Raw genomic sequence first — 115,644 nt, forward strand, 5'->3', positions numbered from 1 at the left:
TAAAATTCTGATGCTCTAGGGCTACTTTCTGATCTAATTTTACACTTAGGTGAATAAGTTGAGCTGCTTTGAATTTAGCCAAGTGTAATTTAGATCATCATTTGTGCCCCTTCCCCTTCTGCAAAGGTGCCGGGCACAATGTAAGACTGCTGCCGAGACACCCATCTGTCAGGGGCAGGACAGCCACAACTGCGGCCCGAATGAATTCCTTTGGGGTGTGGGGGTGTCTCCTGTGCTTTTGCCAGCTTTTCTTTATCATTTGCCTTTAGTTAATAGAAGCGCTAGCAATAAAGAGCTAATCAACTTTTGATAGGTATCTATGATTAAAAAGAAATGAAAATGCTCTTTATTCTAGAGGGAGAAAAATAAACTTGCATCTCTCCAGTGAAACAGCAGTTTGGCTGTATAGATACCATGGGAGCAGCCTTAAAACCGTAGTACTTAGACCTGGTGATTTGTGGTTCTGCTGTTCTGAGAGCTCTTATGCTCAAAGTGCTTTATACAGCAAGAGGTCAATTCTGGCTGACTTCTAAGAATATAAGCCAGCAGCAGTAATATGTAAACTGAGAAAGATTTGACCTCTGGACTGTATTTACTGATAGGCAGAGGGCATCTTCGGCTGTACCTCAAAGTAGGACTGAGCAAATAACAAGACACGTTAAATTTAAGCCTGACAATCTTCCGCTACTGGACCTCTATATTGTGCTGAAAAACCTCTGCGAGCAGAAGTCCTGTTAACCACAAAATAAGCGAGCTCAGTGGGAATATGTGTAAAGTCAAACATGCACGTGTATATTTAGAGGGTTGAAACCCTCCACAAACATCCTACTCAGTGAACGCCGCAGTTGAAGCCATGAATAAAAGATCTCCATTTGGCTCAGTGGTCTCTCCAGGCGAGGTTCATTTCTACTTACTGATTATTACTCACCAAATGTATAGTCTATGGAAATCTAACTAATTTGTTGTTGTTTTCTGGTAGCTGCATCCCGCTGAGTTATTGATTGTCTGGACTCAAGGTATGCATGTTATTGTAATAGGCTTCTGAGCTGTTAGCACACCATTGATTCAATATTTCTCCGGAGCAAAAGCCTACTGCCAAGGAATTTCCAGGCACTGGGAGGCTGTAACTTCTTCCCTATAAATTTTCTTCTTAGCACTTTGAACTCGGAGAAAACGCTTCTAGTTGTTGCCAGAACACCATTTCTCGTTATTAGCAGCAGAATTGGGAAGCTGATTAAAAAATGAGAGCAAGAGAAACTCCTTTTCTGAAGGGAAGCTTCTAAATGTGTGTTACTGGCCGCTCCGATGTTCTCTCTCTTCCCAGCCCTAAGCCAGGGAGGCAGGACACCCTGGTGACGAGAGTGCAGAAGCAGTAACTAAAACCTCGGTTTTGACCCCAGCTCTGCCTTCAGCTGGCTCTGTGACCCCAGAGGTGGTCCCGCTCACGCTCTTGAGATCTGAGGTTACTCGTTATTTTTCCATGCCTCAGTTTCCCCGTCCACAAACGGGGGTAGTGCTGAGGAGCAATGCACCGTCACTGTTTAGCGGTCGTTAAGCACAGAGTCGGAGGGAGTTAGAACAAGTCAGTTTGCTCTTTGTTTTGCCCTGCACTTCTGTAATTCTGGGAAGGAGGCAGAGCTCTGCAGTGGAACCGCTCAGCAGGTGAAGCCCAGACCCCCGCAGCCTCCCTTGCTGGTGGGATTCCCTCCCTGCACGGCTGCTTGTGGCTAGCCGTCCTCCGCAAAGCGTTACTCCCATTTCACAGGATCACGCGCAGAGGTTTTCTCGCTGAGCAAGGACTGAGTAAGGATACTGGGCAACCCTTGTGCACTATCTTCTTAATTGTTAGCGAGGTATGCGGGCAATTGGGAAACATTTAGAAAACGAGTGTGTGTGCAGGCAACACCTACAGGCATCAGTTGATTGCAGGGCTCTGCAGGATCATGGCTGGGGATTCTCTAACTTCTCACATAAACATATTCAGTTATGTGCTTGACTTTTCTTTTTATTCGTTGGCAGAGTACTTCTTGCAGGGGATGTAACATCTCCCGTGGAGTAAGTGGCACTGGGTGGGGTGAGGGCTTTATAACCATAGGTAAGGATCGGCTCGTATTTGTCGGCATGGCTAATCCCTTGCCTGTTTCATCACTGATCCTCCCAGCTGAGCAACAAAGCCTGCAAGGAACCAACTTCAAAAAAAAAAAAAAAAAAAAAAAACACCACACCAAAAACCTGCATGAAACTAAAGGAAATCAAAAGCAAATTATTTTCCAGATTATAGCCCTCTAGAGCTGCTGAGATATTGCCCATTTTTCACAGCAGACAAAAACATTTTCCTGGGGATCAATTTAGCTTCCAGAAGTCGGCTCCTTTCAACCCATAATCCATCATATTTCCCCATTTGCAATCTCTCTGTGTCTGAGTGTTTTAAGTTTCCTATGAATTATTTTATAAAGAGTATAAAGAGGCCTTTCTTCCTGCTGAAATGAGGGAGTTGCCTTTCTGCCCTATCAGGTCAGATACCATTAGACTGTTGTACAAGGGGGCCCTGCCATCCATACCTCCATATTGGCAACTACCTTAGTAGGCTCATCTGTCAAAGAGATCTAGTAATCAATCACTGCAGTGATCAATATGCAGCTTATGCATTCATCATTCCTTTGAGGAGACTATTAGGATGAAGTTGTCAGTGAAACAGGAACAAAGGGAGAAATATACTGAGATGGCTGAAGGGGGTGAATGTGTGTTGGGGCACGAAAGAGAAGCTTAAAAAGAGGTAATACAGCTCTACTGAAAAAGGGAAAGAATTTTGCACCTTGAGGGAAGGAGAGGTTTGTGACAGATTTATCTGGATGCCCGGGAACGTGGTGCAGAAGGTGACTCATCTTTCAAGAGGCAGAGTGGTGTAAAAATTTCCAGATCTCTTGATTGGTGTGTCACTATGATTTGTGGGCTGCTCTGCCAAGGTAAAATGGGTACCATGAGGAGCTGGGCACAAGCAAGCCAAGGAGGAAGATGCAGGAAAGCTTGCGAATGAATCCACGAGAAGCACGTTGAGGCAGGGAGAGGACTATTTATTTATTGCTCTGAACTCGTGCCTTTATTCCATTTAATCTGAGCCCAGGAATTATTGCAAACATTGATGATCGCTTCTGCCTTGAAAAACACACCAGGGTCCCTCCAGGTCTCAGCAGCACAGGCACTTGGAGGCATTTCTGATGAGCATAAGCTCCCTGCCTGGGGCACTCTGACCACAGGGCCCCAAAGCACACATTAAATCTGCCTCCGAGACAGGACGACGTTTCCATGTTTGCCCTGCCAGGCAATGCTCTGTGCCCACCCTCAGCTCCGTGTCCGCAGGGGCACGGTGCGTTTTGCATGCTGGAGGGAGACGAGCATGGGAACCGGTGGTGCCAGGGTCAGTACCTTCTGGCTGTGCTGCCCTGGGAGGTGGGCGGCCAGCTCGGACTGGTTGTGCACCTTGAAGAGTAGGAAATAAAGCACATACCCCGGGCTCCCGAGCATGGCCCTCCTCAGTCAGGCAAAATGCTGGCCTCTGGGCAGGTACCCCAGCACAGTGTATTTCTCTTCTTGACCTTGCTGTTGAGTTAAGCTGTAGCAGTTTGCGATCTTACCTTCCTCTCAAAGTGTCTCCCGCTGAGGCAGTGGAACCCAGCAAGAGATGCAGGGAGAAGGGTGTCTCCTCCCTGGTGACTGGAAGGAGAGATGCTGTGTTTGTCAGCAGGCAGCTGCAGTTACTGGGATTGCTCTGGTGTTGCCCAGACTTTCATGGATGGTGATAAAAGCATTGGATCAGGCAGGCTCAGCTCCCGCAGTCAAAGGAGTAGGGCTGGTACCCAGCTCTCACACCAGGTCTAGTGAAGTCAGGGGAAAGGGTTAACTCAGTTGGACCTTGGGAAGTTGCAGGCTCCCTTATGATTATTCCCTTATCCGATGGCAGAGCCATTATTTAGTCACTGTAATAATTTACATTAATTGGATGTAATGCATAACAAATTTATGAGACGGGGGCTAGGCTCAGCCTTTGCATGAAACTCATCATTGTGATGTGCTGACCAAGCACGACGGGCTCAGATCTGGCAGCCAGAGGAGAAGTGGTGCTGGCCCACGTCGCCCGGGGGCAGGAGGGAGACGTGCTCGGCCCTGGGCCGGTGTGCAGACTACATCTCTGCGTAGCAAGGCCATGGCCTCTGTAGGGCCGTTCCAGGGAAAACACGGGCAAGGAATCCAGCCGTTGCATACATATGGATGTTGCTAAAAACCCTTCAGCTGCAGTCGCTGTGGGGCTCTTACCACCATTACCAGTTATGGGTACATCTCTCCAGCAAACAGGAGCAGTATGTGAGAGCCGATAATAAAACAGTAACAAAACAGATGCAACAGATAAGTGAGAGCACATTCCCGTTGGCTTCCAGCCACCTCCCTAATGCCTGTGGAAGCCCCTTGCTGGTCCCTGCGGCTCTGCTGTCCTGGGTAGGTGACCAGCATCAGCCCCATCAGATGGCAGAGCGGGGCTGCGGGGCCCATCTGCTGGCCTCGCAAGGGAGTAAGCACAGCTGGAAAAAACACCAGGCAATGTGCTATAACCGTGAGGCCCTAGTTTCTTGATCTCTAAACATGTTCAGCACTTTCCTTTAATGCCAACTCCATACAGATCATCTTTGGATATAAGTGTGTTTGAGGACTGCCACGGAGAAATGGCGTGCCACACCGAAACCCTGATTTCGGGGGGATACCCTTCCTTCCCAGCTCTCCACACCCCTTTCTCCTCCTGTTGTGCTGAGCTGCAGGCACAGCTCACACCATTTGGAGAGAGGGATACGGTTGTGTCTGCCATAGGTTGTCTCCTGTCTGGTTGCAAATTGAAATGAAAGAAATGAAGAAACCTGGAGGTTTCTTCAGCGGAGTGTCTGAGCCAAGCCAGGGGGTCTGTCAGCCAGGTAACTGCAGACCAGCGGTGACTGGGAGGCTCTGATCCAGAGTCAGAGAGGACTCGGAAACAAAGAGGAAAGGGAAAAGCCTGTGATGTGATCCTTGGTGCTAATTAGCTTGACCCCAGTGATTGTGTCTTAAAGCAACACTGATGACCTCTGACCGCGAGGTTCTTCAACTGTGATCCAATAAAAGTTGCAGGAATGAATTTTGCTTTGCATGTGGCCCCAGGGTATTTGTCTCTTAACTAATTCGTAAGAAACCTGGGAAAACATAGAATCCTTCCATTAACCTTCATATCCTCACTTTACAAGACATAGTTTCCTTCTCAGACCTAATGGCCATTCATAAAAACATCAGTCACCTCTAACCTCACGGCTCAGCAGCAGGGCACGTGCGCAGGCACGGACAGCTCTGCTGCGTGAGGACCACATGGACGTGAGAGATGCTCCAGCATCCCAGCCAGGGAAAACTCCTCCAGAGGCTCTGAACTGACTTTTTATGGGGCCAGCTGCTGGCAGAGATGTATCCCTCTGCCCTGAAGTCCAGCACGCCCCAAGGGGCCAAGTCCTGCTGCGCTGGTGGCTGGTTCCATTTCGGGTGCTTTCTTACCCTGGTAACCCCACTCTTTTCCTTGCCGGGGTCTCCCTACGTTGACTGCTGACTCCAAGCTTGAGTCGCTGTGCCCCGGGACCGGCAGGACGGAGCCGGCTCTGTAGTCAGCCCTCTCTGCAGGTGCTGTAGCTGTCAGCTTCGCTGTACTTGCACACAGTTTACCTGCTTGTAGTCTTCCCCAGGCACCTTAAGGAGCTAAGTGATTATTTCGCATTCAACTTCGTGCTAGCTGTAAAACTAACTTTGATCCCTCTCTGACCTTGGTGCACTGATTTCAAGGGCTTGCTTTTTATACCTTGCTTTGCTCCTCTGAAGCAGATCCTGAATGAGGAACACCCTGTTTAGCAGCAACAGGCCAGACCTTAAAAACCGGTGCAGGCAAAATCCCCATGCGTGAATCAATCAGATCAGGATGCCAGCTGGAAAAGAAGCAAAGCCTCCAGGTCAAGTGGTACAAAGCACCCATTTTTTAGGGACACTTCTCTTTTGCGCTGAGATAAAGAAATGTCATGCTGGCATTTCTCTAGGCAGGATCCCTGGAAAGCAATGAAGAAACGGTCTTGGCTTTCCCTGAGGTCTGGAGCAGAATTGCCCTTTGCAAAAGCACCAATGTCCCCGGCAGGGACAGACACTGTCCCGACTGCAGAGCACCACAGAAAATGAGGAGAGGGTCTGGCATCTCTTCTGCTCCATGATGGTCCAACCAGTGAGCAAGACTGAAGTCCTTCTCTCTTGACTGTCTCTTCCAGGGCGCAATGTATCTTAGTCATTTATACTAATAATTTATTACAGAATTAAGTGTATTGCATAGGAAGGATGCCAGTAATGCTTTGCCAGTATATGTACAACACTTTGTTAATTAAAAGTATTAGGCAATATAGACTCCATTGTTGTGAATTAATCAGTTTAATTATGAAGAGGATTAAGTATCATAGTTAAAATAATAGCTTTTCTCATACACCAAGGTGAACGCCTGGCATGGGATACATATTTTTTTCCTTTAAATAGTAAATCATTGCCCACGTTCATGTTTTCCTTCGCTGCCACACTCTGTGGTCACCAAGCCGCTGCCAAGGTGGAGCACAGGGGGAGTGAAAGGGAACGTGCTCCCGTGTTCCCCTGTCTTTAGCAAACCCAAGCCCTTTTGGAGTTGCTTCTCAAAGGATGAAATCCACTCTGCCTGTTTTCCAAGTGCAGGCTGAAGGCCCAAAGGTTTCTGAGCCTGTCCCAGTAAGGTAGCTCTAAGTTTGGGCCCAGGGGAGAAGAGGTTCAGGAACAAAACCCCTCACCTGCACCGTACTGTGCTGCTCTTTCCCTGGCCCCTTCTCTTTTGTCCACCCTCCTTCTAACCCGGTAATCATGGCCATAGACCTTTTTTATTGGGAATAGTGGGATCTTTTTCACACTAAGAGGAAAAGATCAATTTGCTCTCTTCATTTAAAAAATGATTTATTCTCCTTTTATTTCCCTCTCATAAATCAACCCCGGCCCAGGCTCCAGGAGGACAGGCTCTGGAAAGAATAAAACACTGAAGCTTGGGCCTGTAAATAAAAACTGAATCCCAAACAGATTCCAGGCATCCTCTGGAGCCAAAGATTCATCTCAAAGAAAAATAACAGGATGGCATGGGTTCAGGGCAGTGACAAGCCCCCGAGCCGTGATGTCGCATTGCTTGCACGAGCAGCCTACAGCTGCAGGGGCTCTGCGCTGATCCTGCTATCAGGCACTCTGGAGCGACCCTGCTGTCCCCAGCCAGCAGGTAGGAGGGAGACAGAAAATGGCTCTTGGTGCGAGAGCGCAGCGCTGGGGACCGCACTGCACCCCAGACCGTGCCACCGCGACCAGCAGCTGCCAGGGCAAGCCCCACTTTGCCCAGGGAGATCCAGTTGCTCGGATAGCTACGCACACACAGTTCACAGGCGTGGGCTGTGCCGCAGCAGTCCCAGGACTCGCTGATTTGGTAGGAGCTGCATGTGCCCAAGATGCAGGGAAGTGTGGGAATGGGGAGCAATCCCGGGGCCGGTACAAAACCAGAGGCTGCCGCAGCCGGGAAGGGCAAGTGCCGGACGCGGCACAGAGCTCTTGCTCCTCCTGCGCTCTCTTCAGACCCACCGGTATTCAGGTGGAGGGCTGGGAGCCTGTGTGGCAATCTCACGGGGCTGCTGGAGGTATCGAAAACTATTTCCCTTATTTATTTGGGGGATTACTCTTTTCTCTCAGGTAGGAGTGGAGCGCAGGGGGGTTGGAGGAGGTTTAATCCCCGAGACAAGAGGAAACCTTCGAAAAGGTTAATTGCTGGGCTTTGCATTTTGCGTAGCATGGCTGCTCGCATTACAGCAGCGATGCCATCTGCTCAGCACTCCCGCTGCCCTGCATAATTCACCAGCTTCGCATGTCGGTGTGCGGGTGAGCGCTTGTGCGCTATTCATGAGGAAGTCACCTCTAGGCAGAGCTCAGGTAACCGGTTACCTGACACCCCAGACTGGCTTCTGCTCTCTTGTCCTTTTGCCCTTATTGTTCCTGCCCCCAGGTTGTGGGAGTTAATAGCCAGGGAGGAGGCGGTGGAGAGGAGCCTGCTGGGTGGTCTGTCCCCAGCCTCCTCCCGCAGAGGCACAGGGCACCCTCCTGTCCCCAGCCCCCCGCTCCCCACCCTGCCCTGCTCAAGCATCGCCTCCTCGCTGCAGCAGCACTTGAATCGCTCATTTGGACCGGGATAGCAGGTTTGATGCTATTCCCTACCCCACCCATCTCCTTGCCCTGCGCATGTGGGTGCGGACACGTGCCATGCAAGGACGCTTCATTTTTTTCCCCCCGTTAAAAGCTCAACCCGTTTGGAAATTCCCTCTTGCTCCTTTAATGGCCACAGGCTCACGCAGGGCTTCACCTGCTGCCAGAGGTGTGCTGTAGGGCTCCAGGCTGCCCAATAAGCCACTTTACTGATGGTATGGAGGTGATTAATGTACTTCAGCAGCACAATGCGATCAGGATTTTTTCCTGCCTCTCCATGCCCAGGCCTTATGTGGGGTAAGTCGTTTCCGTGAGGATTTTTAACTTGATATTGAGTCAGTCTCCTCTGCCAGCGCACCCTTCTCATCTCCGCTGTGTAACCTGAGTTCTCACCCCTGGTTTAATAGCTACCTCTCCATGAATATTTAACCAAGGATCTTAGCAGATGAGCTCCAGCTAACATGTGGCAAACAGATTTCCAGTACAATAGGGCCTACTAAAGTGGTGATGCATAAAAGAAACAGTGGAAGGAAAGGAAAGGTTCACGTTCTGGAAAGGGAAAGGCAGTTTGTACGTGGCGAGCTCCCGCCGGCTGCTCCAATCACCTGAGAAAGAGGAGCACTGGGGGCTCTGGCAGAGCGTGCAAGGAGCGCCTTGGTGAGAGACAGAGACAGAAACAGCTTGGGCAAATGAACTGGAGCTCTTTTGGTTGGCCTAAAGCCTTGTGTACGTGAGTTTGGAGTGGTTTAATTGATATCCTTGCAAGGTATTGCGACCTGCCCTGTGAGCATCCACAGCTTCTGGCCCGAGAGCCGTCTCTAATGAGGCAGCAGCAAACGCGTAGGGGAAGAGTTTAAAAAAGGGCAATCCTGCTGCTGCCCCTCCAGCAGCCCGCTGACTCGAGGCCTCCGGGGCTGAGCGCTGTGCGTGGCCATATAACGCGCAAACGCGCGGAGGCTTGTTCTAGCTCCTTCACGGTGATAACTTACGCAGCGTCCTCCAGCAGTGAGTTCCACGGTTCGTTAATGCTCTGGGGGGAAAAAATTCAGCCTACTGCCTGATAATTTTACTGTGTGCCACTTAATTCTTCAACAGAGAGGGAGCAAGAATAATAATTTTTTACTGCTTTTCTTGGATACAATCATGATTATTTGCAAACATGTGCTGTATACAATTTCTCAATATACTCCACCTAGGTAAATCTGTGGTTCTGAGGTTCATTAATCGTGAAAGTGAGGATTAATTTCAGACCTAATGAGAGATTAATTTGGCAATTTCCATTCACCAATGAGGTGAAAAACAGCAGTGCTGTCAATAGCAAAAGGTCTTTCTGCTCTATTGAACAGCCTGAATATTAACAATAATCTCTGCTGCTCTCTTCAGCCAAAAAAGAGATGCTCTGACCCCCAACCCCCAAGGACTCATTAATGATAAAGGGCCCAGATTACCAAATTAAACGGAATTACTTTGACCCAAGTAAGGGCAACAGGTTAATTTTTGCATAAACCATGGCTGTGTTCGTGCCTGAATTGCTCTCCAGTCCCATGCCCAGGTGCGGGGCGCAGAGGACACTGAGAGGTGAAGGTCTCCAGAAGTCTGTGTGCTGCTGAAATATTGGTTATTTCACCGGCTTTCCCTTGTGAGAAGGACGAGCAGGATTTACAAGGCAGGGCTGATTTGAACCGAAGCAGCCATTTGCACAGAATAATTTCCTTTTCAAGCCCTAAATTCAGACTTTATGGCTTCCCCTCCTCCTTTTGGTCTGCCGCGTGTTCTTCCCCCCGTTCCCACTTGCCGTTCGCACACCTTGAAGCTGGGTCTGAGGAGAGGTGGCAATAGCTCACAGCCTGGCAAATGCAAACCGGGACACCCATTCCAGTTTTTAATCCCTGTATGTGCTTGTACTTCAAGAGGAAATACACCACCAAAGGCAGGCGGCGAGAGCTGGGGGGCTTGAAGCTTCTAACAGAGCCGGACTTTGGGTCTGTGGGTAGAGACTCAGCTTCTTGGGAGACAAATCCAACAACTGATGAGACGAAGGCTTGGCCACCTCTTAGCAAGTCCAGCCAGGAAAGCTGGCACGGAGCCTGGGTTAACTTCCACCCTTCTGAGACCAACAAGATTCTCCCTCCTAATACACACTTGCAACAGGATTTAAAACAAATCTGTTATGAAAGAAATCCCTCGGGAAAACGTGTGAGGCTTTGAAAAAGGAGCCTCAGCAGTTAGGGCTCTTGCTCCAAATTAAGGATGATAGGAGCAGGGTTTGCAGGGTTAGCTTGCTCCTAACCACCTCCTCTCCCAGGGCCTCCTTGCTCCTTCCCAGCTGCTTGGTTCCCCCAGGGCAATGGGTCCTGAGGGCAAACCAGGGTTCCTCTCGCCGCAGAGCCTGGGGTGCTGCTGGAGATGGCCCCAAGGCGAGCGGGGCGCAGGCTGCTCCGTGAGCAACTTCTCACGTTGTGCTAAGCTCTGCAATTTATTGGTGTTAGTCAGGTTAATGAACTATTACTTTGCATATTAATAATATCTTATTACATTTGTTCTTAAGAGTGGTATCATGTTGAGGCAACGAGGATTAATGGCACCTCAGTAATATTTACATATTTACATTATTAAAAAGCAATACATCTTTTAGACAGCCCCACGCATGGTCTAGAATTGCAGATGCTGTTCCTAAGCCCACCGCAGTCTTCACCCCCGATACCTGTCCTGCTCACAGCCGTCCATCCCGGGCGTTCAGCAGGTTTAGCCACAGCGAGGAGACATGGGCACCCGCTGGGCAGAGCCTGTGGCTCCCGACACCCACCTCCGGCTAAGCCCTCCCATCCGCCTGGCCATGCCCTTCACGTCTCCCTCCTACTCCATGGTCCCAGTGAAGACCTCAGCTCTCCTAAACGTCTGAGCGAAGGGTGCCCAAAGCACCCACCCCCTCAGCAGCAGGGAGGTGGTGGGGGGACCCGGCGGGATGGCGGTTCCCTCCCTGGCGTGGCTAAGGACAGTGGACAGGGGAGCAAAGGTTTGTCCCTCACCAGCAGCCCGCGTCGCTCCCCCAGGGAAAGGCTCTGCGACTCAGCCAGAGGCTCCCAGTCACCTCTACAGTCCTAAACTTAATTAAAGCTGCCAGCTTCTAATTAAACCACTTAATTAAGTGCCACATTGTCAGTAGGTAAAGATGGAACAGACTTAATTATTTAACACAATGACATAGAAGAAAAAACCCACCTTAAAAGCATGACACCTCCTTGGTGGGCAGGAGCCCCCCCAGCCTTGCCCTGTGCCTCCCCGTGGTGCCAGCAGCCCAGCCAGCGTTCCCAGCAGCAGCCAGATGTGAGCGAGGCCTTTCGGAGCTATTTTGAGTTTCTCTAGAAAGGAGACATCTAAAATTGCCAATAACCGCACTGTTATCACCCCTGCCTGGGACACCCGTCTTCTCGCCGGCTCTCCGCCCTCCCGAATCGCCCCCAGATGTGGATCATTAACCCCGGTGCACAGGGGTGGCATCCTGACCCCGCTGGATCAATGAGCAGAACCCAGCTGCCTCCCCAAGGTCAGGTCTTTGCCTTCACGAACTCGCAGAGGCTGCTCGGCGGGCGCTCTCCCTGCCCCAGGGCCGAGCAGAGCAGAGCACTCCGCTTCACCCGCCAGCTACTTTGTCTTATTTCAATCTTCCTTTTAAAACTTCTCTGGCTAAATGCTCCTGTCTGAAGGGGTGATGTAACCTAAGTGACTCCCAGCCTGGCATTCTGCGGGTAAGATTAATGGCAATGTCTTGTCAATAAATCCATAAAGACCCCAAACCCGGTGATGAACGTGCAAAAGGTAAAGGCAATGGTTAATATCTTCAAAATAGGCCCCAGAGCCTTTGAGTGCAGGGAAAGAGGAAAGCACCGGTGACCCTTGTTAATCTTTTTATTGGCTCCAGCAGCTATTGGCACCTTTTGCTGGCCAGAAATTTGCAAGTCTTCGGGGAGCAATGATTTCACAGGCGGGGTCTCTTTGAGAGAGAAAAAAAAATCCCTTTGCTCCTAAAATGGGACCATTCTTCCAAATGAAAATTGACATTTTGGTTTGAACTTCACGACCTCCAGTAATCACACTAATGGCCTTAGCTGGCTGGCTGGGAGGGAGCTGGCTGTGGCCAGGACTGATGGGACCTGTATGGATCGCTGGAAATGGGCTGGGAGATGAGGACAGGAGAGGCTGCTAACGGTGGGCTCTAACCGGCCAAGGCACTGCAGGTTATTTCTGACCTGCTCTAAAGACTTTCAACTGCATCAGGTCTGATCATGGGTATTGGCAAAGACATTGGGAAAGCAGTCACTGAGTGCTCTCAGCCATCCATCCATGCACCCAGGCGTCCGTCCATCCATCCATGCCGAGCTGTTAAAGCTGACGAGCACCCACAGAGCTGTCTGATTAGCAGCAACGGTGTCAGGAGCAGGGCTAGCTGGGGGCAGCTCCTGATGTGCGCTCACCGGAGAGCAGACCACGGCTCCCAGCCTTTCTTGGACACTGCCGGTGATCCTCAAGGATCAGCGATGGTGGGTGAGGCTGGAGGGGGGCTCCCTGCCAGCCCCCTCGGCCGCGGGGTCCGAGCCCGGCTGTGCACGGTGGTGGCTGGGAGCAGTGCGAGGGTGCTGGTTCCCACCGCCGCAGTATGGCAGGGGCAGCCCCTGCCAGGGCAAAGCCGGAGGCAGGTTTCCCTTCGGCCCCTCTGCAGACACACGGTGGGCGAAGGTGCCCCCCCGCTCCTCCTCGCTGACTTCTTTAAGCAAATGCACTTTTCATGAACTCTTTTCTTAACAGAAGGACAAATTGTTTAGTCAAAAGAGTTGCTCCCTGCAGTAATCCGTAAAAATGAGGGGGGAAGAAACACAATACGCCAGAGTCGAGACCATAAACCCGACCAAGCAAGCCCTGAGCAGCCCCAGCCAGGTTGCGTTAACTTCCAGGCTGAACACGTTGAATTAATATTGCTCAGCACTTAGCGCTTCCCTCCCTGCGAGGTGTCGCAGACATTTTTTCTAGGTTATTTTCAGACCTTCAGTGTATTTTCACTGGGAACATGGGAGGCTTTTGTCTTCTCCCTGCTATGTTTTTTCTTCTTTCTTGTTTTTTCCACTGCTTGGCCCTGATTCAAACGACTTCAGGGTGAGGAGGGGGCACCGGGGCTGAGACACTTCCATAAGAAACCCCTCATCCTTCTGAAACAGCTCCATTTTATAGCTTGTCCATGGGTTGTAAAATTGGAAAACTTTAAAACATATTATTCTTCAGTTGCAATCCATCACGGGCTGCCCCGGGAGCTGGGTCACCCTCCGGGGCCAGCCAGCGAGGCAAGCAGTAAAGCTCTCGCCTCTTCTGGATGCTGCAGCCGTCACGGGAAATGCAGGCGGGCGCTGGTGTTTATTGATGTCTCTGCAGCAGCCCGGGCGTGCAGCGGTGCCACGTTTTGGGGAGGTGATGGGAGAGGTGGTACGGAGCAGCCGCTTTGCCCAGCTAAGGTGTTTTAGGCAGGCTGTCCTCCCGAGTGTGGGGCAGCGTGTCGGCTGGGCACAAGCAGACCTGGAGGTGACAAATGCAGCCTTGGGTTAACTTTCCCACGCTCTTTATTTTCCTGGGTGCAAACAGAGGACCTGTGAGGCCTCCCTGAGCGAGGTGTCATGGGTCTGGCCAGGAAAAGTAATGCTATTCCCACTAAAAAGGGGGGAAATGCTTTGGGAGTCAGACAGGAGGATCTCGCCGGCCGCCCAGCACAGCTCCTCCTCCGGCAAGGGCGACCTGGGGGCCGGGGTGCTGCGTTTCCACAATGATGCGGCCAAGAGAAGAGTTTCTCCTTCCTCCTGTTTGCACAAACCTCCCCCCCGTCTGAAGCATCTGTCCATCAATCTGCTTAACACAAAGGACCGATTTTTAAGTCGTATTGAATAAATTTAAATGAAGTTGCCGCTGTCCGGAGGCGTTACGCAGGGTGCCTTGAGCCGGCTGCTCCGACTCTCCTGATGGATGGCTGCAGCCCTGCAGTGGCCTGGGAGGACCCGACACACCTCGCCGGGGCTGCTCTGCTCCTTCGGCATGGCTGAGGCTCCTGGCAAAGTTGAGTTCTGGCATCAGATAAAAATTCTTGGACCATTCAGATGGAAATCCCCGCGGATGGCATGCTGTTGTTATCTGCCTGCAGCGTGGTAGCCGGGGTCAGGAATTGGCTGTAACTAAGAATGCAAGAGGGTCCTTTTATTTTATTTTTTAAATACCTCATTTAGTAGGTTAATATTCCATGTTATTTTAGGCTGCTTTCTCCATACATCTGCCACCCAAGCCCGTACAGATGTTTTAGGATTCTTTAATCCTGACAAAGGACTTAGCGTTAAGGAAAAATGGGTTACATAAAGATCCTTATCTCCTTAAGAAATAAAGCATGTTTTGGGCATATTGTGTGCAAAACAAGACTAAAATAGAGGCAGAACATTCTGGGGCCACTTACCAGATGTCCAGGTTGGAGGATGCGGGTCTGGTTTGCCTGCAGTTTTCCTGGCTGTCCCCCGGCCCGGCGCTGCTGGGGCGCCCCGCGGCAGCTGGGGGAAGAGTGGGGCGTGTTTTTGTAGGAGGCAAAAGTACCAGCTCGGACACGGCACAGGGGAATTACTGAGCTCTTATAACTTCCCGCTAACAGCAGCCTCCTGGATTAGACGGCAGGAGTTTTCCTTGGGAGAGGACTTTTCCCCGGACAGTACCAGCTCAGGCTGATGCTTGTTCCTCCCTGCCGAGGGCAGGAAAGGTCACCCCAATCTGTACACCTCTCCCAGCCCTGAGCTGCTGGAGTTTCCAGGCTGACATACAGCATTTCATCCCGTAAAATTGACGAAGTTCTCACATTTTTGTGACTCCGCTGATTGATCCAGCCGTGTAAATTACAAAAAGGAGTTGCAATCCTCTAGGGTCTGAGGCAGAATATCAAAAGAGCATGGGCTCATGCTGCTTTAATTAAAACTTAGTTTAATTAAAAACCTTGAGAGCTTTATTAGACACAGTAATTGATTTAATTTTCTTGTGGAATTCTATTGCAATACACTTCCAGCGTGTTGGCTTTGGGATCCTGGCTCCAGGACAGCCCTCCTCCCCAGACAGCACCTTTGCCCTCTCCAAGGGGCAAACCCGAGCTCCTCCTTGGCCGGCCAAACCGGAGCCTGCCAGGGCATTCCCACTCAGCGGGGCTCTGCCGGCGGTTCCTGCCTGAAACAGGCAGCGGCCTCAAAGCTCTCACCCTTGCACAATTAAGTCAGTCCCTGTCTCTCAGCTAACAGGGCAGCCAAACTGATCTCCTCCTTCAAAAAGGAGCCAGGGCAATAGCTGCACGTGCGACTCGTACGCTCAGACGCGCTCTGATCTCTCCGAGGCAACGTGAGAAACCCTCCGGGGTCTCTCCAGGGCTGTGCCTACTTTGGCACTCTCGGATAACCATGTTTTTTGCAAACAGACTATTTGCAGGGTGAAGGTAGGAAGCCCTAATCCTCATCATAAAAGATTTTGTGGCAATTCCCAAAATCGAGGGTGCCTGATGCCTCGGTGTGCTACCAGACAGGCTGGCACGCTAACGCTTGGCCTTGCTGAATTCCCTCTTTGCTCCTGGCTCTGCTCCCCATTTGCTGCCTTAAACTAAAGCGCGTGGGGCTCAGTGCTAGGAATCAGCTGCCGCGTTTCGCCCCAGCCCAGGCTGTATTTCTGTGGCAGAACGGGCTGGCAGGGGGAAGAGCTCCGTGACTTGCCCCAGCATCACCTCCCCAGCCATCTGGCAGTGGGTGCTCCGGAGGGATGCCTGGTGTCAAAGCCTTTCTGTCCGGGACACAGGGAATCAAACTGTAAAATAAGAATAATAAAAAAAAAAAACCCACCACACAATGACTGTCTGATCTATATTTATTTCATAACATCCAGAATTAATAGGATACAGGAGTTAAAGCAACCATGGCAACTGAATGCAGAAAGGGCTGTCCTTGTAAATAAATGAATTCATAAATAACTCACAAGTGCTGATAAAAAGTCATGGGAATCTAATGCAATGCTAATGCAATTCAAGCCTTCCCTTTTTTACATGCAGTATTATAATATTAGGTGCGCCTTGCTTTGCTCTGTGCTACAAGTGTCATTCTTAAGATAATAGAACTTGCTAATTGTACCAGGAGCCAGGCTGTGATTGATGAGGGCTTGGGGTTTTTGTCTCCTCCGTGTTCTTGCTTGCAAAATGTTGCACCGTTAAGTTACGGGCCGATCTGCTGGCAACAAATTCAGGGAAGTTAGGGAGAAAGGAAAAGCACGGTTCGCCCTGCTGCGCTCCCTGAGCAGGGCGCTGCGGGGGCACCCGCCAGCCGGGCACGGCTCTTTGAAAAGACACTGCCATTCAGTGTGGATATAGCTGAAGATAGTTTTGTCTTATAAATCCTTTGTTCCTCTTTTCTCCATCATTTTTATTGATAGGGATGTTGCTGCTGTTGTGATGCTGGAAAGTCATTTTCTCCTTTGCACTCCACAGTCTGAGCGTAAGCAATGTCAAAAAGACTCCGGAGATGTAATTAAGCACCAGAAGTTTCTCTCAAACTGTCATCAGATTTTTCTAAGTTGAGGCCAAACTCCCCCTCAGATGCCTTGGGCAGCCACTGCCGATTCCCCTGCCAACACAGGGGCAAAATTCAGCTTGGCAAAAGGGACAAAGGGTGCCGTTTGCCCAGCACGAGTGAGAGTTTGTTTTACCCCCCAGGTACCGGAGGCGGCTCGGGGGTCCGCTGGGCCACGGGCCATGCAGGGGCTCCCGCTGAGGGTCCCCTTCCCACCTCGCCCCTTCGGTCCATCCGGAGGGACGGGACAGGACACCCACCGCCCCGGGACCGAGGAGCGGGAGCGCGCTGGGCAGCACCTCTTCCCTGCAGAGGGGCTTTGCAAAGCCGCGGAGAGGAGGCTTCGCGCTGGGCAAGGCGCTGAATTCAAAGCTTGGCATTTTTTAGCGTTGCTTTTCCCCCTCTCCCTGCTGCTGCCTCGCCGGCGCCGCAGCAGCATCCCTGGGGCAGGAGCACCGCCCGGCGGGACGCGGCCGCAGGCACAGCCCCGCTCTTAAACCCCCGCTTTAAAAAAAAAAAAAAAAAGAATAATTAAAAAAAAAAAAGAACTCTTAGAGTAATTTACCTTAAAATATTATGGACGTATTTTGTGCACGATAACGAAAAGCACCGGAGGATTCCTGGCCCAGTGAACCCCCTAGTGCTGAAACCGGTGCCATCACAGCTCATCCCGGCGAGCGGGGGCTTGGGAGCTGACTGATGCTCTCTAACGATGCTTAAGAAATATAGGCAAACTCTGCTTTCCATTGATCTCAGAAAAATGAATGCTGTCTCTAAATTTGACATTTAGCCAATGCCCAGAGTAGATGGCTTCATTGATTCACACTGGAAGGACGGAGGCAGGGGGGAGCTCGGGGAAATACACCTTTGCCGAGCGAAGGTTTGTCTCTGCTCTCTCCTGTCACTCTCCATTTTCCCGGGCGCCTGCCCTTCCCCTGAATCCAGGTGTTGGATAACTGAGGCTTAAGCATCGGAAAAGGGATGGAAGGAGAACTGGCTGGGGTAGAAGTTCAAGTCTGCCTGGATACCTTGGTGGTGTTTGTGGTTTTTCCTCGTCATCTGTTTTTCTCCAGGAAATTGCTGGGAATGATGGAGCAAGATCGGGTCTGTGTTCCCTCACTGACGAGCTCAACCCGAGTCCCCCCATTTTCCCCGGTGCAGGGCTCCCCGGGCAGTTTTTAGGCTTCAGCTGCTGGCGGTGCTGCGATTTATGCGCAGAGCCACGGCGTGCTCCTGTCGCACCAGGGCAAGCTCCCTGCCCCAAAGCCTTTCTGCTCAAAGTGCCGGTGTGGTGCTGAGCACCCTCCTGGGCTGTTAAAATACCTTTGAAAATAGAGACGGGGGCACTGGAAATGCTAGAGACGAGACGTGCCCCAGCTCTGCTGCTGGCCCAGGGGACAGGTTGCTGTTGCTAAAATGACCCTAGAGCAGACAGATCTCCTGACGGGGCTATGCCATGAGTTTAGGAGGACCCGTCTGCTACTGCCATGAGACGATTTGAGATACATTATTAATGACTGGAAAAGCAGGGAACTGAGATTCCCAGAGAAAAGGTGTTATTTTGCCCTGAAATGTCACCCTCTGAGAAGTGCTTGGCAGAGCCAGAGGACCTGGGAGGCTTCCTGAGCCTGCCCGCCAAACCTCAGCTTCACACGGCAGATACGGATTGGATCTGTTTTAACGCCTCGTGCCTACATTAGACCAAGCCTACAAATGAACAGAAGGCAATAATGACACTTCTCCACAAGAGTTTTCTGCATAATAAGCAGTTTCTGACATCAGCCAGATCGGGGCTAGCCAACATGATGCAGCAACAAGCTTTGGCAGGAGTCCTGTCCCTGGCAGAGCGTCCGATTCTATTTTCATTTGTTTTAGAGACAGTTTCTCACCCACCATATGTGCGCAGCTGGCTCCTGCTCCAGGCCCCGGCGGTCAGCAGGAATCTTCCCATGACTCCAGCATCTCTAAAATAACCACCTTCCCCTTCTCCAGGGTGGAGGGGATGGCCGGGCTAGCGAGGCTCTGTCTTTCGCTGTGTTATCGGGGCAGTTAAGCGTCCCTGCTATAGGATGACACACACTTTTTATGTGTATCAACCTTTTGCGGGTTCACTGGGATCCCACCCACACTGGCGCTGGTCTTTCTGTCCTCTTTCGTGCGGCGGGGAAGGAGCAGTCTGCAGGGGCCGAGGGGAAGCAGCTGCCCCCAGCCCCACCGAGCATCCCCCGGCCTCGCCTGCTTTTCCGTGCCGTGGAGGCTGGCGGCAGCACCGGGCAGATTATTATGCCAGAAAGCATGCTGATGTGTCACGTATATTGAATACATCAAACATTACCGTCTCACCGTGCCTCACATGAACCATTTATTTCTTTAGAAACTGCAGACTGGTCTAGTTTTATATTTCGCAGGTCACTTGTAAAATATATATCTATAAAAGTTATTACGGGAGCTAGGATTCCTGCAGGGACACAGCAGCCTGCCCTCGTTGTGCTCTGCAACCTTGCCATCTGCGCTGGGATTCCCATTTGTACCTGGCGCTGCTGCTTTCCAGCTTTGCAGCCTGTGTTTTAGTCGGGGGTGCGGCGATGCGTGTACAACGCTCGCACCCTCCATTTCCAGCGCTACCGAAACCCCAACCACCACCAGGAGCCGAGGCTGCCCCTCTGCAGCCCCGCTGACTTCCCGGGGCTCCGAGCGCTGCTCGGGGGCTGCACGCAGGTATCGCAGTGCTGCAGAAGTGGGAACTGGTTCCACTTTCTGCTACAGATATTTTTATTTGATTAGCCTAATATACTGCATTCTTATTTACCACATGCAAATCTCTTCAAACTGATTAAAGATGACATTTCAGCTACGAGATGAGATCTGGAAAGAAGTAATAAGGAAAAATTATTTCACAAGCTTTTGCACTTCAGATTTGCAGGGAGGATCGATTACATTTAAAATTTAAGGCCCAGACTTGACCCTAAATCTCCTTTAAGGAAAAGGAAAGAATTAATTCCTTAATTTGTTATATTTCAGCTTTACAGGCTGGCTCAGCAAAACCCAAGGGAGTTTGCACAAGATGCCGTTGGCTTTGAATGGTGTTTTTGGATACGACTGGAAGGCAGCAGTGAACGCTAGTTTGAAAAATATCACGTTAACACATTTATTATCTTTAAGACCTTAAGAATTACGGCTATCTGTACGGCTATAGAATTACTGTGGAAGCAGTTGTTTCTGGGTCACCGAAGGGAGCTCGTTAGCTATCTTCCTGGATACACTTTTCAGCACACAGATTTTTATTTACTGGTTTCTCCTGGTGACCAAACAGTGCTAGGTGCTATACGCTTATAAAGCACAATCCCCATTTCAAATAAAAGGTGACAAAAATGGTCAGTTAGCCTCTGGAAAGTATATTTTGCAGAGAGAGAGAAAAAAAAAGAAAGAGAGAGAGAGGGAGAGTTTTGCAATGATGAGTTCCTTCCTCCAGCAGCTATATGGACATTGTTATTTTTTGTAAAACAGGTGTAGAAAGGTTAAAGACCAAATAAGGCTCTGATTTTCAGAGGTCCAGGTATTTTATAGGGTTGAATACCTTACAGCCTCCTTCGCATGAACCTGTAAACGAGAATCTCTCCATAAAACCTTGCTTACGCTTGCAAAAATGAGATGTTTAGCTCTCCACAAGTAATAGTATTGAAAGCTTTTTCTCGACAGGGGTCAGACCCATTTTATTGTAAGTGCAGATCCATTCAAAGTGCAAAAGGATTGAGCTAACGGACATCTCAATATTACAGGGTTGTTACGCCGGCTCCAGCCTCAATGACTTGACCGAGGCTAAAGTATGAATCAGTGCCAGAAAGCAGGGCTGGAAGTCGCAGTTCCCAGCCTCGCGTTCAGAGCAGAAGATCACATTCACAAAATGAGTAAAAAATGTGGAGGGAATGCCTACCTAGGTTTGACTTCTTCACTCATCTCAGCTTGAAATGAGATTGACTCCGTGGGCTAACACTGAAGTCATTCAACCAGACAAGGTCTATCCATGACGGGCGTTTAAAGTCTCTACTGGAAAAACTTCCCCCCCTAAATGGGAATAAGAAGATGTTTCCATTATAAAATGATTGTGACGACTCAGCTGTTAGTTTTTTGCCCTCAGCCTAGAAAGCATTTCTTGCATTCTTGTCTCAGCGTCCTACCTTAGCGGCCCTTCATGTGCAGCACCATAGTAATTTATCATTACCCAGTCTCCAAATTATTCTAGTGTTGATTAAATTAGTAGATGCAATCACAATCTGAAGCGAGTTAATTGAGAGAATTTATTTGGCCCTGACAGTTTTATGCATGTTTGATTAAGTATTATAAGGTTTGTTTTTGATTTTGCATAATTTAACTTTAAATCCTGCACTGGGGGGGGCCATCAACTATTAATGACCGAAATAAACTCTTTTAAGACGCATATATTTATGATTTATTTCTAAATGTAATATCTTCCAGATTTTTTTTGTTCTGTTGCCAAAGTGACAAATATGTTTAAAGTAATATTTTGAGCCTTTCGGTTCATGCTATAAATCTTGTGAAATGTATACAATTCATTAAAAGTTTTGAAAGAAGTACAAGTTAGCATTTATATTGCAACAAGTGACATATAAATGTGTATGTTTGTCTTCGAAGCGTGCCATAAAATATATCAGCAGTAGCTGGCCGCTGTGACTAGTACTAATGGCCCGCTCTCTGGGCTGATGATAAGTTTCATCACAAATCTTCAACGCTGTCAACACAAAACTGTTCAATCAACAGGAATATGAGTTGTGTCTTTAGTAAAATTAGCACAGGAAAGAAATACAACCCGGAGCGCTGCCGGAGTGTTGTGGGCGGGTTCCCTTCGGGCTGAGCTACAAGCGCTCCTTCACAATCGTACCTCTTTGAATGTCAAAGCTTCAATTCACACCTGACCTGAGGACAGTTTATTTTTTATGAAGATACACGTTCATTTAAGCAGCAAAGGGGTCAAAATATTTCAGGCGGAAAACTGAATGGTGCCGTCTTGCTTTTTTTATCCTGACCTAAGAAACGAAAAGGGTCGGTCTCGGCACCGCTGCTGCTGCGTCGCACCCTTGCGCGCACGCGGTTAGCTTGTGGGGTCGCTCAGCGGAGCTGCCTGGGTTTTCTGGAGGCTGGGAAAGACCTTTCCCGCCCCGAGGGGCTCCTGCAGGATGCCAGGAGGCCCCCTGGGCAGCACTTGCATTCAGCAGCATCCCCATAACTCTCCAAGGCAAAGCTGGAAAACCAAAGTACCTTCATAATTTCATTTCTTGGGCTGAAATTCCCCTCTCTGGGCTGTGGCTCCAGTCCCAGGCAATGGCGGAGGAAATAAATGGAACGTGGCTCTCCTGCTTACCGTAGTCACAGAACAGATGTTCCCAGTTTCATGCTATTGGGAAAACCTATCAGCTTCGCACCTCCCCTTCTCCCTCCCACCAGAAGGTTGGTGGGAGACACAGAAACGGCAATTTGCTAGGAGTACACCACCGCTGATTACCTTGCCTAGAATTTCCCCTTGATCTACGTCCCGCACCTCAGGCCCCTGACTGCATTTGCAGAATAAAACCGCTCTGCAGGGCAGGCGCTGCCGCCCGTGACCGGGAAGGAAGCAAACCCCCGCGCGGTCAGCGAGGCAGCTAGGATGCCGGGAGGTCTTTGGCCTGGTGCCCCGGCTGCCTGTGCGGTGCGGCAGGTCCCAGCCTTGGCAGACGGCTTGAGTTATTATTATTTAATGTTTTTCCAGCGTGGTAGTGCCTAGATGGCAAGCAGGGCTGGGAGCCAGTGACAAAGTTCCGTATTCTTTCCATTATGGAAATTAACTCCTAATTAAATCTAAGGGAAAACAGCAGGGAGGAAATTTCTTTTCCTTATTTTTATGTATTGCTTTTGAATTTTCCCCCACCCGTTTGTTTTTTATAAACTTTTGGGGTCTCTGCGGCCTCTCCAGAAGCGTGGGTCTCCTACATTTGCTTTTCTGAAAGTGCTTGAGCTCCTTCGGCGGGGTGAGGCCCTGGGGCGGCGCGGTCCCTCTGCCAGCGCAGGCAGGCCGCCGCAGGCTCTGCCGGCACACGGGCTCCGAACGCGTAACGGCCCGCGCCGCCCCGGGCGCTGAGCAGGCCTGGATCTGGCCCTGAGCCCACCGGCGGCACCCGCCTGGCCACGACACCGCGCGCAGTCACGGAAGGTCCAACCGACGGGCGACTTGGAGAAATCTTTGCCAAGCTCCTGTTTCAGGCAACGGTGACGCTTTTACTGGGGATGTTCCAGCAGCCTCAGGGTGCTGGGTCCGACCCCAGGCCACGGGGTCCGGGCAGCCGAAAGCCCTGCGTGTGGCGACGAACCCAGCCGGCCACACCGAGCAGCGCTGCTTTCTGCCGGCCCGGTTTACGTTGGAAGCGACCTTCCGGGCTCCGCCTGCCGTTGCACGGCTCGTCTGCCTGGCCCCAGAGGCCGGAGCGGGGCCACCGGGCCGCAGCCCCGGGCGCAGGCCGCTCCCCTCGCCCCCCGCCGCCTCCGCGTTGCCCGGGCAACGCGGCGCCCTCCCGCTTCCGGCCGGCGGGGGCGGCGCGGCGCGATGACGCCATCGTCGCGCGCCTCCCCGGCCGCTCCCCGACCGCCGCCGCCGTCACCGGCCGGAACCGGAGCGCCGCTGCCCCCCGCACATGCGCATTGCGGCGCTCGCCTGTAGGCCCGGGCCTTCCATCAGCCCGGGCCCGGGGCGCCTGGCCTTGGCGGCCGCCGCCCGGCGGGGAGCCATGGGCAGGACGGTGAGTGCGGGGCGACGCCCCGGGGCTGGGGGGAGGCGGCGGCGGTAGCGGTAGCGGCGGCCCGGGCCTCGCCCTGCTGCGGCGGGCGCCTCCGCCCCAGGCCCCTTCTGCGCCGGGGCCCGCAGCGAGGGGGCGGCGGCGGCCGGTCACCGGCCGGGCTGGGCCTGGCGGGGCGGCGCGGCCTGCGGGTGCGGGTCGGGCCCGGGGCCCCTGAGCCCGGCCGCCCTGGCCCCCGGCGCTGCGCCGGTCCCCCTGAGGTGAGTGGCGGCCGCGCCCCGGTGGCCGTGCGGGGCTGGCGCTGCCCGCCCCCGTCTGCGGGGCTCGGCGGTGCCTGGGCCGGAGTTTGGGCCTCGCAGGCCCCGGGGAGGTCCTGGCCGAGCGTCCTGCCGGCAGCTGCTTTCCCAAGTCGATGCGGTTTAATTTAGGATCTGGTAGGATGTAGGAGGAGTTCGAATTTCCCCTCCTTCCGGTAGTCCCGGCTTTCGTTTATCAGCACTAACCTTTATTTGTCATTGTCCCTCACCTTGTTCGGCTCCTTCTGCAACGCTTGGGTCCCGCTGGTCCTGACTGATGGTCCTGTCATCTGTGAACCTTGCCGTCTTTCTGTCCTCCCTCCTCCTGCACCAATTATGAGTGCCCTGAGCAACAGCAGCCCTTGCCTGGAATGTGTGATAGATGAAGAGAAGCAGCACTGTTTTTCGGTAGCGTTCTCATCATACACTCCATTTTTAAAGGAGAGGGAGTGAAAACTCACCAAAATGAATCATAGAATCATAGAATACCAGGTGGGAAGGGACCCCAAGCATCATCTGGTCCAACCTTTCTAGGCAAGAGCGCAGTCTAGACGAGATGGCCCAGCACCCTGTCTAGCTGAGTCTTAAAAGTGTCCAGTGTAACTGAATAGTTATCCAGATTTTTAACTTCCCGATGAGGCCATCGCTAACGTGATGCTGGGGTAACGGCAGCATGGCTGACATCGAGTTGCCAGCGCCTTAGAGTTGAAACCCTTTGAGCTGTAGGATGATACCCAGAAGAGACCGACTCAGCTTTCCAGCCTCACAGCCATGTGCTTTAAAACAGATAGGCCTCAAAAAATAATCTTGAGGAATGGGTGTCCAGATCTGTGTCTAGGCGTCCCGTGCCAACATACAGGTTTGGGGGCCTGCTCCTCCGTGTTCTGTTTGGCTGTGTGTGCTCTCTGCATCGTGTTTCATACGCCCTGGATGGACGGTGATGGTTCTGTGATAGGAAAAGGTGACTGACACGAGTTCTGTATCCGTGATTTTTCTCTTTCCTGTCTTTGTGTATAGCATTGAATACAAGCTAGCTGATCCTTTCCAGCCTGTGTCAGTAAGCTGTAATACATATATTATTGAGCGCATTTTTAGAATCTTGATGGGATTGAAAATTCATGCTTGGGGAGGGGCCTTGTAATTCTGAACTTTTTAACAGACAAAATGAGCAAATTGAAACTTACTCTCTCGTTTTATCTTTTAGATCAACTCATATGTAGAATGTTGTGAGTCTATGAAGCACCTTAGCAGTTTCTTTCACTCTTCCTAGAAGGCCAGGTGTCACAGGAAAACTTCACTTTTTTGTTACAAGAATTAAGTGGCATCCAGAAACGGCAGCGGATTACCGACCTTCTGCTGAGTGGATGGCAGCACCATTAAAAATGTAATATTTCAGAAAGTTTCTTTTATTCTCACAATGTCCCTCTGCTCATGGCTGTTCCTGTGTTGATATTTGAGTTTACCTAAAGAGCATGAACCTACCAAAGGCTATTTATTTATGTGGTGGGCACAGTAAATGGGAACAAGGTGCTGCTGTTCACAGAGAGTAAGTCTCTGCAGCTGAGCCGTTTGAGTGGTTCTTTTGGATTCATCTATTGAAGGTTTTGTCAGAATCAAAACTCCTCTTCTAAAACAGGGCTCCGATGCGAAGCCGGTGTGTTGGGTTTGCCCCCGCAAACTACAGCTTACGCAGGCGGGGTTTGTGCTCTGTCGCTCAGGTACGGCCTTGCTGAGCGCTGTAATTGTGTGCACTCTGATTTCCCTGTGGCTGCTCGGTGACTCAGATTAAGTAGCTATGTAACAGTTTGCTGGAAAATGAGAAGCTGTCTTTTGTGTCCTGGGGAAAGAGGTTGTAAGGAGAGACTGCATCATCAGATATGGAATGCTCTGAATCCAGAGTATATGAATTTTAACCGATCTTGCTAATTTAGTCCTCCAAGAATACCTCTGAAAACAACCACTGAGCAGTTTATACGCAGCATGTGGGAAGCACGTTCGGTTGCATGCTCCAGGCACAAAACTGTGTTGTTTTTAAGTAATGTTGGTTTAGTATCTGGCCACTTATACAGCTTGCAAAATACGTTCTTGTAACACACTTCCGAGCTGCTTAGTATTTCCTTTCTACAGACAGGAAATTATGGCAAAGAGGCACTTAAAATTATGGGGATAATTGAGAACAGACCTTGATTTCCTAAATTCCTTAATCATAAGTTAACTCATGCTCCTTTTTATTAGCACCCGATTCATGCAGAGCCAACAGATTACCTGCCCATTTCTGTAATGGCGAAAAGGAGTTAGAACCTGGGGCCAAGCAGAAGAGATCAGAACTGCAATTTCCATTTACGTGTCGTTTGAGGCAGGAAGCAGTGAAGAGACTTACCCAGCGATGCACGTGGTATCAGAGAAGGTTTTTGATATTAAAGTGTAATTTCCTGCAGCCTTATAATTTACTCTTCCTGCAGCCTTATAATTTACTCTGCGATTAGTTTTGTTATAGCAAAATAAAAAATTCTTGGAGTAACTTTTAAATTACTTTAGTTTTAATTTTAAGAGTAATAGGATTTCTGGTTCAGCAAAGGGAGGATCTGCCCAGATCTGGGTGCCGGGGTCTGAACGCCTGGGTGTGCGAGGAGGCTGGGGAAGTCCCTGTTGTTTTCTGGCATTATCTGATGAGTGCATTGTCATTTCATAATTCCCGGAATTTGGCACATCATAAGCCTGGGGTGAAGCAGAGAGCAGCTAACAGCCTCTGCTCATCACTCGCAGAACAACAATGGGTGTGTGGAAGGATGTTAAGATTATAAATCCTAAACACTCCAGAAGATCAAGATATTTCACTTATCTCTGCGGGTCCCACAGGGAGAAATAAACGAGTAGATGTCTTTGAACGGCTGCCTTGCCATTGGATGCAATGACAGCGAGACCGCAAGGCTGGGCTGAGCAAGGGGAGGTACATCCTGTAGAGTGTGAAAAACATGCTTGCCTCATTGTTCTTGCAAGACCTTCCATTATTTTCAGTTTGTTTATTTGGTGAAGCTTTGCCAGGTTTTGAAATGAGCAGAAATCTAGATCACCGCTGTGTCTGGGCTGTAGGAGTCACTTGCAAAAGTACTTGGAGAACTTTTTTTTCTTTAAAAGAAATATGATCCAATGCAAACACGTACATTAACGTTACTGCTCGCATGGGTGGATTCTTGCAGGACTGCTGTTTGATTCAGAAGGATCTGTGAATTAGCCAGGCTAATTCCAGAACAAAGTTCCCATCTTTCCTGCATTAACACTGTAAAGCTTATAAAAGGTTACGACTAGTGCTGATATTGCATGCTACTAGGGAGCTGTTTGGAATCTGACTTGGTGATGATGGAAACAGAATTGTATTTCTATATGTCTGCCTGGGAAACAAGGAGCAAAGAAGCAAAGCAAAGTTGTTTTGAGCGAAGAAGTTGAGTTTTGCCAAGCAGTTGTAAGTAACCGCCAAGCCGGAGAGTATCTGCCGTGCTGCCTCTCCTCCTGCTGGGGCTACTCAAATGTGTTTTCCTTCTCTGCCTTCCTGCAGGTTTCTTCCTTCCTGGAAATTCAGCAAAGAGTTAGCGTTCCCAGGCTGCTGGATCTCTTCCATGTTAATGGATAATATTTGATATGTGCCCTGTAAATCCTGCCCTGGGACTCTGTGACCGGTGGGGTGCCTGATGCCTGTAATCCCCATTCCCCGCCGGGTCCGTTCGTTCCACGGCCCCCACACGACCTGCCTGCATTCGGCCTGTGGCCCGGTAAGGACCACTCACTTGGTGCGCACCAAGTACAACAATTTCGACATCTATCTCAAATCCCGATGGATGTATGGATTCATCCGTTTCCTGCTGTACTTCAGCTGCAGCCTGTTTACCTCCATCCTCTGGGTGGCACTCTCTATCTTGTTTTGCCTTCAGTACCTTGGCATCCGGATCTTTCTGCGTTTCCAGTATAAACTCTCCATCATCCTCCTCTTACTGGGGCGAAGGCGGGTAGACTTCAGCCTCATGAATGAACTGCTCATCTATGGAATTCATGTGACCATGCTGCTAGTGGGGGGGCTGGGATGGTGTTTCATGGTATTTGTGGATATGTAAATAAAACAAGCGCATGTGGGCCAAGAAGGTGACTTTTCTTCTACCCCAAAATGTGTCAATATTTTCTTTTCTTTTTTATATAAATTAATTTATTTATCAGTGCTACTTTTTACTGAGAAATTAACGTACTTGTCTCTGGAATTTGTATCTTTTTGAGGGTTGAGGTGCCATTTTGATTATCAAAGTGCAGCACTCAATGGGGTGTTTTTTCTTTGCACACTGCAAGTTAATATAAATTTCTTCCAGTCCATAGGAGCCTACCTTGCTGCTGTTCCTGTATTCCTGAGAAAGGCAGTGATTTATCTGGAGGACAGAAGCCAGATAACTTTGCACCCCACGCTCTTAATCCATCTTCACCCTTTTTCTAAAGGTGTTCCTTAACATCTCGGGCATGTAATATGTATCCTCCTTGACCAGTGTTATCCTTTATGTAGTTTGCATTTTGCCTATTCCCTGCTAAGAATACGGGGCCAAATTCAACAGAGGGCAGGGGGTTGGTTTTTTTTTTTTCTGTTTTGTTTTTAGATTTGTGCAAGACATGCTTTTGACCCACTATACTGTTCTATTTAACGTAATTAGCTGGCTTTGAATGGCTTTGTCCTTTTCAGGCAGTTAGTGCTGAGTAATTGACTCTTACCCTAATAGAACAAATGCACTGGAGTGATGGGAGCAGAGTTTGGTATCACGTGCTCTTGAAATTCCCAGCCATGGCAAATGCGTTATCATTTTGCAGTGATTAAGGGGAACCCATTGCAACGGTCCTTAGTGTTTAGATCTTGGCATTTGGTCCTACTTTTCCCTGAGTTGATGAGTTCCAGTTTTCTCACAGAGGTACTTCTGTCTTACAAAGTATGGTGAGATGAGACTGTCTTACCTAGGAGAGATTGAAAGCGGAGTACAGTCTGAAATGGCAGTAATTGTTTTCTGCGATTACAGAAAACATTCTCCTGCCTCTGCAGCAGTGAGAGCGGGGTCACTGGAGGGCCTCACTAACGGCTCAAGAAGGGAGTTACGCATTGAGTTCAGTTTTACTGGTCTTGATCTAAGATCTCAGACTGTTCCTCTGCAGTCAGTCAAGTAACTATTTATCGAGTCCAGAAGCTGGCTTAAAGTTTATTTTTGTTCTGTTTTTGTTTGTTTTTCCTTATAATGGAACGCCACTCTTTCCCTTGTGTTCTTTAAAAAACTGTTTAAAAACAAGTTGGTAAAAATGATGGAGACTTTTTTTTTTTTCCTCCCCTGAAATCATTGGAGTCGATCATAATGGAATAAGCAAGACTGGAAATAACGTGACTGTTCTTTTAAGATCTCTTTGGCCCGAGACACGAATGTGGCTGAGAACAAAGCCAGGTTGCACACAGGGAAGGACACTTCATATTGCAGTTTGTGAGTGTTGCAGTCTTTTGCTGACGTACTTTGATTTGTAGACTTATGGATGCAAAATAGAGAAGCTTCTGTCTGAAGCCCAAAGCTAAAGCAAACCCAGAAATTATCTCATTATCGAGTGTTACAGATAATGCAGACTGAACACGCAGAGCTGAATAAATAATGGGCCGTGGTGGTGTGAACTTTAGATTAGCCCCGCGAGAGCCCAAGGCTGTTTCTGCAGGAGAGGTGTGGTGTCAGCATGTCACAAACCGGTGTCTGGAAGTTTCCTCCTAACTGTAGAGCTCCCCAGAGCTTTGTTCTGGGATCGCTTTCTGGACTGCGGCCCCTCGGTGTCCTGCAGGTCCGAGCTACAGCTTGCTCTGCGGCCAGAGGGAATTTCCAGTAATTCCCAGCCCAGTGCTTTCCTCCCCAGTACAGCTGTCAGCCTGGGGCATTGCAGCTCTGGTGTGCAGACTGCAGGGCTCCTGGGGTGGCTGCGCTCAAGAATTTCTGCAGGAAGCATGTGACAGATGGCCAGCAAACAGCGCGGGTGCGAGCCGAGACCCGCCGGGACGCCGGCGAGGCACAGCCGAGAGCAGCTCGCCTTCTCCCGAGGCGCAGCGTGGAGACGGGTTGGAGGTCGGGTGGTAGGACCTTGTTCACCTTGGAGTGGCTGTGTTTCAGCCCTGCTAATAATGATGAGTAAAAGGGTGATTTGTGGTACGTGTGGGTGCTGCTGCGCTCCCCACCCGCGCCTGCTTCAGCTGGTGGGTGCTCTTTGTGATGGATACGCTCGACTGCTCGACCAAACCTGTCATAGTTTGGTTCAGGCTCCCGGAGGAAGTAAAGGTCTAGGCTGTGACTGGGTCATGAACTTCTCTAGTTCCAACCTGTTCTTTGAAAACCCACACAGGAACAGGGCGACATGGTGAGCTTTGATGTACATGAGCCTGGAAACCGGAACAGCGATCATGCGATTAACACATGAATAGCAGGTGGTTCTTCCAAGACTAATTTGGTCAAGGAACAAAGGAGGTTGTGGGTACAAGGAGTCTCTTACTTACCTTTTCCGTCACACGTAATTTGGCTACGAGCCAACCACTTTATTCCATAAATATGACAGCCTGAGTGAGCTTTTTTTTGAGCTCTCCCTGCTAAGCAGCTGGCTGCGTGGCGGTGATCTCCCCTTGAGTTGGGACGCCTCTCAAGGTTACTCCTCGAGGTTGAGAGACCCCTTACCAAGTGCAGATCTTTGGTAAATGTCCGATATTGTGCATAACCTGGAATTGCAGGGCATTAAAATTTTGTATTGGTAACTTTGAATCATTATTATATCCTCTGTGCAGTAAGTAATAGATTGAACCTTGCCATTGGACTTTGTTAAGCCTCACTTTTACAACATCCTACTTCAATAAAACCACTTTTGCTGTTACCTTTGGCGGTGGTTCTTTTAGCAGGCCAAATCTGCTCTGCGAGACTCCTGCAGCGGCAGTTGAAGAAAGCAGGGCTTCTGCGTTGCGGTTCGTTGCTTTACTGCACAGACTTCCCAGCAGCCCTCTGCATCCAGATGCAGCGGTGCATACCAAGGAAAAAAGTACACGTCCGTAGCAAATCACAAAAAAGAAATGTTTGCCAAATGCCCGAATGTTCCTCGAGAGAGACCTTGGGGCTAAGTTGCTTGGAAGGCAGTGGGAAGCGATTCCCCGGTCTTCTTTTGCAAAGGTGGCCAAGTAGCTACTGTCAGCATGCCCCGAATCTCGGGTCTGCGATTGCACACCAAGGTAGGCAACCCCCAGATGAAATAACGGGGAAGGCGCCGTGAAGATCCAAGTACTCTCATTCTTGGTCATTGCCAGCGCTTGGACGCCTTGCAGTGCCCGGGTGGTGTGATCCTACCAGCGGAGCGGGGGAAGCGAGGTCCCTTTGAAGTCACGCTGGCACGGAAGAGGAATTAATTTTCAAATGATTCGTTTTATGATGTAATAATTTGAACATTTTAGATCTACATGAGTGGAGCAGTGTTTGGCACCTTTACGGCACTTTTCAAAGCATTTTCCAACTGGAGCTAATTAAACCTCACAACATCCCCAGGAGACTGCAGAATAAGTAAGATTTTGGTAATGGTTCAGAATGTAAATTCAGTGTTTTTAAAAATGAGTTGGTTTTTTTTTTTTTTTAAAGCTTTTAGGATTACTTTGCCAAAATATTTTTTCTCAAGGAGCTGAGATTCTAAAAGTTTCTTACAAGCTCAAGGGGAGCCAAGCTACAACTGAGGGAGGGAGGAAGAGGCAGAATCAATGTTAGATTGAGTATATGCAAAGAATAAGCTGGGGGGGGGGGTCCCCCATTTAGTTTAATTGAAAAACCTGGCATTTTTAACAAAGGGGGGGGAACCAAACTTTGTAGAATACAAAAGTAAGGAGACAAGGGAAGCTGAACTTTCTGCTTTTCAAGAGTCAAACAAGTGGCTTGTTATGATATTTGCCAGAAATCTTTCGTGGTGAGCAGGTACTTGCAAACAGTGCCCCATCGGGGAAGTTCATAGTCTTCTGGATTTTTTTACTCTTTCCAAATTCCTCCACGCTGGGAGGGATGGATCAGGCTCCAAAATGTGTTAAGTCTTCCCTTCTTACTACATAGGTGGCTGTGACTCTCAAATCTTTTGAAATTTTCATTTCAGCATTCCTTCGTGCCAATTCCATCCTGAACAGCGAGAGCTGCTGGTTTGTTCCCTGTCTTTTTTTTTTTTCTTTTTTCCCCTTTCCATGTTTGGGCTTTAAATATTGCTGTTATACTTACTGGGTTAAAAATGGCCTCAAGAATGATTAGGAAAAATACTAGAAATACCAATTTGGGAGAGTGTGTCCATCCCAGACCCATTCCAGACCCATGCCCCTTCGGAGAACCTCCCCCAGGAGCCCTGCTCAGCCCAGAGCTTTCCGGGTGTCTGGGCAGCGGAGAGGCTCCGGCTGCGTTGCGCAGACTTGAGACCGGGGATGGCGGTACGTGCGGTGGCAAAGCTGCCTTGGCCTGTTGTTCCGCCTGTGAATGTACGAACGAGACGGAAGTGTTGGAGCTTCACCTTGTTAACTCTTCAGAACATGACACCAGCTGGTGTTTTGGGTGCCTGTTAAATTCCACATGAAACGTGCCACCTACATTAAACTTATTTTTTTAACATGTTGATGGATTGATTGCTTGGGAAGAAAAAGGAGGAATTCTGTCTTGCGATGCTGGTATCATTCTGATGCGGGGATATCCTCGATCCTCTGTTTGCACTGGTGCAAAGTCAGAGCAAGCGCATGGTAGGAGAATCAGGCCCTCTGTGGTTAAGCCTCGCTAAGAGTTGGGTAAAACGCCTCTTTTTACGTCCTTGAAGGGTCATTCAGCAATGACTGACAAGGAGCGCCAGGAGGAGAGCACAGCCTTCTCGCTCCCAGGCTTTGGCTCTAGTAAGCAGACTGTATTGCCCACTACGAGCCCTTGAGTGATTTGAAGGAGCTGTCACTTCACACTGAGGTGCCCATCAATTAATTACTAGAAGGCGCTGTCTTTCCTCCTTCCCTTGCGTGGAGCTGAGCTTGCAGTGCAGAGCTGTATGGTTTCAGAAGACAGTTGTGATGGTTCCTATGGGGATAAAGAGGAATATTCCTACTATTATGGACTTTGTGATTCCTGTTGTTCTTATGTGGAAAGTACTACAGTGATGTGCAGCAGCATAAAACCCTGAAACAGATGCTGGACAGGATTTGTTCTCCGGTGACGGGCAAGGTTGGAGCCAGTGGAGGCACAGGCTTCAGAGAACCAGCACAGAGAGGACCATTGCAGACCGAGCTCCTGGAGAAATAAATATTTGTGTGGATAGAGCAGCCCGCATCCCCGGGCGTGTACGAGATGCTCCTTTCTGCTATCCCAACTTAACAGCTGAAGAGTCGCAGTGGAGGACTTGAAAGAAAGGGGAAGGAGGTTTCCAAAAAAGAGAATGATTTGAGCAAGGGTGGATATATTTTCACTTTCAGTATTACACAGTAAGCAATGCTCAAAAATGTGGCCGGTGCTACGAGCACAATGGCAGACGGCAAAGTTGGTTGAGTGCTGAGGAGTATTGGGCTCAATGACAGTAAAAGGCTCAGAAATGTACTATATAAATGTGCATTTTCTATTATTAATGTTATTTTTAAACACATCTCTTGAGCCTTTGCCATCTCCTAGGGAAGAACTCGTTTGCCCAGATCCTAGAGTGAGTTTCTACCCTGGGCACCTCGCAGTGCTGGTGCAACTGGCCCAGGCTGGGAAGCCGAATGACCCGGTGCCCCAGCCCGAGGGCTCCCCAGGGAACGGCCTCGGGGTTCCTCAAAGGCAGGCGCCGTGCTGTGCCAGCAAGCTCAGCCTGCTCCCGGGGGTGCTCCAAAAGCTGAGCCCTGTGCTTGGGTCTGTACAGCGTCAGGATCAGGATTGCCGTTTCCCATAAAAGCAAGCTGCGGACAGGTTCTGATCCGTCTGCCGGGGTAAGTCTCAAACAGGCACGAGGAACAGACGGGAGAAGAGACCGGCCCCTTACCCTAAAGGGCCTTACCTGGCCGAAAGCTCATTGTAATTCTTCCCAGGGTCCTCCTAAATCTCTGCTTTTGTTTCTTTCCCTCCTGGGGAGGTAGGAGACGGCATTTACCACCAGCTGCGGAAAATAGCACGGCACGTGTACTTTCATCAGGAATGGCTTTGGCTATTCTGGAGCCTCTAGCACACACAGATAACGTCCTGTTCCCGTGAAGATGTTGCTGGAAAATATGAAGCCTTGTTATCTTTCTGCGTTTTTATTTAGCCAAACAAGGTTTCCATAGCTCCTGGACAGCTCTGCTGCTGGGGGGAAAAAAAACCCAACCCTCTCATTTCTTCACCTGCCAACTCTCTGCACTAATTTTGTCTTCCTGCTTCAAAGCAGTCATCGTGCCCAGAAAATGTCAGTTCAAAGCGAAGTTTTGTCCAGTAATGAGCCGGTGAAAATTGTTTAGCGTAAGATCTTCTTGTGCAGCTATCAAAACCGTGCTTAGGTGAGAGCAGGGCTGGGCTGCTGGGGTCTGCTCGGAGCTCTCGCTCGGGTGGCTTGAAATCGAGACTGCGTGTGCTGCGCTTCAAGGCTCGTCTGCGTGCTGGTTTGCCACGGGAGTAGCTCTAAGGTAACACAGATGAAAGCAGCATCCCTGCATCTCCCGCATGTTTCTCAAGCAATACATTCATCTACTGGGAAAAAAAAGGCCACGTAACTTGCACAAGGGCTGTATAAACACGACGCTTTTCGGAGCTGATGGATGTCGGGTTTTGGAGAGCCTCTTCCCCCGCTGACCTCCACCCCACACTCCACGGGCTGCAGAGAGCCTGCTCCAAAAACGTCCGATGTTCCCCCCGCTGGGGAAGTGGGCAAAAGGGAGTTGTTCCTCCGCCGCTGGCCCCGCTCCTGCCAGCGCTCAGCCACGAGACGGGGGCGGGAAGGGCCGCATCCCGGCCTTGGATGCGCAAGGCTGTAGTAAATCAGAGTCTCTAATACCTCCAAGAGCCAACTTTCCCCTGCATGGAAAATGCCGTATGTAACACCAAGAGACAAATACCAAAGTCCTTAGCTGGTTCTTTTAAAAAAAAAAAAAATCTCCCATTGGTCCTGGTGAGAGTTTTGCCTGAGTAAGGACGTCAAGATTATGCATGCTAATTAAACGAACCACCCATCCCTTCAGAGCCTGCTCTCTGCTGGGAATTCCCCTCTGAGTAACTTGCTCCCAGTGAGGAAAGGAGTTGCATGAAAAATTTCCCAGATGGTGAATCCGTTAGAGAAAATCACAATCTGTTTGTGGCTTTTTCAAGAAAAAAAGAGCACAGGAGACGCTGTGGAATAAATTTGTTGTTGCAAACCATTTGCTCAGTAATGGGGAGAATTTAGATGGGCAAAGAGCTTTTTTTTTAGAGGAGTCTTATCTCCCTGCCTCTAAAAATGAGCAATGGTTTAAAAAATAAATTACAGCGATGTATATTTTAAAAGCCTAATGCGGTTACTTTAATGATGCCTGTTCATTTATTCTGACATGAAGGGTGTCTGAAGCCGCCGGGGGACGGTGGCCTTGCCCATGCAAACCTCCGAAGGCACAATTGCCGCTCTGTGCTGCGCCCGGCTTTGTGTACCCGCCCGGCACAAAGGAGCCGTTTCACACAGAGCCGCCGCGTCCTGGCGAGTCTCCTGCCAGCGTCCCGGCGCACGGGGACCCACGCAGCCCCGGGACCCCGGTCCCCGGCCAGCCCCGCTGAGCGAGCGCAGGGCTGCCCCTAACGCCGTCTGTGATTTGGGGCCAAAGCCAGCCCCAGCCGGGGAGGGGGCTTGCGGCGGGTGATGGAGCAGCCTTTGGCTGGGGAAAGGCATTTGGGCTGGGGCAGGCGTTGGCAGAGCCCGGCAGCGGTCCCGGGCAGGAGCTGCCTGCACGTCCCCGGGATGGACGGTGCCGCCTCGTTGCAGGCTCAGCAGAAGGGAACGCGTGCCCACGCGCCTGCCAGCCCCTTCGCCATCGCTGCCCGGGTGCCTCGAGGTGCCAGGCTGCACCCCGGGGGCTGCGGTCGCTGCTCCTTCCCGCCAGCCCTGCTGGAAGGGGACGATGTCGGGGGGGACCGGCGGGTGGCTGGCACTGGGGAGGACTTGGATCCCTGCTTCATCCAGCAGAGCCCGAGACACCGCACGCCTGTACGCAGCCTGGCTTTGCTGCGTTACCGATGTGCCTGGATGCATTTCACTTAAAATCTGAATTTCATAAAAAGCTCCAAGCCAAGAATTCTTCTTCCAAGGTTTTCTTTTTTTTTTATTTAAACTTCAAATGAACACTGCTTAATAGTTTCTTGGAAACGCGTTTGCTTGCAGTTATGTGCAATGTAGGCACTGTTACTTCCTTCTTTTCCATGTGAGGCTGACTGCAAACTGTCTGGTGGCAAACACGAAACCCGGCGTTGTGCAATGCAGCGGGGCTGGGGCCGAGGCCGGCGAGCGGGCAGCAGCGTCCACGGCTCCAATGGACTGAATTTCAAACGCGAGGTTTTCTTAGCAAAACCGATGGTGAATTCTTCTCATGCATACATTGATTTAATCAGCCAACGTCCTTTTAATAACCCAGTCCTTAGTGCTAAGAATTATGTAAACACGCGCTGTCTCAGTTTTGCCAGGTTCGGTTTAGGAGAGATTTATGTGCCTTCAGGATTTGTGCAAGTTGCTGAACTTCAAGGACTGAGAGTCCGGCGCGAGTCGCGACGGGGACTTGCACGCAGCTCTGGTGTACGCCAGCCTTTCCTAATGAACCAAGCTGGTAGTGCTGATTTGCCAACAAATTTCCTATTTACTGTTCACCAGAGCATCAGTTGTGACAAATAAACAGAAGAAGGCAGCATTTCACTGAAAGCATTTTATGTACTGATTAAGACACTATACAAAGAGAGCTCCTCTGGGTACATGGGAAGGCTTGGTTGCAGAGAGCTATTGCTGTGCTTAAAGGGGCTGCTGCTGGGGCTTTGCAGGCCAGCCAGGTCAGAAACCACAGAAATACATGCATTGCTGAAATCTGGCTGTCCACAGCCAGGGGAGCGTGCTTGGCTTTGCAATAGCAGGGGGGTGGTTTCCACAGAGATTGTTTGTTTAAATTATGCCTATATTCACACATTGTGAACGCCTTCAGAAAGGGATGAACGCGGTGCCTGGTTTTGAGAAAACACAGGATAATTTTTATGATCAGTAACGACATGATAGCATTGTGCTACAATAAGGGCAAAGCAAATTTCACGCTTCAAGGGCTGTAACTGCTTACCAGAGAGGGCAGGAGGGGACTGATGCTGCTTTTTCTGTTCTTTGGGAATGTTGGGCATGCATGAAAGGGCTGTAGGATTTTTGGTCTCTTCCTCTAAAGCATCAAGCACCAACAAAGAGCTGAAGCAAGAACCGAGACCTGTAACCTGGTTATAGCTCTGGATAAACGTCTGGTTCTGCTGGAGTCAATGGCGAACTCTCAGTGCTTTCAGTGAGGTCAGGATTTCACCTTGTGTTCTTCTCAAACAAAACTGCCTGTTCTTGGGGAAATAAATAAAACATTTGAAAGCGATGCTCATAAGGTCAAGTTGCAATGTGCATACGTACAGAAGATGTACGTTGCTTTGCGGCGGTGCGTAGCACAAGAAATTTGAGGCCAAATCCTGAAGTCCCTCATTTCAGGCCACTGCTGTGGGTTTTTTCCCAGGCTGACTTTGCTGCCGGTGTCGGTCCCGCGTTGCTGCCGTGCTTCCCGGCTTGCCTAGAAGCACCCGCAGCCTTTGCGAGCAGCACGTGGATGGGACCGGCAGGAGGAAGCTGGGTTTGCTTTTCCTATCTGAACGGCAAGCACGAGGGGTTGAGTTCAGCCCAGGTGTGCAAGCTGCCCCTCCCTGGGGGGGCCGAAAGCCCCCAGCGCACCAAGACGCGAGCGGGACGGACCCCTGCGGCTCAGCGCCCGCGGAGAAACCACCCCGCCGCTGCGGGTCCCGCTGGGCAGCCGCACCCGTCGCCCTCGGCTTGTGCTCTGCGTCGCTGGTTGACACGGCGCAGCAAAGCCGCAGAGGACAGAGATGGGCGACGGCCGGGTTCGTTCGCAGCCTGCCCGTGACCTTGAACATCTTTTACATCCTTCCAGCGCATGATGCGGGGGAGAACGCAGCGGCGGGGGCGGTGGCACAGTATCGAAACGTTTGTTCAGCAATTGCTGCAAAAAGAAAACTTGCTTCAATCTGCAGAGATGCCAACTGAATTTTGTTTTGGTTTGGTATTTTGGAGGCCAGCCAAAAGCGGGATGTTGGGAAGTCTTCAGCAGCTACTGCCTGCTTGTTCCATACCAAGCATAACTTTGTATATATTTTTATCGGCAAACTCGGTCCCACGCGTCCTGATGGGCAAACAAGAGCCCTGGCCGCAGGGCTGCTCTTCCAGGGCGCTGGAGAGAGCAGAGCCGTTTTCCCTCCCTATTTTCTTAAGTCAGAGCTGCAGGAGCTGGCCTGCAAAGGTATCTTTTTTTTTCCCTGCCAGCTGCCAGCTGCTAAGAGGAATAGCAAGTGGTTGATTTGATTGGAGAGGGAAAGAAAAACAAGTTCCATACCCGTTGGGGTCCCTGCTCCTCGGTCTCAATACAGGGGAGATTTCAGCGCGGTCCTGGCTGCGATCCTGCAAAGGTTGCGGTGAATTTAGGGTATTACTTTTTGCATTTCATGTGGGGATGAGGCGCGTTTCTGCTTTGTCAGCAGAAGGGCCTGCTCTCTCCCTTGCACAATAGAAAGCTGCTGGGTATAAATAGCCTTTCATGCCTGTCACCTCGGTGACTTTAATGGCGATGCCCTGATTTAAGCCCTGCTTCCAGAAGATGCTTCAGGTGTGTGCTCTCCCCACGGGACTGAACACGCATTTAAATTAAACGCCTCTTTAAGATGCTCTGAGCGGCGACGCGCTAAGCCCGTGTTTTAGCGCTTTCCAGAGCTGGGACCGGCACGGGGGGAGGGAGAACTGAGCCCCTTGTTGCTGTTTAAGCACTACAACTGTTGCCTTCACAAAGGATCGGTGCTCAGAACAGGGAGACTTCTTAAGAGTGTCTGACAAATATATGTACATTTGGGGACCGTGAGCCTTGAATTCGTAATACGGTGAAGGGTATTGAACATGACAGAGCTCCACGGAGGACAGAGCCGACGCTCTACCTGCCTGCCTCAGCAGGGCCGGCTCCAGCAAGCCCCCGGGATCGCCGGGGTGGGATGGCGGCCGCTGGTGGGGGACGGGGCGGGCGCCCAGCACCCAGCGGGCAGGGAGCGGGTGGGTGCTCTCTCCTGTCTCCCTTGGTCATCTCCTGCCTCTTCACGGAGAGCTTCGCAGCTCGCTCTCATCACTGTTTTCCAGTGCTTACCACAGCGCAGCCCCAGTATCATCTGGGGTCAGTAAGCATCAGCAATTTAATACTAATAATGAAATGATTTCTCTTGGGGCATTTAAGGTGCGGGCTGGGCCGGGTGCAGAATCCCGACCCGAGCGACAGGAGGTCTGTGTCGTGACAAGCTGGGCAGAAGCACCCTGCCGGGGTGACCCAGTCCCACCTCTTCCCTTGCCCCCTTGCCCTGCCTGCATCCCGGTTGCCCCTTTGTTCCCAAGAAAAGCATCCGAGGTGACTATGGATGCCTTCCTAAATGCTCATCGTCACATTATCCATCAGATACATATTTACAATCATTCATTAAATTAGGATGTACGTTTCATTCTTCTTTCTTAGAATATTAATGCCTACTCCTGGCTGAAATGCCATATGAATATTCATTAAAAAATCAATCAATTCCTGTGCCAGGAATGATGTCATTTGAGCAATAACTGAAGCAGTAATCGAGCATGCTATGAAAAAACGATGAATGCCATCAGATCTAATGTTTATTGAACTCCGTGTGGGTAAATCACAGCAGGTTTTTTTCTGTGCTTTTGTGTGCATAAACTGGTGCTCCGGTTCCTCCTTCTGCCTGGCGCCAGCGAGCCCGGCCGGGAGCGGGGAGCCCCTCGGAGCAGGTACGAGACGTCCCGCAACGCCGGGTGAGTCTGGGGGCTGGGCGGGACGTCTCGTCGCGGCAGAGCTCCTAATGAAGAGTGGATTAGAAATTTGTCTTACAACAATGGGAAACAAAAGCTCTCAAACCTGTTGTGGGAAACCTGGAGAATTAATAGGCTGAAGTCTTCTTTCCAATAGATCTTTGGCTGGCGAAGCTCTTTCTCATCACTTAGAGCAGTGTCCTGAGGGAGTTGAAGTGATGGCTTTTCTTGAGTTGTCCTCTCCATTTTTAATGGTGGAGCTACCGGGGCAGATACAGAATAAAGAGTAACAATGCGCTTTGGGAGGGATCATTATTACTCTAAATTTTCTCGAATTGAGACTTTCTCCACAATAGCAAAGGAGCTGTGCCAGCGCACGGGCTCTGGCTGTGGCTGCCGTGATAAGACCATGCTCTGGTTGTGTGGGAAATATTAAGAGTTTTGGCTTGAATTCAGCGGCAGGAGTCGCTTTGGAAATCTTGTGTGTGCAGTGCACCAACCTTGCAATAGAGGTCATCGTCAGGGTCTGCTCTCTGCCGCAGCTGCCGTATTAAAATCCTCCATCAACTCTGCAGAACGAATTACATGGCGCATTTATCCTGGGGAGAAGTTGGTTTGATTGTAACTATACATATTTTCTAAGATAACTTTAATAGGCAAGATTGTCACCCAAAGAAATTTACATTTTTCCTGTGTAGCAGAGGGAGGCATCAAACGCAATAATTTTTTTTTCTTTTATTTTTTTCCCCTCCTGATTTCTGCCAAAATTGATACAAAAATAGCCTGAGTTTAAAAAAAAATGAGCAAAACCTTGCTTGAAACTGACAGTCAGCCATCAGTTTTGTTCTGCCGAGAGCAGCGCGAGCTCCTGGCCGCGTCTGCGGTGCTTCAGGGGCTGCTGTGTGCACTCAGTTATCTCCTCGCAGGAGCTCAGCCCTGGCAGGAACCGGAGCAGTGAGAGGCTCCTCCAGAGTAGAAAGGAAAATTAAAATGTGTTTTCTGATGGGACTCGGGGCTGCTGGAGCCATTCTCACTGGGTGATGGGATGCCACCTTTACAAACAACTGAAAATCTGGACACAATTCTCTCCTCAAAAATCTCTTCTGTTACATTGGATGCTCCTGATTTGACAGTGCAGAGGTCGGGGATGGCATGACTGCCCAAGAGGGTATGCCCCGACTGCCTTTGGCCACAGCCAGCAGGCAAATACGTGGCTCCTCTCGTTTTTCTGAGTATCTGGGGGGTTGTGCCACGTTTTATTGGCACTTACACCCGGCCAGCCCCTGCAGAGCATCCTCTACCTGTATCGTTATGCAGGCGCGAAAGGCACCCCAGGACGCAGGGCGCTTTTCCCGCTCGTCATTCCCTGCCCGCCTGTCTCCCTGCTGAGAGGTTTGGCCTGATCCTGTATTTGCTGAGCACCTCCCAGTTCCCATCCTCTCCTCTCCCCGGAGAGGCTGGGCTGAGTGGGCAGAGGAGGTGGGAGAGGAGCTGGCAGTCGGGTGCTGTTTTCTCAGGGCATTCTCACAGTATGTTGGAGCTAAATATTTAGGAAATTTCATAGTCATAAGCCATTAAAATTCTTACCGTGAATTAAGTTATCACTTAATCATTCAGAAGATCACCTTGATCGCTCAGAATAAAAATCCACACTATCTCATGTCCAGCAGCAATATTTCAGGAGACATCGGGGTCAAGCCCAGAGCTGCAGGGAGGCAGGGCTGCTCCATCCCCTCTGCCCCGGCCCATCCGCACGGAGCTGTCACTGGAGCAGCCAGGAGCCCAGGTCTGCTGGCTTAGCTGTCCACATGCTAACGTTAACGGATAAAACCTTCGGTGGGTGTCGGTATTGGCATTAGCCCCTTTCCAGTGGCGAAAGAGCCACTTGCCAGCGGCGCCTGCCGGTGTCACCGGATCCTGGGCTCCCGGCGGAGGAGCAGCGGGGAGCCAAGGTTAACCACGTCCACCTCCAGCACTGCAGCATCAACTCATGAATCATGGCTCTGACAAGAGTGACTTGCTGCATCAGTCACAGCACAGACACTTCAAACCAAAACGTTCTTCTACGGAAAGGCAGGGGAAACGCAGAGCGATGATGCCGGTCTCTCATTTACATGCTTAGCTTAGAAAAATTAAATGCCCGACTTCATCTCGGGCAGTTTCACACCCTCGCTGAGGACATCACCGTCTCCCGCAGAGCAGACGTGTGGCCACCCGCGCCCCTTGCCACCTGGCCGGAGTTATTTGCCCCTCCAAAGGTGACCTGAGCTGCTTGATTTAAGGCATCTTGCTTGTGTTTCTGTGCATCTAAATCACAAAATGGTGAGGGCTGGAAGGGAATCTGTAGGGAGACGCTGAACACCATTTATTTGCTCAGCGGTCAACTGAGCGGTCAACTTTAAATTAATTAAAATTATTATCCAAGAAAGACTTTGAAAAAGTGATGGTTGTATCAAAAAAATGAGACATACTGTGTGACAAGCCTGAGACAGCCTGCAGGGAGTTCTGGTTTGAGAGACATCACAGGGTGCTGCTCGGTGTCCCCAAAAGCTCCAGGCTGGCTGCAGACACCCCTCCACATCGCCAGGGGCACACAGAGCCCAGCTTCCCCCTCTCTGCTAAACCAGAAAGGGACGCTCCTTTCCTCCGGTTCGAAACTCTCTTAAAGCACGCAGGTGACCCCAAATGCAGCGCCCTGCGGCGGGGGCTGGTCCTAACGAGAGTCCTCGCAGCCACCGCGGCGCTTGGTACAGGAGTTCCTGCACTAACGAGTCGTATTCTCACACGGCCAAGTGCAAGGAGATGCATCTGGGAGCAGGAATCACCGTCAGACCCTAAAGAGAAAGCAGGCAGCCAGAGAAGGACTCGTAACGTCCTGTGAATTGTGCCAGTTCAGGTTAAATACAATTTCTGAGCAGAAAAGGCAATTACATATCAAAATCATTTACAAGAAGAGGTTCTATCCACCACCGCGTTGGGTCTTCGAGATGAAAGCAGATATTTTTGTGAAAATTTTATTTTAACGCTGCTCCTGGGAAAAAAGTCTGCAGTCTGAGTCTAGGGAGGTCAGGAGCCTTCCAGCATCAGAGCCCAGCAACTTCAGCCTAACCAAGGCGTGTAGTCCCTGAGCACGAATTAACGGCCAGAGGGAAAATGCCTCCCAGGACTGGGTTTTCTCTTCTCCTGCCTGGGCAGTCACCATACCATTATATAATAAATAACTACCAAAACAGGCCAACGATACATTATTATTTTCGTTATTGTCCTACTCTCACCTCGTGGGAGGCCCAGCTGGAAACAAGCGGTGCCTTGCTCTTCTGGAGCAATTCTCACGACAAGATCGGAAGGATTTCTGTATTTACAAACAAGTAAAGCCTTCTTACACACGACCTTGTACCAGTTTGGTGAGGATAACGCGGCCACCTTGGAGACACTCTCATTTCTGTTTGTTTTAACTTATTCCTAATCATTTTAATGTAAACCAAATAAGCCTGGTTGTAGTCAAAATAATCCCTGTTTGCACCGTGTCAACTGTGTGGTCTAGGGCAATGCCCCAGCCTTGCGTAGATATCGAATGTAAAGAACTCACAACTTTATTTACTTTATTTATAAAAGATAACAGCTCTTACATCTGATTCCATTGCATCGGCTCCCTGCGAGCGCTGTCGTATCCCGTCAGGGACTTCACCGCGTTACTGGGGACGCTGATGCGGGGAAGCCCTGCCCAGAGGCGCGAGGTGGCAGAGCCCGCCGGCGGTGTTTCCCGTTTTCTGGTCGGCATTACGCGGGCTGGAGCCGAGGGAGGGTTGGGATAGCTGGGGCTGTCGCACCACGTTCAAAGCTGGAAAGGAGAATACCCGGGGGAGAAAAAATAACTGAGCTGAACGGCCACCAAAGACAACAAGCGAAAGGCTTTCTTGGGTCAGAAATTGTCTCGCCGGGTCCTGCAGCTTTGGCTGAGCAAAGATTTCAGGGGCTGGTCCCGAAATGCGGTGTTAGCACCCCGTCCCTCCTCAAGCGTCATGGGTGACAGCAAGGTGCGGCGAATGCGCCGTTCATTGTCCCATCACGGCTGATGGCGCCTGGCAATCGCAATTACTGATGTTACAAATGGGCTGCAATGACAGTTATCTCCCAGGGTCACGGTCTGGTTCAGAGAGCTCAGACACCGTCAAAATGCCAATTCTCAGCCCCGGGCCTCCTGGGAGGTCTCTGCGGGGCTGACACGAAAACATTGCTGGGCTGAATGAGACCCCCCGTGACCCAGGAGAGATTTACCACAGCAGGGTTAAAGCTTTCCCAGTGAAATACATGCCAGCGAGACTCCCTAATGGGAGCAGAGTGTAATTCCGGAGTGGGAAGTGAAATGAAGACACCACAAAGCGGTCAAGGAGCAGAGGAGCAAGAGACTAACGAGGCAGAGCCAGCAGATAAATTCCCGGGATGGCCACAGTTGTCATTTAACCTCTTTATCTCCATTTTCCAAAGGGGAAGGCAGGCGTAACACCTACCTTCAGACCCGTTCCGAGCTGCGTGGCTGGGAGGTGTGTACCTAGGTGGTCACTGCTCTGTGTGGCCAGAACCCCTGTGTCCTCCCACACCACTCAGCTCCACTGCGCTGGCTGCAACAAATCCCCCAAGGAACCAACTCTTTCCTCACTTACGGTGTTTTAGTTTTGTACAAGGACATTAAAGATTGTCTCTATTCATGCAGGCTGGAGCACAACAAGCAAAACTCATCATCTGGCAAAGTTCACTTAGCTGGTATGATGGGGAGAGGAAAAGGCAAATCCCTCTGCCATAAATAAATAACGTATGTAAACGAGGGTTTCTGATGCATTTTGTTTTGTCATTTGCTGCTACTCATGATGGTATGTTAATCCCAATGAACATTACGTGGCTGTAATAGAGCTGCTGTGTCCTCGCCTCTCCCCTGTGAATACCGGTTACGCCGAAGTGTTAGCTAAAGGTACCGTCAAAGGGCAGGTTTCTGGTAGCGGGTAATTTTCTCTCCCTGCCAGACTGCCTCGCCGTTCACAGCGCGATGCAAATATTGGTTGCATGTGTTGGGCTGGGTAGATAATACTGTTCCTACCTACAAAGAAAACTTCTGTCCCAGTTACAAAAATTCATCCTGATATGACAATGGATCTGCTTTGCAAAGTCCTCTGAAGGATTGCTTCAGAAAAAGGAGGCTCTCAGGCAGACTGCTTAATTTTTGCGTTTCTTCCAGCATCCCCTTCCAGCCCGGAGCCGCTCTGCTGTGCGTACGTGGCGATTCCCACAGCCGCGGCGTGCCGGGGAGCAGCCCAGCCCAGCCCGCAGCCACGTCGCCGGCCATCCCCACGGCAGCGCGGCTGGCGGTGGGAAGATCGGAAAGATCTTGCAGGTCGTGTTCATTACCGAGTTTGCTGGAAAGTCACGTCTCTGCACAAAATAAATCTGTCCTCTGCTCCCTGGTTTCATCAGGGTTTGGTGCAGCGGGGCTTTGCCGTGGGCTCCCTGGCAGCCGCGAGCCTGGTACCCAGCCAGGCCGGCTCCCTCGCACAGGCGTTCAGAAATGCAACTGGGAAGCAAGACGCAAAGTGTATTTTAACCATCTTCAGCGTCCTTAGAGCCCGGAATTTGGAGAAGGAGCAAAATCTCCAAAGCTTTGCAGTGAACAGCTAATGTTTAACCGAAGAGCTGCAGCCAGGAAGGGTTAAATGGATGTGGGATACTGCAGAATTGTTTCTTTTGCTTCGCTAAACTACTGTTCAGACGGGGGAAAAAAAAAGTTAGCTTTTCTTCTGCAAGAATGTAAATGTTGGGTATTTTATCAAGTGATTTCTTCAGCCCTCGAGCCATTCTTCAATTTGAAGTGCTAGGTTAAAAAAAAAAAAGCAGGGAAGAGAGAGAAAGAAAGAAAATATTTTCGTCAGCCCAAGAACACTTTGCAGACATTATGGAAAATGTTGCCTGTTTTGTTTCCTCTAGTTGCTGAACCAATCTTTTGCATTAAAATCAGCATAGTAGTAAATAAACATGTTTTCTCTAGCCCTGGAGCCATTCCGAGACATCAAATGGTACTTAAGAAATGTTTCTTTCTCCATCACAGAACATTTTTTAAATGCCCATGGCTGGAGGGAGGGAAGATGCTCTCTTGGCTGAAGCATTAGCAGGCTTTCTGCTCTCTCAAAGCTGGGGGAGGCCCTGGGCAAGTCACGGAGCTCGGATTTTCTGTCCTGCTTAAGCACTTGGGGAAGAAGAGGAGTTTTCCAGCTACGCAGCATCTCACAGCTCCCCATGGATGCGGCCGGATTTCCCGTCAAGCTTGGAGAGGCGTAGGGGGCTTCTGAAATCCACGCCACCGCCCCCGTCCCTGCGCTGAGCCTGAGCTCTGCTGGAAAACGTAGCCAGTAAATGAAGCGTCTCGGGGCAGTGGGAATTACTCGAGTCGCGTCCCCACGTCCTCTGCAACGTGGGGATGCTCTGACGTGAGCTGTGGTTCCTCCCGGAGGGGCAAGGGGACGGTGCTGGCCGTTCCCCCAGGGATGGTTGCCCCCGAGGACCAGTGCCGCAGCCCCAGGAGGTGGCCACGGTGGTCCAGCCGCGGTGGTCCGGCCGGGCTCACCCGGGGCGTCTCCTGCCACAGGGGAGCTCTTGCAGGAGGTATTTCACATATTTGTACTGCAATGAGACTCAGCGGCTCCGCTCTGTCAGGAAAGTGGCCAAATGGGCCACCACTGGCCCATTCCCTTCGCCGGGAATGTGGGTGTCCGTGCGGGTGCTGAAGCGTTCGTAGCATCACGTTGAGATGCTTCAATGGAAAACAAGGGAGGGGAGCAGGGAACGTCACGCTTTAAGGGCGGTACGATTGCTCTATCCCAGAAAACAGTTTTGGGACATATTTCTCATGCATCATTTCTAAAAAAACCTGATTTTATCTTGCGCAGCAAAGAAAATGTGTTTGTCCTGACCTGACACTGTTTTTTAAAGTGTCAAGTGCTAATGAAATTCCTCAGCCTTGAGCAGTTCTAGGCATCCAATGTCGATTTTTAAAATATGGGGATATTTTGCTGCAGATTTTTAAGGCAGCCTCGAAATGATAAATGTTTGAGAGTGTGAGAGAAAAGAAACTTCCAGATTCAAAGAAGTTCTGACACAATCTTGCATGCAAAACAGACAGAAAGAGGCTCGTGCTTTAAAGAGGTTTTCTGTTATTCCTTTGAAATTTATTTAGAAGATGTAGGGCTAACACTGCGCACTTTAATCATGCAAATAGGTTGGCTCATTTTAATATTTTGGGCTTAGAGAAGCAAGAAAGGAAAAGGACTTCTTTTTTAGGCTATAGGATGAAATTTGGAATGAAAATTTGCCCACAAGTCTCAAGCAGTCCCACCTCGGATAACTCCGGTTTGTGTGTAACGCTTAAAAGGCTTTTCACCGCAGGAGAAGGCTGCGGGAGAAGAGAGCGGAGTGGAGGCGGCCTGGGAGGCTCAGCTCCAGCCCGGGTCTGCGGAGCTGGGGGTCAGCCCAGGTCTCGGTTTGCTGGGGACATCTTCCTCCCATATTAAAATCCGGGCCGTGAGACCATCGAAAACCAAAACGCCCCTGGGTTTTGCTGGGGATGGGAGCTCTGTGCCGCCGCGGGCCTCCCTCAGTGCTTACCACGGGCTGCGGGCGCGCAGCAGCCGTCACCCCGTCCCGCCCTGCAGCGCTCGGTCCCCCCTGAGCGGAGCAGCTCCTGCGCACGGTGACTCCGAGCCGAATCCCTTGGGATGCAGCCAGGGGGATTTGGTGGTGCCCCGTGCCCGCGGAGCTGGCCCCTCGCCAACGTGCAAAGTGCAGCATATGCACCGATGTTTATAAAATGAGGGCCCAAATGAGTAAATGTTTGCAGGACCGACTCCAGCGACAGCACAGCAAATGGGAAGGAGAAGGCGTAGGTGGCCAGATCTCATTAATTACAGAAATAAACCAGGTAAGGGGCTGAAAACCCACTCGGCTGGCTTTAATAAACTGGGGGAAGCCGCAGGCGCAGGGGGCAGCTCAGCGGGGCTGGGAAGACGGACGGGGACACACCGGCATTTCCCCAGTGCGATCGCTAAGCGAATCCCGTAGGATTCCCTCTCCAAAGGGAACCGCGGGCGCTCAGAGCCCATGGCGTTGCCCGCGGACCAGCCCCATCACAGCGCAGGAGCGGCTGCACGGCGTTCGGGATGACGCGAAGAAGGATCCGTCATGATCCCGAGATCCCATGGTGCGAGCGTCGGATGAGGGATGGAGGCAGGCGGGCGGCGAGGGAGCAGAAGCAGGGGATGCAGCCGGGCCCGCGCGGGCCCGGTGCCACCGCAGCCCCCCGGGCTGAGCCGTTTGCCCGCTCGGAGTCTCTGCATCACCGTTGGGTTCCGAGCAGCAGGATGTATAACCAAGAGAGGTTCGGAATAGGAAAATTTCCATCTCCCTTGGTGGTTTTTCTTCTGTTTCTTTCTTTAATATTCTGAATGAAGCTTTGAGAGAAGGGTAAAAATGTCTTTTATTGGAACGGGCAACCGAGCGTTCGAAAAGCCCGGTGCGGCAGCTGCCGGGTAACGCCGGGCACCATCGCAGGCAAGAGCCTGAAATTCTGTAAACTTGGGGCGAAAGCAAGGGCTTGGGCTGGGAGCCTCTGCGAACGCACAGACACGTTCAGCGTCGCGCGGCACGCGGCGACTGCGCGGCACCCGTGTAACCGTCACATCCCGCTGCTTGCATCCCACCTAAAGCCGGAACCTCGGCGCGGGGTGGCGCGGGAAGCGCGGTGGGAAGGTGGCCGGGAGCGGCTGGAGGCGGGCAGGGTGCCCGCGCGGTGCCCAGCCCGGGCAGCGGCACGGGCGGGTGGGTGGGGTGGGACGGGGGGGGCTCTGCTCGCTCCGGTTGACATCCTATAGGAAATAAATAAATTTAAAAAAAATGAAATAATAAAATGCAGTTGGCAGTCAGACTAGACGATCATTGTAGGTCCCTTCCAACTGAACTATTCTATTCTATTCACTTAAAAATAAAATAAGATACAATAAATACAAATTTAAAATAATAAAATGAAATAAAAAACGAAACAAAAAATAAATAATAAAATGAAAAAATTAAAAGAATAAAATAGAGCAAAGGTAAATAAAAAGGAATAAAAATAGTAAAATTAAATGAAAAATAATAAACAGAAATTAAAAAAATGAATTAAACAAGGAATAAAAATAAAAAAGAAATAAAAAATAAAATAATAAAATGAAAGGAAACATAAACCCATAAAACAATAAAATGAAATAAAGTGAAAAAAAAAGAAAATAAAAATAAAATAAAAAATAAAAAGCTTAAATAAAATAAAAAATAAAATAATGAATAAAAATAAATAGATAAAATAAATAAATAAATAGATAAAATAATAAATAAATAGATACAATAATAAATAAATAGATAAAAAAATAAATAAATAAGAACATAAGATAAAATAAGAAGATAAATAATGAAATAAGATAAAATAAGAAAATAAGATAAAATAAATAATGAAATAAGATAAAAGAAATAAGAAAATAAGAGAAAATAAATAATGAAAGAAGATAAAAGAAGTAAGAAAATAAGATAAATAAATAAGGAAATCAGATAAAATAAATAATGTGGGATGGGATGGGATGGGATGGGATGGGATGGGATGGGATGGGATGGGATGGGATGACAGCGCGCTCTGCCCCCGGCCCTGCGGCCCCGGGCGGTGCCCGGCCGGGGGTGTCCGTGCCCGGGTCCCGCCCCCCCGCGGCCCCCGTCCCCGAGTGGGAGCGTCCCCGCCGGGGGGGGGGGGAAGAGGGGCGGCGGCGGCGGCGGCGGGAGGTGGGCCCGGCCCCCCCCCCCGGCTCCCCGGTCCCACCTCCCACCTCCCGCCGCCGCCCCTCCCCGCCCGGCAGCGGGGCGGCCCGGTCCCGTCGGGGCCGGCGGTCTGCGGCGGCGGCGGCTGCCGGCGCGGCTGGGCGAGGTCAGGGAAAGTCCGCGCCAGGAGCGGCCGGAATCACTTCCTGCCGCCGCCGGGACCGCGGGCGCCGCCGCCGCTAGGCCCAGGGCAGCGTCCATGGGGCCGGCGCCCCGCAGGTGAGCGCCGCGGCCGCCCCGGGACCCCCGGCGGGGCGGGGGAGCGCGGGGGGGGGGGGCGGCGCAGCTACCGGCATCCCCCCCTTTCGTATTTTCATAAGTACAACCCCCCCGCAACGGTGAAACTCGCGGAAAGCTGTGCAACACACCGACGCGGCTCAGCCCCCCCCCCCCCCCCCCCCCGTTTTTGGGGGGGGCCCGCTCACATCGCGCCTTTCTTGGTCTTTCCTTACCACCCTGCGGTTACCGGGGGGGGGGGGGGGGGGGGGCTCAGGCAACGCGGGGTGCCGGGGGGGGATTTTTGGGACACGGGGTGGTGCTGGGAGGGGGAAGGGGTGACCCAGGGGTGCCGGGTCCCCCCCTGCCCACGGGAAGCGGGGTTTGGGGATGAATCGGGTCAGTTCCCGCTGTGTTTTCAAGTCTTGCACGAATGTGGAAAATCGGGTTATTATTAGAAATACCTTTCTGAAGAGGCTGCGGTGCTGGCTGGATATTTTATTTTTTAATGGCTAAATGCAGACGCAGGCTCGTACTTTCTCTCCCAGGGGAGGAAAACGCTGCGAAAGGGGAGATATTAAACAACAAAACCTGGCCGAATGCCTAAATTCGGAGTTCAGGAACGATCCCCGAGGTCCTCGGGGTGCCCTCCTCACGCAGCTGGGGGCTTGCTGCGGGACCGGCCACCGTGCCCCCCGTCCCGGCACGCCAGAGCCGGCCGCCGGCGAGGGGCAGGGCATTAAATCTGCTCGGTGATGCCTAAGCGGGGAAAAATTGGGGTAGGTGGTTGGGTTTTTATTGGGTAAGCGCTTTCCCGAGCGCCGGCGCGTTGCCCTGCCTGCTGCAGTCTGCAGCCTGCTGTAGTTAAAGTGCGTTTGCTGTGCTCAAGGACTTCTCCAAACATCTTCCCTGCTGTAGGAAAATAAAACGACAGCGGTCCGTCGCGTGCTGCGCTCCGCCGGGCTCACCCCTTCCCACCAACGGCAAAGTGCAGGATCGCTTCCAGCCAAGTCTCCATTACCCGCTGGGTCGTTAATTTGAATATTTGCTTTTTTTCCTCCTTTCAGGAGGCACTTGCGAGGTTGCGGGCAGCTTGATGTGCTTCGTGCCTGCCAAATGTTTGCCTCGCGCCCCGCGTAATTGAGGGGCTGGCGTGCCGGTTTACCTTCTCCAGCTGAAATATTAAACAGTAGGAGAAGCTGAAATCGGTAAACAAACCGGAATGATTGCTGCCCGCTCGGTGGCACGTTGGCTTCTCGGCGGTGATAGCCGCGGCGGGTCCGGGGCAGCTCTGGCGGCAGCCAGGCAAACCCCGCGGGGTCCCTGGTGGCCACCGGGTGCCGGGGGGCCGAGACAACCGGTCCTGCTCAAAAGCGTGGCATTCAAGCAGAGCTAAACCCAAATTACCTGCCTTATTCGTAGCCTGCTATTAAATAAAACCCTTCAACTAAAAGAATAAAGCTGAGCCTTTCCTTATTAGCTAAATTGATGTTGTTTGCCCAGCCTGGGACAATAAGTCTGTGACCTCAAGGTGTGGGTAATGGAGGTAATAATAGTTTGGTCTGAAGTCAGCAGCAAATATAAAATAATTAGGGATCTCCTCCTCCTCCTCCTCCTGAGAATAAATGTCATTCCATAGCTGTAACTACTGGGGGTGTGGGGTTTCGCCTCCCGTAGAGGCCTTATAATTAAGGCTGCATGGGCAAAAAGTGGTAATATTTGAAGATTAATGGTGGGGATGGATTTCTAGAACTTCAAATTTGTCAAAGAAAACTTCCAAGGCTTGCTGAATCGTACGAGTAGTTGGGTAAAAGTCCGACGTCGGTAAGCGCACGAGCAGGAGGTCTCCGAATCGTTTGAAGGGGGCCGCTGGGGTGAAACACGCGGTTGGTGCTGTGGCGGGGCCGCGCGCCGGCGCGGGGCAGCGTTCCCCGGAACGCCTTCGGCTCCCCGCCCCGGACCCCCTTCCCTGGGCGCTCCCCCTTCGGGCCAGCCCATGCTCGCTCCGCTGGCGAAGAACCGGCTCCCGGGGAAATTCTCCCTTTCCGCCTCTCCTGCCCCAGCTCCGGCCTGAGGCGCGCCGTCGGGAGCGCTCACCGTGGTCCGGAGCTGCCGGCACTGGTTGGTTTTGGCTGTTCAGGTCTCCTCAGGGTTTTCCCAGAGTCCTCCTTTGTTCCTAGAAGATGGACGCTGTTAGATAAGATGCGCGCGTTGACGCTCTTATCTTGTTATTTTGGAAGCGATGTTTTCAGTGCCCTCTTGTTCCCTCCCCCAGCCGTAACCCCGTGCTTTCCCGAGGGAGTCTCCCCGGATTTGGGGCAGGGGGGCAGATTTCGGTTCCTCTCAGTGGGTGCTGGCGACAGGTCAGCATCCCCGCAGGGCGGTTGTGGTGCCGGTCCGGGCAGGTGTAGAGCATCCTTACGCTAGGAAGTCCAGGAAAGAAAAATCCCCTCTTCTTGAACTTGAAGGAACCTGCCCATGGAGTCTGTGGGAGTCCTTTCCAGACTAGGTTTTGGTTCAAACCCCAAGCCGAGGTGCCAGGAGGTGCGAGGCGGCTTTGTGGCATTGCCGGTCAGCACTGGGGGGAAAAGCGCCAAGAAATCTCCTGCGAGAGCCCGTTTGGCTCGGTGAGATTTGGGTTTGCTTCAGAGAAACCCCCAGACTGGCGTGTGCTTACCCGACGGGGGCCGCGCACCATCGCACCTCGGAATGGAAATACTTATTTTGGAGTGTCGTCTTATACGGTCCAATTTCCCTGCCAGGCCTTCGGGGCCTCGGGCCGGGCTGCGGAGCTCTGCAGGGATGTGCCGTACCTGAGAGCTGGCTTTATTGCCACACTAGCGCTTAAATCGGTACCGGCTCTGGGGCGCGCGGTGAAGGATGGCGTGGGGATAAACATAGCGAAACGACCTGCCAACGGGCGACGTGGCTCCGCTCTTGCTTTGCTGTGTACAATGCCTGTGTTTAAAAATACCCAGGCCTGACAAAATGGGGTTAGAAGGAGGCTTCAGCCATGGGCTTGAATTTTCCCAGGTTTTCTGAGCCAGGCAGCTTTTTAGGTGGGGAAATCGGGTGGGCTGTGCCCGGTTGGAAGGAACAGGTCCTGGAGAGCTCTGGGGATGCTGAGGAGCAGGGGCAGGGGCTGCACTTTAATTGCCTTTTTTTTTTCCTTCCCTTTTCCTACATTTCTTTGAGTTTAGTTGAAGGCAATGAAAGAAATAAAATACAGGCATTCAGCTGGAGGAAATTAAACTGAATTGTAAGTTCCCTGCCATACTTAATGGCCAGAGAGAGCATTGTATCTTGCTGCAGTTTGCCTTCAGATCGAGCCCGAGCCCGTGTTTGCCGTCTGAAGAGCAGCCTCCCAGCCCATCTCTTCTTCGTCTGGGGAAGTGGAAGCAGATCCGACCGCCTTCAGCGCCCAGCTGGGCTGGGCACACCTCAAAGGGGTGTTGTGTGGGTTTTTTTTCTTTAAACCAAGCCTGTAGAGCAATTGAGGAATAGGTGAAGCATGCTTAAAAGAGGGTGAGGCTGTTGGTTTTCTCTACCTGACTTTATTTGCGAAGTGACAGGAATTTTGACAGGCTTTGTGTCTTTTTTAGCAAATCAAGTGTCATGCCAGGTTTGCCTGTGGATGAGATCATTTGCAAAATATGTTTCCCAGCTTGCTTCAGGCATAATTCATTGTGTCAACTGCAATTGCTCATTTGCTAGGAACTGTGATTCATTAGTGTTTTGTCTTTTTTTTTTTTTTTTTTTTTAAGTTCAACTTGGTTTTAAGCAAATGTTTGGAGGCAGAAGAGAAATTTAAAAAAATATTAAATCTTACAGTCTTTCTATCCATAAATGCTGCTGTTAAGAGAAGACTTGATAAAATGCCGCGATCCCAGGGAGGGAGACGCAATCCCCAGGCGGGCTCCGCTGTGCAGGATTGCGCTCGGTTTTGTCATGTGGTTACTCCTAAATGGGGACGGAGGTAATAAAAATCAGACTGCTGGGACGGAGCCTGCCACGTAGAGCCCTGGATGGTGGAAGGAGCGTGCGGAGCTTCCTCCTCCTCTTCCCCAGTGGGGGGTTTCAGCCCGCTGAAGGTACCACACTCTTCCTCATCCCCGGATTCAGCTGGGGCAGAGGCTGCCCTGCGGATGGACTGACGGACGGGGAGGGCAAGACAGACAGGGGGGCTGCTGGTATTTGCAGCCCGTGCGGGACACCAGCGCTTCCTCTGAGCTCCTGGCCGGAGGAGGCGTTGGGGCCGGTGGTGAGGAGCGCGGGTATTCCCGAGGTGCGGTGACCGAGACCCTCCGAAAGCTCGCGGCTCAATGGGATAAAATGAAGATAAACAGCGCTTGGCATGTGTTTTGTGCTGTGTTCCCGGGGCTGTTCACAGGCGTCGCAGTTTGGCTTCAGTCTTTTTAGAGGTCCTCACATCAGACTTTTAAAAAAAAAATTTGCACGTCAAGTACATTTTTGTGTTCCATTTCCTATGAAGACAAATATCTCGGTGCATTTTTTCCCTTAGGTGGGTGGATGGGGGGGGGCAGAAATCACTGCTACTGCTTCAGCAGCCACAAACTACCCTCCAATAACAAACCGGTGTGTGTGGGCTGAATAAATTGATATACTTTTCACAAAAAGATTGATTTTATTTTTTTTAAAACTTCTAAGTGATTATGAACTGTACATTTAAACATAAGTAACTTGACAGGTTTTTTTTTTCCCCTGTGCAACAATTCTCTAAAAGTACTCTTAAAATGTTGTATGTTTTTTTTTTCCTGAGTGTTTGTGTATTTTCTCTCTTTTTCTCCCCATTTAAGATTTTTAAAAGCCAAAAAAATTGGGAAGAGGGGAGAGAGAGTCTGCTTGACTTCTGGCTCGCCGGCGCCGTGCCCAAGCGCTGCCGGTTTGCTTCGGCGGCTGGTGCCAGGAGCAAAGGGCAGCGGAGCGTGAGGGGAGGGAGGTGACACCATCAGAGTGACCATATATAGTCACTGGAATGAGATTAAATACTTCACCTCCCAGTGTCATCCCCCCAGCAATAAAGCCAATATCAGGATCTATTAATCACTTGCAAAAGCAGGAGAGGAAAAATCCTCTTCTTTGCAGCATCTCATTCGTAGCACTCAGGGCTCTTCTGGATCTATCGATTTGGGGAGAGGAGCCAGATGTTTTTCATCCCTGAGTGTCTGGAGACCAAATTTCGGCAGCACGGTGAAGAATAGCGTGTGCGAAGAATTGCAAGTTAAATATGACCGAGCTTGTGCTTACTCAGGCTCGTGGGCTCGGTGGCAGAGCGGTTGTGTGGAAAGGGTCCTGTGTTCGGGTGCCAGCGCTGGCTCGGCTCCATGCGCGCGTTCCTATCATGATATCCACTGGGGAAGCATATGGCAGCCTCGGTTATATATATATATTGTGTGGGGGTACATGTTTTACATGCCAGTTCTCTCTGTCATAGGACAAACATTTACGCTCCGATTATGTGAAGCATTAGGAAAACAAGGGTTAGGCTTGGAAATAACATAATTCCTTGCAGAGATGCTGTAGAAGACAGTGTTTAGTGATGACACGGCAAAGGAGTGATAATGTTTCGGTGCTCAGTGCTTTCCGGGGCGCTAAGCTTTGAAGGGATTACGCTGCATAGAGGTGTAACATGCAGGTGTATAAATAAAGGGCTGGCATTTCAAGACGCGCCATGCAGAAGGCAATGGCCAGGTGCCCAAGAGACATAGGGAGCAAGGTTTTATACATTTGAAGGTGGTTAAAATGACTTGATTTCCAAGGGAAGAGGGCAATGGGCCTGGCCAGCGTTGGGTGGGAGCCCTCCAGCGGGACGGGATGTGCCTGGCTCCCCTGGTGCACCGCTGAGCCCTCCTGGGGAAAGGCTCTTCCCTTGGATGCAAAGCTGGTGGCTGAGATTCTGCTGGAATGAAGTTCCCACAGTCAGGGGTAACCCCTCTTCGTAGGTGCCCCTTCACTGGAAACCTGCCCCAATGCCGCACCGGCTATGGTGACCTTCATAGGACTAAACCTGAGTAGGATAATGTGCTTTTTGGTTATGGTCTGTTATGGTTGGAGTCACACTCGCATTGCAAACTTAGGGGTTTATGAATTGCTAGTGATTGAATGGAGGGTTTATATCACTCTGACTAGGTCTTCTCCCTTCTAACAAGTTCTGATGGACTGCGAAGTAAAACGCTGTGGTTTTTGCATCGCTCCTATAGCTGCAGCCCAGCCTCACCGGCCGGTGAAAGTATCTGTACCACTCAGTCACTTATTCCTACAAAGAAAAGTTGTTTGAAATTTCATCTGTCTGCTCTGCAATTATCTCCTCCTTTTCTGCATCCCTCCGTTTGTACATGCTAACATCATCAATACATGCCCATGCTTAATGAAACATTACTGCTTAGGTTTAATTGTCTTCTAATTAAGAAGTAAAATAGAATTTTGCACGGTGGTTGTAACTGCATCTTTCATGTCTGTGAATGCTGCTGTGGGCACGGTACCTGAGCCTGCAGAGCGGTGCCAGCAACGACGGTGCCCTTCAGTAAAGAGGGTGATGGACAACAGCAGAAGCCTCTTCTGAAGCTGCTGCTCCAGTATATCACCCTGATTAATTTAGATTAATTGCCAGGTTTAAAGCACGCTTTTTTTGGATAAATCTATGCATGCGTTTGGTAATGCTGCCGGGGTCATTGCTTCAGCACAGTGCTGCTGAAGGACACGTACCTGGGGTGGCGCGGGATATCTGGGGAAGGCAAAGACAGGGCACGCAACTGTAGCGCTGAATTTTTGACTCTTGTCTGAATACAGTTCCTACTCTTAATGCATCATTAACACGCTTTTCTGCATTTCATTCAGTTCCCATTACAGCACTCGGTTCTGTCTGTTAATTTTGGTATGTTGATATCTTTGTTGTCAGCAGTTTTTTTTCTTTTTTGAAGCATATAAAACCGTTAGTGTGAAAGAAGATTAAAAAGATACATTACAATTAAAATGTTAATGAAATCGGCATCATACAACTTTTGAAACCATTTAGGCATTAATCTTTCTTGGTCTTATGTCCATTAACTCGGGCGATTCTTATTCTACACTGACCCCTGCTGAGAGAGTTGTGCTATAATTGGATTTTAAAAACTGGGGGGAAGAAAAGGAGGGAGAGAGTAAAGACTTTTAAAAAAGTAGGAGTTGGGAAGGTTGTGTTAGCTTTCTGCGTGGGTGCCCATGGAAATGAAGCCAACAGAAAAGAGCCTCCCATCTCCATCGCTCCCCTGCCTGCATCCTGCTTGCGCTCTCCCCACCAGGGCAGGTCTTGCTCGTGGGCTGCTGCTCCGCAGCCCGGGAACGCCGGCATCCGTGGCTGGGGCAGAGCCCCGGGAATTGCCGGGCTCGGCTCCTCCTCGGCAGCTTGCTGTCACCGTGACCTTGGCAGGACGCGAGCACCACGCTCCTCTTTGGTTTATCCGAGTGTAATGTGAGCTGGGCCGTAGCGGGATGGTGGGAAGCCTTTTTAAGGCTCTTGGAGGAAGGGAATGGGAGAACAGCAAGTAATCATTTGCCGTTATGGCTTCAGCTTTCCCCTATTCCTCCAAAATAGTATTTCTGCAGATTAATTGGGTTTGGTTTTTTAAAATAGTTTTTGTGCAGCTTACACAACATTTGTATGGGGGCCAGCCCCCCCCGCCCCCAGCCCGTGGGGTAGGCGAAAGAGGAGGATTGACTAATTCACAGGCTGTCTACTGAATCAAACAACGGGACTTCTTGACTCATCAGCCAGCTCCCAGGATCCGTGCCACGGCTCCGTCAGGGCCATGGGCTGCGCTCAGCCGCTCCAGCCTCGCCAAGCCTCCAGCCCATCCAGAACACTCTGTGCCGGTCAGCCCAAGGCTTAGACTCGCTTGGCTACTGGGTGCCTTCTCCAGAGCTTTGCGCTGTGCTGTCCAAGAGCTTCGTGTCTCCCGCACCTCCCGTGGGATGCTGGAGAAGCTGGGAAGGGCAGGTCCTTTAGGGAAGAGCGCAGCTCTCCTTCCCAGGATCGGGACGGGGCATTGACTTGGTCAGAGGGTGGGTGTGCTTGCTAACGAGAGGCAGCGATGCAGCTCACGAGCGGATGAGCTGTAAGTCGAAGGATGAGCACATCCCGACGAGGGAGGAGTGGAGTACCAGCCCAGCTTGCATTTATGCTGCAAGCGTGAATTTTAAAAAAAAAAAAAAAAAAGGCTAAATAGAAATTTGGAAGTTGCAGAGCTGTCATCTTCCAGCTGCTCTGCTCTCCTCTGAGCTCGCTCTGCCATCGCACGGTGCTTTACTGCGCGGGCAGGCGAACGAGTGGATGTTGGTGCGTTGGCCAGGAGGCCCGCTTGAGCCGAAACATCTGCAGGGGTTGGGAGAAAACGATGGCAGTTTCTTGGGGCTGGGTTCATGGCTTGTGAAGCGAGCCGTGAAGCACAGAGCGTGCTGCTGGCACCTCATCACAGGGGCTCAGATGTTGGACGGCAGAGGCGATGCAGCCGCTTGCTTGGAGCTCTGAACTGGCTATTCACACACAGCAGAGGCTGGGGTTTAATCATTTTATTCCCTTTTTATGTGGGTAAAAAAGTAATTTATACTGTTGTTGTTTTGTGTCACGTGTTTAGGCATCGTGTGAATTTATAACCTGATAGAATTTGGGACGAGGATCCAAAATCATCTTATTTGTCAGGAATGGGGGAGACCTCGCTGGCGTGTGACCCATCCGTGCCCCAGCTCTGCTGGTCGGATGAACTGGGGGTGTATTGCTGGCACAGGCGCGCCCCAGGGTCGCTTTTTGTGCTCGTGGGTGAAACCTGCAGTGTTTATGCCAGTCAAGTTAAACTGCCTTTGGGGATGAGAAGGGAAATCACGCCCCCAGAGCGACAAAGAGACCGACAGAATAATATCCTGGGGTGTTCAGCATCCGTCTCTGCCTTCCCATCCTACGGTCCCATGGGGATCCAGCACGAGGAGGGAATTCCCGAGGGCAGGAGGGCTGGGAGGCTCCCGAGGGATACCTGCAAGTCTGGTCAGAGATACAGCCAGGGAATGACCACCGTGGAAGCGACCACCCGGGATGGAGATGGGAGCTGCAGCATCTGTGTTGCACGCTCCTTTTCCTGCGTGGGCATTGAGGCTTCCCGTGCTCTGCCATCTCAGCGTGGTGGCAGATGTGCAGGCAGGGAACAAGGAAACTACTGTTTGAAATTCCTGGCTTATTTTATTGATGTGCACTGGCAATTGTAGGCCAAGGAAAAGGGAGCGAAACAAAGCAACCCCAAATATTCCCAAACGTGCACTCCTGGCCCCGCACGCAGGTGGGATTTCTAGCAAGGTGAATTTCTGTGTTGCAGGCTGAGCAAGAAGCACACCAGAATCAATATCTGAGTAGTCCAATAAAATCTGAGGGAATTTCATTTCAAGTCATTTCAAGCAATCTAATAACTGGTCTTTCAGATGACTGTTGGGTGGTTTCTTTTTTCTTCTTTTTCATTGGTGTTTTTTGTCGTGCAACTGTAAAAATGTAGATTGAGGCCAATGTACATGTAGTGCTTTGGTTTTGCAATGTAAGTGTTGAGCCCAAGGCTGGTTTCCTCTGGAGTGGGGCAGCAAGGGCTGGAGAACCCACGTTACCAGCTGGGGTGGCTTGGCTCTGGGTCAGTTTTCAGATCCACTAATGGTGGCGATGCTTCTGCTTCCAGATTGCAATGCTGGTTTCAGCACGCAGGCAGCTTTTATATCCTTGCACGGCGTTGTTAAGATTTCTAGGGCTGCATCCTTGAAGATTTATGAACCGTTTTGGGGAAGAGCCCGTGATGTGTTGTCCCGTTCTGCTCCCCGGTGGGCACCAGCCTGGAGAGGAGCACGGGAGCCAGGTTCATCTCAAGCCGTTGCCTTCTCAGAGCCCGTCACCATTGTGGCTAAGGCCGGTTGATGTCCTGCTGTCAGTAATGCCTGTGCCAGTGTCTGTCCCCCTCCCTGGCCTTACGCAGGTTCCCACTGGAGACCCTTCTTGGCTCTAGGCTTGGACAAGCGCCCATGCGTTTCCTTGGGAGTCGGTGGGCACTGGAGGTACCCGAGCCACTTGGGATCTTTGTGAATATTTCTACAATGAAATTTAGGAAGTTTCCTCATTTATCTTCCCCTTAAGATCCCAAACGGGCTATTGTCTTGTTTGTGAGTGGCCTTAGGGGAGGTGTATCCTGCAGCACTTGCTGACTGGTCTGGATTCGGCAAAAGAAACGACGCAAAAGGGAGGACTTAACTTTTTGCTCTTTGGAAGGGAGCTGAGGCTGGGGCGGTGGGACAGGAGGGCAGTGCAGCTTGGAGGGGGTGGAGAACCAAGTGATGAAATCACTGCCTGTCCTGGGAGGCAGCAGTCGCGTGCGCGGCAGGGCTTGGAGCTGAGCAGTCCTGGCAGCGCTCGCACTGCACAGATACGTTGTTTTCTGCAGATAGCCCAGAGCTGTTTGTTTTTTACCGGGGCTCGCAGATCTTACCGACACCGCTAATTATTTTTTTTACCAAACTCCGATGGGTACTTTTAGAAGGATCCAGTCCGTGCTCGCCGGAGCACTGCTGGGCCGGCCAGCCCCTGCAGAAGGGCTCGATGGCAGGGAGCTGCTGCCTCCTGGCAGCTCCTGCCTGGAAGATGAGAAAAGATCTCCTGCAGGCTCTCAGAGATCACCTGCCTGGCACCGTGATGAGCTCTGGGCAGACCTCGCTCATGGTCTGCATCCAGAGCAGAACCTGCAGTCTGAGTGTGTCTGGTTCAGGCCCCGCACCCCTCTACAGCTTGGCAGAGCATCGAGCATTATTTTTTCTGCTTGGCCACCAACAAAATACAGAGGACCACTACAGTGGTACATGTGTCCACTGGTGATGTCCACAGTGCATTGTGTTGCTTTTTAATTGATTTCAAAGAACAAAAATATTCCAGTAGCCTTTACTACTGTTTTGTAAGGTTTTATGTACTGAAAATCATGATTTTATACCACCTTGAAGAACAAATGCAGCCCTCGCACTGCCAAACTGGTATTTCCCCCCCCCCCCCGCCGATTCTTAAAGCAGTTCATATACAGTTCACTTGCAATATATTTATAAAGCAACACAAATTAATGCCGAGCACCAGCCCAACAGGAGCCCTGCTCTTGCAGCCTCCCTTGACTGTGCAGCATGGATACGTGCTGGCAAAATGACTTGGGTGTCTCGCAGACAGTCGGTAAGCTGGCTGTCCGCTCTCCAGCCTGCTCCCAACCTCCTCCTCTCTGTCTCAGAAATGTTATGTAAAACGCAACGTGCAGCATTAGCAATAGAAATATTTGGTTCAGGCGGTTCACGAGGCGGTTCCCACACCCTTGTCATCTCCCAAGTGCACATGGTGACGGCTGCGGTGTTTGCTGGGGCTTCGGAGCGGCTTTCCCTCGTGGTGTGCAGGCCGTGGCTGTCAGGCACGCGGGAGGTGGGTAGGGGGCATATGAATTGCATTTGGTGGTACTACCCACCCATATGGATGGATATGTCAGTTTGGGGAAGGAAGGGAGAGATTTGCTTGCAATTTTTGAAAAAAAGCAAGTTCCCAAGGCTGCTTGCATTGCTCGGCGACCCTAATGCGGTCAGGGCATTAGGGGCTTCACCCCGGGACCCACCGTGCTGCAGCATCGGGAAGAAGGATCGGTTTTGATCTGGTACTCGGAGAGGTGGGCAAGTTCAGGCCCACACTGCTGTTCGCAGAGACTTTTCTGCAGGTTTGCTGGAGACACAGCTGGATGTGGCTGGAGGTGGTGGTGGCTTCATGCGCAGGGTGGCCGCCTCTTCATGGGCTTTCTGTGCGACTGCATTCCCTGCGAGCCAGTGGCCAGGCTTCCTTGCCATGGTCACAGCTCACATCTCCACAAACTGAGTCAGCTGGTTTTAAATCTGCTCATTAAAGAGGTGTAACGAGTTCTGTACCCAGCACCAGGTCTGCAGCGTCCAGCAGCCGCTCCTGCGCCCTGACCCCGTACTGCTATTCGGTGTGCGCCGTGCCTGCGGGCACAGTCTGCGCTGGAGCATGAGACCCTGGGGCAGCCACTGATTTTCCCTTCTTCCAGGGTTGGTTTTCATTTTGGTCACCGTTACACAAGTTTTGGAGCTGCAGAGGAGCCTGGTGCCCCAACTCCAGCACAGAGATGAGGACGCTGCCGGTGGGTTCAGCGTCGGTGTTTCTGGTGGTGAGAGCAAGGCGTTTGCAAACCCGTTCGAGGAAGCCTGTGATGAGGTGTAGCAAAGGGACTGCTTGAAACTCATTAAGAGGTATGAAAAGGAGAGGAGTGGAGGATTGTTAGAGGATTAGCCGGGCTGCTTCCAGGTGGGGTGTGCTGGGACCTGACAATCCCCTGCCAAGTGTCTGGCCCTGCGGCGTGCTGAACAGCGGGGGGAGATGGAGGGGTTTGCATCCGCAGTGCCGGGGCGCCTGTAGGTACAGCCTGCTGGGTGAAGGCTCAGGGCGCTGAAGGCCCAGCAAGATCATCTGAGCACGTTCACGGGCTACTGACACTGCGACAGCCAACGCCACCAAGGGAAGAGTGTTTGCAAAAATGCTCCCAAAACCCTTTCTAGCCGATCTGTGGTCTGAGAACTTGCCCTGGTTGTTCCGCCTGTCGCTGAACACAGTTGGACAAATTCTGCAAGTTACCAGAACTTGTAGGGGAGAGGAACGCTCACAGGTCTCTGTTACGATTTCTATACCGAGTGCAGCAGTTGAGCAGAAACAAGTCCCTTGCCAAGCTCACTCTGACATGCGAGAGGCTATTTTCTCCGTGCCTTGACTGCACGGATCTGGTATTTGAATTTTAGACTGAGTTTTGTAGGTGGGAAAAAACCCACCCACCCTCAGTGCTGAATGATGCCCTGTTGTACATGTTAGAGACGTGGGTAGCGCTGGCTGGACTATATGTACTTTCCTCTGTGGTCCTGAGGATGCTCCGGGCAGAGGCTGGGGACACTTGCTTTCTGGGGCACATACTGGCGTTGGCACTGCATGGCAATGCTCTCGGGAGCACAGCCTACGCCGTGGATCCTGCCTCATGTTTTCCTCCAAATCTGAGACCGTTACATCATTTGTATGATGAGAAATAGATTGGTCTGAACGTGTTGTCCTTCTTTGCTTCATGGAAGTGCATGACTCCTGTATTTTATTGCCTTGTGCAAGGGCTGTCCCAAGAACCTCTCTGAATTCCTTTTGCCGTTTTATTTTAGTTCAGGGAAGGTTAGCTCAGGTTTAAACCGCTTGGATGCGGTTGGTAAGTCTTAGTGACATATTAAGCATTTAATATCCAAGTGCATTAGCTTCCCACCCACATCCCCTGTTTGAGATGGGTTGAAGGAAATTGTCGGTGCCCACATCTAATAGGATGCTGCTTGGCATGCCCATATAAATGGCTTCCTCCTGGACCTCTTCTTTTTGTGTTTAGTTCCTGACCTAATTAGGCATGAACGATGGCGTTAGCGGAGATCTTGTGACTGCATCAGACAACACCTAATCCCTCGGAGAGATTTCGGGAAGATTGCTGGCTGCCGGAGGGGACACCTTATCGTGCGGCGGGGACACAGCAGTGGTGGCGCGGTCTTAATTCCCAGTGCGCTGTAAATGGCTCTGCAGCCAAGCGGGCAAAAGAAGAGACCCGGATAAACCAGTGTCACCGGTACCTGGTGGCAATTAGGGTATGCCCCGGTGCTGCCACCTCCACTCGGTGTTACCTTGCGGCTCAGCAGCATGGCACGGCTTGGTGCGAGTACGGCGGGGAGAATCCACCTTAATTGCTGTGGTACGTCTAATTGTATTATATCTTAATTTCTAGGTCCTTGCTTAACTCGTGCAGTGCATCAGAAGCTCTTGTGAAATGTAATGTGCTGGAGCATCAGCACAGGAAAAAGCTCTGCCTTCTGTGAAGCCAGACTGTTGCAGCGTAATTTGTTTTGTAGGATTTTGAAAGGCAGTGTTGCAATCTGTAACAGTAGAATAGTGGGAAGATGGTCAGGTGGTTCTTGGGACTTCAACAGACAGATTTCATGTCTGTGTGTTTTTGCAACACCTTTCTATAAAGGGAAACATAATTTAAAATATGATTACTTAGTGTTGTAACAGTCTTCTCAAACGTTTTTGCATTATGCAGAGATCATTATCAGAGGCTGATATTAACTTGCAAAGAATATTATGCAAATCATTCTCCTGTTCTTCTAAAAAGAAATTTCCTTCATAATGCAAAGCGTGACAAAAAAATTGTGCAGAGGCTTTTGGCAAAATTACATTCAGAAGATGTAACAGTTTTTCTGCTTACTAGCACAATCCATTTGTGCCTTTCTGCTGGATTTTCTCAACTCAAGCTGATAAAGGATGAATTTTAAAACGAGGGCTGGATTGGGGGGGAGAATATTGTACCTCATGGGTTCAGGAATAGGCAGGGAGGCTTTTTGTGTTTAGATCATTGTTTCAAATGCGTACTGATCGTCATTACGAGCTGTGATAGCTTTCAGCTATTCATCGCTCTCTGAAGTTATTGGGTGGTGCGTCTCGTATTTCCAACGGGCAGGGGTGCACGGCATCGCCTTCGCCATGAGCAGCAGCTTGTAGGTCCTGACTTAAACACACTGAACAGTGCCGGACTCCCCAGATGTCCGATATCAGGCATTTATTGCACTGCTAAGGCTCTGTATCGCTGGTACCAGTAAGACTGTCCTGGATGGGGGGCACTGCCTGGGCGATGGGGGGTTGGAGCACGGACACCCGCGGTGGGACGGGGGGGTCCTGCCCCGAGGCGGTCCAGCCCTGGCATCTTCTCTGGGTTTCTCTGAGTATCAGCACCTTCCTGGAGGAGATCCTGGCCCCGGCTGAAGTCATTTATTGTGGATTTTGCCGCTGGCTTTATCCCTCCTCCATATCTTTGTTGTTTTGGGTTGTTTTTTTTTGTAGAAACTGGTTGTATCAGTTCAGAACTGCCCCTTTCTAATACAGAAACCAGACTGCACTAAAATCGAGGGGATTGTTTTATAGGTATCGGCTGTTCTGCTCTTATTGTAGATCGATTGACAAAACCAGACCCTAATAAATATTGTAACTGGCTTAAATGACTAAAATATTTACAGGCCGTGGATCGCAGTCAGAGTTGGAAAGGCTCATTCACTGTAGAACCCCATTTTTCAGGCACTTAAGATCATTTTGAAAAACTGTAGCCTTTGTCCTGAATTTTTTTTAGGCATTTCTCAATACAAATGTGATTGAGAAAAGTCAGTAATATTCAGAGATATATATTGAATTATAGCGTCATAAAATGGCAGAGAGAGTTTTCACTAGCATGGGAAATTTTCAGACTCTTTTTTGCGTCTGGTTAGATAACTCGATATTTTAAAATCAAACCAAATTAGATAAATAAGCTGGAAGTCGTAGTTAGCATTCGTCAAGCAACTTAGGCTGGATGTTCAGGCGCTGGCTGACTCCACCTCTAGCTGCAGGGTTTCCCTGTTACGAACGGGTGAATACTAATCCTTGTTTATTCTCTGCTGCAGAGAAATAGATTCATCAGGAGGTTTCGATCTTTAGAAGCAGCCCTTGGTGAGAGCCGGGTTGGAGCACCCTGGGCGGGTGGATTTGTCTGTGCGACGTGCACGGCAGTGCTCGGCTGGGTACCACCGTTTATGCCTCGTGCCAACACGAAATACCGTACTTCCGTGGCACGGAGAAGAACTTTTAATACCCCGAAAGCGGCCCCAGGGTGTGGTTGCGATGTGATAATTCCAGTGAGCCGATTACAAGAGTTGGCTCTGCCCTGTGCTTCCTCTGGCCTGCCCTGGGCATCTCCTGGTGTCCTGCTCGCCCCCGTAACCGGCGGCTGGTTGAGCGTGGGATACACGCAGGAACCCACTGAAGGAATTACTGGGAAAGGACTTCTTTTGGTTTTTTTCTTTTTCTTAAAGATTGCATGGAAGGATGAATCAAAGTAGGGAAGTGTTTTACTCTAAGCATGGTGGCAGAAAGGAATCCTTTTATCTTCGGGGTTTCTTTGTTTTCTGAATGTTTCGTAATGCAGACTGGCTAGCGGAGCAGTGTTAATTACGTTTCTGCAAATCTCTTTCTGGTATCCTCTTGAAAATGGTGATACCGCCAAATGAAAAACAAATATTTAGCTCTAAACTTTCTTTTCTTTTTTTTTGCTCCCAAGGACTCTCCTTTTTGACTGTATTTGCTAAGCCCAGAATACAGGCTGAGGAGTGCCCAGCAGCCATCCCGCCGAGAGCCTCCGTCCCTGCAGATCCTGGGGAACGTGCGGCTGTAGACTTGCAGCGACCGCTCCTTGGGCTGTCCCGGGCGGGCTCCGTCCTCGGAGCTGGGCTGCGCTGCTGGGCTTGCTGCCGTGGGCTCTGCCCGTCCCGCTGTGTGCGTGCCCAGGGCTGGGCTTAACCAGGACAGCAGGGTTATCTCTCTTGCTGGACAACTGATTTCTCTTTTTCCACGTTGCCCTCATATTTCCAGCTGGAAATATATCCGGGAATATTCCCTGTCAATGGGGTAGAGTGAATTTTGTTCCCTTGAACTGCTGCAGCAGTTAGGAAATTTAAAAAACAACACCAGCCCTGCATATAAATAGCTGCTTTTTTTTCTTTTTCTTTTGAAAAAGACTGTAAGTGCAAAGATGAGGAGTGCCGTATGGCAGCAGGCCAAGGTGTGACCCTGGCGTGGAGCTGGGTCGTGTCGAGAGCAGCACCAGCACCCGGACCTGCAGGAGGGTGCCTGGGTGCCCGGTCAGGGCACCCTGTCCCCTTTGCGTGAGTCACGGCTTCCCCTTTGGGAACCTCTCCAGCGACGGGGCAAAATGCTCAGAAAACTTGTCCAGGTTGACGAAAGACCTCAGAGTCTTTTAAAATACAGTGACATTTTCTAGACTCTAAACTATTCTTTCTGTAGGTAGGCCCAGCCTCTGTGAAGGGCTGCAGTATGAAGAAATAGAATTTCTTTGGGTTTTATAGTGTTTCTTAGAAGGGCATTTGCAGTGCTGATCATCAAGCTCCTTCCCTTTGTTTTCCCCCATTTCCCAATTAACCTCATATTAGACTGTGCATATCGACAGTGGCTTTTAGCTTCTACTGCCCTTCACCAGGTTTTATATTCCTACCTGCTTCACGACAGCCACCTTCTTGCCCTCGTGCCTTAAAACCAAAGCAGAGGCCAGTGTGATCTTCTGCTGTCTCTGTGTCTGCTGGAGGGAAACTCTTCCCAACAAACAGAGTGAAAATTGCAACTGGTTATGTAAATTATGGGCGAGGAATAAAAAGATATTCAAACCTGGTTTAATTTGTGAGTATATGTCTTGGGAATAAGTTATACTAGTGCGTAGCAGGTATTATTCTAACGTGAATTACGGGCTCGCCCTTCTGCAAGCGCGATGCTAGCTCATGGATGTGGAAGCAGATATTACAACCTTGAAGAATCTTGTAGGACGTAAAAGTTTTAATTAAAAATCTGGCTTGGTTGAGGGTATTTTGGTTTAGTATGAATGTCTTCATTTCTTTTGAAAAAGAATTAAATGAAACCCTTAGTATTTTTTTATTTCTGCATATTTATTCTTGAAGTTGAAGCATTAGAAAATAATTGAGTAAAACAAAATCCACAAGGCTTCAAATTACCTCTAGCTTAATGTTTTATTTAAAAGGTTTGCTAACTGACATTCTTTATAATGAATTAGGTCACGCGGCTCTAAAGAGTGTTGTGGGTTTTCTTCTTTACATTTAAATTTGAGGCTGCTTCCCTCGAAACTTGGGTGCCGCTGCCGTGAACTGCCGTACGGTTGTGACTCCCGGGCTCCCTGGCTCGGGTAATCTTGCTCTAATTATTCTCAATCACACTAGTGCAAATGAATATATCCATGTTTGGAGGATCGAAGTGGTGTTGTCATGGCAATCTCTGTAAGGTCATGAGAAACTCATGGATACTCTTCGCTGCCTCTCCCGGGAGACCTCTCCTACCTTTGCAAAACTACGGATTTGGGGAGTTTGGGGAGTAACTTTAAAGCACGATTTTGTAACAAAGGATTCTCTGCTGGATAACGCGCTTGTGTTTTGCTGTGGCTGAGCGCTGGGTGCCCCCAAACAGCCCCTTTCAGCAGCTGGGGCCGACGATGCCCATCGATGGCTGCACAAACCACCCTGCTCCGTACCGGGTAGCTGACGGCGCCGCGGTTCGGGTGAAGCTGATTGCGGCTGTGGCTCGTGTCTCATGTGCTGACTAGCCATCTTCCTCTGGGAGCTGCAGCTCCCCAGCTCCCCAGCCAGTACGTGGGCCAGGCTTGCTCGGGAAGGTGGGATCCTTATAAACCACAGGGGCAGCAGAGGGGACCCATTTGGTGGGTGCTGGTTAATGGTGCTCAGTGTGCTGAGATGGGCTCTGGCCTGGGTTTTGTTGGGAAGGGGTTTGCTTATATGCAATTTAAAAAAGACAAAACAACAAAAATAACCAAAACCAACCAAACAAAAAACGCCTCGAAAAACCCAAACCTCAAAAAAACCCATACCCAACTCAACTTTCTTAATTGCAGGAGGTGGTGCTAGCTGGAGCTGTAGCAATAGGAGCCCCTCTAAGCTGTCCCTGTCCCCCAGCGTGGCTGGGGGGTGTCACCCCGAGTCCATCCCTTCCCTCCACGGCTGTAGCAGCGCGGGGAGCGCTGATGGTGCTGAGTGCTGCGGTCACTGCAAAGGAATGTGGGCGATGAAATAAATGCATTGCTGGGCCGTCACTGCCTGGATCATGCGTACCGCTCCGCTGCTTCCCGTGCATCAGGCGGGAGGGGATTCATGTGAAAAATATGTGAACAGTAAACACTGGAAGAAGTGGCAGAGGGACGTTTGCTTAGCCCTGCTGGGGCAGAGCTCTCCTCTCCTAAAAGAGATAATGGCAAAGTCACAGGATGGTTTTGTTCGGGTTTTGAAAGGTAAGAAACTGATAACAAAGTGCATCTACATGGGTAGCAAGAGGTTTTATAGATGCAAGTGTAAGTCTCTGTGCTTTTATGAACTTCTGTTTGTGAAAGGTGCTAAATCTTAACTTAGAATTAAAGCTAAATTAAAAAAAAAAAAGTGATCCAAAAAGTTAATTTTGTTTAATAACATGTATGGAAACCCTTTGCATGTTGGACTGCAGCAGCAACACCAATGACTTTACAAATGTCTTGTGTAGTAGGACAAATGAATTCACTAAAATTGGCCTTTCGCAGATCCTGGTTTAGGTGATCCAGGTAGTTGTGGGTTTATGGTTTTGTATTTCTGTGGTCTTTTTGTTTTTAAAAAAAAACAAGCAACACCAAGAAAACAAAACCAAAAATAAGTCTTATTGATAGAGAGCCATTAAAGCATTTTGATTTGCAACTAAATGCATGTTAAATCTACAGTTCTTTTGCTAGCCCAAAGAAGGTATACATACATATATACACACACCCCCCGCCCCCGTCTTCATTTGAGCCTTTAGACAGATTTAACACCTACATGTGCAAATTTTTTATGTCCAGGTTACTTGGTTTGAAAGATCTGACATTATTTAATGGTTGATATCAATATTCTACAAAAAGGTATGAGATCCATGTTTAAAATTTTTGAAAATCTTAAATTTTATTGGCTGTAGAAGAGACGTGACTACGCCTGACAGGGTGCCATGTAAGTCTATTACGTTATATCTGTTCTCTACACTTAATTGCTTCTGGTTACCACATCTTTCAAGATTTTGAGCCTAGCCAGTCTTGTCCTCTCACACCCAACATGCACTCACGGATGAGAGGAAGAAAACAGGTTTTCACGGGTTTTTGCACCTTGCAGGTGTGCAGACCGGTTCACCCTTCCCGTGCAAGGCCTGGCTTGCAGAGCCCCTGCCCTGGGCTGGGTTTGCCCCTGCCCGTGCAGGCAGCGGCCGTGCCGCCCCGGGCCGTGGGGTGCCCTGGCACGGGGGGTCCCGCACACAGCGGGGGACACCCTGGACCGTCACCTCCGCCCTGCGACTTGTCTGCCCATCACAGGGTCCATTTTGACCTGACTTTCTCTAGAACTTTACAAACGTGTCAGGTTAAAGGTTTTTAAATTAAAATTTTAGTAATTGCTGTAAGTCAAAGAAGGGCTTCCTAGTTTTGAGTGTAGATATGAGTTGGGTTTAAAAATAACAACAAAACACTAAGCAAATGGAATTTATAATTAGAGGCCTATTTACATTTAAATAATTATTTTAAATGATGTCCTTTTCTCTGCTTTCTGCAGAGGGATGGAGCAGAGGTTGGGCTGAAAGCGAAGCTGGCCTTCTCAGCTGACCTGGCACACGGGCTTTCTCATTTACTGCTGCCTCGGCATCCACATGCATGCCCACGGGGCTTCAGCCCTTCGTCTTGGCACCTGTAGTATATCCGTTAATGCTTCCAGGGCTTCAGGACTTGCTGAGAAGCCCTCTAAACAACTTCTTCTGACCTATTCTGGCTTGTATACCCAACACTCGGAGAAGTGGCCAGCGAGCTGCTGTCCCGTGTGAGGGGCTCGGTGTGTCCGATGAGGTTAAAAAAGGCACGGTGGAGGCTTTGATGCTGGGAAAGCAATTAACTGCAACTTCTGCAATATTTAACGTTGCTTCAAAAACCTCCCATTATCCCTTCCATTGGCTTTTGTCGATCGTTGGGTTGACTAACATGTTCCTTTCAGCTTTGGTGACAATAACATGTGAGTAAGCAGAATACCCAAATTTCTGAACGATGGCTTGCAGCAATTTCCTAATTTCCTGAGTGAGCGCAGGCTTCTTGGGGTTTCAGTCCTGTGCCAGAAAGACTATTTGCTCATACAAAGTTCTTCATTGTAATAGGAAAAAAATCAATTTGATTACTTTCATGTCAGCATGCATGTCTAATGGCTTAGAAGTTATTGCAGCCATAAAATATACAGTATCATTTCTCTCTCACTCTGAAATTTGACAGGATTAATATAGTCAGCATGAAATCTTAGTCATAAAGTCGACCATAAGTGATGGTAAAATTAGCTGCTGAAATCGTCTGCTTATGGAAAGCATCTTCTGTTTTTCCTTCTGGGAAAAAATATCAAGGGGCTGGTGTGCGGATCGGAATGGGAGTTTTCTGCATTTCAGGCTCTAATACAAATATGTCCGTTTCATCTCGCGCTCTTCTAAGGAGAGATAGGGAGCGCCGTTCGGCTCTGACGTCCCGAGTAGCCTGGAGTGCAGCTTCGCAGCCGCTCATCGGCTGGCTGGGCGGTGGCGGTGCGGCTGGCCCTCGTGCCCAGCGCAGCCGTGGCGCGGGGATCGTGCCTCTCCCACATCCCACCCTCCCCTGTAAGTCATTCCCTGCGTGAGCCGAAGCGCGGTACAAGGGCCTGAAAAGCATCTCCCCCATCGGAGGTTGGACTTTGGGTTAGAAACCGGAGGGTTGTGGTGTGGCCCTTTGACGATGTACGTCCTTCAGAGGCGGGCAACGTTTGCCTGCCCAGCGAGTAAACGATGAGTGAACCTGCTGAGTGAACGATGCACCAATCTACCTCGTGCAGTGCAAGCCTTGTCATGGTTGAGAAGCTGTTTCTTTCCATGGGTCAGTGCTCCAGGGAGGTTGGAGGGAGGCGAGGTCCAGGTGGGCTGAGCTTTGCCCATGGTCTTTACCCATGGGCTTTAGCAGATGCTCTTCTGCTGGTGCAAGCTGCTGCCTTCTAGCTGGTCACCCGCTGTCCTCCTCGCACAGTCCCCTGGGGAGCAGGCTGAGCACCTTCATCGGGGTGGGAGAAATGCCCCGTAGAAAGCTACCCTGCTCTGAGCTGAGACTGAGAAACCTCTGCTTGAAGCTGAGTTTCCTCCTGCCGGGTGACTGCGCTGGGTGCCAGCGGAGGAGCCCAGCAGCTGGCCGGGGCAGCCTCTCCTCCCTGCTCATCTGCCTCCGAAACTGCCCTTGGAAGTGGAGCTGAAGTGCTGGGGTTAGGCAGGGAGATGTTTGCTGAGGTGTAATCCTTCACCAGCCCAGCCTTATGAATTACTTGTTAAGGTTTTGTTTAATGACATCTTGTTTCGACTGCCTTGTGTAAGGTGCCCATAGCTGTTTCTTCTGCTTACGAAGCTGGTTCCAGAAAGAAGAAAGAAGCTAGGTGTTGATATCTTTATTATCAACTTTAAAATTAGACCAAGGGAAGACAGCATCTCGCATCTGGGCCTCATTTACCCGCCCCATGAAGTCCAAGACCGGAGTTTCATTGCTAGCCCTTGGCCTGCTTGGCTTTGCAAGGGGAAATTTCTCCTGCCTCTTGAGCAAAGACATGCAGGGTTTTACTTCTCCAGGGAGGCTCGGGGTCCCTCCCGTCGTATCTAAATGCTCCCACCTCTGCTGGAAGCTGTCGTCCTGCTGGTTTCGCATGTTCTGCCTCCCTTGGCAGCCCATTGTGAAAAGTTAATATCTGGTCATTGGTTTTGGCTGCATCTCCAAGGCAACTTCATTCATATGCCGGCTCTGGGTTCATACTGATCCGGACATGCCTAGATGACTAACTCCTGTCTCCTGTTACACCGTCCCAGAAGAGCTGTTAACTCCTTCTGCCCAGGTAGGTGGTGATTCAGCAGGGAATGGGCAGACAGAGCCGGTGGATGCCATAAACACCTGGCAAATGCCGACTTGCTCTGTTCCCCCTCCATCCTTTCTGCTTTGGTTTGCTTCCCAGCGCTGTGTCCAGCATGGAGAGCAAAGAGCTCGTTGCTATTTAAGATCCTTTTCAGCGCAGAAAGGTCTCAGACTAAGTTTGTTTCTCCTGAAATTCTCGCGCTTTGTTATCCTTTGGTTTGGGCAGAACGTTGCCTTTGGCATCTAAACTTACTGAAAAATTTCACGTAAAAAAAAAAAGAACTTGGCTGCGTGCTAGCAATACGCTCTGAAATGCAGCTAAAATTTCATTTTGCATTTCATGCAAGGCAAGGGGATTTTCCTCCAAAGGGCGGGCGATGTGGCGAGGCCACTGCACTCCCGGTGCGTGTTCGGGGTCTGTGAAGCCTGCGAGATGGAGCTGTAACAGGTTAAACGTGGAGACACCCGGCGTTGCTGCAGCGCCTGGTCCCTCCCTGATGTGCCTATTTCTGTATGGGTTTGTCAGATACAGATTTACAGCCCCCAGAAACTCCTTTTGATTCTCACCAAAAGATGTAGGAAGGAGGAAAATGAGCCAAACTCCATTTTTTTTTTTTTTTGCAGTTTGTTTCTCTCACGGCAGTGCTGAGAGGTGCCGTTGCTCTAGATGCTATGTCCTTGTAATCCGCACCGCTCGCTGGGATGGGTCCCGCAGCAACGGTGATTCCCTGTTGGGGCGAGTGGCCGGTCCCCAGCCCCGTGCCGAGGTTTGACCGCGGGACTCTTCTTCCAGCCTGGGTCTCTGGAAAGCATCCAACCCCGGGAAGGAGTGGGGCTGGGGTGGGGCAGAGCAGGTCTAGCTCACACCAGCACTAAGCAAAGTTTGGCTTGAGCTTGACGAGCATCACTAGGATGCGATGCTGGATTCTTCCCTTGGTGCATTTGAATACTGACGTGGTCCATGTATCTGACGGGGATGTCGTGACGCCGTTTTTCTCAGGGTCCTGGAGATGATTTGGCAGGAGTGTAGGCACAGGTAGGAAAAGCATGTAGGGTTTTACTGGTCACGTTCCTGTCCTCCTTGCAACCTAAGTGGGGTATCGCAGGAGAAATCAAGGGTCAAGATAGCCCTGAGGATCGCTAAGATGTACAAACTTGAAACCGTGTTAATTTTTTAACGCCTAATGCGTTTTGGGAGATCCCTTACGCTGAAACATCCGGCAGAGAATTAAACACGCTGGGAATATGAACCTGCCGTGACTCGCGACCGTGCTGGAGTGGCAGGACGAGGCCGCTCGCCGCAGCGGTGGTGGTATGCTGCGGAAGAGTTAATTAGAGAAATATCGGAGAGATTACCCCAAGGACCTGGGGTACAACTCGGTCGGAGACCGTTACCCTGTGCACCATGTATGAAATCCTCTGTCTCGCCAACCTCCCTCCTCCAGGTGCTGCTTTCCCTTCCTAGAGCAGAAAAACTGCTGTAGGACTGTTTGAAATGTAGCTGCTATAACTCTTAAATTTTAATAATAGATTACCATTAGTATCAGCCTTATATAATGCACACCTCATTATTGCTTACTCAGAATAATTTCTCAGCCTCCTTATAGAACCTTGGAACTTTATTTGCTGAGTATAAAATATGCAGAAATGCATGAATAGTTTTAAGACTTGGTACCCTAAACTAATACAGCGTGCTTTTTTTTTTTCTGCACCATGATTGAAGTCAAATTAACATATTTACCTTCAGTGCTCCCAGGAGTAGCATTAAAAAATTCAAGAGGTGATTCAGAATAGTCTCTGATTTACTGTGTTCAAAGCTGGATTTCATTTCTCAATAAAACCATGCAAACACTTGACTCCCTTTCAGCTTTGCAGCCTCTTTCCTCCCTGTGCAGGTCCTTGGACTTATCAACAGATGGTAGCGGTATTATTACCGCCCTGTTCCCAAAAGGAAGCTTTTTATTTTATTTTATTGGGTTTTCAGGATGGGGGAGAAAGCAGGGACAGAGAATAAGGAAGGGAATGAGTTATAGCAAATAGCACAGAAGCGTAGCTGCTATTTTAATGTGAAATGAGGAAAGGTATTGAGCGTGATTTTGTCGTGCTGCCTGTGAGCACTGCTTCGCTGTGTAACGTTGGTTACGTTATCGTGCTCTGCCTCAGTTTATCTGTGTGCGATAACTGTTTCCTAGGGCAAATCATGAAGCTTAATTTTTGCTGTATGTTGACATCTTCCCAGGAAGAAAAGCCATGTAAATGCAGGGGTAGGAAATGGAAACGGTTGCCTTATTGCCCAGCGGTTTCTTTATTCTTAACAACGATTACCCAGGAGCTGTCCTGCCTGTGCCGTGATTTATTCCTACAGCTATAGGATGCAGCTGCTACAGCTCCCAGGATTTCAGACCCCACAACAGTCAGGTTCAGGGGTGCAAATTTGTGCCCCGAAGCCCCAGGCTGCTCCACCATTGCCTCTGCCATGGGCTCCTCTGGGGAAGTGCTGTCTCTTAAGTTGTATCAGTGCTGCAGGGAAAGCTTCAACCCCATCGGTTTTCCTGACCAGATAATAAATATTCTGGGGAGAGGGTCTGTGTAACAAGCCCCGGCACTTGGAGTCGGTACCTTCCAAATGGAACACCTCTGCCTGAAAATCTTGTTTACCATGGACTAGAGATACTTGCAGCAGCTTTTTTTCCACGCCTGCTCCTAGATTAGGAAGTTATTTCAGCAGATGTTGTTTCCTAAGAAAATGGGTTAATGCTTGGTGGTTAGAACGGTGTGGCAAAAAAGCTTATTTGTGTGAGGTTTTGGCTAATTGCCTTGCAAGTGTTACAGAGCGTTGCAGCAAATTTCCTGGATTTCGCAATCGTGATGGTTCTGGTTTAACTGGCCAGGGAGATTTTCAAAAATACAAAAATAAATGGAAGAAGAGAGGCAAATCACTTGCTGTGTTGCTGCAAAAAGCTGAGGGACCTTAAGTCTGAGGTGAAAAGTCTCCAGGTATCTGAGCGAGTAACTGAGACTCAGGGCTGAACAGATCTCGGAGTTTTATCATCTTTTAATTGAGGAAAGATGGATGTTGCTCTGGGGCAGGCCAGAACAAGCCCCTCATAGAAATAAGAAGTAATTGCCAGGCTAAGAGTTCCCTGGGAGAACTGGGATGTTTTTCCTTCCCAGTTCATGGGAATGGAAATGTCTTTGCAGGGTTGGTGCGTGGGGAGGGGAAGGCTGCCGGTGTGCAAACCGTCCTCCGCTGCGAGGGCAGGGACCTCGGAGGTGGTGGCTCTCAGCTTGGACGTGGAAGCTCTTTCTCTGCATAGAAAGCCCTTGGGGGCCACATTCCCTTGTTTTGTCCCGGGAGGTGAGTGTCCGGGTGCCGCAGGGATTGCCTGGGGCTGCTCTCGTCCCGGCCTGCCAGCAGCGGGCTTCGGGGACGGTGCTGCTGAGCTCGCGTTACTCTTTGGGGTCACCCCCGTGCTCACGTGCACCTGGTGCCCAGCCCCATCGGGGCTTTTTTCCACACCTGCTCCTACATCGGCCCGTGATGAAGGACCGAGGCTTGTTCTCTGGGTTCCCCAGTTTGGGGGCAAGCGAGGTGGCTGCCGCCAGCACCCTGCGCCCAGCCCTGCTGCTGCCTCCTCCCGCTCTGCATCTCCGCCGGCTCCCTGGGAGCAGGGGCACTGCACTGGCAGGCAATAAAAAAAAGGAGAGGAGATGTATTTCACACACATATGAAACGCATCTGTGGAAGGTACTGGTGCAGGTGAAAACAGAGCCTGGACTGAGAAATAGGGTTGTTTTATGTTCGATAATACTTATGCGATGAGTCCTGCTGCTCCGTACCGCGACGGTCGCATCGTGTGTCTCGCTAACATAAAGCCATCTTGGTGGGAAAGCTGCCTGTCCCCGGTCTCACCCGCTGGCATCCCAGCCGCCGGTGGCAGGACTGCTCCCCACCGCTGCCTCGGCTCCTGGCACCAATCGCTCCGGGGACTGATGGAGGTGGAAACTGTGCTGAGCACGAAGGACGAGGAGGGGTTTCAGTCTGCACACAGTGAAGCCAGCAATTCAGTAAGACAGGCAGGTGCCCAGGAAAATGCAAATCAGGTGTTGCTGTTTCTAAGGGCATCACTGTAAAAAGACTTTTACTGGGTCAAAAAGCGCGATGGCGATGAACTGTGGCTGGCGGGGCTGGGAGGAGACCTCGGGCTCTCTCCTGGGCGCCTCCGCACTGCCCGCCCTCGGGATGCTCTAGGGAAGGGTGGCCGCGGTGTCCTCCTCCAGCCCGTCCCGCTGTCCTGTGCCGCGGAGAAAACCTAGTTCTGGGCCAGAGTCCCCGGGGCCACGTGCCGGCACAGCTGCGGGTCGGGGGCTCGCGGCATCGGCCAACACCGCGTCCCCACGCTGCTGGTTAAATCGCTAATTAGATTCCATCCGAGCAGCAACATAAAGCAGGAATAAATGGACTTGGCTTCATAAACTTAGCACTTAAATATTTTCCCAGGCAGGAAAAAAAACATTTGCTTTCCATGCAAAACATATAAATCTTGGAAAAGTTCCCGAAGTTGCGTGTTTAACTGTTCAGATCTGTGCCTTTGTAAAATAGAAGTGGTTGTTCCCCTGCATAATTATTTTTCTTTTTAAAAGGAAGCTGAAATGTTTGCGAGGAAGACATTTTAAGCAACTGCTGGGGATGAGCAAGAGTGAAGGGAGAGTCAGGTTTAATGATGATTGCTTCGCTTTGCTTTATCGCTGTTGGAAATGAAGCACCTTCTCCTCATCCCCTCCCCGCAAGGACTGACGACAAATGCCGCTTTTACCGTTGTGTTTTGGGGCTGTTTCTGCTTGTCTTATGAGTTTTATTGAAACGTGTCTGGTTGCTAGTTTCTTTTTAATCCCACCAAAATACAAGAGCTGTTACTGGAGTTTATTTAGCACGATGGAGTCTTTGCATAGTTAAAACTGTGGATGCCGTGTGAAACACAGGCTCTCTCCTTCCTTCCCAAAGGCCCTGGTGCAGAAGACGCTGCAGTCGGATGCTCCCTTATTTAAGCGGTGTGGGCAAGGGGTGCAAGGGGAGGGAGCAGCCTCCTCCAGCCGGGCTGGTGCGTGGAGGGGAAGGGCCGTCGGTGCCGCTCGCCTCTTCTCCGTTTGCTGCGGTGGGAGGTGAGGGGTGCCCGCGGGAAACGGGGGGCTGACACGCAGCGGGGGGGCTTCTGCCTCCGGGCACCAGCACCGCTCGTCCAGGATGGAGATTTCCAGAGCGATGGGTGAGCTTTCTGCAGATAGATCCATCGGTTATTTTCTGTACTGCCCCTCCCTCGTGCTCACCCCACGAGAGACCCCGCTATAACTATATCAATATAGAGATACAGAGCATAGATTTATTTCTGCATAAAATCACCATTCCACATAAAATCCCGGAGGAGATGCTGTGGAGACCCGTCGCCGCGGCTGGCGGGACGCACAGCCTGCATCGGCATCGTCCTGTCCCCGTCCTGGGGGTGTGGGTGGGCGGTGGGGGGGCAGCACCCCAGCCCCGCCGTGGCACTGGGATGCAGTTAGGGATGGGGACTGGAGAAGCGGGTCTGTGGTGACTGTCCTGCCTGGAACAGATCAGGTTTTGGCATGTGGACAAGTGAAATGAGTTCGGTGGTCTCCTTATTTGATGGACTGGCAAAAGAAGATTATCAGGGTTTTCTCGGAGCTGGGATAAGGTGGGGTTGGGGTGTGCCCAGCAGGAATTTTCCCAGGATGGCGGTGTGCTGGAGGAGGCTTTTCGGCACGCTGGCCCTTCATGAGCACCATGAACACGTGGTTTGAAAGAAGCTAGAAAATAAAAACACCCAACAGTCTCCTATGCAGAGAAAAAATCCCCAATAACCATCCTACAGCTTCTCTCCATGAGCACTTTCTGCGTGCTCTGCTGTCATTAATAGTCACCATTCCGGAGCTAGAGATGTTTAATTTATCTGTGTTCTCCTAACACCTTTCTCTTTCGTAACAGTAATCACCTCTCCCGCTTTGGCCGGGCAGCAGCGGTGTCTGCCGCGCTCCCCGTAATCCAGGAGTGAATCAAAGCAACTTTTTACAAAACAAGATTCTCTGGCTGTTGCAAAAGAGCTTTGGGGAAATCTGGTTTTTGTGGTTAAGGATCTTACTCTGATGCACAAGGAAAATTATGTGTAGCTTTTATTTGGCCCAAAGGATTCTTACAACATTATCCGTATTTCCTTTAATTTGTGGGATTTCTAGTAAATGGGCTTAAAAATAGGTCCGGGCAAGATGCCAGGGTACATACGAACAGCAAAAAAGCTTTGCAGGCTGTGAGCAGCTCGCTTTCACTTCTCCCTCGGCGCGGGCCGGGGGGACGGAGCAAACGCTCACCTTTTGGGGTTAGATTTCATGACATCTCTGGAATTCTTTGGAAGTCAATATTGCAGAAAAGATCTTTTAACTCTTCAATAGAACCGATGCAATATTGTTGTTGAGCTGGACCCAAGTCTGGAAAGGGAGCAGGATGAGCTGTAGTGCCAGGGGAGGACAAGAGCATGGGGGGCCTGGGGGGGGACCCCCACACAAGTTCCCGGACCCGCTTACTGATGGGATTTGGGGACCCTGGAAACCCAGCGTACGAGCAGGAGCAGAACATGGCGATGATACGTGGTTTTTTTTTTTTTTTTCTTTTAGCTTTTCATTCTCAGAAGTCTCTTTAAGCCTTTCATAAGACGGGAAAAATCTAATAAGGGAGAGGCTATGGCTCGGAGTCGCGCTCCCAGCCGGGGCGACTGCCGGGTGCCCAGCTCCCTTTGGTGATATTTAGCTGGCTCTTTCTTCAAAATCAGCCTCAGTTCAAGTGACTTAAAAATGCATTTTTCCCTGGGGACAGCCACCCACAAAAGCCTTTCATTAAGACGTAGTGAGTTTATGCAGCTGGAGTCCCAGTGGTAAAGGGAAGGTAAGTGGGAAAGGATGCTGGCCGCGCCGTGTGGCAGTGAGCCCGCCTCGCTCCGCGTTCCTCTGCCAGGCAAGGGCGCCGTATGGCTTCTCAAACCGTGCGATGTTTGTCCTACTTCTGCAAGATTTGGTTCATTTGATTTTAATTAAATCTTTGGGCATAAACCTGTAAAACTTTATTTTATTTTGAGTACTGTGGATGCTGCGCGTCTTTGTTGTGAGTAGCTTCTTGGGAGATGAAGAGGAGGAATGGGGAGCTGGATGAAGAGGAGGAATGGGGCGATGGATGAAGAGGAGGAATGGGGAGCTGGATGAAGGGGAGGAAGGTTTTAAGCACCCTGGGAGCAGCAGCAGTGTGTGGGATCGGTGCGGGGAAGGGCAGGAGCGCGGCAGCAGGGCCAGGGCTGGGTTGGGGCTGCAGCAGGTCCTGTGGGTCACGGCTGCGAGGAACGCGCCTTTCAGGGAGCGGCGGGCGGGTGCGAGCTCACGCCGTGCCCCTGCCAGCACTCTTGAACTAAAAACATGCATTTTCACGTGTTGGTGGTGATGGACTTCCATAAAATCAAGAGGACCCCCGTGCCTGATGCAGAAGCAAGCCTGTTAAAGGGAAATTATTTATGCCATTGGCAGGAATGGGCTAATAATACTTCTCATCCGAGGATATCAAGTTGCTTTACAGATATTAAGTCTTCCGATGCCTCTGTGAAGTGGGGGAAGCGTGGTTAATTCGGTTGTACAGGTGAGGACACCAGGCCTCAGCTCTGCTCCGAGCGCAGCCTGGCTCCTCTCCTCTCCTCATCCACACTGGGATGCACTTTTCCTTAAAAGTCGATAACTTGGGAGTTATCATGGGAAGCGACCTTCCAGGATCATGGTGGCTGGGGACTGAAGTCCCACAAGCCATTAATGACACCCGCTGGTTCCCGAGTACCCTTTCTGGAGGAGGCAGGTGAATTTGCTCTAGCTGTTATAATAAGGGATAATGTCTGGGCTGTGCCTGGAGCACCCGGCTCTAACGCCACGCCTTCCCGCCGGACGGCACTGCCGTCAGTTGAACGGGATCTCAAGCCTTTTCCATGGGACTGATGCGGGTGGGTGCCGGCAGCGGGTGCCACAGCAGGCGTGGGAGCACCGCGGGGCAGCTCCCGCTCCGAGTTCTCTTCCATGTTTCAGGAAAAAGCAGAGCAGAGAAAAAACACCCCGTGCTACCTCGGCATGGTTTCGGTAGGTTACGAACAGAAATCATCTGTTTCTCATGGACTGGGAGCTGCTGAACGCAAGCTCCCCAAGACACCTCTTTTCTCACTAAACCTTGAGGTTTAGCAGTTTCCAGCCCCGGGGACGCTTTCCCTCCCACGCCGGCTCGCGATGCTGAAGCACCAACCTCCGGCCAGCCCAGCGCCGTAGCAGAAGTTCACATTCGAGCTGATTCTTCAAATTTGCCTCCTTTACTGGAGATCAGCTTTCCCGGCTGCCCCGGAGGAGAAGGCTCCTGTTGTTTCTTCAAAGGCCAAGGTTAAATGAGCAGCCGCAGCGCAGCTCGGTGGTGAACGCGGGGTTTTTAGGGGATGGGGAGATGAGGTGGTGCCCGCGCTGCCCGAAGCGTTGCAGCCGGGGCTGTTGCTGGGGCCAGCGCCAGGTCTGGGGCTTGGACGTCTGAGCTCCCTCTTAAAACAGTGTCATCCCCACTACACATGCCTGTAAGCCCCTTTGATTTTTCTTTTTAAAATTAATTGGGTTTGTGCATGTGGTTTGTTGGTTTTGGTTTTTTTTTTTAAAGATTTTTAACTGAGAGACAGCAAATTTAGTATTTTCTGTGTCTTGGATGTGTTGTGATTTACATTTGATTTTAGGCATAATTAGAAATGCAAGTAGAGCGCTTTGTGTTTTACCTCTGCTTCAACTATTTATGGCATGATATGCAAATGAAGCAAGCTATGAATATTAAAGATTAGAGTATGTTACAAAGTATCACTGTCTTTAATGAGTTCGGTAATGGGCACAGGCTTTGCACACACTTTAATATGGAGGTATTTTATGTTGTGTGCCGGCTCTGCGGCTCTGCAGCTATCGATGCCGTGTTTGGTTACATCCCAGGAGAGCGGGGCCGTGATTTAAACCCTATCGAGCCCCGGATCGGCTGCAGTAGGTAGGTGCGATTTCCAAGCGTGCCCATGACAAAGGCGGCTGCGGCTGGCGAAGGGTGTTGATGGATTATTTCACAGAGACTGTTTCAGTTCTCGTCTAGGTCAATCCGTTTCATCTGCTGCAGCATTGTAGATGGATCTGAGAATATGAAAGTGCTCGTCGACCTTTCAAGGTGCTTTGCAGCACTGGGAGGGAATCTTAAACACGCTCCTGCCAAAATGGAGCTGCTGCCTGTAACATCACAGAGACCCCAAGAAATTCATTGTGCCATTCCTCGCCAATTAGACTTATTGACGTAGAATTATTTGGGGGTTTATTGACACATCCGAAGGCATTTGAAGGAACATCTTACCTACTGGATAGCGGAGGGTTGGGAAGTGGGGCTTCTCGCGTTAACCCTTTCTTGCCGTAGGAGTCTGGGCAGCCCGGTTAGCACAGGTTTACCTCTAAATCAGTAAATGGTTTTATTTCTAAACCAGCATTGTAATTATAAAAGAGGAAGGTAATGGTGGGTTTGGGTGCTGCAGTGCATACCGAGGTTTCATCCACGGGTAATCTGAAGAGCAAACTTCTGCTTGAGCACGGGGGTCCCTGCGGGATGCAGCGGATGCTGCGGGGTGATGCCGGGGGGGCTGCGGGAGGGGGGGGGAACCAGCAGACAGGGAAAGCAGTGGATTTAATGGCAAATGGGGCTTGGGGAGGGAGAAGGAAGCATGCCCCAGGGAGTGTGCTTTTCAGATTTGAGGTATTTAAATTACAAATTTTGATGAGGAAGATTGTCAGCAGTATTCAAAACAGTGCTTAAATTCTTTTGAAACACTGTCGAGCTGTGCTGTGGCAGTTGAAAAGTTTGGCACACAAGAACTTGGCCCAGAAGTTGCTGCTGGGGTTTTTTTCCTTTAAAACTCAATTCATCTGTATTCAAGTATCCCACATGCTAAAGAAAAAAAAACCCACCAGGCTCGCACTGGTTTGAGACAGACCCTTGTGTGCGAGGGAAGCTGCAGAAGTGATTGATCTCTAATATTAGGGGGTTTCCTTGTCGGTTAATGAGCATTAATAGCTATTTATATTTGTGTATTTAAAAAAAAATTATATAGTGTTTGTGTCTACTCATAAAAACAACCAGGAAGCTAAACTGGGAGTTAGAATATGCTTGTGATCCACTGGATTATTAGTCCCTATGCATTAGCTATACCTAGCTATACCGTTTTTGATGGGTCGATCGGTGTGGGATCAGCTCAGCATTTGCAGCCCACGTCTGCAGCACGTTGTGAACGCTGGGGAGACTTTCTTATCTCCAAGCTCGGACCCTGCTCTGCTGCATGAGGCTTGGATCTCTGTTAGACCCCCAAATTTAAGCAATGTATCCTGTGCTTCAGCTAGAGCTGTGCCTCAGCGGGGCTGTCCCGCGGCCGCTGGCTGTTCAGCCGTGGCACAGCACCGCGAAACTTGTCAGATGTTAGTGGTGGCTCTGAAGATGTACTTGACCATATATTTTTATATATATATACACCTTAATAATATAATATAATATATATAATATATTGACCCTATATAATATATATTGTAACGTCATATATAAAATATATAATCTGGGCTGCAGAGTTGTCTGGGGGTGGCTTAGGGCACGTTACAGAAATAGTCACATTCTGAAGCTTTGGGCAAAATTTGTTGGAGCGGTGATGGGGTTTGTTGCAAGAGCAGAGAAGTCAGAAATGAGAAGTCGGCATTGAGTCCCGTATACATGCCTGCCGTGATGCTGCCATCCCGAGGGTGGGAGCTGAGGGAAGGGGGGAGAGGGAGGACTGTTTGCTGAGGTGTAAGCGATAAATGTCATGCATGACAAGCACGGGTCTTCTGCTTTGCCCCCGTCGGCCTGGGGAAGGTGGGCATCAGGCTGGGGGGACCGCCTCAGGTCACAAATTTTAGGTTTCTCAGGGTTTCTGCTCAATGACCAGAAACCTCAGTTTTGAAAACCACCCTGTGCAATCTAGTATTTGCTTCTTTAAACCTGGAAGTACAGAGTTAAATTTCTGCAGTATGTAACTTTCCTTTTCTGCAAGCTTATATTTCCATTAAGGATCAAGCTCAGATGCAATTGTAGCTTCGCTTTATAGAGTATTAAAAGTTTAATGTATAAATGTCTTCCTTCGCCAGAACTTTTTGGCAGTATTGTTTTCCAGTGCTGAAATTTCTACAAAAATATAGAGATCCCGATAGCTGCAAGGGCACAGCTGCCCTTGAAGGGTTAATTATATTATGCCTACTATTTTTTTCTTTTAAAGCAGGGAGAATAAGCTGTAGCCAAAAGTAAAAGTCATTAATTTTAAGACAGAGATGTAAGCAAAGTTTCCTTCCCCTCTGCAGGTTGGTCAGGGTAGGCTATGCAGTAATTGAAAAGTAAAGGCAATTGAATTACAGGCTCCTGTCCAAACGGAGCGCGATTTCGTCTTTTTTTTTTTTTTTTTACAACCTCCATTGCATCAGAACTAGGCAGTATTCCTGATGTTCTCATGTGTGTTAATGCTGACTCACAGACTAACTTGCACAAGAAAAAAAACACACAGGCAGCTCCACCATACTAGGTAATGAGCTCTAGCAAGAAGCAGCGTCTGATGTTTTGTAAGCTTTTTTTAATTGACCTTTTAAGATATTTACTTTATTTTAAGGCTTTCTGTTCCGTAGTGGCACGATGGTAGAACTGAGTCATGCATGTTATATATTGCTAGCTCTGCTGTTGTGTACTAGGAGTGAGGAGAATACAATTCAGCACGGCACTTGTCTTTTTGATGTGTTACGGATGTGAATTAATGTTTGCGATGGGATGCAGGCAATGCACGCTTTGCAGAAGGCATGGTAATGGGGTGCTGTATGCTTTCTGGTGGATGTAACTTGGTCGGGGTCTTGAGCTTTTATTAGATTGCAAAAAATTAAATTCTGCAGAATAATTGTATTTTTTATCCGTGTCTCTCCCTTACCCTTTTCCTTGCAGCAATCTGCAAAAAATTTAAAACGCTGCATTTTCTATTTTCTCTTCTCCTTGCTTTGAGAGCTCTTAAAATCAGTGATAGATAAGAAAAAAAAAAAACAACTCATTAATGGCAATAACACGCTTCGCCTTGGCTGAATGACTGCACTTTTTGGAGGCAGCAGCCTGCCGGGTGGGTGACCTCGAGCGGTGGTGTTGCGCCCAGGCTGCCGGTGACTCACCTTGCAGCAGGACGGAGCCCGGGGAGCTGCCGCCGGTGCCGGGGTCCCCAGGGAGAGCTCCTGGGGCCGTGCGGGGTCCCCAAGCCGAGCTCCCGGGGCCATGCGGGGTCCCCAAGCTGAGCTCCCGGGGCCATGCCGGGGTCCCCAAGCCGGGCTCCCGGGGCCATGCGGGGTCCCCAAGCCGGGCTCCCGGGGCCGTGTGGGGTCCCCAAGCCGAGCTCCCGGTGCCCCATCCCCGGGCTGCCCTGGCAGAGGGGCTGCGTGCGCCCGGCTGGGCTGGGTCATCGGCATTAATTTAATTCACTTTTCTATCTTTTCCCCCATTCCCCTGCCCGAGCCTCTGGGTCTTTACTTTCCGTGTGAACTTTTAGGGTTATAAAGCAAAGGTAGCTCCGTGCTGCATGTCTGCTGCCTGCGTTGCTTGTGTGTTAAGTGAGTAATATTTGCAAATTCAGTTTCTGCTATCTTAATAAGGCAAAAATAATCTTCTTTCACCCATTGCCACTGGCTGCTACACTAAAAATAGGGTATGTTAGCACTGCTCACTGCTTGCCACTTGCAGCATTTCAAAAATAAATACTTTGGAGCTGCAGAAACAAATGCTGCAGAAGAGAAGAGGAGTCTCGGCATGACTGTCATTTGATTACCAAACTTAACCTTGTTTTCTTTCCCCTGCCAAAGACGGGCATTAAACTGTGCAGGCATTCACGGCGTTTCACATTTGTGCCCCAATCCCTCTCCCTTCCCCTCCCCGGGTTTTCTCGCCCCGAACCCTGACGCGGGCAGAGGGGAGGCTCGGTTTTGGGGTGGGGGTTGCAAAGACTTCTTTTTTGCTTCCGAGTTCCCGGACACAGCGACCTGCGGTGCATGGGGGGGGGGGGGGGCGGGATGCACAGTGTGGATGTGAAGTGCATTTTATTTGACTTTATTTAACTATTTATTACAGCAGCTCCGTGCTCGGGGAGTGGTACTTCGCCACTGAGTTTTGCAGTTTGCTGTTGCGTATTTTCCTTCGGGCTTATGTAAAAAGTGCATTTTCTTTTCATTAAAAGGGGGGGAAAAAACCCCCAAACCCTGTAGCAAGAGCTGGGCGGGTGGCAGCCCTGTGCCCGGGGGGGACTGGGGACAGCCCCGGGTTGGTGGGCAGCTTTGGGGTCCCCCTGCTAGCCTCACATCCAAGGGTGGGATTTTCCCCCTCGCTCCTCATTTACAGAAGAAAGGGAAGTTTCCTTTGACCCTTTGGGGCCTTCAAGGGCAGGACTTTTCAGCTCTTTTCTTTTGAGGGGCTTTGGCTGGGTGGGGGTGAAAGCCCATGGCCGCTTTGTCTCCCACCGCCGGAGGGTCCCTGCCTTTGTCCCTGCCCAGCTGCTGCCCAGCGCACCTTCCTGCGGGAAACGTAGGGCTCTGGGGTGGTTTTTTTGGGGGGAGTGAAGTCCCAAGTCTCTTTGTATGTTGGCTAAGGAAAAAGACAATTTAAATACATTATCTAATTATTTCTGATTACTCCTGGGGGAGCTCTGATGCCAGCATCTTATTCTAGGTCGATGCTTTTTTCCTTTGTTGTTGTCGCCTTTCAGGCCTCGGAGCAGGAAAGTAGTTTCGAAAAGAGCAAACCTGCTTTTTTATCCCCAAAGCATGTGAACGCAGAAACTGAGAATTCTCAGACTCTCATGGAAGTTGTATCAAATAACAGCTGCATTTTTTATGAACATCTTGTGACAAAGGCTATGACTTTACAAAAATCATGCAGACATGTACAAATTGTCCTGCTATATCCAAGAGCTGGAAAAAAGAGGCTGCCATTAGAAAACAAAATGATGTTTTGCTTGAACGGTCACATATCTTAAATGATCGGTGGGGGTTGGCTGGTTTTAATCCAGTTTTGTCCAAGTTTTCCCGTTTGGTAGGAGGTGTCCATCTGATGATGTGTCACCTGTAGGACGTGGCAGCCCAAAGGGGACGGGATTTTTTTGGGTGGCAATGGTGCTGGGGGCTCCTCCTGCACCCTGGGGCACCACTCAGCCTGGGAGACGAGATTGCAAAATACAGTTTACATCTGTAATTGCTAAGGTCATTTTTCCTGCAGCATAGTTCTTCCCGTGTCAAATGGACTGAAGCCATTTCAAACCATTCAAAAGCAGCTTGGTGCTCTATTAAAAAAAAAAAAAAAAAGAAAGAAAAAAAGCAGTGTATTTTGTAGAGGAGATTTTTAAGTTAGACATTATCAAGTGTTATTGCATTCACTATCTAGTCACTAATATTTTGTTGCTGTTGTTTTTAGGGGATGTGAGGTCTTGTGAGCAGGTTCTCCTTGGCTTTCAAGACTGCCTTTTATTTCTTGGATTTCTGGGGGGTTTTGGCTTGTTGGTGGTTTTGTGGTTTTTTTTTTTTCTATAGTCTGGTCATAAAAAGGCAGGGGCAAAGAGGGGAGGAAGAACCAAAAATCCAGCAGCCCTGGCCTACGGTTTATTGAAGTGGTTTGGACTTCTGCAGCTCGCTGGTACGGCTTTACTTGCGTTCCTTGGTGCTGTTTCTGGACCAAACACAGTTACTTTTTTCACCATTTCCCTGTGAGCGTGTTTCAAGGCCTTTTTTCTTCGGGAAGAGTGGAGGTTTAGACCATCACTGAGTGCTACCAGCAAGCTCACCTGCTCGCTCGGCTGCTTTGTGACCAGCAGCTATGAAAGCTACTGGAATCAGAGAAAAGGCCACCGGGAGCTGGAGTGATGCAGTGCTGGGGTGAGATCCCTTCGGGGTGGTCAGGCCAGGCTGCAGCCCTGCAGAAGGCATACCCCGGGAGGGATCGGTTGTGTGGAGCATCTTTGTTCAAACTCTGATGTCTCATGGGAGGTTTTAAATGAAATCTGCCAATAATTTGCTAGGCTGGGGCACTCTGGTGCTTCTCACCAGCTTAAATGTATCCTGAACAGGCATAATTTTGGTGGTTTTAGACAGAGACGTGGGTTCCTCCTGGCATGCCTGGCTTATTTATAGAGCAGATTCTAAGCAATATTAATAATTGATATCTATTTTAAGTTGGTTTGTTCTGTGCTACCAAACTGTCCTTGGCTGGTCCCACTCATCCTGTTGGGTTTCTCCAAGGCAGGGATTGTGAGCGGGTCCAGGGAGGTCCCATCCAGTGCCTCCCTGGTCTCTCCTCCAGCTCTAAGGGAGTTCTTGCTGGAAGAAAAGAGGAGGAGATCCTTCTCCACCCATGGTCTGCCATCTGCAGACAAGGCTTCCTTCAGGTGCCTGAGTGGCAAAGTTATGTTTCTATAAAGCACATTTAATTTCAGTAATTTTCACAGATCCAGAGTGGATCTGCATTTGCCAGGGCAGACTCCTTTCCTTCTCCAAAAGAGGTTGGTGGTGTCATGGTTGGAAGAGGTCTTGGGCTCTTGGGCTTGGCTATCATGGTGTCCTCTCTGACCTCCTTGCAAGATGTCACCTTGGTCCCCTCTCGGTGCCTTAGCCTCCTCATCAACACCAGGCAGAGATCTCATTGACCTCACACCAGGTTTGGATGAACCCGTTGAACGTTCCCGACGCATGGAGGTCCTGGAGGTCCTCAGCTGGGAGCGTCACGCCTCGGCCGAGCCCTGGGAGGCTGCAGGTCCTGTGGGATGCAGAGCAGATGTGTTAGTGCCGTTTGCTGGAAGAGCAGGGGAAGGCAGCCAGCCCTTGGGCGGTCGGGAGTGGCAGCAGTTTGCTGTCTGTGGAGTTGAACTTAATGCACCAAACATCTCTTTGGCCAGTGGAAGCGGAGGAAGCATGCAATCGGCAGGGAGGGGTCGCGCCGGAGCATCACCGGCCCTGTCTGCGCTCCCTACGGTTCTCCTCCTCTAAGGATGGCTTCACCTCTAATCTCTTAAATTTTAACTGTGTGTGAGCATCCGAGCGGAGCCATTGCAACAAATCCGAGAGCAACAGCAGAAATCAAAACGCTCTGGGCAAGAGAGAAGTAAGCAAAGTGAGGCCCCACCCTCTTTCCCAGAAAAAAGCACCAAACATGCTCAATAAATGCGAAGGTAATTTAAAATCTGAATCCAGGAGACAATGTGACTAGGATTTCATTACTTAAGCAAATGGATTTGCTTTTAGTGGATTCAGCCACAGACTGAAAGAAGCTTTCCCCAAGGGGTAAACATTTTTCCTGCATTTGAAAGGCTTTCTTGGGGGGCGGAGGGGGTGAGTTTGGGGTGGGTCAGGACTGTGGCTGCCCACAGAGCACCTTTATTTTGGGGCAGATTTGGGCATTCCCAGAGCTCTCCTTTTGGGCTGCTGGTTTTGGGGAGCCCCTGGGGTGGGGCGGGGGGAGGCTGGGGGATGCTCGCCGCCCCTGCCCTGCGCCTTCCTCCGGCGCAGGAGTTAACCAGCAGCAGTGCCAGCTCTGCAGACTGTTTGGAATAGTTTAAATGCTTTGACACTCTGGATGTACTAGATGGCAGGGGAGGCAGTTTACAGCGTAATTCATATGCAAAACTGCACTATAAATTTAAAACCTGTCTCAGTTGCCGTGGCACCACTAAGCATTTCATCAGCATACAGTACAGTATTTCTGCCATCTTTGTTTGCATTGCAGTGACTCATCAAAAGTCTGTCTTGTACCAACACTGAGAGCATTCCTCTGGCACTGATATTTCTCTGTTTTTAAAGCTTCGGTTTGAAACTGGCATTTACTTCAGGTCCCTAATCAAAGGGCTCTATTCATTGCAGAGAGCAGCCTGAATGTTAATCTGCATCCGGCCTATTCATTTAGATGCTGTGCACTGCCGGGGAGATTTGACTTGGTAAAAGCTTGAGCTACAGCAGATACAAACCCAGGGTTTGATACTATATATTTTTTTTTTCCCCCCTCCCCTGAGTGATCATCGTCGCTGCGTATAGCGTGGCGGCCGGGGCGATACGGAGGGACGCAGAGCCCCTCCGGCGAGCGGCCGCTGCTGAAGGTACGTTCGCTCCCAGCCAGGCGAGGGGACCGGGAACTTCCTCGCTCGGAAGAATTTTTTTTAACCATGCAGATACAATTAAATTGGCTCCGAGTGTGTTCCCTTTTCTTCCTGTTACCCCGTGGCCTTGCAGATAGGACTTTTTTTTTTTTCCCAGCAGTGGGAACAGAGCAGCTCTTTGTGGGTTATTATTTTCTTTTCAGAGATTTTTTTTTTTAATCTTTCTCAGATCAACTTCTTTTTTTTTTTTTTTTTCCCCTTTTTTTTTATATTGTTCTTACGAGCTTTCAGTACTAGTTAACCATAGTTTTTCTTTGGTAGTATTGAAGGCAAACAAGATTTTAAATCTCCTGGACTCTTGCGTGGAGCTTGGGGGGAGCCGGGGGGGTTTGGGCTCCGGCTGGTGTCGGTGAATCCGCAGTGATTTGCTTCGCTGGAGTTTCGGTGCACGGGCTGCACTAACGCTACCTGCTCCGCCGTTGCACGGGGGTTTGTGCACGAGGTCCCTTCGAACGCAAGGCTTTATTTGGTCGGTGAGAGGAGGAATTATCCCCGTGGCCAAAAGGTACAGCTGGCCTTAAAGAGCGGCCGCGGTGGGATGCAGAGCCGGAGCCGTCGCCTCGAGCCCGTTTCGTGTGAGGTTGCTCGGGGGGGTCCCCGATGCGGCTGGGCTGGGGCCGGTACCCCCGGCCGGGGGGCGAGGGTCTGGGGGGCCGGGGAGGGGCTGGGCTGGGGCTCCCCCTGCCCCACTTTGGATGTAGGGGAGAAAAATAAGGAGACAACTTGGTAGGCGGCTCGCTGCGGCACGTTGGTTTGTTTTATTGGGGCTCAAATATCTGGCTTAATTTGGAGATAAGCTGCGTTTTGTTGGAGGATAAATCTGTTGAGAAGGGGTTTAACTGTTGAAATGCTCCCTCTTTCTGGTGCAAATGGGAAGATTGCTTTTCAAAGTGCTTTTTCCTGGGAGCTGTGCTCCAGCAGAATCCTGTATTTATTTCAGGCAGAATGGCACATTGTTTTATAAATATCTTTTCTGTAGTTTCAACATAGCTGCTGGTTGTTGTGTTTCTTATATAATGCTACCCAAGATCTGCCTATGTTATGTTTGCTTTACTGTTCACTCCTTTCCCATTACCGTTCAGATTTTCCTGCATAAAGTAAAACCCCCGGGGGAATAAATCAGTGGTGCTTATTTAAACAGACTACAACTTGAAGAAAATACTTGCATTTTTGGAATATCCCTTGCCATCCACCAATAGCATTTCCAACATTGTTTGAAACCATCAATAAGTAATTTTTGTAAGCGATTGCTTTTCTGCATCGGCCCTCAGAGCTTAGCTTTGAGCCTGCGATGTCGGGTGAGGTGGGTTCCTCTGCTTCTCCCTGCTTTGGTGAACTGTCTAAAAACACTGTGCCTCTCTCCCTGCCTTCTCCGTTTTTCAGATGTGCCCTACTTTGGATATTCCTGCATTGAATGTCTGAGGAGCTCCAGCCGATCCTGAGCCATGTCGCAGATGTTGCACATAGAGATTCCCAACTTTGGGAACACTGTTCTGGGCTGCCTGAACGAGCAGCGGCTGCTGGGGCTGTACTGCGATGTCTCCATCGTGGTGAAGGGCCAAGCCTTCAAGGCGCACCGGGCGGTCCTGGCCGCCAGCAGCCTCTACTTCCGAGACTTGTTCAGTGGGAACAGCAAAAACGCCTTTGAGCTGCCAGGTACCGTCCCCCCTGCTTGCTTCCAGCAGATCCTCTCCTTCTGCTACACCGGGAAGCTGACCATGGCGGCGAGCGAGCAGCTGGTGGTGATGTACACGGCGGGCTTCCTGCAGATCCAGCACATCGTGGAGAAAGGGACGGACTTGATGTTCAAGGTCAGCTCTCCCCACTGTGACTCTCAGACCACCATGATCGAAGACCCCAGTTCAGAGCCGCAGAGCCCCTGTAACCAGCTGCAGTCGGCCTCGGCGCCCTACGTCATGTCCCCCTCCATGCCCATCCCACTCCTCACGCGCGTCAAACACGAGAACCTTGAGCTGCAGGCAGCTGCCCTGCCCGGCCTGCCCGGCAAGCGGCCCCTCGAGCCCGGTGCCCGGGAGGGGGCAGGCAGTGGTGGCCCCAACACCGGTCCCCTGAAGCTCTCTCGCGTCTCCTACTACGGGATGCCCAACCTGGCCACCCTCATCCCCAACGTCCAGCAGGTCCAGTACTCGCAGGGGGAGCGGACGAGCCCCGGCGCCAGCAGCATTCCCACCACTGACAGCCCCACCTCCTACCACAACGAGGAGGATGAGGAGGACGACGAGGCATACGACACCATGGTGGAGGAGCAGTACGGGCAGATGTACATCAAGTCCTCGGGAGGCTACTCTGGTAATGGACGGTCTCTCTCCTTGGGTTTGCTGCTCTCCTTCAGTGGTTGCTTGGTCCTTCTCCAGCCAGCACGGGTAGTTTTGGGCTTGTTTGTCAGGCTTTTGTTTTCGGGGGCTCGGTTTGTTTATTTATGTAGCGCGGTGCAGAAGGCGGTGCACGTGGTGGGCTCAGTGTTGGTGTCTGAGTGTGGCATGGGCAGGTCCCCCCGTGCCATTGCTCATGGGCTGTGTCCCCAGCTGAGAGGCTCTTTAGATAAGAGAGGCTGCGTCATCCACCACGGTTGGCTTAGCCCTTCACGTTTTGGCTGAGGCTGTCGACAAGCCTGGCAGTTACACGAGCCGTGTGGTGGTGACACCCATCCCACGGTGATGGCTGAGCTCACCTGCCGTGGGTCATCCGAGAGGGATGGGCATCCGTGGGAATGGAGGCCTTGGCCCTTGGTTAGGTGGTCAGTCTGGGAGTTAGTCTTCAGCGAGGTGCAGTGCACGTTCTTTCTGTCCTGCCCTTTTAGAATAAAAATTTTTAAGAAGTGATGAACATGTGACATTTGGAGGAAGGGAGAAAAACATCAAATAAATCATTTTCATAGATGTTAATTAGGAATATCTGCAAATAGAAGAAAAGAAGGACTTTTATGCCCACCGCCTGAAGTGACTGCCCTTTCCTTTGCCAGCCTTGCCCAGCACATTGCTGTCAAAAAGGAAAAATTTGGGGGCCTCTTGATAATATTTTGTTTCTCTGTCAGGTGAGTCCCTAGGTGTGCCTTAGACAGAGGAGGTGGCTTCACTTTGGTGGTGCTCAGCCGGGAGCTGCCGGCTCAGCCCCAGGATGGGTGCGGGGGCACAAGGCCCCATCCCTCTCGCTTCCCGCTCAGGAGAGGGCTTCCTCGGGCATGCACACCCTGCCGCCGAGCACCTTGCAGGGCTTGGACCCCGCTGAGGAGCAGGGGCCGGTTGGGGGTACGGAGCCGGGGGCTCAGGACCAGAGGGGGAGATGCCCGGCTGTGTCGCTGGCGTGCCCGCATCCCACGCGGAGGCAGCTCGCAGCATCCCGTGCAGATGAAGCTCGCAGCATCCTGCACGGAGGCTCAGCCTCGGCGCAGCGGCCTCCCCATCGGAGCTGCAGGTGTTTGTGGCGGCAGCTTTGATCCGCGGGCACTCCCCGGGGAGGGACATCTTCACGCCGGCTCTGGCAGCGCGGGGCATCCTCTCGCCTGGAGCCACTTTCCAGCAAAATTGCTGGACTGATTTTGCAAATATTTAACTCTTGTTTGTTGGAAAGCTGGCGTGCTTTCCTCAAAGCTGTTTGATTTTATTCTTAAGCAAGGGAGAAGATTTGACAAATACGGCCTTTTCCGTTACCTAAAGCCAGGCTTTCCCTAGTACTGAGAACTGGCTCATGCCCATCCCGTCCCAAAGAGCAGGAGCTCAGCGTCCCCTTGGCATGTCGCCCTGCCAGGTAGCAAGCAGATAAGCAACATTTTCCAAGCGTTTTTACCCAGCCGTATGCGAAAGGGGGAAAGCATACTGGTAGCAATGTTACTATTTTAATATCAGAAAAATTTGCTGAGAAAAGTAGACAAGCCCATTGTAGAAAATGAGCCTCAAAAGCCTCTCTGTTCTCTGTGCCACACTCCGAGTCCCAGCGGTTGGTACCCAGCAGGCGAAGAGGAGTGGGATCAGGGGATGGGGACAAGGTCAAGGTCTCCTCCACAGCCACCCACCCCGCTGGAGCAGGGCCCCATGCCCCGGCTGCTGTTAGAGTCAGACCGAAGAGAAACCAGGCTGTTTTCCCACACACTGGTTTTGTTTTTATTTTGCTTTGCACTTCCCCGCTGTAGAGCATGCGGTGAGTAATGTGGGTTTGCCTTCAGCGCCTGGGCTCGCAGCATTATTCCTCAGAGCAATGGGATTATACCCTTGGACACGGTGTTTTCCTTCGCTGTCACGGGGCCAGTTCATGCAGTGACAGAAAAAAATAAATTCAGAAGGCGAGGGCAGGACCAGCCCTGGGATGGTGCAGGCAGCAGCTATTAGGCTGTACCTGATTCTTGCGGTGCGGGAGTCATCCCGGTTGGAAAAGTGAAAATACGAGCGGCTTTTTTGGGCGTCACTGGAGATGCTGCAGCCATCCAGCCCTCGTGTCGGAGCTGGGCATCTCGCAGCGAAGTTTTCCTACTTGGTTTCTGTAGGGGGAAGACTTGAACCGCGTCGTGATGCCGAGGCAAGGGCCATGCAGGGAGGAGGCAGGTCGGGAGCACGACGCTGCCCGGCCGGGCTGTAAGGCTCTAATATACCACATTACTGCTAAAATCTCTCTTCCGCACCAGCACATTTCAAGGGAGTTTCCTGTTTTAAATAAGCCAGCTCTAGTATCAGGCTTCCTGGAAAAGAGGGCACACAAAAAAGAGATTAAAAAAATAAAACCTAAGCTATTCCATTATGGTTTGGACTTGTACAGCTAACTGTGTTTTAATTACTCGGGATAAACTGTACCCTCAAAAGGTGCAGAATAATAAAACCATAAGATGGAAGAGAGAAAGCCAGCTAATCCTGCTCCTGGCATGTAGATCCCGACAGCCTTACAAAGGCCTGGGGGAGGGGGGAGCCCTTTAAAATAGTGATTGCCAAGGTTTCCAAGAGCCCCGTTTGTAAAAACAAAAACAAAGCCAAAGAAGAGCACAGCAGATGAAGCCCTGAATTTCAGAGAGGTTTTTTTTTTTCCTCCTTTTTCTCCACTTTGTCATTCCGCGGCTGAAGCGTTGACTGAGCTAACGCCGGCGAGCGTGTGGTGGGACGCTGATGCTCCTCGCTTCCCTTGAGCATCGCCTGCCTTGAGCATCACCCACCGCCCCCGAGGCCGGGCAGCGTGGGGCAGGGGAAGACTCTTGGCAGGACTGTGCTGAGCCCAGGGGCTCACGAGGCTGGGGGGGGGGTATTTATTTTTGTTCACCCCTTTTTATAGTCAGAACCACACCAAATCTCCAAAGCCAGGATCAGAGACACATCTCCAAAGCCGGGATCAGAGAGACAAGGAGCACATCATCACCTTGGCGAAGGGTTTGATGGTGGTAGAGGGAGCGAGGAGGAGGTCTCGTTAAGTGACGTGCCTCCCGCCGTGGTGGCACTGGTGTGATGGACCAGGGAAGGTGTTGGACCTGCAAAAGCAACAGCAGATAAATGGAAGGATAAGCTCAGTCTTAAACACAGGCCGATGGGAGGGTTAGCTTTAGGTGTCGATAGACAGGGTGGCACCTTGCAGAGGGATGTAGGAAAAGGTGCATCAGCTCCCACCTCCTTCTGGCCGCATTCGGTGGCCGTGGTGTCACCGCCGCTGTCCCCGTGCCCGCCTGCTGCTGTGGCAGGCTGGGAGCATCGCAGTAAAATGGCTCCTTATTCTATAACTAGATCTGGTTGTGGAGAACATGTGGGCCTTGAGGACACGAGTGAGACTTAATGAGGTTTCTAGCATCTGATCTGAGGAATGCACAACTCCAGAAAATATTAAACAAAAGCAAAGTATTTTTATCCTTGTTAATTACAGTGTCGTGGGCCTGATCTGAAGTGGGTTTCAGCAGGACTTGCAGATGCTCGGCGTTTTTCTGCACTGAACCGCATTCTTGTCAGTCAGCTTGCTGCTTAGCAGATACAGTTAATTCAATTTTGACAGGCGCAAGCGAAGTTGCGAGGGTCCATCCTCCTCCCCTCCTCCTGCTGCGCCGGTTTGCAGGGGAGAGGAGAAATCTTTATGCAGCAAATGGCTGGAACGTAAAGGCTGGACTTGAAAGTTATGAAATTCCGAACTGACAAGAGCACACTTCATTAAAAATTCATCTAAAATAGCCATTATAGAATAGTTGTGGTAATTAGCTGAGAGAATAGTTTTCTCTCCTGGCCTCTGATTCCTGACAGTAAGGAAAGAGGGCAAGAAACAACCCAGAATCCGTAATGAGCGGCTCCGGCGCAGAGCCGTGCAGCATCCCGAACGAAGCCTGGGAACGACACGCTGCAACGATGTAAATCACGGCTCGCGCCGCCAGATAATTGCCGCCGTAATAAAGTAGCTGGTTCTAACTGTGGGAAGGGTGATCTGATCCTGCGAGGCCCGGTGCCGTGCGGTGGCCGGTCTGACGCTGTGCTGTGCGCAGGGGGATGCTTGCCAGCAAAGAGCTAGTGGGTTTTTTAGGAAATAAAGTGGTGAAAAGAGGATGCCCTGTTTATTCACCAGAGCACTTTTCCTTTGGCTTTTCATTGAGGGTCTTTGAACGGCTGCAAACAGCCCCACGGCTGAATGTGCCGCTGTGTGCCGACGGGAGCCGGCCAGCGCCGGCATCGCCCATCCCGGCACGGGGACCGCTGGCGCTGAGCAGCCGGAGGAAGGCAGAGCCCCACGCCGGGGGCACGCAGCCTCTGGCCTTTTTTGGCGTTAAACTTCCAGTCCCCGTTTCCTCCCCGTAAAACACAGATGTTTAATTTTAGGTTGGCAGATGTTTCACTCCTGGCTGAGATCTGAAACGAAGGCAAGATAGGGGTATTTATAAACCAGTAATATTTTTCCTATACTAATTCCAGATTACCTCCCTGTATAAATAGGTCACAAATCAAATCTCTACATTCCAGTACGTTGTTATAAACGTACTATTTGTAAAACATAAACTATCCCGGTTGGGACTATATCATATATCTGTCCCGCGGTGCGTGCGTGTGTCCTCTGTGGTACAGGTTTACATATGCAGGCAGATGCTGGCGATGCCAGGGCTGCGGCGGGGATGCTATTTTTGGGGTAGTCTCACTGCCAGTGGAAAATAGGCTAATGGGATAAAAATGTCTGTAAAATATTGCTATTTGAAAAGAAACTTCTCGCCGTGTAGAGAACAGGGGAGAATTATCCATGTGTTTGCGTACATGGTGACTGGTGGTGGAGCAGAGGAGACGGTTTTGCAGCCATCGCGGTGGACCAGGGCTCGCGACTTGTGGTTCCATGTTGGGGCTCTGTAAATGTTAACTTTTGGGTGAGGGTCCGTCACTCTGATCTTTCTGTATCTCAAAATTCCATTCCTAAAACAGAAATGGTTGTTTCTAACACACAGGAGTATGTTGAGGTTTATATCCAGTAAATGGTCAAGAGGAGAACCCAGACTGGTGGGAATTGGGTGTACATGAACAATTTTGAAGCCCTGGTGTTTCCATTGTCAGGAACTAGAATAAGTGAATAGTGGTGCCCGGTGCGTGGCCAGCAGTTCCCAGCACTGCCAGACCCCGGGCACTCGCCCGAGCAGCTTGTTGCCCATCACCGATGAGGGTCGGCAGGAGCTGTGTGGGCTCAGCATCTTTGGTCCCAGGCACCTCGGGCAGGACGTGCAACCATCCTGGTGTCACCAAAACCATCACGGGCTCAGCAAGAGGGCGGTGTAATGGACCTCTAAGCTGGACGGTACGTTTTAGGGACAAGGAGGACATGTGCCCCTAGCATCACGCAAAGCCTGGAGCCATGGAGCCCTGGTAATTCCCATGACTCCAGCATTCCTCTGAGCACGGACCAGTGAGTTGGTTTGAGGTTGCTTCTTCAGGCAGAAAACCCGGGGTATTTCCCATTCTGGACCACTTGTTGCCAGCTGCAGCATCCCTATAAGTTGGAGATGAAAGCATATATCTGAATAAATAAAATATACCAGTGTTCGGCTGGCAGCTTTCATTGCTTCCTCTGTAATGATTTCCTGCCCCTCTCTGCTAGCTGGTAGGCTCTTTTCTTGGTCGAGAACAAAACCGTATTAAACAATACTTCACATTGTTTGCCCTTTCATTCAAAGGGAAGGAGCCACTGCCCTCCGAAGATACAAATTAATTAGAAGTAAATACTATCCTGTTCTTCAGAGCATAAAGGCCAAACAGACTGGCTTTCTTTGAAAACATGGGACCAAAGTGTCTCTTGTATCCCGCTTCTTTACATAACCGATTGCTATCTGCTGAATCGAGGTGGCACTGAAAGGCCTAAATCTTCGGTCGGTTTTGTTTAGTATTGAATTGTTGAATTTGTGCTAGTGCTTTAATGGAAACAAAGTCCAAAAAATGATTCATGCTCATGTTTAATAAGAGATTTATAGACAGCGAGCCAGCAGGACAGATGTAACCAAAATAGAATAGTGGATTGAGTTACACTTGCGTTTTTTAGCCCAAATTTTAGTTTGTTTTGTGAAGTATTTGATTTCACAGGAAGAAATGATGGCTTCTTGATGGCTCTGTGTGTAGGAAATGCGATGTCTTCAAAAGCAAAGAATTTCTTCAAGGCAGGCTTTCACCGACCTCTCGGCGCAGGTGTTGGTGTGACAGCATTTTTTTCCTGAAAAGCTGCTTTTCTTTCAGGAAACAGGTTTGACACCAAACCCTTCGAAATTTCTCCAGGAAGGTAGCATGAACACAGCGCTTGTGCTGATCTTTCTCTTGCCTTGCCTCATTATTGCTACCTTAGGATCTGTTTGGCCCAAAATGTGGGTTTTTTTGAGTGTTTGCCTATGGAAAGTGGTAGAGGAGGTAGGTTTGCCCTTGTCCGCTGTAGCTGTTTGCCAGTTGGACGTTGTAGGTGTTGAATTTCTTCAGTGACGGCAGTCTTGATGAAGAAGCGGGCAGGAGGCAGGCATGGCTGATGGCCGTTCCAGGCTGAATTCTATTCTATATTATATTCTATATAATCTATATTCTATATTATATTCTATTCTATATTATAGCAGTATTGGGTCACAAGCAGCGAGGACCTTCTCCCTGCCACTCCTGCTCTGAACTCTGTCTCATTTGTTGTATTGATTGCAGCTACTTTCCCTGGAGACCCGCAGCCTTTATACTGCTCAAAAAATAACTGGAGACCCCTAAGAAACTTTCTGAGAATCCGTACCAGTCTGCCCAGCTTCCCGTCAGCAGCTGAACATCTGCTGTTTTTTAGGTGGTGATGAATATCGTGGGTGCTTTTGACCTGAGTCATTAGGTAAAAGTAAAAATAAAAAGTGAAAAATGCAGTTTTACACAGCCTGGGCAGAGGGTTGTGCTTGTGAGGGGCTGCGATGGTTTTCGTGCCTCTGCCGGGCAGCTGAAGCGGCGGCTCCGTGGAGAGCCCGGCGCTGGGGAGCGCTCGCCCTGACGAGCTGCCTGTGATTAGCAGGAGCCCCATGCACGGGCACGGCCTCACCCTCACCTATCCCGTCGCCTGATAGCTCAGGGACGTGCATTTAGCACAAAAACCTCTTGCCAAATTCTGTTTTACCCCTAATAGCATCATGCACCTATCTTTTGTTGCCAGAAGAGAAGAGAACATCCCCATCTGGTTTCTGGGATTTATCAGCAGAACAGTAGGGCACGTGTGGCGTATGTGTAATTTTACCTTTTAGTTCAGCCTGTGTGTAACTCTGGGTGGGAGGTGATGGTGGTGTCCTCCATCCCTGCTGCTTCTTCTCCCCTCAAGATCTGCATTTATTTTGCAGCGGCCCTTGCACTGCTGTAGCCCGCCTTGGCGAGCATGCCTTGCCAGAGCCAAAAAGCCCGGGAAGGACAACAGAGCGGGCGCTCTCTGCATGTTGGTTCCCCCATACCTAGCGCCCATCTGCTTTTGATTTGTTTAAGCTGGAAAAAAATACTAGTATTTAATTGGATATACTCTGCTTATCACTGTTTGAAAGCACCAGAAACGTAGCAGGTCTTTTAGATGCTTCCTCTGTGTGTGCGGAAGATGACTCCCATCTCCAAGGAGAGGATGCCTGGATACTTGGGAATGCTATTAAACAGGGAAATACTGCAGCTGGTGAAAATTCTTTATGTCGATGGGACTGCACATCAGCACCCCAAAGCCCTGCCACTTTGCACAGACAGGCTGTGATAGCAAGAGAAGTTAGTTTTAAAACATCATGTGAGTTGTTCTGCTGCTGTTGGTTCGTAATCACGGAAGGAAATGCCGCTCTGCCGCGGTGCAGCTCCACGGGCAAGGGGCATCCTCCTGGTATTCCAGCTTTTTAGGGAAGGAGGGAGCGGGGAGGGTGGGGGTGCTTGCAGCCCCATGCCTGCGATAGGATGCCATGGCACAGCACGGCGTCGCGGGGCATGTCCTAGTTAGAACACTGCTCCCATTGTACGGCAGCCATCACCCTTTGGTTACTGCAGCAACAAGTCTGCAAAACTTGTTATTTTATCTAGAGAGAGTAAAAATGTCCCCCAGAACAGAAATAATTGCAGGAAAAGACACCTTTTGAGTAGGAGACATTTTGAGTTCAGAAACGCTAATTTCTGGGGTTTCTTCTTCTCTCTGTGTTCACAGATATTGAAGCACAGAGCCAGGTTTGATTTTGTGTGTGGCACTTGCCACGTTATCAAAACTTTTGGGGAAAAAAGACGGATCATTGTCAAGCTGGGCTGCCATTCAGAGCTGTCATCCAGCTCCCAGCACGTCCCAGTGCAGCTGGAGTTGATGTACACCCATGTCAGCCCTCTTTTGCTGTCAAATATCGTAATTTTAAGCAAGCCTGTGGACTGGCGTGGTGCTGGTAGGATAGCTCGGTGGTTTCAGCTTTTTGATGTTAATGGTTGCTAACGGGCAGTGGTGGGCTCCAGGGATGGTACGTCGGGGCAAGTCCCAGCTGCATCCTGGCAAAACCAGTGATTTGGTTTTGAAGCCACAGCTTAATAACATTTTTTGGCTTGTTGGCTGGGGTCTCTCTTGTTATTGAGAGGAAATGTTAGCCTGCGAAAGGCAGAATACCAGAAGGTGCTTCGGGGGGGGAGTTGGAGCTTGCAGGAGGTGGCTGGTGGGTGCCCTCCTCAGGGGAGGCTACAGTGACCTTTCTTGGTGCGGTGGGTATCTGCAGAGTCTGACTTTTAACTTCAGCAGGAAAAAAAACCATCAAGAGAAGTAGTTATGGTACTGATGCAGGTATTTATCAAACTCGGGCAGTTTATTGCCTGTTTTAGAAACCCCTGGTGAAGTAACCCGCGGTTCTTCTGGGGGTGTTTGGGGAAGGCAGCTCCGTATGCTGCACTTCCAGAATGATGCCAGCTGTGCAGAGTTGCCCATTTTCATAAATGATTAACTTAGGAAAAGTTAATGCATAATTAGATTCCAAGAATCCTTCTCGCAGAACCCGAACCTGCATACGAGACTGCTGCGGCGGGTGGTGGGAGAGCCCAGGGCATCTTTCCACGCTACCAGGTGCCATCTGCCCTGCGGTCGATAGCCCTGGCGAATGGTTGTGTTTCTGGAGGGAGGAATATTTCCAAGAGCTACCTGGAAAAGTCAAAATCTGACCTTCTGTTAATGTTGTGCCTGCATAATAAACTGTTTCAATCGTTTTCCCTTTTCATTTTTAAGTTGCTCAAGAGAAGCCAGAGCAGATCCCACTGGAGAACCGCTCCTGTGTCCTCATACGACGGGATCTAGTTGCTCTCCCAGCCAGTCTTATCAGTCAAATCGGATACCGTTGTCACCCAAAACTCTACTCAGAGGGAGATCCTGGAGAAAAACTTGAGCTCGTTGCAGGTAATAAGGGGGTAGCTTTTCTTTGCTTGAGAATGCCTGGAGATCACTGATGTTTTCCTTCTTGAAATGTGTTCTTCATCTTGCTTGCACCATTGCTGGGGTCATGCGTCTTGTGTGCCCTTGCTGTCTCTTTCTGGATTATTCATCACCAATCATCTCGTAAAAAGTTGTAAGTTTCATTTAATTTGGTGATAGAAAAATGTGTCATTAACAGGATTTATTAAATTGAATTCATTTCACATTTTAATTGAATTCTCCAGCTTGTATTCTTCCTGATTAGTGTGGGCTGCATCACAGTTGTGTTTGGATTTAGATGCACGGATCTTAAAAAAAAAAAAAAAATTGCATTATAAGATTTACAAAGCAATGGAGATAAAATTTGTGTCCATGAACAAGGTTCGAAAAACTTGTAAAAGATTTTTTTTTTTTAAATTGGGGGTGTTACTAAACGGTCAAACGCTGCAGTAGGAAGGGAGAGAAGGAATTGGTTTTGGTCCTATCTTTATTTTCATTCTGGGGGGAATTTACAATTTACTTCTCTATAGAGGATTTATGGCCAGCTTGAGGTGGAAGATGGTGCTGTTTAGCTCTTAGTGATACTGGTGGTGTAAAGCTGGATAAAGAGAGAAATCCGGTAGCCCTGAAACCCTGGCCATGCTAGCCTGCAGCCGGGTACCCGAGTGCTGCACAGAAGACAGATGTTTGACTGGGGTGTCCAGATCAAATCCCAGTTTAAATAACGATATTCTGCTTTTATAAGTTCCCCCCAGCTTCTCCTTGCTGCAATAGTCCCCTCAGCTTATAGCCCACCTGTTGTGAAGTTTTTTCCCTTGGACGCAGCTATGTTTAGGTGAAGCGATCTTTGCACGACAGCCCGTACCTGCTGCCCAGGCGGGGAGGTTTAATTAATATCTGTAAAGCCCTTGGTACAAAAAGGACATGTGGCAGCGCGATCAATCCAAATCAGTTGCCTTTTCTTTCTGGTCATTTATCTCTTGGTGAGTAGCATGGTTTTATTTTCAGTCTGTAGAAGGAATCTGGATTTCAGGGGATGCCCAGAAAGCTTTCCATCAGATCGAGGATGGGTCTTTGATGGAAGGCAGGAGTAAAACGCACACACCGCAGCGCAGCATACAACCACAAGTATTTATTTTGTATCTGGAATATTCATTTTGTACCCATTTACATTTTATGTGAGACTTCTTAAAACCATCAAGTGGTGCAGGTTATTTTCACAGTGAAAGCTGCAAATTGGCTCGAGGCAGCTCTGCTTGATTTACATTTTTCAATCTGGAAAAAAAGTAGATTAATATCTTTAACTGATAGTGGCTGCCTCGGTTATTTTTTATTTATTAAAGTGAAGTTACCCTCAGTAGCATCTGGCGTTCCCTCTGATGGCTTCTCTCTCAAAATACTGCTGCCAAAGAAAGGCTCCGCAGCTAATTGCGGTCGCAAACCTGGTGAGACCTGGGGGGGGGGGCTGACCCCAGGGCACGCGGGAGCATCCTGCAGCGAAAGTTTTCCTCAACTCTCCATTTGGAGTATTCTTCTTTTGTCTCTGATTTTTCATGCCATAATTGATTCTGCAAACTTCAGCAGCCCTCTCCGAGAGGGTATTGAACAAGCCTTGCAGTCATCGTAGTACGTCTGATGGACGGATACTGTGCACGGAGCGCAGCGAGAAGCAGGATGGCCCTGAGATCCGGAGCGATGCTTGCTTTTTCTGGGGCAGGACCGGTGGCCTGGGCTGCCCGCGGCGGCAGGGAAGGCGCAGGCAGCTGCCGTCCCCGGGCAGAGGGTCGGGCTTGGGGAGCTGCTGGGTGCCTGCCCCGGCGCAGACCGCCAGCCTGGGCTGCTCCGCAGCTCTGTCTTCATCCGAGAGATCAGGGACAATCATCTGTAGGCTTTCCTGGAAATCCAGGAGGTCATTTTATTTCTCCAGTAGATATTTTAATATCTTGAGAACAGAGCGTGTTCTGGATCCAGATGTGACCCATTATTTAATCTTAATTAAAAGCAAATACCAAAACCCTCTCGCATAACAGTACGCTTGAAAAACGGAGTAACCTCCCCTGCAAGCCGATGCTGAGGCAGGCGCGGTTTGGTCTGTGTGAGCTATGTGCAAAGTAAAAGTCTTTGGTAAGAAACCTGCTGTAAAGCACTGCCAAGCCCCTGGACGTGTGACGCCGCTTTGGCAGGGGCTACTTTTTCTTCAGGAGAACATCCTTAAAAGCAGGGTGTTTCAAAGTCAGCAGTCCTGTGCATTAGAAGGAAAATTCCCTGCTCACCAGAAGTGTCAAGAGGTGATGGGCTGGCGTTTTTGGAAATGGTCAGATCTGTAGTGTAACCGAGTACCTTTCCAGTTTTTTTTCCTTTCTTTCTAGTTATATGTTCTGCGATATTTGACTTGAGAAAAGAAAAAGCCAAAGGGATTGGGGTTTTCTTCCTTCAGAAAGAATAAATAATCTGATCTGCACATATAAAATCACAGAATAAAGGCTTGCACTGTGTGTCTTTGCAAAAAAAAAAAAAAAAAAAAGAGTCCTTTCATTTGATTTCCATAGACTTCCTTTCTGTACAGATAAAATCAGGAATTATTATTAGCTGGGACTTGCCAAGACCCCAAGGGACTGCGATAGCAGTCCCTGCTAGGCTTTTCCAAAAATCCTGCCGTCCTTGTTGGGCTTCCGTAGCAGCACATGAAGAACACGCTCCCTCCCGTGTCACCGCAGCGTCGGACCGACCGGCGCGGGAGGAGCGGTTTGTTCGTGGCTCGGAGGCGGTGCTGCCAGCGAGGCAAGGGTTTAATTCTGAATTCTCCCTCTCCAACCCTTCCAGGCTCAGGTGTTTACATCACCCGCGGGCAGCTGATGAATTGCCACTTATGTGCCGGTGTCAAACACAAGGTCCTTCTGAGACGTCTTCTGGCCACCTTCTTTGATCGGTACGTGCTGCTTGTGCTCTCCCAAGTGATTCAGTTTATTTTCGGCTGTTTTAACCACATTAATAGATAATGTGCTGTGAGCGCTTCATCCTCTGTATATGCTGCACTGATTTCTGTGCTTTTTCTCAATGATTCTTCAACCCGAGCACCCATTTTTCCGATTCCTTGGCTTAAAATCACGTAAAGTGGTGATCCCTCCGTAAGAACCTACAGGGAAGAGGATGATGTCCCCTGGCGTCCCCGGTGTAAGGGTCCTTCTTTGCCTTTCTTGCAGGAACACGCTTGCCAACAGCTGCGGAACTGGAATCCGGTCCTCCACGAGCGATCCCAGCAGGAAGCCCCTGGACAGCAGGGTTCTTAACGCAGTCAAATGTAAGGAGAGAGATTTACTGCTGCTCTGTTGGAACAGCATGCCGAGAGCAAAGCCGAAACCTAAGCAGGGAAGGCCATCTCTGTTGAGGAATATGGGAACTATATATGGAGAAATTAGGTTATAGGAAAATTAATTTATTTTATGTTTTGCATAATTTTGGGGAGGATGAAGTGAATATTTTTTTATTATTATTCGTGTGGCAGTATCTTAATATAAACCATTATTGCTACTTGACTATTTTGCTATATTTTAAAGCAGTAATTTCGCAGTTAATTATTTTATTCATAGGTGCTCTAAGAAGGAAATTGAAATTATGTTTTTGGCAACGTTCAGGGCTTGATACCGCTGAAACAGGCCGTCTCTGTGTGCTGGCTTTTATGCCCCCAGGCTCCAGCTTGCATTCGGATTCATCTGAGTGCAGGGCTCTGCCAGATCCCCTGGTTCCCAGGAGGGGAGCGTGCAGCTCCGATCCATCTCCCAGAGACGTCCTCCGCACATCTCTCGGAGGTGCTGGCCTCGCGGTGCCTGGGCCATGGCGGTGCCTGAGAGCAGCCGTGCTTTGCGGTGCCCCGGGCTTTTGGGGCTGTGGGTCTTCAGCAGTGGACAGGCCCCGGGGCTCAGGGAACCCACTGGCTGCTTCAGCCCTGGTGGCGTGGCAGGATCTGCTCTCCGTCTCGCTGGCAGCCTTTCTGTTAGGTTTGCAGTCTATGGCCTTGAATATACTTTGTAAACAACTTTTTTTTTTTTTTAAATATGTAAAATGGGAGCCCTGCTGCAAATAATTGCCTTTTTAAAAGATTGCATAAGGCAACAGGAGCTTTTGTTTTTAACATGTGAACTCCACACGAAGTTCTGCATCGTGCCGCGCGGCTCAGCTAGTCGGTCTGTCTGTCTGTAGAGCCGCTGAGCTCTGTCTCAGAGGTGGGGGTACAACAGGTTCAGCTCTTTAACACCCCTCTTGCTGTCCTGCAGGTAAGATCCCCTGTCTCTGCGTGGTTACACAGCGCCCTAACTTTACCCAGGGCTGGGATGTGCAGGGCTCCCTGACGGATGGCCCTTCCCTGTGCACGTTTGTGCCCAACGTCTGGTGTTTATACAAGAAAAAGAGAGTTTTGTTACTTCCATCGAGGTCGTTTAATTATTTATGGCAGGCACCAGAAACAAACGGTTAAATATTTGGCTCTTGCAGTCACCCTTGAATACAAGGAGCGTGCTGTGGGACAGAAGGTGCCTGCTGGGGAGTGAGGACCTGGGTGGTGCAGGGAACCCCGATGGGTTAGTGCAGCGAAGCCCGGTTACCGTGGGCTGGATGTACAGTGGAAAGCAATGTGTTCTCTCACCCTCGCTGGATTCTGGGTAGTAAATCTTTATGTAAATATTATTGCGCTGGAAAATGAAACTCTAAGCAATTTTTTTTTTTTTTATTTTTTAAGATTTGGAAGATAAATCTTTCCTCTCCCTAATTGTTGCTGTGTTGCTGAACTCCAGGGGCCTTCCAGCCACCCTCTGAGATCTGTGGCATGTGGAGAAAAGGGATAAGATGGCAGACGTTCAGTACATAAAGACAAAATCATTAGACTGTGCTGTTGGTGCTTGTCCCTAGCTTGTGCGTGGTGCTCTCCTGAGCAGCCTCCCTGTTAGCAGCTTCACCCTGGAGAGCCCTGCGTCTGGACTTTCCAGCCTTGGTCCTTGCTGAGGCTTGCAAAGAGTTTCAGAGGCTGGAAAGGCGGCGTTGTCCAGTGACCGTGCCTACGACACTCTGTCATGTGTCAGGGCATAAGATGACATCTTACTGCCTGAATTTTAGAGAGAAATATCCCGTGCACAAGCTTTAGTTGATAATGATTCACCATGGCAGTGTGATGCTGTTGCTCCATGCCATCAGGTGCTTGGCCCCCGTGGAGGAGCGGGGCTGCAGCCGAGGTATGGCTGGGCTTCTGCAGGCCATGCTGGGATACTGGAGCAGCCACGCTGGCCAGGCCGGTGGTCCATGCAGCGTTGGTTGGCCTTGCGGTGGCCGGTGTGAGCCGTGGGACGGGCAGAGGACGGGCCTTCAGGCTCCACCGCTTGGTCAAGAGCAGCTCTGAGATTTCCCAGCCCCGCAGCTGTGCCTGCACCACCGTGGTTTTAAGAGCCATTAATGGCTCTGCTGTTGAGGAGTTTGTGTTGACCTTTTCTGTGTCCATCCTTTGGCCATCCCAGCATGCTGTGGCCGTGGTGCCGTGCTCCAGCTGGAGGCTGGGTCCTGCAGGCAGGAGCCTGGTACCTCTGGGGCTCGCTGGGTCCCTGGGGCGAGTGGTCCTTCTCCAGCCCCCTTCCCCGTGCCACCTGGGATTTTTATGCCTTCTGGTTTTCTCTCTTCTGGGTTGTGTCTGTCTCGAGCTGAGGAGTCCTTGTCCGTAAGTCTCTCCTTGCGAGAGCTCTGGCCCAAGGGTGAACCTCCGCTCCGTGGCATCTGCCCATACTAAGCCTTGCGGCAGGTCTCTAGGATGGGGCAGAGGCTGTGATCACCTTTGTGCCGCCTTTGTACTGCTTTCTCTGAATCCTCAGCTCTATGTATCCCTGTCTTTGCAGTGTATTGTCAGAATTTTGCCCCGAGCTTTAAGGAAAGCGAGATGAATGTTATAGCAGCCGATATGTGCACCAACGCCCGCCGGGTCCGCAAGCGCTGGCTGCCGAAGATTAAGTCCATGCTGCCGGAAGGGATGGAGATGTACCGCACGGTCATGGGCTCCACCACAAACAGTGTCCCCCTGGATCCTGAATTCCAGCCCAACACTGCTCAGGTCTTTGAGCAGCGAATCTATGCAGAAAGGAGGAGCGATTCAGGAACTATAGTAGCCTTGAGAACTAACACAGTGAACGTAGAGCTAAGCAATGGATCCAACCAGTCCTTCGAACAGAGCGAGGATGCCGAAGGGGCTGGCTCTGTGATACAGGAGGCAGCTGCCACAGATGCTATGGCATCGGATACCCAAAGCACTCCGCAACCTTTTGAACAAGGTTCGGGCTCCTCCAGCAGGCCCGAAACTCCCGTGAGAAGACAAGATGGTACTTACGGAGGGACTTTATAAAGAGAGCAAACGTTTCGTGACCTATAAGGGATCTGTAATACTAAAGCTGCTTGCATGCATTACTAATACAAAACAAAAAATGTGATCAAGCCACTTACCTACTGAACTGCTACTGTTGCCTGAAAAAAATGTGATTTTTATTCTGCTTGTATTTAAAATTTATGAAGGAAATAATCGCATTCGTTATACTGTAAATGACTAGGTCTGTGGCGACCTACTTAAAAAAAAATATTGGGCTCCTTTTTTGATATTCCTGAGGTTAGTCTATAAGATTGTAGCTTTTCTCTTTTTTTTTTTCCTTTTTTTTTTTTTAATTTGAAGAAGGGGAGGAGAAAAGCTAGCCACCCCCCCAACCACCACCACACCCCGTCATCACCACCCCATCCATTACTCAGCTCAGAAGTAAAGCCATCGTTAACCTTGTCCTCTAAAGAAAGTTTTACCGTCACTTAACAGGAAAGCGAGGTGTGTTAGGGTACAAGTGCTGTGACTGGCGATGTTTGTCTCTAGCAGAAGGGCTCTAGCCAAGTGGGACAGGGTGGGGGAAATCGTTAAAGGCTTCTGGTGTCGGAGAGAGCCCCTTGCCGTGGGTGCTGCGGGGCAGGGTGCTGTGGGGCAGGGTGCCACGGTACCCAGCCGCTGCCAGAGGCTGGCGAGGGCTCGGTGCCGTTGTCTCGGGGAGTTTTATCTGGTTCCCCAGAGCAGGGATGCTTCCGCAGGAGTTCAGGCTTGCACGTGTCGGGAGGACTGCGTGGGATGCAGGTGGAGACCCTGGCCAGTGTAGTGGTTGTTGTCGGTTTTTTCCCCAATACGGCTGAGTTTTGGGTTTGGTTTCTCTCTCCCTCCCTCCCAGCGATTCGTTTTCGTTTGCTACTCCTTGCTTGCACCTTCACGTCACCCGCTTCTTGGGCGAATGGGCTCGCGTCACCCCACTGCACCCCATCGCCTCGGGGCAACGGGGCATGCGGGCAGGTGGAGCAAGTCCAGGGGCCACCTCCCATGGCGGGGAGTAGCCCCCCTCAGCTGCCTGCGAAGGGCTTTGGAGAGGAATCTGAGCACAGAAAGCATGTTGTTCTTGTTCCGAAGGGCACGGAGCTGGGAGCTCTTGGCGTCGGCTCCTGGCAGCATCCGCACCAGAGGCAGAGCACGGTGCAGCCGCTGGTGTGCAGGGCTTGCCCGCTGCCCCCTCCCCTCTGCCCCAGGCCAGCAGCAGCCTCCTCTCGCTTTTTAATAATTTGAAGTGTATTGGATGCAAAAAGGTTTAAAAAAAAAAAATTAGCTTTGTGCCCTTCTGTGAAGAGGTTTTGAGGAAGAGGACGCGTTTCGCCTCTTGCTCATCCTCCAGACACACCCTTCTGGGGAAAAAGCCCAATGTTGAGTCTTTTGTCATTTTTTTTCTGTTGAAAGCTGATGTCCCCGGGCTGTGTTGGCTTTGGTGGCCCTGGCCGGCCTCAGCTCGGTTGGAATGGGACCTGCAGGTGCCCCCGGAGCTGGGCCGGGCAGCGGGTACCAGCTCACCCCCTGCCCGCTGCCTCCTGCCCGCGTTGGCTCTGCCCGCTTGCCCTTAGAAATCCCCCAAAGTGACCGCGATCCTTCCTGCAGACCCGGCTCCCCCAGGGCTCTGGGCGCAGTCCCCGCTCACCGCTTCGCCCTGGGGGATGCTGGGCGCCCGCCGGGCTGCCGAGGCCGGGGTGCCTCCAGGGGATGGGGGCAGTGATGTGAAAGCCAAGTACAGCTTTTTTCTTTTCTTTTTTAATTATTATTTTTACTGTGACTAAACAGCCTGCTTTAATGATATTTACAGCTTGTTTTTAACAAGTTTGGGACTATGAACAAGTGCAAAGTGCACAGAGAGTCACTTTTGAAGGCTACTGTGGCTGTGCTCTTCTTTTCTTTCCTGCTTTGGTTCCTGAATCCAGACAGCGCTTTGCTCAGGGTTTTCTTCCTTCTTTGTATTTCCATTGGGAAGGGGGGGGGGGAAGGGAGAGGATAACCCAACTTTTGGCCATTTGTTTTGTTTTCTTCGATACTTGAAGCAGTTTTTTGCATCCTAATAACAAAGCTGTCCAGCGCTTAACCTGTTCCACTGCTCCTTGCCCTGAGAAAAAAAAAAAAAAATCAATAACGGGGTGGTTTCTGCCTCACGTCTTGCACAGCTCTTGGGTTTTGGCACGGCTTGGCTTGGGCGAACCGCGATGCCCTGGACCGGGTGCCCTGCCACTGGCGGCGCGGGGGGGCCGGTGCAGGTGGCGGCACGATGAGCTGGTGCAGAGGCGCACGATGCTTCAGGGGAGCGAGGACAAGAGCGGCTGGGGGCTCTATTTGCACTTTACCCACGCCAGCAGACAAAATTCACGCTCTTGCCGAAGCCTGGAGCCAGTGCAGCTCGTCTGCTGCCCGGCAGCGCCGCGGGAGGAGGACAAACCTGAGCAGGGGGACCAGAGAGCTGAGCTTGAGGTGGGCTTCTTCCCCGGCCACCCCTGAGGAGATGGAGCGGTTCAGTTCCTTGGCCCTGGGGTGTCCCCGTCCCCGTGGCTGCGGGGGTCCAGCCCTTGGGCAGCTCGGCCGGGTTGGCGGGGCTTGGGGTGTCAGTTTTGGCAGAGGACCCCCCTGATCCCCCCATCACCTCCCCAAAAGTTTGGGTTTGCCAAAAGTTTGAGGCAAGCTGGGAGCGGATTCAGGCATTGGAGATCAAACGTTGTCCCTTCTGTGTGTGTCTGTGTGCATATATATATATATAAAAAAATATATATATTTTAAAGATATTGCAAAGGGTTCCTCCTCCTTTTTGGCACTTGCTGGGGTTTGGTGAGCAGGCCGAGCCCTCCGGCCGGGGTTCGCAGTTGGCTGTAGGTATTAATTCTGGACCAAACCCGCGCCCAGAGAGACGGCCCCGGCTGGCGGGGCCACCCCGGGGGGGCAGCAGCAGCAGTACTTGAATGGCTTAGGACAGAGAGTCTGAAGAGAGTCAAGTTGCACAGTGAAAATATATATTTTTATACCTAGCACAACTTCCTGTATATTTTTGGGGTTTTTTCTTTCTTTTTTTTTTCCTTTCTTTTTTTTTAATTTAGGTTTGTTTATTTTATTAATTATTATTATTAGGAAGGCAAACTTCTAAAATGTGAAGGGCGTTGGGTTTTTTCCTTATCTGGTAGATGAGGGCAAGCATTTTGCACTAATGTTTCCTGTGTGTGGAGGATTAATGATATGTTTGAAAATGTTATATGGTAATGATTGTATTCTTCCGAGAAAAAAAAACAAAAAAAAAAATAACCCCTTTAAAATACTGAATGTAAGGTGAGAACAGAGCAGTCCATCGATTGTATGCGGCTTTCCTGAGTGCCTTAGAATTTTTTGATCATTTTTTCCAAGGAAAACAGATTAAGAAGATCAGATCATAACCGACTCCTTCCTCCTCTTTGTTTACGACACTATTTTAAATTATAGAATTTGGGGCTGCTTTATAATGTGAATAGGAAACTGCATTCATCTAGGTCTGATAGTGTAAAATCAAAGCATCAGTATTTATGGTATGTCTGCACCTTTATTCTTATGCTTGACTATTAGCAATATTACATGTATATTATATATCTAAAGTTATACCAAGCACCTTTAAAGAAAACGGAGTGTAAGCATACAAGTTACCTGCAGCTGCCATATAGAGTAGAAGCCAGCCCCTCTCCTCGTTAGCGCCAATTAACACCACCATCCCGAGGGCTGCTGCTTTGCGGAAGGGCTGCGTGACCTTCTGCCGCGCCGCCGTCCCGCGGCTCGCCGTCCCGCGGCTCCAGCTTTGGCCAGGGTTCGCGGCGAGCCCCCCCGGTGTCCCGTGGGCTGGGGACGTTCCCGCGCCGGTTTGGTCGCGGTGATGCCGGTGCAGGCAGGAGCTGCCCGCGGAGGGGGCTCGGGAGGAGGGATGGTGCTGGCGTTGCCGGCAGAAGGTGGGGATCGGGTCCTTTTTGCCACCTTGATGGTTTAATTCTTCTAACTGTGGTTTCACCCTAGAAATTCCCCCAGGAGGACTGGGGGGTTGCGGGGCTGGTGGTGGGGAGCCCAGCCATGGGTGGCACGCACCGGGGCTCCCCTCCGCCAGCCGGGCGAGGGGTTCAACGCAACCGGCCCCCCAAAACTGGAATTGCTCACGGCTTACCCGGCGTTTGAGGGAGCGGAGCATCCTAGCCATGGTGTTACGCAGGGGGCTGCCGCCTCCCCTCAGCCCTTTGCCGCCGGGGTTTTGCTCAGATCGCTTGTTTTTCTGGAAATAGCTCGCTGCGAGTGGAGAAGGGCCAACGGGAAACCGGGACGAGCCCCGGCCGCCTCCGCGGCAGTAAATCCCCACCACCACATTCCCAGTCCGCAGCCATCTTGGGCTTCAACTGCTGTTCAAAGTGTTCCTGCTGTCCGAATCGGTCGTGCCGTCGGCAAGCGAGCCCCGCGCGCGGGGTGGGAGGGAAGGGAGCGGGGAGCTCCCCGGCCCCGCTCGCCGGGGGCTGACGTCTAACGCACTCACATTGGAAACCCCTCAACTCCTCCAATGAGTTTCTTCCACTGTTAAGCGTTTTGCACACAAAATCGTGATTTTTATGTCAAGGTAAAAGCCAAAACTTGCAATACTATTTTTAGCAGACAAAAAAAAAAAAAAAAGATAATAAATAAATAAAAAACAACTGAGTATAAATGTATAAATATTTTTGACTTGAACATTTGGATGGCACTTGATTCAAATAGAACATTAATCCTTTGGACAGGATGTTTGGGAAAAAAAGGACTTAAAGTACAAGGTTGTTTTTAAAGCGTCTTCATAGGGTATTAAGTAGTACTGTAATTCATGACTGTTAAAAATACTTTCTGTGCTGTAAGGAAATCTCACAGTACCACTGAATTATGTTCCTCAACTGTCTCAGCCACGAACGATGCTAGCTTCTTTTTTTTTTTTTTTATCGTGCATTATTCACTAGTATTTATGTGCTCTTACTCTGTATAGTTAAGACTGTTATTTTGTAGCCATGGCTGACACGATATATCAGTAACTAAAAAAGAAGAGAAAAGATTAAGACCCCCGAGTTGGAACTGTGCTCATAGCTGTTTTCATACAATGAAAAATCCATTTAAAAAAAAAAAAAAAAACCCAATGTGATCATTAATTGTAAAACGCTTTGTAAAATTCACATTTACAAAATAATAAAGTAAATGACAATTAAAAGCTTTTCTTTGCTCTGTTTTCTTTCTTTCTAGGTTGTGGATGTTGTTAATCAGAAGCGGTTGTTGATAGGTGCTGAAGGGGCTCCGCGGCCCTGTGCTGCCCCAAGAGAATCATAGACTCATAGAATCATAGAGTCGTTAAGGTTGGAAAAGACCCTTAAGATCATCGAGTCCAACCGTTAACCTATCACTGCCAAGTCCATCTATACCATGTCCTCGAGCACCACATCTCTCTGTTCTTTAAATACCTCCAGGGATGGAGACTCGACCACTTCCCTGGGCAGCCTGTTCCAATGCTTGACCACCCTTTTGGTGAAGAAGTTTTTCCTAATATCCAACCTAAACCTGCCCTGGCGCAGCTTGAGGCCGTTCCCTCTCGTCCTATCACTCGTTACTGGGGAGAAGAGGCCAGGCTCTGCTTCCAGGCATGAAACAAACCCCAGCCTTGGTCAACTGAATGGTTTTGCCCAAATTGGGGGGTTTTCAGAGGGCCCTGCCCTGCCCTGCCCTGGGCTCTCCCCCCACCTCACCTGAGCTGGCATATAGAATCATAGAATCGTAGAATCGTTTAGGTTGGAAAAGACCTTTAAGGTCATCGAGTCCAACCGCTAACCCAGCACTGCCAAGCCCAGCGCTAACCCATGGCCCTCAGCACCACATCTCCCCGGCTTTTAAATCCCCCCCCGGGACGGGGGCTCAGCCCCTGCCCTGGGCAGCCTGGGCCAGGCTTCGGCATCTCTTGGCTTTTTGTCCCAGACACATCACACTCTCCCTCCCTCCTGCGCTCACTTTATTTATTATTATTTTTTAAAATTGAATTCACAGGCCCCCAAATCGGCGCTCGGGCGCTTTGCCAGAGAGTGGGGCCGAGGTCGGAGGATGCCGTGTCAGCCGAACCCACCGCTTCCCCGCTCCGCTGAGCCCTTTCTGCCTGTTCATCGAGGGAAAACCTTAACCGGGCTCCGAAAATACCGGCAGGTAAATTATTGTTGCAGGGGCAGCTCTGCCAGCCAGCTCCCCTGCACCCCGGCCGGGCAGCCCTGCTTCCAGGGTGGGAGTCAGCACCCGGGCCATGGACACCTGTGATGAGTTTGCCAGGCCTCGGGCAGCGGGTGGCTCGGGGCCGACCCCGGCGCAGGATGAGGATGCTCCGTGAGATGTGGCTTTGCAGCTGCATTCGCCATCCCTGCTGCGGGGGGATGAGGGACCGGCGCGGATGGGGACGATGCTCCAGCGGTGAGGCCATAGGAGAGCGCCGGGAGGTCCGAGCCCTGCCCCGGGGCTCCTGCTTTGGGCTCTGCCCAGGGATGGGGTTGTTGCAGAGGGCTGACGTTGTCTTTGGGATGGGGAGGGGGGAAAAGGGTTGCAAAGCCCCCAGCAAAGCCAAAGAGGCTGAGGTGCCCTTGCAGGGGGGTGGAGCGGGGTGCAAGGACCCCCCAGCTGGGAGGGAGGGCTGGGGGTGTCGGGGCGACTGGGAGCAGGGGGGGCTGCGAGGGTGGTAATTCTGCTCTTCCTAATTTTTGTCTGTCTTTTTTTTTTCCCAACCCAATTGGCCATAAAATTGCTGAGAAGCTGCATTTCCTCTGCTTAGCAAAAAAAAAAAAAAAAAAAAAGTGCCCAAAACCACTTGCATTTGGGGTTTCATTTAATCTCATCTCACTGAAAGGAAAAACACAGAAACTTGGATGCTCATGTACGGCACATACCGCCATGTTATATAAACCATTTCAAACTGATTTATTCTAAATGAGTTGTTATAATCAGAATTTTCCTTATGAGCAGCTTTCTTGCAAACGTCAGTATTTCAGGAAAAAAACCATCATACGACCACTCCAATATTTCAAACTGATTACTTATAAACACCATTTCTAAAATTAGGTCTTTGGTGTGCGGTATTGTCAGAGTGGGTGTATTATGATCTGCAGAGAGTATAAAAAGATAAATGAGTTATTTAACCAAGTAAACGACATTGCCGTAGAAATGTGCAGAGGGAAAGTGCCCGGAGTGGGGGGCAGGCCCGGGCTGCAACGTGCCTCGCGTTGCGGCGGCCGAGAGGGGCTGGCACGGCGTGTGCAGAAACCGGTGGAGCGAAGGCAGGGTGGATGGAGGAAGGTTC

At 50.3% G+C, this 115,644-nt stretch overlaps 2 protein-coding genes across 10 annotated transcripts; both read left to right on the top strand.

Annotated features, from left to right (window-relative positions):
- The first annotated feature begins 23,557 nt into the window (after positions 1–23,557).
- Positions 23,558–28,132, top strand: TMEM250 (transmembrane protein 250). 2 transcript variants are annotated; one of them, XM_087752575.1, is made up of 3 exons: positions 23,558–23,698; positions 25,196–25,375; positions 27,548–28,132. In XM_087752575.1, the coding sequence occupies exon 3, from the start codon at positions 27,681–27,683 to the stop codon at positions 28,098–28,100; it is 420 nt and encodes a 139-aa protein (XP_087608701.1). In that variant the 5' UTR covers positions 23,558–23,698; positions 25,196–25,375; positions 27,548–27,680; the 3' UTR covers positions 28,101–28,132. The 2 variants fall into 2 exon arrangements, with proteins under 2 accessions (XP_087608701.1, XP_087608702.1); XM_087752576.1 differs by lacking the exons at positions 23,558–23,698; positions 25,196–25,375 and adding an exon at positions 26,227–27,454.
- On the top strand, positions 23,564–113,534 carry NACC2 (NACC family member 2). 8 transcript variants are annotated; one of them, XM_087752570.1, is made up of 6 exons: positions 23,564–23,698; positions 91,493–92,419; positions 101,765–101,932; positions 104,771–104,876; positions 105,151–105,248; positions 107,824–113,534. In XM_087752570.1, exons 2-6 carry the CDS (start codon positions 91,555–91,557, stop codon positions 108,321–108,323), a joined length of 1,737 nt encoding a protein of 578 aa, XP_087608696.1. In that variant the 5' UTR covers positions 23,564–23,698; positions 91,493–91,554; the 3' UTR covers positions 108,324–113,534. The 8 variants fall into 8 exon arrangements, with proteins under 8 accessions (XP_087608696.1, XP_087608692.1, XP_087608697.1 ...); XM_087752566.1 differs by lacking the exon at positions 23,564–23,698 and adding an exon at positions 49,988–50,172; XM_087752571.1 differs by lacking the exon at positions 23,564–23,698 and adding an exon at positions 62,452–62,472.
- The last annotated feature ends 2,110 nt before the right edge of the window (positions 113,535–115,644 follow it).

This window comes from Nipponia nippon, unplaced genomic scaffold, assembly GCF_047370975.1.
Source record: "Nipponia nippon isolate SJK-2023a ecotype South Korea unplaced genomic scaffold, ASM4737097v1 scaffold_16, whole genome shotgun sequence".
NCBI lineage: Eukaryota > Metazoa > Chordata > Aves > Pelecaniformes > Threskiornithidae > Nipponia > Nipponia nippon.

What these genes read in the sequence shown, in the direction of transcription:
- NACC2 (XM_087752570.1), top strand. Translation starts at nt 91,555, where the DNA reads ATGTCGCAGATGTTGCACATAGAGATTCCCAACTTTGGGAACACTGTT. An exon ending in CTGGCCACCTTCTTTGATCG is followed by an intron (nt 104,877 to 105,150) that starts GTACGTGCTGCT and finishes CCTTTCTTGCAG; the next exon opens with GAACACGCTTGCCAACAGCT. An exon ending in GGTTCTTAACGCAGTCAAAT is followed by an intron (nt 105,249 to 107,823) that starts GTAAGGAGAGAG and finishes CTGTCTTTGCAG; the next exon opens with TGTATTGTCAGAATTTTGCC.
- TMEM250 (XM_087752575.1), top strand. Translation starts at nt 27,681, where the DNA reads ATGCCTGTAATCCCCATTCCCCGCCGGGTCCGTTCGTTCCACGGCCCC.